The sequence below is a fragment of the Coptis chinensis genome, unplaced genomic scaffold, assembly GCF_015680905.1.
Source record: "Coptis chinensis isolate HL-2020 unplaced genomic scaffold, ASM1568090v1 utg2885_pilon_pilon, whole genome shotgun sequence".
Taxonomy (NCBI): domain Eukaryota; kingdom Viridiplantae; phylum Streptophyta; class Magnoliopsida; order Ranunculales; family Ranunculaceae; genus Coptis; species Coptis chinensis.
This window is the reverse complement of record NW_028238140.1, coordinates 35263-171404: the sequence shown is the minus strand read 5'-3', so window position 1 is coordinate 171404 and position 136142 is coordinate 35263. Positions and strand designations below refer to the sequence as shown.

Below are 136142 nucleotides of genomic sequence, written 5' to 3'. Positions count from 1 at the left end.
CGGTGTATATATGCTTGATGCTTCGGCACAATATGCATTGTAAGTTATATATGCTTCGGCACAATAAAAAAAACAATAAATAATAATATTTAAAAGTGCAAATGCTATTCAATAACTTTTATTTGTCATCCACATGCACTTTTGCATTATTGCATAATCATAACCTGGTGTCCATGGAAATCGTTATGTTTAAATAAGAGTGATAATAACTAACACAATTTTTCGGGTTACATCATCTCTCACATAACTTCAATTCTCTGGACAAGGGTACGTGCATAAGCACGTTCTAAGGCCCACGGGAGGCTTACTCGGTATGCATACTCCATGACCACCTGTATGTCGAGCTGCGCATGCTCCTGGACAATTAGTCACGCACGGAACCCACGTCTCATTGCATGTTCTTCTGGCTTCGACCATTGACATATGTTCAACTGCACAACACAATAAACCATTACCTTGTTTCATTGTAAAATCTTAACAAAAAATTAGTAAAAAAATAACGACCTAAATATCTAATACGATGAACTCGAAACCTGAAGCAAAGAATACAAGAGAGATCAGAAAGTAAAATGCAGCGGAACAATTCTTCGCCATCTTTACTTTTTAGAGAAGAAAATATAATTCAAGTCTATGACTAATGGATGAAAAAAACACTCTATTCTCAACTCTCAATATATATATAATTTCTGATTATGGCTTAATTAATATAGTGTTTTTTTAATATGTATAATAAAAATAAAAATCATAAAAGTTGATTTCCTTAAGATTAAGATGTTGGATTTCCTTAAGATAAAAATCAAAATCTTAAAAGTTGGATTCTTACTTTTATGACAAGGATGTTGATTGACTTATTAGAGTTGTGTGAATTAGGAAACTTTTTAAGATTAAGAGTTCATGTTGTATTAGGAAATTTCTTATAATTAATTAAGAGTACGTGTCCACGTGGCATACATATGTTTCAAGAATGCGCCACCTAGGAATAGAAAATAGATTGTCCACATAAGATGTACTCTGCTTTAATATAGAGAGAGATGATATATAAATTTGTTAGATAATGGACTAATATAATGGTTGTCAAACGGCCCCTAAAGCTGTAGGGCGGACTATTAGAATGGTAGCATTAGAGCATTATCAACGTATTGTTAAAAAAATTTGTGACACATTCAGTTTTTTTCGTCGATCAAAATTGCTATTTTCGTGTCAAGTATCAACGCATTTTCGACGAATTTGGGGTTTCTATTTTGGACGGGAATAGTTGTCCCGTCCAACATCTTGGGCCCAAAAAAATATAACCTTTTTAATTTGTTAATTTTAATTTTTTATTAAAAAAAATTGAAAACGTTCTGGATGGCAAAACTTGTCCCGTCCAACATCTTTGGGCCCATATGCAAAATTGAGAAGTTTTAATTTTTTTATTAAAAAAGAAGGAAAAAATGTTGGACGGCAAAACTTGTCCCATGCGAGTCATTTTTATATTTCTAACTAATTTGGTTTCGGATTTAACAATTGTTAAAATAAAAGCGGTGTTTTGACAGCGCGTTGGGGACGAAAATTGCCAATTTTTTGTCAACTGTCACATTAGAAATGAATTATAACAATGCATTGATGATGCTCTTAGGAATCCAAGACTTCATAACCCAGTGCAAAATGAAAATGGCACCCAACATTCTACTCGAGCTCCACCAGAATTTGGAATTAGCAATTTCCATTCTTTATCTATATACATCCAAAAAAAACAAGGGGAAAAAAAATATTTGTAAAATTCGTTATCAATAAGCAATTTCAATTCTTTCTATAATACATCCAAAAAAAGGGGGGGAAATTATTTGTAGAACTTGTTATCAATAAAATTTTTCCACTTACTATTAAAATAAAAAATAAAAAAAATTCTAAATACGAATACGATATTGAGAGTTTGAGACCCTTCTTCCTAAATTGATGTTGATATGTTAGTTTCGTTTGTGGGCCGGGGGATGGAACAGGGTGCATGCTTTCATCTGTTTTATATCTCCAAATGTGCACACGTTCTTCTACAAATCTCGGTTAACTTGGCATACTTCTCAAACTTCTCTCCTCGTGTTTTCCCAGGGAGTCAATATGTCATATCACTGAGCATGGAACACTTCTATACAGCAGTTGTTAGCTGTTTGCTCTTGTTCTATTACAACCTTAAGCAAAGTGTTATAATACGAGCTTTCGACTGTTTTGCATGAAACAAAATATGTTGGAGTTCAAGATCCTCTGGGTGCTGGGAGTATATTGTTGTTTTTGAAGAAATGAAGATGCAAAAATCCTTCCTACACAATATGCGAAGGAAACAACATGATATTTCACCAAATTTCAAACAGTTACTGACCTCCAAACTGACGGAATGCGGAATCCATTATACCCCAAAATCTTTAGCAGAAACAATATCCGTTAGTTCCTTCATAGATTATGCAGTGGAGCCAAGATGTTCTACATGAAACACCCCCTGGGAGCAAAAAGTTGCTCGTTCTGCAGATACATTTTTTTTATCAAATAGGAGACCCTGGATCTCAATGTTTAAAAGCCAAGAGAGAGAGAACTAACATCTATTCAACACCATAGCTAGATTACATCAGATGAAAATGAGTTTTAATGTTTAAGTACTGCAATAGTCATCATACATTCTTACACATGAAAGACTCAAAAGCAAGGCAGGATAAGTGAAATTGAATTTTCGTCACCGCTTAACAGAAGCAGCCTGTGAAAGCGTTAAAAATACGCAAGCCTCATAGTATATTGGAGGCTTGTGTATTTTTAACTCTTTCACGGGCTGCTTCATAAACTATTGCTTGTTAAGTGGTGACGAAAATTCAATTTCACTTGTCCCGCTTTGTTTTTGAGTCTTTCATGCATGTGTATGAATGCACGATGACTATTGCAGTATCTTCGAAAAAAAACTCAATGATAACAACAAGATAACTTTTATGATTTGAACAGGAAGTCCTATCTCATGACCCTTCTAAGAACGACTTCACAAGGCTAAAAGCCCTGAGAGGCTGGAGTCTTGGAGCCTCGTGGCCAGCACCTCGAATCGTAGCAAAAACTAAACCATCATAGTCTATCTGATATCCCGCCACCTGTAAAGTAAGTAACTTTAGTTTCGGAATTAAATTGCTACCTTTTAACTCTAATGTAGGTACCAATAGTTATCTTTCATAATCGAGTATCAAAATTTAATAATTGAATAAGTTATATTTTCATCATTTACTTTCCTTAGTAATTACCTGTTTAGTGCCAGCATGCCAGGGCCTCCATGGGATCTTAACTGTAAGATTCAATGCATCAATGGCATATTGAGTGCTCGTCACAGGAACTACGGCATCCATGTCCCCACTGAAAATAGTATGATACTCAGTTACAGAGAAATACATAATCATATACTTGAAATGACAAAATGCAGGCTTAGACACTGTACCCTTTGCAATTAGACTTATTATTGAAGAAGACAAAAAATACTAAAAAGAATTGCTAAATTTAGAATATGATATGAAATTCATTGTTGTCAAAAAGCATTGGTCATTCCAACTGAAAGATATACCTGTACAACAATATTCTAAGACCCCTGGGAATGAGCCTTTTGTAAATTGGGAACATACTAGATGGGCAATCCTTCCACGGTTGAAGTGTTAAGCTGACAAATAGACAAACAAAAAGATGGTTATTTTTATGTGTCAAGTGGAAAAGAGAACTAGAGAATTAAGGTATTAGATGAATCAGAAGTTGAAGATTTAACAATAACCTGCAAAGCTCCCAAGCATTGGGCAATCTAGTTTTGTTGGCGTGCAAGTGTTTTTGTACTTGGGGAAGATTGAGATACGAGCGAACGAAGTCTCTCTCACAAGAAATACAAGGCTCTGAGTTGAGAGCATCCAAATATACATTTCCCATCTCATGTTGAATTTTATTTTCATACTCTATGCAGGTCGATAGGGTTGTTGGTTCCACACAATTCTGAAGCAGTCCTTGATGAGTTTGATCTGAAATGAGTGCATGACTCCATATGTAGTCATAAATTCCTTTCAAATCTGACCCAAGATCCATAATGCCATTGCCAATCTGCATTAATAAAAAAGTTTTGCAAATATTTACATAAAATTAATCCTCCTCACAACTTCAACACCACACCTTAAATTTCAGCATCCAACTCAAAACCAATTGGAAATTAATGGAGCTTGCCCTGGAACTAATATACTACTATGCAAGGCTTTAAACTCGTGATGAGGGATTAGACTATATATCACAGCACTACACATACACTTTGGCCTGATTGTCTAGAAAAGGTCATTACCATGATTCCCTTTACCCTGATTGCAGAAGAAGGATTATGCACGTTGGAGTGTATGGTGTCGACTAGCTCTGGTATGTAAAAACCTGTGGAAAACGATACTGTCGTAAACTACAATTTCCTAGTACAGACTTAAGATTTACTCAACGAGATAGTTGGAAAGTGTGTCGTCAAACTAAATATACAGGTGAATTCAAATACGAAAGGCTGAGGGTACCAAAGTTATACCAGCATAGCTTTCTCCTGCAAGATAGAAATGGGCAGTCTTGTACTGAGGGAACCTTTGAAACCACTTCAAGAGAAAAATGTATGCATCTTGTGCTGCGATATCGTAAACAATATAGTTGTAATAAAATCAATTAGCAAGATTTAAAATAGCAGAAGAGAGAGAGAGAGATGCGGACTTACCAGTTCTTGAGTCTCCAGTTGTCTGATAGTCGGAAGTTGTGTTGGAATAAGAAAACCCCACACCAGCTGGAGACTCTAAGTACAGTACATTGGCCACTGACAAAAAAATTCAATCAAATTAAAATGTAATAAAGTTCATCTTGAAGAAATAGGGTAGCCCCTATTATTTTCAGTTGATTTGAACAAGCATACGCATGGAATAAGTTTGTATTTCTCGTTAAAGTTGCTTTATAGTATTGGTATATTATATATATATATATATCTTGCAAAATTCATTTAATGCTTCTATATACTTTACTTATGTCAAGAAGAAAATCAGCAATATGTTTTGCACTTTTGCATTGATAAGACATAATTTCCTTTGCAGTTTGCACACATTGCAAGCAAACGATATGTGAACATATTATTAGATGTATGAAGCTATTATACTATTACACATACAAGCTTAGGGGGGTTTGTTTTTTGTTACTTATAAAGTTATAAGTGCTTGCTACTTATAAGTTTCTGTAAGTCAAGTTTTGCTATTTACACTTTTAGCACTTATAAATAGCAAAATAAATACTATAAAAAGGGTCTACACTTAAAAGTAGCTGAAAAACAAACGCCCAAAAAAAAGTAGTTAAGCGCTTACAAAAACCAAAAAACAAACACCCCCTTATTTCTTACTTAACGTATCATATTACAGCAGGGTACCTGGGCATGATTGTAAAAATTTCTACCAATTAGCAAACCAAAAGTGGCAATAAAGCAGCATGTTCTGGTTTAGTCTTTAAGATAGCAAACAGATAAGATTTGTTATCGTCAAAGTGAGATATGGCCTTACCAACTCAAAGACATGTACTTCTGGACAATGAAGATGAATTGCAAGGAAATTAGACACTTGATAGCCAAGGTAACAGAACATATGTCTGGCACGTCCCTTGGTGTTCTACTCATTTATTTCAATCTAGCGGCCAAGCTAGAGCACTAACACCTCGTCCAGGAGATGCAAAAGTGTGTGACTTAATAGATGATGGGATGTCGAATTATAAATTAGTTAGTCTATGACGGTGACTCAAGAAAATGCTACTAAGTACAGAGATTATGCATCACCTAAATTCCAAGTGGTCTGGACTCCATCAAGTTCAGGAAAGTACTCAACAGAGTCTGGTTTCCGGTCATAAAACAAGACATAGAAAGAGTAAAGTGGTATATACTAGTGTGGGGCAAGCTAACTATACGAAAGCACGCCTTCACCAGTTGGAAGCTGTTCGTGGAATGCTTCCCAACTCAGAACAGATAAATCAAGAAGAAGGTACTTAGTTTGCTGCTATGGACGGGGAGGATTCTGAATACCTCCTTTTCAACTGTGATTATTCAAAGCAAGTATTGTCAGTAGTTAGAGGAGCAACTGGATTGGGTGGGATGGTAAAGGAATCTACACGAAAATGGTAAGTATCACAAGGGGCTGCAGGAATAACACTATGAAAGCTGAAATTGTTCGAGCCATGGCATGTGCTACAGGCAATGCAATAGGGACTGAGCGCAACAGTAGGAGGTTGAAGAATACAAGTCATAGTGAAAAATCAGTCAGCAGTGCACTACATAAGAAGATGAAGATATACTTGCAAAGCAGAGATGAAAATATGCTTAATTCAAGCAAGGAGAGCAGCTGGAACGAAGAGAAACATGATGCTGCTTACTCTTGCATGGACACGTGCTATCGCAGAGATTAAGAGGTGTTTATACCGTGACCTATAGACATTATACTACCTCTGTTCCAAGCATGTTTTCTCAAGTAAAGTGTCTCTCCATCCCTATTGACTCCGAAAGGTCCATGCTCTACCATTGCACCGACTCCAAGCGAAGAACAACCAGGCCCTGTTACACAGACAGACAGACAGAAGAGCATTTGTAAATCTGTAATACGTGATTTTATTTGTATATGATGGAAAATAAGAAATGTGTTCATAAAATAAAAAAAAGAAAAAGAAAACCCACCTCCGTTTAACCAAAGAAGTAATGGCCTCGAAGTGGGATTTGGCTCTGTAGCCTCCACAAAATAGTAGAATAGACTTCTCCCATGAGACTCATCGACAGTGACATATCCCGAGTATTGCTTGAATGTGATATTCGGGGGCTGACCTGGAAGTCTTCTAATTAAATCACTTTTCATGGATCCATCGTCTTGAATAGAAGACGTTGACGCTGGATTTAAAGCACTAAATGGAGTTGTGACCCTCCATTCTGTACTTTGTCCTCCATGTAGCCTTTTGGACGTGAAAAGAGATTTTAAAAACGTCCCTTGATCTACGTCTAGTCCATGGATCAGGTGAACAAAAACCAAGAGAGTCAACAGTCTCTCCATAGTTGTTGGCAGTAGGCTGAAAAAATAGATATGAAATAGGTTTCTAACGAAGCAAATAGTTTATGAGATTGAAAGTTTTAATAACCTATTAAGAAATGAGTAGTATCTAGTATGCTATTATTAGATGGGAGATAAGAAGCATGCAGATGCAGATGCAGATGCGCGCAAAATATAATATTCCCCATGATTAATATATGGTACTGTATAAGATCATGTATGTTAGTCGGGATACTTCAGCAATTCAGACGAGATGAGACTAAGAAGTAGATTAAGACTAGCAATCAGGAAAACTAGTAGTAATTGCTGCTAACTGAGGCAGCATCACAGATTCACAGGCATTCTACAGAAGAGATAACATCTTAATAACCTTGATCATTACAACATGTGACAAAAAAGAAGGAAATGGTAACAAATCACAAGCAGCAGAACAGAAGTTAGGAAAAAGTGATGTGAAGTCTGTATAGCAATTGGAAAAAGAAAAACAATCTCAAATCTTATAAACAGTGAATGAAATGAAGTTTATTTATTAGAATTTAAAACCTGAACTGAAAGAACCAAGCAGAAATAGTAATTTTAGTCTGATGGGGGAGAAGGAAGGAAGAGTGAGTTATAGTTAAATAGATGAAGAGGCCACTGCTGTTTTTGAAGGAAAGGTAAAGACCCTATCAGCATCATCATCACGTTTTCGGTGGTTGGGTTTTCCTCTTAAACCAAGACAAGAAGAAAAGAGTGTTGGCATCACATTCACTTCTTTTCCATTTTTTGAAAATGGCGCGCTACTCATAGTGGAGAGTGGAGACTAGCCACTTTATTAAGGAGGGAAATGAAGCAACCGTAGATGGGCTGGGTTTGTCAAATGTTTTGGTCATGAATTCTAAAGGAGTCGTCCGGCTAGTGTATAGGCTGAGAAATGATGTAACCGATGGCAAGATGCTAATATGTACTTCCCACTTGTGACTCATTTTTTCACCTAAGAAAGGCAAAAACTTCATAAACCAAAAAGACGCAATATAAAAGTTCACTATGAATTGTCGGTATACATAATACATCCCCAAGAGAGCACACGCTAGTAATCACATGTTTCTGTTTCACAACCATGTAAGTGCTCTTAGTTTAGTTTGGGCAAAAGAAAAAAGCAAAGCAAAAATTGTCTTGCTGTCATGTTGGTCTATATGCATGGTAGCATTTTATTTCTCTTTAAAAAAAGGGCGTCTACCACGAGGATATCCCTATAGGGACGCCAGCCGAGACCGTTGGATCCGAGATCTAACGGTCCGAAAATAAAAAACAAACTCATATTCTCTCTCTTCAAACTCATATTCTCTCTCTTCCTTTTTGTTTTTGATTTTCGGACCGTTGGATCTCGGATCCAACGGTCTTGAAACACTCATCCCTATAGGGATATCCTCGTGGTAGCCCAAATCTTAAAAGGTTTTGGTAAATCCTTGAATCAAAATTGTAAGATTTGACAATATATGTAAGCTCTATCTTTTTTTTTTTTTGCTAACCGGGTGTGTGGGCCGGTTTACGCGCACCTCGATTAATCCTGGGGCGGGTACTGCCTCACCAGTGGCCTTGAGGGTAAGCTCTATAACTTTCTTATCCAACCATGATTGAAATGAGATCATCCTCGCCAAAAATCCCAAGCTCTATGTTGTTATCTCAGAACGAAGAAGGAAGCTAGAAACACTTATTCGCCAAGTATATTCTTCACAGTTCACAGAAATCTGTTAGCGGAACAAGTAATATAATCCCACTGAATATCATAAATATTAACTGCAAAAGAAAATACAAGGGGGGCGTCCAAGAGTATTACAATATCACAAGTTAGCCTTAAATTATCAGCTCTTTGCAATCCCAAAGAATCTAGACAGTGGCAAAGGACCATCACTCTCCTCGCTATCACTAGAGTGTTTGTTTCTGGATTTCTGCTTTCTTTCCTTCTTTGCTTTCTTCGACCTGGATTTCGATTGCCTTATTTCCACCTCATCATCACTGCTAGATGACTCAGACGAAGAAGTTGAAGAACTACTTTCAGAGGATTTCCTCCTTGAACGCTGTGAAGAAGAAAGCTCCATTAGAAAGAAGCAAGAAAAATATAAACCATTAAAGAAACATAGAGGACCATGACGAAAGCGAAGATGACTAAGTCAAATATACCCGAGGAAGTCAATAGACTTTAAACCATTAGAAATCAGTAAAATTAATATCAGTACCAAACTTTCATTAGCAGGGACAACCAATTCACCAACTCCATCCAGTCAATCAACCTATTCTTTATAAGAATCTAATCAGTTATTTCATATTTGCAACGAGGGTACCATGACAATTTGGTATTGGTTTCAATATTCCACTTTAGCCAGGACCATTCTTTGACTCTAGTTGACACAAAAAAAGGGCGTAAGTGTTCTAATGAACCATGTAATTGTCCACATAGATTTCTAAGGCTGCTGCAGTGTGAGACTCTGAAACGCTTGGGATAGAGTAAGCATTCACCTTTGAAGGCTTGTGTGCTGTCTAGCAATTGATTCAGGAAGTAAATTGGCTGTAACACCCAATTGAAAGGTAACAACAGCCCCTAAAGTGTAATTTAGATAAAAACTTATATAAGGTGCAACCTGAAACTAGAATTTTGAATCAGATAAACGAAACAGCTATTTGAACCCAGAGAAACCAAAACTGGCATTTTTTTATGTTAAGAATTGAAAGTTGAAATACATCAGACAGCGTTTTTAAATAACTAGAGATATGCTTGTGGTTCAAGGTTGCGTAGAACTAGGACTTCTTTTAAAGAAGATTGTGTTTAGCTGGCAGGGTTGTATGCCTTTTAAGAGCTCATAAATCTTAATTATCCATACTTGTGATTGTGATTGGATCCTTTTTTTAGATGGTCCCTTCCTCTTAATTCTACTTGGCATTCGGTTCAGTAAAGCATACTTTTTGGCATGCAATACTATAACACTCTATTCAACATGATTTAAATACGGTCTGGGAGCACCCTCAAAGCAAGTGCTGCTATTTTAATCACCTAGTTCTGAATCTGGAGAAAATATCTACATCAACCTCTCGTGTGGAAATAACTGAACTGAGACATTATATAAAGTACTAACTACTCAGTAGAGTTTGGAATTTTACTAACATCACTAGCTATATAAGTCATTTAAGGTTCATTTCAATTTTATACATAGAACGTTTCAAAGCAAACGTCACCAAAATTCCATACTAACATTGAATCCTCTAGAAATGACCCAAAATATAGTAGATATAGTTGAGCATTTACCTTTCTCTTTTTGTTGCTCTTTTTCTTGATATCTCTGCTTTTCCGATCTACATGGACACATTACTGATTAGAAAACAGGCTGTCATAAGTTCACGACATTTGTAAATATACAGAGACACAAATGTTTGTGTGTCTTCTGGGTGTGAATGTGCTATTGTACTGTGAATAAACATTAAACAATCTAGATGCCTGACCTGATGGACAGAAACCTCACAATGTAAATCAAAGGAATTGTGGGTCATACATGGGGCTGACGCACGCCTGACAAAACTTTCAAGGTGGACACACGCCTAACAACATTACTTTAATTCTACTGCTAGACTAGATACTCCTTCCCACAGTCCACTCAAAGCCCATTGCGATACCATGTTAACAACGGAAATACTCCAAAAGCCCCAATTTGTAGGAGGAAAATGTGGCACTTTATGTCCTAGAGATTGCAAGTCTATCATGAGGGAAGGAATATCAAATAGCATGATTAGGAGACAAGCACAAAATATAAGCAATCTACATCTACGTAATACTTTAGGAGTCATTTGGAAAGAAATAAAACAAATTATATGTCGTACACGTATTGCGGTGAGGATTTCATCTAACATAGTACGACCATAGCTCTTGGGTTGGCAGTGATTTTCCCCTCTATTGCATTTGAAGTGTATGAAGAAATCTATAAATGAGGTAACAAGTGACGTGCATGTGGGGAAGATAGAAAAGGCTGCACACATGACTGTGAAGATAACATTGGGTAATCACTAATCAGTAGTACATATACAAAACGATCCAAGTTTTTTTTTAATATATATAAAACTATTAAAAATATATATATCTGACTCATAATTCCTCCACATCAGGAATGTACTTAATATCATGCAATTATCTCCTCACCTTTTTTATTATTGGTTTTACTACTAGAGTGGTTTCTTCCATTGGCAAGCTTGCTTTCCCTTTCAGCATCCAATTGGGCCCTGTACTCTCTCATCATTTTGTCTTTATCCGCCTCCAATTCCCCTTTCTTTAGTTCATCTTCCTAAAAGAATTAAGATTGACAGATTGTCAGAAACAACTAAACCACTATATGATCATACAAAGAACCAAAAAAAAATGCGTAACTTAAAGGATCTAGCATGTATTAATATGGTATACATTTAAGAAATCTACAAGCCACTAAGAAATATAAAGCATGAATATTTTAACAAAAACGAAGTAATTACTGAATTATTTTTTTAAGCTACATGATTGTCATTGCATACAGATAACAGAATATCACGAGTATATTAAAAACAAAGAACCAAAACTGTTTAGGTACAGGAAATAGCTTCACTTTTTGTTTAAGAGATATATTAAAAACCTTTGAGAAGATAAATTCTAAAATTTGATGCTTGAACAAGTATGAAAGGAAAAAACATCTGTCGTGTTACCTTTTGTTTCCTCTTGAACTCTTCCCATGTTACAGTGTGAGAAGTTTTGAGGCTGGCCAAACGAGCAGCATGCCACTCTGGTGAATGAAAAGTACCATCGATCTGCGACTGGCCTCATCAGTAAAAATTCACAAAAAAAGAAACTATCTAATATATGACTACTGACATAATTATCAATTGTGATAATAAACTAGTAGTAGTATGGAAGGGTACAAACCATGCCGTCTTCGACATCGTCGGGGCCGGCAGAGCTGGAACCGGACCTGGCCTTCTGCATAGCTTTGTAGGCTTGGTTTTTCCCCATTTTTTTTTAATTATTATTAATTAACTATTGAGAAAGGCAGAGCAATCGATTATTATTCAAGCAACATATGCTGCTGCTGGAGTTGTTGTTGTTGTTGTTGTTGGGGGTTTCAAGACGAGAGAGGGAAGGAGACGAGGCCCATCAAGTTAACTATTGTGGGCCTATATGAATTGGGCCTGCTGATCCAGTATTTAATTGCCAAGTGTCAAGTGCCAAGTGCCACCGACAACAAGATAGAAAAAAGTTTTCTTCTTCACTCTCACTCTCAGCATGGAGAACAATGAGATGCCGAAGAAGAAAGAAGTCTGTCGCAGCGACTTCCCTTCCGACTTCGTATTTGGTGTTGCCACAGCTGCTTATCAGGTAAATAATCATGTGGTTGAATTTTTATATTATGCGTTTTAATTATTTATTTATTATCAGGTTGAAGGTGGTAGTAATGAGGGTGGGAGGGGTGATAGTATTTGGGATGTTTTCTCCCGCGTACCAGGTAACATTATTATTATTATCATTATCGTTAACTCTAAAACCTGATTTGCTATTGTTCAATATTTCACCCAGGAAATATAATAGATGGAAGCACTGGAGATGTGGCTGTTGATCAATACCATCGCTACAAGGTCCTGTAATCATATTACAAAATATCCCGATATATCGTGATATTTGAGATATTTATTCAGATTTCACAAAAAGATATATAAATATTACGATATGTTAAGAGATTAATATATATACGATTATAAATATCGGTGATATTTTGATAATATTTAGTGATCTTTATAATATTTAGAGATATTTTATGATATTTAGCGATATTTTGTATATATAATAATTTTTTTAATATTTATTATTATATTTTAAATAAATATAAATAATATATCATGATATATCAAGAAATATCCATAATATCTATAATATTTGTCAATATTTTAGATATATCCACGATATTTGTATGTGAAACAATGTCAAATATCCTCAAAGAGAGAGATATATCCACGATACATATCCAGAAATTGATTATCGATAAATACTCAATTTCTTTACTTGTTCATTCATGCCATGCCACTTATATATTTCTTTCTACTACTGCAGGAGGACGTTCAACTTATATCAAAGCTGGGATTTGATGCATACCGCTTTTCCATTTCATGGTCCCGTATATTCCCTGGTATTTTCAAACGTCAATCTCATCCAATCATTCTTCATTATCTCATTCCTACCTCATCCTATTCAACACTAGAATGTATTTTCATATCACTTCTCAACTGTCGAACTAATCGGTTCTAATCTCACTATGTTTCCGGTGTGTTTGCATAAGAATGCTCATATGATTTTCTCTGTTCCTGCAGATGGTTTGGGAACCAACATAAACGAGGAAGGAATCACCTATTACAACAATCTCATTAACGCTCTACTTGAGAAAGGTCTGTTGTTCACTTGTTATAACCAATTTCTTTCCACTAGCTGCACTAAATATACCATGCTTGAAATCTTGCTCTTGCAGGTATCCAGCCCTATGTAACATTGTACCACTGGGATCTGCCTTCACATCTTCACGAGTCCATGGGAGGATGGTTGAATAAGGACATTGTGTGAGTAACATTAAAACATTCATGGTCCCTGGAATTAACTGAAATTTTTAATTGTTTTTCTTTCTATCTACTTTTGGACACGACCGGGAATAGCTTAATATAGGCTAATTTGGACAAGCTGCTGCTTTATTAAATAATGTATGCTGCTTTACCTTTGTCAAATATACTATTGTAGATGTTACATTTACTTCAGTGATCCTTGTGAAAATTTGAACAGCTTTCTTTCTTGAACACCATTAAAATATCATTTTTCTAACACTTCCGATGGAGTATAATGAGTCACTTTCTTTTAAATCAAACAGAAAATACTTTTCAATCTACGCAGAGACTTGCTTTGCAAGTTTTGGAGATAGAGTAAAGCACTGGATCACAAACAATGAACCACTTCAAACGGCTGTGAATGGATATGCTATTGGAATATTTGCTCCTGGAAGAAGTGAGCATTCATCAACTGAACCATATCTGGTTGCACACCACCAGCTATTGGCCCATGCATCAGCTGTTTCCATCTACAGAAAGAAATTTAAGGTATGTATAATAATTATCGTATTTTAGTTCCCAACTTGCTTTAGAGAAAATGTAGGTTCCTTATAGATGGAGGCCTTGGCCCTTACTATCACAGTCACACTATCTAATTAATTATTTGGAATTGAGGGCCTTAATTAAGCAGAGGAGCTAGAATTTTCCTTTCTGATGCTTCAATAGTTCCCAGCCCGGAGACATCATGGGAATAGCTGTGCTCTGTTTAACTCCCCTGATTAATTTCCTTTACGAGAACTGGTATCTTTGGCATATTTCACGGTATTGAAAGTGTACTGTATGCACATAAAAGTTCAACATAATAGGTTTAACTTTGTAATTGCCTATGGAGACTGAGAAGTAAATTAAATGTATTGTCTGGAAAATGTATTTGAACAAGTAAAAGCTTCTGGACTGATGAAGCATTTTATTTTCAGCTCTATACCAGTTTATCTCATCATGCGTCGCCCGCGTTTCAGTAATATATATGAATTCATGGCTGTAGCCATGAGTAAAAGTGTTTATGCTACTTGGTGGAAAATCTTTTTTCTTGGAATCCCGTATTGTATTATCATCAATTATGGAGTAGTGCACGAGTTAAGAATAAATGTCTTCTCTGTATGTATTAATAGTTGAACATCGATGCTATTTTCTCTAACTAGGCCCAGCAAGGAGGTGAAATTGGTTTAGTGGTTGATTGCGAATGGGCAGAGGCTTTTTCAGATAAAATGGAGGATAAGGTTGCTGCAGAAAGGCGCCTTGATTTTCAGCTTGGATGGTACATCCTCATGCAGTTAACTTCGCTATTTGGTAGACCAAACTGTAAATATGTCCTGAAATTGCAATTTAAAAGAATCAATGGAAAATGTTATACAATAAAAACAGGGTACCAAACAATGTCTACTACAAAAAGAAAAGAAAAAAAAAATTGATGGCAAACAAGTGAGGAATGACCGAGTATCACTTAACTAAGCCTACGAAGAAGAAGAAATGTACCATAAAAAAGTACCAATTGATTGTGTTATGTATGGTTTTACTATTGTAGTACTCTATGTTTTATTTTAGCAGAATCTAGAATAAGGATACGGGTTAGAGTTTTTTAATTATGTTTGGTCGCTTGAAACATATTAGACTATTGTTTGAAATGTTTATGTATCCTTAATTTTGCAAAGGTACTTAAATCCAATATTCTACGGCGACTATCCTGAGGTCATGCGTGAGAGACTTGGGGATCGACTTCCGAAATTTTCGGATGAAGAGAAGACATTACTGAAGAACTCCGTAGATTTTGTAGGTCTTAATCATTATACTTCAAGATTGATTGCTCATGTACCAAACAATCCTGAGCACAATGATTTTTATCAAGCACAACAGATTAAAAGATTTGGTGATCACTTCACACCTATACCTTTTCAGTTATTTATGCTTGCTCCACTCTCATGCTATTTGATTTCCTTGTTTTACTGTCAGATGAATGGCCAGGGGGAGAGAAAATTGGTGAGAGGGTATGTGTCATCTCTTAAACAGCATACATGCATTTCCTTCTGTTTTGGTTAATTCAAAGATTTTCTGTTTGTCAGGCAGCATCCGAGTGGCTGTACATAGTTCCTTGGGGCATCCGGAAAGTTCTTAATTACGTATCGCAAAAGTACCACAATCCCCCTATATATATTACTGAGAATGGTATGCACGTAGAGAAGAACATAGGGTCAAAATCTTTGTTTTTGATTCACTTTATTAGTTTTCTGGATATTTTCTTGTAATGAGACCTTACAACAAAATCTCCTGATCTACTTGTCAGCCCATATTTCCATAGTTTTATCTTTAATGAAGGGCTAACATTTGGTGAAAGAAGCTTATCTGATTCAATAGTTACAGCTACTAATCTTGCTATTAGGTCTTTGATTGTAGGAAGAAAATTCATTTTCATTGGTTAAGTAGACTCTTTAATGTGGAGGCCCATGAGCTAGCTAGCTGGGCTCTTAGAAACAAAGCCATGGGAGCTCTTCCAAAGTGTATTGCAGACTTGAATTGTGATATTACTCAGGTTCGATTATTAATATGATGGTCGACCATCGGAAAAAAAAAACTATCTGATTTGCAAGTGCCGACTTTCTATACCACTCAATGGCTAAAAAGTATACAAGGATATGAAGAGTAAACCTTGGATAGCAACTAGTCATGGTTAATGGTTGCAACTAGATTAATACCTGATCTTCTAGTCCTTTAAAAGTTTAAAGCCTAAAACTCTTCTTGTGTTGGCAAGTTTGATGTTAAAGCTCTTTCAATGGAACTTACAGGCATGGATGATGAAGACGACCCAATGTCCCTTCTCCATGAGATGCTAGATGACAAAATGAGAGTTGGCTACTATAAGGGATACCTTGCTGCAGTAGCACAGTCAATCAGGTATATACCCAAAGTTTCCCCATGTATGCAATACTTGCATTTCAGGTCCGACTTATTAATTACAGTACACTGGTAGTATAATTCGTGTACTGTATATTTAAATTAAACAGTATACACTGAATAGATCATTGTTTCCTCATTTACAACTGCAAAATGTTTATGCTTTGACAATAGGGATGGCATAAGGTGTGTTTAGATGTTAAGCAACCCCACATGGCGATAGGTTGTTTATATGCATGTGGTCTCATTTTTTTTTTGTTGACTTAAAGAGTTAATTTGGTTAAAGCTTCAGAATAAAAGCAACAGGGCCTCAAGGCATTGACAGGGATGGACAGATGTTAAGGAAACGTGGTTTGTTGACAATTTTTTGGTACACGAAACGGTTTGGTTTGGTCTATGTGGACTACAAGAATGGGCTCTCTAGGCATCCAAAGTCCTCCGCTTTTTGGTTCTCTCGTTTCCTCAAAGGTGGCGAAAGAAAGGATGCTAAGGAAGACTGATATCTCCCCAACATTACGGCCGAAGGATATAGCTGAAAGATTTCCTCGAGTTCAGAAGGCCTTTGCTCCTAGATTAAGTTGAAACATTTATTCCGTTGGCAATGTAAAACTTAATCCAAACTTCTGCCAATGTGATAGAAGTATATGTCTGTCAATGTGAATGGTTGTATTTAGATTTTAGACTTTTAGAGTGAAATGAAGAAATTTAAAAAACTTTCTTGTTTGTTTGATTGAATTCTCTTTACTTTCTTGTTGATGAATCATGAATGGATATGATCCATGCCTATTTTCTTCTTCTCCTTTGTACTTTTTGTCGTACACCAATTTATTGGGAATTTGGGATGAGAATATGAGATTCAATGATTTAAAGTAGAACCTTAAAGCCATTAAAACGCCAGGAGGCGCCGCGACGGGCCCATTAGCATGGCTAATGCAGCCAACATTCCTGCATTATTGCTAGCATTTTAAATGCCCTATACTTTAGTTGTGGGAGCTTTTTTTTTTTTTTTTTTTTTTTTTGTAAGAAACTAATTTTTGGGACCTCTTTCTTGCAAGCCACCCTTAAACCATTTGACATTTCTATTTATAGGTAGCCGATAATAACCATTTTTAAGTAATAAAAGTGCTGATGAGTTGCATGTAGGGAGTAGGGACAAAACGAAGACATGGAAGCGTAAGCCTGTGTTAACGCATTAATGCATTACTATATATATGTTACTATATATGTGCGTGTGTGCAAGAATAATCTCGTTGTTCCCCATGTGGAATTGTGGATGGAAGTTTTGAGGATTCTTTAATCACGGATACGAAAGATTACCTTTGCCATTACGTACGACTTGTCTGGCTTTCCCACGAACTAGCATATGCATACCACGGGCAGAGCATAAATTGCAATGGGTCACAAACAAAAGTTAATCATACTATTTACCATTTCTTATACAGGATATGTATTGCTTATTCGCCTTGAAATGAATGCAATGGCCAATACCTATAACCTGTCATAGCAAGTCTAATGGAGTGGTATACGGGAAGGTTAAAAGCCATAAAACACTCCAAACACTAAAATGTCATTCCAATAAGACTATTAGAAAGGTTTTAAATTTGGTTGGTGTGTGATAAATCTAACTAAATTTGTGGTATTGCCTAGCAACTGTCGTAATTAAGTTTCTAAAGACGGATGGTACAGTTTTCTGTCGTCTGATGTTAAGTTGTGTACAGACGGCATAAATTGTGTTTTTCATTCGTTTTAATTAAATGAACGACAGACTTTCTACCGTCTGTGGCAACTTAATAGACAGACAACAGAGTTAAATTTGGCTGGGCATGCTAAAAGAGCTAAAAAAAAATCATATGTGACGTCTTTTAGCATACCTCCATATGGCACCCCTCCATTGAACTTGCTCTCCCATGGTTTCTTAATACTGGAGTACGTAGAGGTGGTAGAGCCCAAGGCCGAAAGTTTTAGGATTTGAAGATATTTCGAACCCTTTCATAATCGATACATATCGGAAAAATTGAAAAATCGGATTGATATATCGTTTTTGCCCATTTTGGTGATAATATTCAAAAAAATCAAAAAAATTAGGATATATCATAAATATCACCGATATATATCGAGATATATCGATCAACAGTCAACAAAATCGGTCAAAAGTCAAATTGTCAAACCAAGTCAAATGATATATATCGAATATGTCGGAGTATATCGCCAATATATATCTTTAATTATATTGGTAAAAACCAATATATATCGGTTTAAAATTAATTTAATTTTCGGAGCCAATATTTCAAATGTTTCGAAGTCGGTAGGCTGAAAAAACAATAAATATCGACAAAAATCGATTTTTCGACCGTAGAGCCCACCAAGTGTTCATTGCATTTTTATTGGATTACGAGTATGTGAACCGTGCTACGCATCGGTGTTTTTTCAAATCTTTAAACTTGTCACTCTAGCATCTCTCTGATAGTATGATTTTTTGAATTATAGTTATAATCTAAAAAATAATATAAAAATATTATGAGGGGTTGAATATAATTTGAGTGACGTAAATGAGATTTTCTAAATTATTTTAAATAATATAAAACTAATTCTAATTTCAATAAAGTGATAGAGTTTTTGATAAATTGTTTAAAAATGAGAGAGCTTATTAGAATAATTAAAGGAGGTGGTTCTAAAATCATAAAATAGAGAGATTACAAATACACAGTTTGGTTAAGAAATTTTCCACCTAAAGATCCGGCTATCATAGAGAAGTGGTTAACTTCCTAAAAGGGTTGTATTATTGCAATCTAAAAGGGTGATCTTAGACACACCCATAAAAATACTTCTGTACCCCATAACTAACTCAGTTTTTGTCATACCCCAATAACCGCTTCAATTCAATAATATATTCCAAATTAATTTGAGATATTTTCAATAGGGGATAAAGAAAGAGAAAAAACAAAAAGACCGAGAGACTTATTCCAAAAGGAAACAACAAATAAAAAAAATTGAAAATAATATTATGGACCTTGAAGAATTTTTGTGTTACTACAGTACACTACACAATAAGAGAACTTCTAATAAAGGTAAAAGAATGCCCAAAAAACAAATTGTTTTTTTCCTCTTCTAGAAGTTGCTTCAAATTTGATTTTTTTTTTTTTTTTTTTTATTTTTTTTTTTCTTTATCATTGTAAAGGGTTAAAGGAGTTTTAGTAGAAATATATCAAATTGAAAATTTCTGTGAAAATGAGAAAGGAGTTTAATATATGAAAAATAATTAAATGAAAATTGAGTGAGAAAAGAGGAAGACTAAATTCTACAATTTTATCTCTTTCTAATTTTTTAAGAAAGGAGAAAATAAATGACAGAAAAAAAGGAAAATAAGTGCGAAAGGTTTGTGTTTGCTGGAAGGATAAATACTTGTTTTGTTTTGTCTTTGATATACTTAATAAAAAAAGGATAATTTAGAAACTTAAATGTGTCTTAAACAATTTTATTTATTTATTTTAAAATTGGGGTACAAGAGTGTTTTTATGGGTATGTCCAAGATCACCCATCTAAAAGGAACATTCCATCATAAATGAGAAAAAGGCATCTATAGTAGTCCGACTCCATAGGATGTCCTGGCTCTCACACAATAATAATGTGATAATAGGACATCTCATATGGTTAGAACTTAGAAGAGATGAATTATATTGGCGTATTGGGTAAAATTCTCAATTATAAAATAGGTTAATGGTGATCTATAGAATGATTAATAAAATGATGAAAAAAATCAGTTATATGCTTATATCAGCTATTGGGAGCCCGCATTGTCTGAAAAGTGAATCAACAAAGCATGCCCCCTAAAAACATATTTTTACTATGCATGAATGCATGATCTATGGAAGACCATTTGAATCTAGAAAACTACCCAGTTTTCAAATAAATCGAAAACAAATAAAATAATGTATCCTCCTCTGTCGGTGCTGTTGGCATGTCCTGTATAGGGATTTGAATTTATATAACAAAATTAGTTGAAAACTACATTAGCATTAGGCAATTGTAAAAACTGTTGATATCATTGGAGATGTATATATGGACAATACTTAGATGTCATTCCGACACGAAAATTATCAGCCTCTAATGATAGTTTGTGGGGAAGAAAAACTGATGATCAGTCTTACAACTTTACAAGTTACAAACACACCATTTTGGCTGTTTAAACCATGGACCAAAATATCGCCGATATATATTGGTATTTTGGTACACCCGATATCGATATTTCCGATATATATCCACCGAATATAGAATCCTTTTTTTGGGGATATATATTGAATTTCCGATATGAAACTTTTATAAACGGATATTTCCGATATAATCGATATGTTGACTTTTTCCATTTTAAAATATAAACCGATATTTCCAATATAAATATATATCCGATATTATATTTCGATATAGACACCATTTTAAATAGCTAGCCGAAATATCCGATATATCCGATATATATCGGTTTTTGGGTACACCGATATATTGATCGATATCGATATTTTGGGCCTTGGTTTAAACGGTGATGTGTTATCGTCAATATCCAAAATATGTTACAGACACATAGCTAGCAGGAAAGGTTATTCATGCGCCTCTAGGTCGGAGTAAATCCGTAACATACTAACATGAAACTAGAGAGGAGAAAAAACACGTATCTATGGACTTAGGAATACCCGTGATTCCCGTTAGGTATGAAAGCAACAGACGGACCGTCGGTGATAGGTTGTACCAGCCTTGCCTAATAAGGGTGAGAGAGATATATTCGGCAGGCAAGTGTCAGAATTCAGACAGTGTTTCAAGTTGAGAAGCTAAGGGAATTATTCTCGAAAGTCAAGCCCAAAAAAAGTAAGACATCAAATCTTCTTTCTTCCCCACTTTGCTTAAAATGCGGCCATTTTTTTTTTCTCTCTCTTTCTTAAAAGCACCTTAGAAAGGAGACTACTATATCAAAAAACAAAAATTAAAAGTGGTACCAGGTCACATCCAAAGTTACCAACGACGTCAAGAAAAAACCTACTCTCATTTCCACTATGGGTGGGGACGTGGGGTGAGTAAGTGAGAATATATAAGCTTGTCATTACACTTTTATGAACTCCTTTTGGGTCCTGTTTCACTTTCTCTCTCCAGCTGGATTACAAAATCAGACCGTTGATTTATCATGATCCGTCATAAGGCTTTTACTACAATGTAATCTAGTAGTACACTAGTACTTCACTACTAGCACATCAATTAAATCAATCCAACTAGGCAACTATACTGCCATTGAAGCGGTAGGCTTTAGTATTCAAATTAGGCAATATTGAAAATTTGAAACGCGAAAGGAAGAGGTCGACAGTGGGGAATCTAAACTTTGGGCAAGTTGAAGAAATATGTATGAGTGTTTCTACAGCAATTCACACTTTTGAACCGAATTTGTGAACACACTGAAGTGGCAAGCAGAGAAACTTTGATTTTCAGTACTTTTTTGACCAATACACACGCACCCTCCCTGATGAGTGCCACATCAATGCGTTCACAAATTCGGTTCAAAAGATTCGGTTGTTATAGAATTTTGGAATATGCAATGTTTTTGCAACTTCAAAATTCAAATTACAACTTACAGCCATAGTTCGGGATTTTGGAATTTTTGGAATTCCGACAAATCGAAAAACCAAAATTTATTAAATTTTGATTTATATCATATTTAGAATTTCAATTGATTTCAGAATAATCAATATTTCAACTCTATTTGGAATTTCAAATTTTCACATTAGGTGGAATTTTGAAATTTCGTTCAGAATCACAAACACTGTTTACAGTTGAGGACAAATATAAAAAACACTAAAAACATCTTTAGGAGAGAAACCAAAAAAATACCAAATATTTGAATCAAACCAAATAAATGTCAACCAACTTCAAAAATGATATCAAATAGTTACATAAAATGACCCGTATAGCCAGCGTAGCTTTTGCAAAATCGTACCACAGAAGTTCAAGCTCACGTGGTTTTCTAGAAACCACGAGCGATATGTCGCATATCAACTTTTTTTTTTTTTTTTTTTTTTTTTTAAATCTCTTAGCGATTTTATGAAAAAAACGTGCACACTGATCCAAGCTCGGTACTTAAAAAAATTTAAAAAATGAGAGATATTTGATACAGCACCCAAACAAACACCAAATTTTAACCGATTCGGTGTTTGCTTTTATTTTATTTTTGTATTTTCATCAACATGTATCTCTCATGAAAATAAAAAATTACCAAATTATTAAAAATTTAATGTTTGACACTAATACAGTATCTCACCTAAAAATGCTCTAATCACCTACAGTATGTATGAAGTTATAAACCACTAAACTTCCCAAATCCCAAGCCAGCATATGGGATTATGGGAAACAGCCAGCCCATTTCTCCCCGATTTTCCATCCCTGTGTTCAAAGTTTGACGGTGAAATCTACCTTTTTTTTTCTCAGCTCCCCAGTATTTTAGAGGCAGCTTTAAATATTATTATTCTAAGTTTCTTTATTTATTATTTTAAGGTTCAACACTGATGGCCCTGCGCATTGTTGAAGCAATGTGTGTGGAATCCTATGAAATATGCACCATGTTCCTGGGGACCGATGTTTTTATTATTTTGCTAATGTATTTTATGGACAATATTTGGTAAATATGTAAAATTCTTTCAACAGTAAAAGTGCTCTTTGATTGATGCAATGCACTTGTACGTGGAGACAATAGTTAAAATTACACAGTTGGTTTGTCATCTATCTATGCGCAGGATTCTGCGAGATTGAACGTTGGCACTAGTTCAAGATAATGAAATTTTATTCTTGAAAACAAGTTTCTCTATTTTGTCCCAGGGATTAAAAATGCTGGAAGCTGAATTATTATTATTATTATTGGCTTTGAATCCTTTTGATTGATCACTGCATTAGTTTTATACTAATTATTATTGACTTGGGTAAGTCTCTTTCTGTTTCTGTAGTCTGTACCGGAGTACTGAGACAAAATATTGCTCCATTAATAATACTGATCATTATTTTTGTTTTTCTAGCTGTCAGAAATTTTACTCTCTCTCTCTCTCTCTTCTTTCAAGATTCCAGCTACAGTTCCCCTACCCCCTTTCTTTTGTCATCTCCAGCAGTGCACTCACTCTCCTCAAGTCTATACCATTCATTTCTCGCTTGTAGCTGATGACACTAGTTGCCTTTTCACTTTCTGCGAAGCATAGAAACAAAATTTTACTGGCATTTTCACTACTACTAGACTTAACAACCACCCTTCTCCCTTTCAGCTTCCAGTTTCCCCCAAAATCACCCATCAAGCTCTATTATGATTCACAATCAGTCAAAAATAGTCCCTACACCACTTCTCCTCTCACTCACCTGAGATATACAGAGTGAGTAGTGTGAGACTACTACTACAATGCCCACCTTTTTCATACTCATCTTCCTTCTCTTAACCACTGCACCCCATCAGTCAACCTGCAAACACCGTCGGATCCTGCATCAACCTTTCGTCCCACTGGACACACTCCCACCTACTAAACCGCCCATTTCTTCTCCCCAACCCCCTACTCAGCCCAAGTTCCCTTTTTCTTCCTCTTCAACCCCAAACAACCAACCTTTCTTCCCTTCTTTCCCTTCACCCCTCCTCCCCGCCCTTCTGCCTCTTCTGCTACATTTCCAGCTAACATCTCCTCCCTAATCGTCCCTCACACCTCCAACCGCAAATCCATTTCCCCTAAGCTCCTAGTCCTCGCTGTGGTCCTCGCTCTCTGCTCTGTTGCTTTCATCTTCACTGTAGTCCTACTTATCTACTACCGTAGACGCCGAGACAACAAGACCTCCAGATCCGATAGTCACCGCTTGTATCCATCCAACACAGCTCTCTCAGATGGCGGCGACAGCAGTAAGGTACGAAGTGGAAGAAGATCCGGTGGTGCCTCGACTACCAGCTCTGCAGAGTTCCTCTATCTCGGTACATTGGTCAATTCCCGTGGAATAGATGCCAACTCAGTTGATGCCGCTGCTAACAATGCATCCTCGTCGCCATATCAGAAATTGGGCTCCCCTGAACTACATCCACTCCCACCGCTCTCTAGACATAATAATAATAATAATTTCAGACAGAACCATCGGAACGAGGAGGGTTCGTCCGGGGAAGAAGAAGAAGAGTTTTACTCACCGAGAGGTTCTTCTAATGGATCCGGCTCGAGAAGAGTGTTTACTACTACTACTCCTACTACTACAACTACTGAGAAGAATATTGATGACAACAGAAGAAGCTCAACTTCAAGTGACAATAACAATTCTTCATACCCAAGCTCAAATTCAGCTTCGCCTAGACTAGTCTTCAATACTAGTCCTTCACCATCTGCTAGCTTGAGTAACAGAAGCTCTAAATGTTCAGATTCTGTTGTTGTTATTAATAAACTAGCCCCTCCATCGCCACCCAAGAGAAAGCCCCCTTCACCATCACCACCTAAACATTCCCCACCTAGACTTTCAAATGCTTCTTCTCATCAGAGTCAGCAGCATTCTTTCAAGAGAACTACTAGTGTTTCAAATCCTCCACCAGCTCCACCTCCCCCTCCACAATATAGATTCTGGGAAACCCCTCCTCCTCCTCCTCCAGCACAGGTCCAAGAGCCAACAGCCATGTCTAGACCCCCAGTTCTCATTACTCCTATTAAGCCTATTGCATTCCACAACCCCGCAGCGGTCTCGCCAGCTGAGTTTATACAGAATCCTGGAGTTATTAGTGAGAGAAATGAGGAGACCCCAAAGCCAAAGTTGAAGCCTTTGCATTGGGATAAAGTCAGAGCTAGCTCTGATAGAGCAATGGTGTGGGATCAATTGAAATCAAGCTCTTTCCAGTAAGGCTTTATATTGTTGTATTTTGTGGGGTTTGCGACTAAAGTTCCAATTTTTAAATTTTAGAATCTTATTAATTGCAGATTGAATGAGGAGATGATTGAGACCTTGTTTGTTGTGAATGCCAAAAACTTGACTCCAAAGGATACCTGGCGACCTGTTCTTCCATCACCAAACCAAGAGAACAGGGTACTCGATCCGAAGAAATCTCAGAATATTGCAATCTTGTTGAGGGCACTCAATGTGACCGTCGAAGAAGTCTGTGAAGCTCTTTTGGAAGGTACTTGCTATAAAGTCATTCCATTTCTTGTATCTGGAAAACAAGTCTTGTTTATTTACCTACTACTTTCATATGAATTTTTTTCACAGCTGGTCGATTTTGTTTTCTTGCACTAGATTTGCATGTTTCAAACTTTTTGTCTCGATCTCTGATTCTGCATTTTAAACTTTGTATCAAAATGCGCCACTTGTCATCCTTGATGTTTTGTTGCTTTAAGCTTTTTAACTTCAATTTGTATTGGGCTTTTCTGGATTGAACTTTCATTTTCACAGTGGGAGAGATGATAGTTGTCACTGTAATCTATCTGAATGAACATATCTATTTAATATTCTTGTATTGCAAACAGGTAATGCTGACACCTTAGGAACTGAGCTTCTCGAAAGTTTGTTGAAGATGGCCCCAAGCAAAGAGGAAGAACGTAAACTAATAGAGTACAAAGATGATTCACCATTTAAGCTTGGTCCAGCTGAGAGATTTCTCAAGGCAGTTCTTGATATTCCTTTTGCGTTTAAGAAAGTGGATGCAATGCTTTACATTGCCAATTTTGACTCAGAGGTCGATTATCTCAATAAGTCATTTCAAACATTGGAGGTATATACAACTCTATCATCTTGTTTATTAATGTTGCAGTTTTTGTTGTTTGTCTTTCTAATAGCATGCTGCAAAAAAAAGTATAACTAGTTGATGTCTTCAATGACAATGCTCCCAAGACTTTCTATTTGTTGCATGTTTCCTCATTTTTTTTCCTCCTTCAGTTGCACTAGAACTTTCATATATCAAAAAAAAAAAAAAAAAAAAAAAAAACTGCAGCAGTATATGGGGTGATAAAACTACTATGTACAGTTTGGCGTTTTCCTTGGAAAATTGCTTAAAACAGGAAATACAAAGAAACCATTTTCTTTTTTCGATCTTATTGGACAAGACATTTCATCGAACATAAAGGGATGTTGATGTGTTGTGTTATGTGATTCATTTAACTGTTGAATACCACAACAACATAACAAATCTGGGCCAATGTTTTTGATGGTGTATATTATACTTATGTATTACACACACGTTCTATCACATGATTAACAACTAGTTTATACTTCAAATGATCACATGAGTTAAACTTTATGACTTCATGTGTTGTATTTCACCCATACATCCTTTCCTCTTTTGGGTTTATTATTTATTTTTCGCTTTAAAAGAAACTCTGGACTCTCATCCCTATTAAAACAATGACTAATTAGCCACACCAGAATTTGCACAAACAGGTAATATTTGGTTCTTCTTTACCTCCATGGCTTAGGTTCTCTGGTGTTATTAACAAGTTTTCTGTACTTACCTTTCACTCTTACGCTCGCAAATGCTCAATACTTTTGCAGGCAGCCTGTGAGGAACTGCGAAACAGTAGGATGTTTATGAAGCTTCTAGAGGCTGTGCTTAAGACTGGGAATCGCATGAATGTTGGAACCAACCGCGGTGATGCACATGCTTTCAAACTTGACACACTCCTCAAGCTGGTTGATGTCAAGGGCACTGATGGGAAGACCACCCTACTCCATTTTGTTGTGCAAGAAATTATAAGAGCTGAAGGCTCGTCTTAGTATTGCAAATCAGAGTCCCACTAGAAACCAGCAAATCAACTTCCAGAATGAGGTGGAATTTAGAAAGCTTGGTTTAAAAGTTGTTTCCAGCCTTAGCGGGGAACTTTCTAACGTGAAAAAGGCTGCTGCAATGGATTCTGATGTGCTTAGCAGTGAAGTCTCCACGCTTGCAAGAGGAATTGGGAACATTGGGGAAGTAGTGAGATTGAATGAATCAACAAGTTCGAAGGAAAGTAGTGGGAGATTCTCTTCTGCAATGAATAATTTCTTGAAGAAGGCAGAAGAGGATATAATACGAATCCAAGCCCAAGAAAGCGTCTCTCTCTCCCTAGTGAAGGAGATAACCGAGTATTTTCATGGAAATTCAGCCAAGGAAGAAGCACACCCATTTAGGATTTTCACAGTAGTCAGGGACTTCCTTTCCACTCTAGATCAGGTCTGCAAGGAAGTTGGAAAAATTAATGATCGGACCATAGTCAGTTCAGCTCGACAGTTTCCAGTGCCTGTAAATCCAACACAGATTCCAGTTTTTCCTGTACGACGGCAATACAGTTCTTCTGATGATGAAAGCTCATCCACATCGTCCTAAGTTTCACTTGTCAACTTCACCATTTGGCAAGTGACTAAGACGCCATTTGGATTAATTTTAGCCCCACTGAAGTCTTCTTTTTGTACTTATATAAATCAGTGTAAAAGATTTTGGAATTATTTCATCCTACAAATATGATATACAGAAGAGGTTATCTCGTGCAAAATAGAATAAGTAGCTAATAGATGACCACAGAAAAATTTGGTTGACCATTGAAAGAGATGAAATTTTAAAACTGGAGAGGCATATAGATGATCGTTTCATGCCTTGAAAACTTGAAAGAAATTATTTGCTTTAACATTATTATTGATTATCTATACGAAGAACATCAGCCCTAGCCTCGATGTTTATCTTGAGGCATTTACGTCAATCATGGAAAAACATCAGTGTCAATGTGTCATGGTACTTGCCGTTGCCAACATGGAATCAGAATATCAATCAAAATATCAATATGTTATACTATATTACTATCTATATACTATATACGAGAGATAATTTTCTCTCTATCTTAGGTGACATTCTAATATGAAAAATAGTCTCTTTATAGAGTTGAATGTTTTTATGAATTTCCCCTTTCCATAAAAATAATTTGCTAAAAAATAGATTTTATACAATTACACAAAACAGGTATCTTCAAATCAGTGTTAGTACCGAACCACCTCTGGCATCCACTAGATTGTATTCGGTGTACAAGTAATTCAACAAAATTAAAAGCCGGATCTGTTGAGGACTTAGGTTGTTGATAGCCACCTAGCCTTGAACATGAAGAATTTAACAAAGTTCTTGTTATCTTCCCGGCTGACTAGCAATTATAACTTTTCTGACACAAGTCGTGCAAAATCATGTCAAATATTTTAATAGTTTGGAAATAGCAACACAGATTAATTTGATTCTGGTACTTGATAGTGAATTTGTTGGATGGAATGGTGTTTTAAGTGGACGTTATACTATCCTTTGATAAGTTTCTTCTGACGCAACAGATTTTTTATATTTAACTAGTACAACAGAATCATGTGCTCCATCAACTGAAGACCAATGCGATAAATACAGTTACATATATTTACAGAAGTCCAATCAGTGATAAATACAGTTACAACCTCAACCCCGCTACTTGTTAATCTATCATCTAAATAATAATTAACAACAAAACAAAAGCATAATTAAGTGGGAAAATGAGAGAAAAGAATCAGGTGATCAAATGGAGGTGAGTGGAGTTGAGCATCAACCTAATAAAAGTACAGGGATGTATTGTGTGTATACGCCCTTCTTCAGGAGCTTTAGAAGTCCGACTTCACCAACTTTACCCTTGGCTTAATGCTTATAATGTCAAAAGCGTTCTCTTGCTCTACATGTATGTAGTCCCTTGTTTTAAGAACCTGCACAAAAAAAAACGACAGTGAACGGACAAGATAGATAACATAATCAGATATTCAATTTCCTATTTAAAAATTAAGGGAAAACATGAACACCACCTCTGTTCCTTCTATTCAAAACATAAAGCATAATTTGCACCAACACACTTCTCAGAACATCTAGTCCTAGCTACTTATTGCTGCCACAATGACTGCTCGGCTATTATGCAATTACAATGCTCCTTTCAACACTGAAAGTAAATGGTGTTCCCATATGCATTTGAAGAATACATGCTCTTTCTTTAATTTTGAAACTACATAATGTTACGGTTTAAGAATTGTAAGCTGGTACTGAATTACCAAAGAGGGGAGGGGAGAAAGAAAACAACTACATTTTTCTCTAGTTCACGTTGAATGTTACAGACTTGTGGTTTAAACATTGTTAGTTCCTACGTGATTAAAAAGAAAAAGAAAGGAAAGAAGATACATTTGTCTAGTGCATGACTTGATGTTATATTTTGCTGTGGGCAACTGAGTTCCACCAATTGGGAAGATATGCCAACGTCAAAACACAGTTCTCCCTTTCCAAATTCCTCATCGTCCCCTAAACACACTCAGTTTGCATTGATTCCCCTTTTAGATTTTAGTTACTTGGTGACTGTTCAGATTGTCCACCTCATTGGCCTAAACCAAACCAATTGAAGATCGTAGTGACAAGTTCGATCTCTCAGAGCAAGCATTGTCAACTAAAAGTTGGTTGAGACTAGTAAATTTATGCACAATTGTATCTTAGAAACTAAGAAAGATCAAAATGCATACCAGAGTCTCAAAGAACATCCTTGATGCTTCCTTCCGAGTTTTACCAGACAAAAGGTTATCCATAGAAAGAACTTTCCTTCCATGTCCAGATTCAGTATCAAAAAGAGTCTGGAGATACTTTGCAACACCTCTGCAAGGGTAAAAAATAATTCATAAAGTGTGACAACATAAGTAGAGAAGAGTCTGATAAAAATTATAATATGGACAGATGTGGATGTTTGCATCCAAGGGAAGCATTAAAGCAACAAGGCATGCCCTTCCTGTCAATATAAATCATAATAGATCAGGAACAACCCAATTTAATGAATTCCAGCTTCCAACCTATGTTACATGGACACCATATTTTAAAAGTAATCGGTGTCGGATCCGTGTCCACATATCCTTGTCTGACACGACACACTCACATATTGCATGTGATATTACCTCAATCTTTGGTATTTCATCGTGTCAAACACAGACACATGTATTTTCTGTCCAGTAAGAAAATCTCGTTCACTAACAAAGCGTTTACTTTCCTTAAAATGTTAAACAGAAAATTATGGGTTTAAGCTGCACATAACTTCTCCAACTTGTATCACCAACTTCCACAATGTAAATTAAACTCAAGAGCAGAATACCTGGTGCGAGAAGACCACCCACTGTTATCAAGGATGCCAACTTCTTCAGCATTAGGAATACCGTTGTCTTCTTCTATTGTATCCTCATCATCAAAATTCAGAAACCCTGGCATATCAAATGACATAAGAAAACAATTTTTGAACAAGACAGTATCTGAGAGTAAAGAACTGTGTAGTAACAAACAAAAGTACTTAAAAGCGTCCAATGGACGAAATCTGATAATAAACTTCATATATTGGATGTATACTTTAACCTCCCCCTGACCATAACACTGAAATCAGCATATCAAATAGGTGACATATCACATTTAATGTGTCACACACTATATAAGTATATATGGCTAGAGAAGAATTGGCTTTTGGGATAATAATGGAGATATTAGTCAATTTATAATGCATTAGACTTTGTATAGGTTTCCAACGACCTCACATATATTGGCAATACATCCACCAATCTACTCCAGATTCGAACCATGCACCTACCTAAACAGGAACCCGACCCATCAACATCATTAAGAAGAACCACTTGTATTTACATGTGCAATTACACATGCAACGCAGAAATAATATCAAAATTTCCTTAAGCATGAGCAATAGTTTCACTAATACCTATGGGATGAGAATAGAAATGATTACATGATGATTCATAACAATATAAATGGTAAAACAGACAAAGTGGCACGTCAACAGAAGATAGCACTCATACTACACATTCTGCTAAAAACGGATCACATTACTCAAAATCTTTGAAATAGGAACTTCAATTGGAAGTAAATGAGCCTTTTGCACTTTGTAACTTGGCCATTAATGTCACAAAAACTAATATTTAATGAAAAATAATAGTTCGCAATTTCAGTATCCTCGTTTGAGGCAAAATCACAAGATCATACATGCTGAATATGGAAATAGAAGCAATGTACCTGTATCATTTCCATCTAGTGTATTTCCCAAGTCCTGCACAATGAACAAGAGATTTTATAAATTTAACAAGTGGCATTGTATCTTACTTTTAGCATCTGTCACACTAAGTTCCCAATTCCCACCCTTACGGTTTATTTTATTTATTCATTTATCTTTACGTGCAAAATGCAAGCTAGATTTAGGCAGACCTGAACCAGATTATTCACGAGGATGACTACTTCAAATGAAAAAAATGTCAAGGCATACACACAAAGTCAACATGTGCACTGAACAAACAGGATACCGCTTTGGCGAAAAACCCATCCCGTTTAAATAGCCTTTATACTATTCTTATGAAGTCAAGTTTCAGGTATGCTTATCTTCACAGTTAATGCTAGTTAGAACCGAGGGCTTTGAGGTAAATTAATCCCTCTAAAGGCGGATTTAACTAAGACAGTCACAAAGGGAACTTGGTGTTCTGAAAATGTCCAGAAGTGAAGTTAAAACTTACACATGGTGTTTCCAGAGAAGTATTGTACAATGATGTAGTTTCAGCAGCCATAGTTCCACCCAGATCAGCTGAAAGCCTGCTTGGGTTTCCTGCTAAATCAGCGTCCCGGCTTCCTTGGTTTTCGAATTCATCGAAAGGAACAGTTTCGGTGGTTATATTAAATTCTGATTGGCATGAAAAGTCCCTTTGAGGATCTTCAATACACATGAAGGTAGAGGAGGAATTGCCTGCAACATCCACAACATTTTCGTCCCTGGTGACATATTCCGACTCGCTTCTGATCCCCTCTTTGAAATGGCAATCGGTTACAAAAGTCGGGGTAGCAGACGCATCCTCTGGTACATCAGCTCTATTGTCCCCGGAACACTTTTCCAGCATAGTATTTTTAGGGGACAAACACACATCACATGCATCAACCACTTGTGGCATGTCTTGCAGCATCACTTTAACTGAACTGCTCTCAGATATTTCCTGAGCAGATCGATCATTTTCCATAGGAACACCCTCATCTAAATGAAGTCCTTCCATATTAACTTCTGCACCATTGAGGGCATCATCTCTGTAATTGCATCTTTGTATGATGAAGGCATCCTTCTCGACAGACTGAGTGTCTAGATTCCCATCATTTGGCAGAATCGTTTGTACTCCATTACTTTTCTCCACAAGCAATGATTTGATCTCAGAACACAATGTTTGATTACACCTATCTTCAGAAACAGTGTTGTCAGTATGGTCCATTGTGTTAGCAACCACACTGCCATCGTCTATTTCCATAGGGGAAGATATATCCGCTTGGCCTTTTTGTAAATCATTGGGAGAAATATCAGTTAAAGGTCTTGTAAGTTGTTGAGTACCAAAATCAATGCAGTCGCTAAGATGTTCTTCGCACAACTGGCTGTCAACCAGGACGATTGTTGCCGTGGACTCATTGGCTTCACCACCACTAGCGGCTACAGGCTCATCCAGTCCTTCTGTATTAGCTTCTCCAATAAGACTAGTGCCACTTGACCACATAACTTCGCCTGGAACTGCTGAGACTGGGCAGTCCACATTCATTCCAGAATCCCTGAACTCGGTGACATCAAATATTCGATTCTGCAAACCAATCAGATCTACAGACATACCTGAGAAAATAAAAGAAGACCAATTCACCTTCCATGCAAAAGTAACATACCAAGATTGATCTACAACGGTTAGCAAGTAATTTCGATTAATTGTGAATATCACATAATACTCTACTTGTATGACAAGCATATACATAAATGTGTATATGCAAGTACAGAGTCAAATGGCAATGACTTTAAGCATTTGAAGAGAAAGTGTTTTTCCAATTTGAGTTGGCAACATAGTATTGCAAAGATTGAGAACTGAGGAATAAAGATAAATATATAAGATGGTATACAGGAAATTCTCAGTCTGCCCAACCAAATGCTAGTTCACCATACATACACAGAATATTGGTTCTAAATTTCTAAAAAAAATTCTAAAGAGTTGTATAACAACCAATGACATCAGGTTGCAAATTCACGAAACCCTACACATATCTGGATCTAATAAAGGATGAAAAAGTAAAACAGTTAACTTTAAAGAGACCATTATAAGTTATCTGGAACCGTACACTTACCAGAAAATAATGGTTCATTGAAAATTTCGTCTTCCAATAAATGCTTCTGAATCACCCAAATTTCAGGACGAGTACAAGGAGCTTTCTTCCGCAAGCGCCGTATGTCTTCTGTACTTGTCAACTGTTGCCTTATTGTACTAAGAATACAAGAGAAAACAAGGAAACAAAATGCAAACGGTAATCAATATTGAAGTAAACAAAGAAATGGAATCATCACACTTTTACAAAATTGAGTATATGGTGGGAACTAGAAACACACAAAGCTACCAGGAGAACTCAGTAACATACTTAAATAAGAATATCGCTGTCTGCCTGTAGTACAGGCTACAACAAAAAATCATAATATATTCACCTTTATTTTATTTTAAATCCCCATACAAAAAGCACAAGTTTTGGGATTATTTGTTCTTCCAATGTGTAACCTCTGCATTATTTCAAAATGAAGGGGTGGCCCAACAACTAATTGACACTAGTTAAGCATGATAGATCATGAAGAGCGCTAATCATTACAAACAAATATCAATTACCAAGTATGTTAATATAAACAAAAACAGGTTCAGAATCACAAAAATAAAACTGAATATTAAATTATAGCAGCTAGGAGAGTTTAAAAACCAAAAGATTTGCATATGGAAGTACTTAGAAAAACGAAGACATACTCGCCATGCAGGACCATGGTATCATCCAGAAGAACCTTCCTTTTAACCACACTAGCTCGTGGTGTTATCCTCGGTCGTTTTCTAGCTGCTATTTCAGTTGGTGGTGGAGTAGGCCTTAATTTTAGAGCCGAAGATTTTCTTCCAACTGCAACAACCGTATAATTTGTTTAAACTAGAAACAAAAAATAATACATATTTGTCCAGACCTTTAGGATATACCAGTAGCAACCCAATGTAAAATACAGAAGGAAACAAAAGACCACTGTGCAATAATGTTGAAAGAATGTGCAAGCTTTCTGTAATCGAAAAATTACCTAAGATCGACGACAATAAGTCATCGTCATCAGGAATAGAATCAACTGTTCTTTTAGAACGGGGAATCCCGGAAAGTTTTGTTGAACTACCATACTGTTGAACTGGTGCACTTTCCATCAATTGCCGTTTTCGCCCAGAAAGATTTTTCAACCCATTTCCACCCTCTTCAGACACTTCCTTTTCTGGAGTTAACTGCACTAGTAAATCATTTTGAGCATCAGGAACTGATGCTGGTACTGAAAGTAACATTTCAGGCTCTGGCACTGGTAAATTAAAACTTGCTACTCTGTCTGACTGACTATCTTTAGAAACGACTGTATCGGACTGCTCTCCTAACTTCTCAACGTTCGAGGCAACACCATTTGATGGAACGGATTCCAATATTTTGTTTGGCTCAATATTTGTCTCCCTTATACTGGTTGGTCCCTCTTCACCTGGAAACAAAAGCATTAAAAAAGACACTAGCATTGCACCAACCACCAAGTATGAAGCATTCATTTAGAGCTTGTTAGCAAACCTTGCACCAAAGCTGAAACTCCAGAAGCATGGACATCCTCCTCCAGCTCTAAGATAGACAATGAACATGCCTTGGTTCCTGTGAATGATATCTCCAGGCCATTTGATACTACATCCTCAGATTGCTTCAAAACGGAACTGCAAGCTCGGAGCACATGTTGGTGCTCAAATGACTCTTTATTAGAACCAACAATATGTTGAATCTCTGTAACTTTCGTTCCTAAATCCGCCCCACTTTCAACTCCATTAGGTTCGTGTGTACTTACCAAACCCAACAGAGAGTCAGCACCAGGAGGAAATAAATCACTAGGGTTACATCGTTCAGGCAAATCACTTGCCAATGCTTCTGGACCAGGAGTCTCCCCAGGTGAAACACAGCGACTCTGTGACATACCTTCAGATGGTGTTGGGATGTCATTGGATTGAGAAGGTTTATCACAACTCCCAACCAGAGTAAGTGTGGGAGAGGTATCCATTGTTACGTCTATGGGTGCTAAATCCTCCGCATGTGTATCATTGGAAGAACTAGGTTTCTCACTACATATCACTCCATTCTGCCACACTTCTGTCCTTTCTATAATGTCAGGTATAGCTACAGTTGCATCTAAAAGCCCTAATACAGGAGATGTAGGTTTTGGTTGCTCAGCTAGAACTGAAGTTGGTGAAGACACTGTATGGACAACATCAAATTGAGTAGGGTTCATAGCCAGCACAGCAGAAGAATCCCCTTTTTCCTTTCCTTGCCTGTCCAGGTGGATTTCCTCATTGGCCTTGTCAAGCAAATCAGTTTCACAACTCTTACTATTGAGCAATGCACAATCCACTGCTTTATTTATATCTTTATTGTAAAGATTTCCAGGGTTCTCTCGACCCACTGATTTTTGGTCTTCTTGCAGGACTTCGCCACAACTATTTTTCACAAAACCACAGGAGGGGTCTTCATTAACGTGGCCAGTACATGGGGCACACTGAATTGACTCTGTTGTTGGACTTCTCGATGCAACTCCAACTGGCTCAATAGTAAAATTATGCTCATTTATATTTGAAGTTTGAATTTCGCTACCACTAAGAGGAGAAGGATCATCAGCTATATTTTCATCTTGAGTTGACACAGTCTTTGCACCTTTAGAGCCAGTACATATTACTTCCCCTATCCTATCCTCATCAACTGTTGTTTGGTCATCGTCAATATCCATCTCCGTGAAAGGTGTCATGGGACCAGATGCCTGAGGATTAACACTGGAAATTGGACAGTGAGAAAGAAGAAAAAAACAAAGTGATTGAACCAGAAGAGAAACAATCTTAATTTTTCGTTTAATTGGGATATATAAGAAGTTGATAGTTACTACATAGAATAAAATCATCATGAGTGGTTATACCCATTAGCATCATGAATCCTCCCGCATCTTAGTGCATTTGCAGGACAACATTTGAAAACAAGACAGTTCTATTTTGTAAAGAACTATGCATCAGACGTAGCTACACACGTTAGAGGGCTATATGATGAATTTTAGCAATGTCTTGTTAACGTTTTACATGTTATGTAACAAGACATCTATATGTTACATAAACAGAGGTGATCAACACAATGACCTACAAACCAAAAACACTTTCATGCTCTCAATTCAAGGTTTGAATCTCAGATTAAAGAATCTAAAATTGCTGCTAGTCACTAAGATAATAGACTATAGCATGACAATAAAAAACCACCAGAGGATATTAGTTAAACTACATATTTTAGTAGTTATTATTTGTGTGTAAAAGTAGCTTTCTCAAATGATTATATGGTACTCTGTATTGAACAAAGAAAAAAAAGCTCACTTTTGTGAATCCAGAAGAACCGAGGTCTGCCCAGGTGAAGTAACCTTATCCAAAAATAGCTCCTGTTTGGTGACCATGTCAGAAAAAGAAATAGTTACTAATCAATCTAAGAGAAAAGTAAGTTGGAAGAGAACTTGGAAAAAAAAAATCCTAACAATGCTTAAACATACACTTGGGTGGTGGTCTCAGATATTCATAGTGTAAATAACTGATAGGGATACAGTTGTCACGTTCTTTCCCTCACCATTTTTTTAATCAATAAGGAGCACACTTACATTGCTAAGGACAATGATATAAATGATCACAAGGGTATGATATAATCACAGACGAATTTTCTTGATAAACCAATAAAACAAAGTAGGAAATTATTAAAAACAAAAAAGAGCAGTCTTATGCTCAACTAATTTACCTCATCGAGGTCTAAGCCAATTTGAGAAGTATCTCCATCTCCAAACCTCTCTGGATAAATGCATACAAGCCCATGCAAAAAAAAAACATAATTAATGCCTAAATGGTAAAGCATATTATTGAGCCCTACATGCAAAATTTAATACCAACCATCTAGTCCAAACTGTGATGTGGAGTAAACTACACCATCCATTGTATCTTGGAGAGTAATCTGCTCTCTTGTACTCACATGATGATCAACATAGTTACTGCATTTGTAAGAATAAACAATAAGGTGTAAAAAATAAAATATGGTATCCAAAGTAGATAATAAAGTTTAAAGTATATCAGAACAGACCCCTGAAAATGTTCGCTATCTGGGAGCTCAAAATCATCCAGATCGAAAGTTTCTGGTAAGGTAATGGAATGATAAGGTGCAGTAGATTCTTCAGGTGGCAGATCAACTGCAGTAGAGCGAAAGGCTTGCTTGACCTTAAGCAAAGCCTCACTGCAATCATGGAAAAGATAATTCACCTTACGAGAATATATCCTAACCACACCAAGCAGAAGGTGGCTAGATAATCTAAGTGCAATAGGAACTTCTGGGAACAGAATTGAGTCTGTGACAAACACATAGGGCATAAGTCAGAAGAAAAACACAGAGCTTAATTGATATTGAAAAGACAGGAAGTAAAGTAATTGGATGTGAAATATAAAATTCAAGCAAGAGTGAAATTTCAGATCCTTGTCTGTTGTCCATATGGGTGTTGAGAAGTTGAAGGGCAAATACACTTGTACCAGTATCATTGGGCAATAGGGAAATAATTTGCAGTAGAATTTGATCTTTTAAACAGCAGGTGACAAACATATTGCGCATTAGGAACAAAACTAAGCTACTCTAGAGAATAATAAATAAATAGTTGCCAGAAATGTTGCCTACTCACCCACGGAAACACCGATATCGGTATCGGCAACCTGATTCTTGCGGAGCTTTCTCTCCAAATGAGCAGCAATCCATATAGTACCCAGTGGCCCTTTCTTGGCCAATATGAACTGTGAATAAAACATCTTGCGTTCTTCTTCTTCTTCTTCTTGCTTCTATCTTTATACACCCATTCAAAACAAACTATATTTCTACAACTCAGACATGAACTTGAATCATATCCACTACTTGATACAAGTCAAAGATGATAACTTTAACTGAAATAAACAAGTAATTCTCAACTAAAACCTTGGAATTTAGCGTGAAATCGAAGATGGTGTGGTTTAGAAACCCTAGAAATTGGGGGGGAAAGGAGATAGTGAGTGGGTCGGGGTGGGGGGCTTTATTTTCCAGTAAAACGATATCGAAAAACTTTACGAGAGCTGAGTAATTCAGAGTCAAGAATTTTATTTATTTAATGTAATAAAAATGTTTTTTTTTTTTTTTTTTTTATAGTTTTTTGTATGCCAACTTCTGTGTTTTTCACTGTTTATTATTTTCAATTGCTTTCTTTTTTTCAGTTGCGTGTTTGATGATGTAATTTGAATTTTCGACTGTTCGCGCGAGATATGCTTTTTGAATTTTTCGCGAGATGTTCTTTGGTACCAACTTAACTTAACTTAACTAAACTAAACTCCTTTAAATAATAAAATGATATAATTATTCGACAGTGACACCCCCATATGACTTCCTTAACTATTGCCCTGCCTTTGCTTGTGTCCAATTTCTAGGCCAAATCTGATTAAAGGTCCAACACCATTTCTTCAACTTCAGTCAAGACTCAAGAATTAGCTCATTAACTCACATGTTGGATGAAATGCAAACACAAACAAATAAATAGATTAGTTAGTATTAAAGAAAGAGAGAAGAAAATGGCTTTTCATATAATCATGTCTTTTTCTTCATTCATGATATGTATTATGTGTACATCATATATGCGTTTTCCCACTCTTACAGATTCTCCTTTGTTATTTGATCTACACTCACTGCACAACAGCGGGACAAAGACATTAAAATTTGTCTTTGAACTTGTATTCTTAACAGTGCCCAGAATCCAGATTTTGTTAGGCTGAGAACATTCTACGCTTTTGGGTTGACCAAGGCTTTAAAGCACTCCTTGCTGCTACCACCTTGCTCACTAGCAACCTCCACTTTGTCTCGTCCTTTTTGCTTTGCTGTTGCATTTTATCTTTGAAATGCCTGGAGAAATAATGGAATTATCATGAAAACTGTCTGTGCAATCCCTTCAGTCTTTGAATCTCTAAATTTTCAATTACGATATAGAGCATGAGAAGTTTAACAGAAGGTGAAAATGCTTGGTTTCTTCCACCTATCATTGACTGTTTGCTTACCTACACAATGGAACTTTGCAAGTAGCGGGCTCATTGCACATCCTGGAATGCAGCTCAAGAAGTTGCCACATGCGCTTGCAGTGAGAGCATCCTCCTGGGACTCGAACCTTGCAAATGGAGAAGTGACGAACCAGTGTTTCAAGACCTTTGCAAGCAGGGAAGCTGCATGTGATTTGACTACCTTTTAGCACCTTGTCTCTGGGTCCAATTGTTCTACACCCATCTTTGCATATGTGGAGTAGAGCTTCCATTGCCTCATGCAGTTGGAGGTACATCTTTTTCTCCTCATTCTTTCTCATATTCTCGTGGTAGCCCTGCATACACGTTGACCAACAATAATCTCTGGTTACTACATTTGCACTAGATACGAATTAACATTTTGCTCCAGCACCAAAACAAGCGTATTCAGACAAAATCATAGATTTCCAGAATAAACGTCTACTTAAGTTTCAGCCTGCATAATAAACTATTAATGCATACTGCATACACGACACAAGAAAACCGAGATACAAAGCTGGGGGGTATTGGATATTGTGGAGAACATATTTTGCATCTGTGATCTGGTACCTATACCATAGCTCCATTCCAAGTGGTCTCCAAATTAGCAGGATGATGTTTACCAACTTTTCTGGACAAGCACATCTTCTATACCATAAACTTCCCAGCAGGGCCTTATTACTGAAGTCACTTTATTGAAACAACCAATTCAGAGAAGCTTTGACGAGTATAATCTCAGGTCACTTTAAATAAATTTCTTTTACAAGAAGTTAACTTACTAGCCATGACAGCTAATAACAGATGATCAGATGAAAGAAGAGTGTCTAACTTACCGAATCTGCTTCAACAATTGATTCAAGCAGTTCCTGTTCAAGCTCAGGATTAACTCTTTTCATTACTTTCCATCCTTCACTTGAAGAGACTTTCTTGAAGTTTTTCACAACCATACGTACACATATGAGGGAGAGGCGTGGTGCATCACATTGCCTAGCAAGTTCGAGAACATCTATCACATTTTCTGTAGTCAACCAGGTCTGCTCCAGTATATTTGTGCAGACTCTCTTAAGGGACGGCACAGAGAAGGAGTGAGATAAAACCAGCAAGTGTAGGGCATTATTCTTCATTTCATCCTCTTCATAGCTGCACTAGACAATCAAAGATACTTAATAAAGAACTGTCATGGATATAAGGTAAGACGGAATTGGGAAACTTGGTTGACTTGTTGAGAATAAAGTGTTAAGAGCTGAACTTCCTTTTTTTTTCTCAGTAACCAAAAATTTGTATTGATGAAAGGTGGTTGTGTGGGGGGGGGGGAGGAGGAGGAGAGTACATGAGGAGTTACTTACAGTCTACTCACACAGTAGCACTATAAGAACTTAACAAAACCTATAATAAACATGTTCTGGAACCTCCCATTTGGTTATCCATGGGGGTTTTACAATAAAAACAACTTGATCATTGTCTTGCAAACTGACCGAGTACTTTGCAAACCTACAAGATTTGGGAAGTTAAGAGCTGAACTTCCCAAATCTTACGTTATTATTTTAAAAGTAAGGCATATTTGAAGAACCTAAACTCTCCTACAGAAACTTGTGAAAGCCAGGTTTACCGCCATACCTCGCAGAGTATAGGAAGCGAATAAATACAGAGACAGCTCTGGAGGGCACACCAAGGATTTCGATATATCGAATACCATCTTTAAGCTTTGCTTGTTTCAGAAAGTTTCTCAACACAGGTGATATAATACTCTGCATAAAAGAAGTCACAAGTTAAAATATTTCTTTCACAACTCTGTAGATTTTATAAAATTTCAATATTTTTACTTTTTTTCTTTATCTTTTTTCCTACTTGTTTTCTTGTTACTTTGACAAGTTTAACAATTAACATACATCCCTTAGTCATCAAATCTATGTTTCTAGTAGTTTCTCAATTTTCTAAATTCTAATAATGAAAGACTACACCATGTGAGGCAAAGGCAGGTTGAGATTGAACATACAAATCTCACAAAATATATGAATAATAGCGTCACTTCATGAAGCACGGTCAAATTTGACAACAACGTTGGTGAGTGTAAATCTTTCATGCAAAGAAAAGCATGTCGAGTTTGACCAATTAAAATGGATCAAACGAGTGATTGACAACAGAGCTTCCTAATTAACTCTAATGATTCAAACTAAAGATAAGTTAGTTGAATCAACTCCAGGAAAGGTCACTCAATGTATAATAGACTTTTGGTTAATCAGATTAGAAGAAAAAGTATATAACAAACTTTTTTAAGCAAGGACATAATTAAATATGTGATAGTTCACTAAAAAAAATACATGTTCTAAATAGATAATAGTAAAGAAGTATGCAGAGTTTTTCCCATGTTTGAGTTAGAAATAACTTACAAGGATGATAGAGTGAGCGGGGATAATAGTTTTATCCTCTGTGACAACATGAACATCAGTTTCATATCCTTCCTTGAAAAGTCTGTCCCACGCATCTTTGAAATCTCTTGAAACATAACTGGAAACCAAGAACCTCTTGTGATAATTAGACCTGGAACTGATTTTAGGTGGAAGAGGAGGTGGTTTGGGCCTGTTGTCGTTGCACCCCAGAGAAGTTGAAACTCCCAGTACAGGTCTAACATCTGCATGATTGGGTTCACCCATCCGTAGGTTAAAGCATTCCTTGATGGACTCGTCAGTTGCGAAACCCCAATTGCATTCAAGCTCTGGCTGTGCCATCAATTATTGATGAATTGCAGGCATAAGTTTCATATACAATCTTGAAAAAAGATTAAAAAAAAAATAGTATATGGTTGCTTGGAACAGGAAAAAAGAGCCAGGCAATAAGACAGGACAAATTTGTTTGATTCCCCTGTAAAGTGACTTCGGTGGAGTCTTATTGTCAAAGAAGAAGCCTCAGCCACACAAATTAACGGAATATGAGAAGTAATAAACAGAACAAAAGAAGCATAGGACAATCAAGATAGCGGGAATGTGAGTAGTAGAATATCTTGAAGCTTATACCTTCTTTCGTATTTGAAGTTTGTAAGTTTGAAGATTGATTGATCTATCCGAGGTATGAGAATATGAATAATATTCCAAGCTTTCAGGTAAAGTTTAAGAGAGATTATTATTGTGCTTTTTAACATGAAAAGGCAAGTCCTCATACTTATTAATTTTGCTACATCTTAAAGCTGACGAGAGGAGCAAACAGTGAGTATTCGAAAAGAATGGAGATAAGTCGATAAGATGTGAATCAAACAACATGACAACAACCTCAAAATTTGGCGGGTACTGACCAACAGCCAAACTTCCAGCCAGGCCGGTGTCTGAGTCAGTAAGAAATATAATTATTAATAAAGTTTGCTAGTGTCGTCAGTCCCTGTTAGAGTTGAGAAGATTTGTGTGGATGACCAAGCAGGCATAGACAACTCAGGAGGGAATTGAAACATATGCCACCTCTCTTTATTTCTGTTACGTGCATAACTGATCATATTACAGGGCAAATTTCGTAATCAGATATAGCTTTCGTCCACATTTTCTACTTTCGGTTGATGTGAGTCGTGAAATGCATGTGTGTTGAAAGTTGAAACTCAAGTTGTTTTCGAGAAAACAATGGTTTGGTCTGTCTTTTTCTTCCACTCACGTATTCGATGACTTCATCATATCTTGGCTCTTCTTCAACAGACAACACCAATCCCCATCTGGCTGCCTGGATGTCATCGGGATCCACAACATTTTTCTTTTTGGACTTTACTTATGCTGCCCATTATTATTAACAGACAGTCAGACACCATTCACTGTGCCACTGCCTACCTCCATTAATCCAGACAAATAAGAAACTCCAGTGCACAAGATTGTTTTTGGGGATAATAACCCCAAACACATTAGGATGCATGTGATTTGAATTAAAATGCCTTTTTAACCTATTTTGTTGCATACATATATATTCCATTTGGACCCGAAGATTAAGGACTTGCTATGCTCTACCAATCTACTTACAAACAGCTGTAATAAGACTTTGAACATGTACGCATAGGACAATTGCGTGTGGTGGTGAAAAAATAACTCAGATCAATCAATATTTTATGTAACAGTAGTGAGTTCTCTATATATATTCATATATAAACAGGCATTCATAGGTACACCAAAAAGGTGTGAGGATCGGAGAGAAGATTAATTGCATTATATTTCAAATAAATATAAATAATGTATCATGATATATTAAGAAATATCTATAATATCTATGATATTTATCGATATTTTGAATATATTTACGATATTTGTATGTGAAACAATATCAAATATCCCCAAAGAGATAGATATATCCACGATACATATCCATAAATCAGAGATCGATAAATACCCATATCCTGATGCCCATTGCGGTTTATCAACTTTTCAAATGCTTCCCTTTATCTCTTCTCCTCTCTTATCTTTTCAAATCGCCCTTTCAAATCGGAGAGAAGATTAATTGCAGAAGAAGTTAAATGGATAAAGAAATGAAAGAGAGTGCTAAGGGTCATGTTTTACTGATGCCTTTTCCTGCACAAGGCCACACAAACCCGATTCTTCAATTTGCCAAAAGATTAGCATCTAAAGGACTCAAAACCACACTAGCCACCACTGTCTTTATATCCAAGACCATGCATCTCAAGGACTGTAAGGTTGGAATTGAGACCATCTCTGATGGATTCGATGAAATTGGTCCATCTGCAGCTGAAACTGCAGAACATTACCTTAGCAATCTCAAACAAGAGGGCTCGCGTACCTTAGCGGATATCATTGACAAACATAACTATGGAAACAGTAGCGATACTGAGCGTATCACTTGCCTCATTTGCGATTCAATCCTTCCCTGGGGTTTGGAAGTAGGTAAACAGTTTGGGTTGATGACGGCTGCTTTTTACACACAAACATGTGCTGTAAGCTCCATCTACTACCATGTCAAACAAGGGAATTTGAGTGTTCCAGTTGAAGAGCCTACAGTGTCTCTTCCTGGGCTGCCACTACTTGCTCTTCAAGACATGCCTTCTTCGGTGCGCAACTTTGACCAGAGCTTAATGGATCTCCTGACGGGTCAGTTCACCCACATTGAGAAAGCAGACTGGCTTCTTTTCAACACATTTGACGACTTGGAAAGCGAGGTCAGTATTCTAAAACAGACCAATGGATCAATAAAACCAACCTACTTCTACTCATTCAAGCAAATTGTCATTTTCGGTAGAACTTAAAGTAATTTGTCAAGATCAAGATCTTACTATACCCGCTCAAATTAATGATGCAGCCAAACCAGCCAATTAATGATGCCGATAAGGTGGGACATGAACATAGTCTATGAACTTAATTGTCAATTAAAGCTATTGATGTTCTATGTTTAGAAAACAGGAAAGAAAGAAAGATACAGTGCTAGCGAAAAAGCAAAAAGCTAGTTCAATTTGGTTGATTAATTCCAAACATGCAAGAAGTATAATTTTACTCTCATTTATTTTATTTTTTTTTGCTATATGGAACCTCGGCCATTTATATAACCATGGTGGTTTTTCATTTAGTGCAAGAGTTTCATCTTCTTCTAAGTCGCATCACCATGTTTTGGCAGCCAGATTTGCTTCCCTCCAAATGTGTGACAAGTGGATGGAGTGAGTGTAATTTAGATGCACATCTCTTCCACCTGCTGTCCACGTACTCTCTTTTTTAGTAATATCTGAAGATCAAAAGTGGAGTTGTTTCCAACCAGGAAAGTTGAGAAGCAATTGTTAAAATATCTTTACACAAAATCAGAATAAATTATAGAAGACTTCCGTCTCAAGTATCTCAGCAGCTTCCTCGTGTATTGCAATTTTCATAGGTGTTGAAAAGGATGGCTGAATTAGGACGAGTCAGAACGATTGGACCTACTACACCATCTATGTACCTGGACAAACGTGTGGAGGGTGACACAGAAAATAGTCTCAATTTGTTTGAGCCGAGTGATGGTACTTATATCGATTGGCTAAATGCAAAGGAAGCTGGATCGGTTTTATATGTTTCCTTCGGTAGCATTTCTGAGTTAGCAGAAGAGCAAATGCAGGAACTGATCTGGGGCATAAGGCAAAGCAACAAAGATTTCATATGGGTGGTGAGGGAAAAAGAACAAAGCAAACTCTCACCTAACTTCCTCGAGGAAGTGATAGACAAGGGATTGGTGGTGCAATGGTGCTCTCAGTTGGAGGTGTTATCTCATAAGGCCATAGGATGCTTCTTAACTCATTGTGGATGGAATTCGACCTTGGAGGCCTTGAGCTTGGGAGTGCCAATGGTGGCCATGCCACAGTTGTGGGACCAAGCCACAAATGCTAAGTTTGTTGAAGATGTTTGGGAAGTGGGAATCAGAGTCAAGGTGGATGATAAGGGAATTGTAACAAGGGACCAACTCGAGTCATGCATCAGGGATGTCATGGATGGTGAGAGAGGGAAAGTCATGAGAATGAAAACAAGTCAGTGGAGGGAACTGGCTAAAGATGCAGTTGATGCAGGTGGGAGTTCAGATTCGAACATCCAGGAATTTGTAGCAAGTTTGACATGCCGGTGAATTGTGACTTGAGGTTTATATTGTACTAATTCAGAAACGTTGAAGGACCTACTTTTTAAAGAGTTCGACGGAGCTACTCTAAGAATTTGGTACAAAACCGTGTCTTAAGAAGGGTTGCTCGTGAATGTTGTTTTGAAAGTGCCCACATGGCCTTCTAAAATCTGTGATCTATGTCCGAGATATTTATAGAGGTTACCTGTATTTTCTGCTATTCACGAGTTATGCTTGGGAAACTGTCTTTCATGTTTCATCCATTCTACTTTTGAATTGACTGCCAAAAACGGTATGCACGGTATCATTTCCTCATTCCACGTAAAGCCATTACAAGGATATATTGCATTATTGTTGGATGGTAGTTAAGAAAATATTTACATGAAAAGCTTTGCTATTTTATTGGCAATAAGTGCATATATTTAAAACAATAAAGAATTAGTAGCATCCCAAGCACTTGAGTACAATCCAATGTTAAATTTGTCGCATCCCACGACCTAAATACCATTCAAGATTTCAAGGTATAAACTGTATCTTAATTTTCCTTTCTTTTTATCTTTTATAACTTCAAAGCCTAATAATAATATCCTTAAATCATACTATCGAAAACATTTCTAAAGGAAGAAGATGAAACAGCTTTGCTACCTTTAATCAAACAATAAGGATTCTAGCACTACAAAAAATTAAAAAACAGTTGTGCACTTCTGCTATATGTGTAATACCACTACATATCTCTTTCTGGTAGTTAGACACAACTTAGGCTGGCTGATTTATCTTCCGCATTTGACTTCATATTTATGCCCAGGCATATCTTACTCGTTGTCTCCCTCCCACCATAAAAGAATGTTGACAGATGTCCATTATATTTTCAATCTCTCTTAAGGACAGATACATTGGCTGTATGGTGTTTATTTTTTCAAGGATACACCAACATATAGTTCCTGTTCATCAATGACAGTAGAGCTTGATCACTGAATCGGCACCAGCAGTGAATAACCAGGGTTGTCTTGGATGGAAAGAACAATCCATTACTCCTGCAATCATAAACATGGATAACATTTAGCTTGAATTCCACCAGGACAGTAGTGCTCAGTGGAATTGCTCTTATTCCAAACCACTACTTCACAAGTCTTTATGGCAAAACACTTGAAGGAAACAAGAAAAATATTCTAAAAAATAAAAAAATAAAAAACAACTTGCACTGACCTCTTCCATTTGTGCTTGTGTGACCTCGGAGAATCTCTAGTGGAACAATGAGAGGGTTTTCATTGAGATCTGAATAGACCATGCCATGGAAAACGTACGCGGTGGAGTCATCGGAGCATGAAGCAAATAAAGGGTATGAACGATGGAAAGCCACATTTGTAATGTCCTTTGGGTGACAACTGAAAACATTTAGTACCGATATCAGCAGCTATACTATGAAACGGACGAATTTAATAAGATAGATACAGAGGACACCAAAATAAAAGTATTGTTGGTCCTTGGTGTAAAAGATTTCATAGCAAAATGTAAATGTAAGCAAAATGTGTGTTGGTAGAATACCCAGTACTAAATACTAATTGATGGTGCGGGATGTAAAAGAATGGTTTGCCTATTTTGGATAGATTTTCGTTTATACCCTTGTAACTAGAATACCACCATTAGGTAGTAGGTAGCAACTTCTGCAAGGTCGTCACAACTTCAAACAATAAATTAAGCATCCATAACCCAATTTATGCTCTGCAATGTTGTGCATTCTACCAGCAGGTCCATTGAACCTATTTATGTTGTTTACGTATTTAATCACAGGTGTAGTCATCATCACTGAAGCTCGTTTAAGGGTTGAATATTATCTATGTGAACTACTCCAGTGGATAATATCCATATAACAGGATTAAGGGCTTTCGGCCATTAAATTCCAGAACAAAAAGTTTTCAAAGAAAATAGTAGGAATGTAGTTTGTCAAACTTAGAGGTGTAACATACTTTAGTTTTCGGTAAGGTTGAGATGAAAGGTCCATGTCAAACCAACAAAGTTTTCCCTCGCGACTACCCACAATGAGATTATCACCTGCATGGAAAGTTAACACCAGAAAAGCAAGTTTGGTGTGTAACTCGAGAAGATTTGTCTACAACGAATAGTGATAAACAAACAAATTGAGCAATAATAACAAAACCTGCAGGATGAATTGCAATGGAGGAAACCTCACGAACGCCTGGCTCCAGTGTCCTGATGAGCTTACGCTTCACCAGATCGAAGACACGGATGGTTTTCTTTGTTGCAATGAAGAAGATGGGGCGAGATGGATGGAAAACAGATGATACCGGAAGCCCATGCAATTTGAACGGAATGTTCTGCGAGTGTTTCTTTGAAAGCTGGTGTATGAGGATTGCTTTTGAGTCACGTAAGTAGAGGAGTCAAGGATTACCGTAAACAGAATTTGTTTAATTAAAAAGAGCTATAACTTTAAGATAGTAATATATGAGAACATATAATATAAATGCAGCTTAGCTTTTCCATGTTAGCTAGATGCCTAGATGTGCTCTGGCTGCCAAGGCTTCTTGTAGTCCAAGTGATCTACACCTTGGCCTGGTTTCTCATATTAGAAATTGTTGGTACAGATTAAAATCACTTTAGAATAAATCGCATATGACAAAAGTTAACAAACTTTTAGAAAATAGGGTACATACTACTAAACAAAGTCACGATCTAAATAAAACGGATGAAAAAAAAGAGGGCACTACTGTAGCATCATATCACAAAGGATATCAGTTGGTACCACTGCACTGATGTAGTCTCCTCTATTATGCCATTCATCTTAGAAATTTTTGGTGGGATCAAAATAACTTAAAGAACAAATCGCGGATGACAGAAGTTAACAAACTTTTAGAAAATAGGGTACATAATAGTAAACAAAGTGATGACCAAAAAAAAAAAAAAAAAAAAACCAGAGGGCACTACTGTATAATGAATCAAATCGCAAAGGATATCAGTCGGCACTACTGTACTGAAGTAGTCTCCTCTATAATGCCATTCAACTGAGGACACTGCCTGCAAGAGCCCATGAAAGTGGTCCAATTGGAGTCAACAAAACCCTAAACCTGAAGCTAGTATTAATGCAAACAACAGATGATTTTTATATAGAGATTATAGAAGAATTAGTGTCACCTTAAGATGCTTCAACCTTATACCGTCGTACTTGTCATGCTGAAGCCAGTTCACCGCGGATGTGACATGGCCTATAAAAATAGAAAAAGGATAAGCAACCATAAGATCTAATAATAAGATGAAAGCGGATATTCAATTTTACCAACCGGATTCATCAAGTTGTTGAGGAGCCTCAATATGTAAAAGTTCTTTAATCTTTTCCTGTTCTTCTTCGTTACCAAGTCCAGAGTTCAGAAGAAGCACATCGTGTCCCCTAAAAAGTTAAAATAAGCTAAGAGTGATGTTCCTCAAGTAGCTGCAAATACAGTTGGTAAGCTAAAAGTAGAAACAGCAGACAGACTCACATAGAGACTGCCAAGATTCTTAGCTCCGATACTGGGTTCCAGGCAACATAGTGGACAGCTTCACCAACTTCCCAAATTCTAACACATCGACCAGTTTCAACCTCCCATATGCGTACAGTTCCATCACTCGAACCTTTAATCAGATTGGAGACAAATGTGTAATTTATGACATGGAAAACCAAATGAAGAGAAAAACTAAAGTATAGCTTTCCTTACCAGAGGCTAGCCATTGGCCTGACACTTGAATGGAAATTGACATGACAGCGCCCTTATGACCTTTATATTCAAGATAGCATGTGGAAGGATAAGGCTTCAGATCTTTCTTACTCGGTAACTTGGGCTTCAAAGATTCAGGATCAATGTTGATCTGGGCACAAACACTCCAAATTAGCTATCATTGAATATATATTTCTTTATGCGGAAGAAAAGAAATTGACTATCACCTGCTTTATATAGATACATATGGAATAAGTCTATAGTTTTAGAAAATAAACCACATGAGGCATTCACTTACACGTTTCTTCCGGGTTCTAGGACATAAGTACAAGTCCAAACAACGATCAAAGGCTTCCTTGAGAGAATTAAGATAAGCTGGAACAGTTCGCAGAGACTCAAACCTAGCACAAACAACAAATGATTTAGAAGGCCACTATGAAAGAAATCATACAAGCAGAGAGATGAGTTGCTTGCCTTTTTGGGATATACTTGGGACGGTCCTCCTCATACAACAACTGATATTTATCAAGCTCTTCTTGAGTAGGGATATATTCAAGGGAAGGATTGTAAGATTCCTCGTGACCTGAAAGAGAAAAGTTGTTAGTTTAAAGTCGAAAATTTTGTTTAACAAAAGGAAGAAGGAATAAGAAGAAGATAATACCTGGTAATTTTGGCTTGGGTGCAGGAATATAACTTGATCCAGCTCTTCCTGTTGAAGTTGAATCATCTCCCCACAACAAATAAGGGCCCGATTCTTCCTTTGGCTTGTCGAATTTGATGTGGCCCTTTCTAATTGCTCGGATCAAGGCAACAACCTTGCAATATATGAAAAAGTAAAGTTATGTTTGATTTGATGGGCATACAGTGAAGGAAGATACCTTTTTGGCTTCTTGCTTGGAAGGAATGAATCGCCTCTTGGGTTCCGGTGCGGCACTGATTGGATGGCCAGAATCAGGCCAGTGAAACCAATCGACAGATGGCTGCGTAGAATGAGAGGATATTAGTTTGAGTAAAAAATAAAAAGAAAAAAGAAAAGAAAAAAAGAGACCTGATATGGATCAACATCTTGATGTGGAGTCTTTCCTTTGGATAATCTGAGAATCATTTGAGCCTGTTCCTTTAATATTTGGACCTCCTCGTCATTGTATTCATCATAAAATTTGCGCCTGAATAATTGTAATAATTAATAATTAATAATTAATAATAAAAATAAGTAGAAAGGAATGCCATACCAGTTACGGGAGTGGTCTGTTTTGTCGAGAAAGGAATCGAGCTTATCCATTCTGGCATGCTTTTTGATCTTCCGGGCAGAAATGTCGTAGCCAATGTGGTCTTCATCCTTGTACCATTCCAGAGGAACATCTCCAATTGTATTGCGAGGACCAACCTCGTCTTCAGAAGAATCACTCTCTTCTTCTTCTTGAGGTTCTAGGTCGGAGGAAGATGAATTCAATTCTTCTTCTTCTTCTTCTTGTTGGTCAGCCGTCATCGTTTCTTCTTCGTGTCTTCTGATTGGATTGGTTTAGGGTTTTTGTTAAACCCTGGAACTTCTCTCTCCTACTACTAGGGTTGCCAGCCTTGTGCTTATCAATTTCGATATTTCGGCGGAATACACTGACATAAAACTCACGTGATGCTAGGCACTTATTATTTCAACCGTGCCCTCGTCATTTTCTAATTTGAATACCTCAAACTGGATCTCATCTAAGTATTTAGACAATTAAGAAATTGGTCCCAAGCCCATTTTTGAGTTAAAATCACTCTCAAAACCACCAATTGTTTATATATAAAACAATAATTAGAGTATCAACATTATTTGGGGTATGAATACTCATAGGTATTTTTACTAATTATACATTATATAAACAATGAGTGTTCATAGCTCATAGTAAGGTATGAACAATCAGGTCATTTTGATTGGAGTAGGCCGTTTATTATTTCGTACAGAGGTATACTTAACATTTTATTTACCTGAGCCATTTTTAATTTCTTAAAGAGTAATTAAAAAAAAATTGTCCTCTAAAATTATTTTTCTCCCTATATGTAAAACAATAGGGTCGAAGGTGATCAAATTATTTGGGGTATGATTGGCTAAATACAAGGGAAATGGGTCAGTAGTATATGTCTCCTTTGGAAGCATAGCTATATTAAGAGGAGCAGATGGATGGAAGAACTAGCATGCATGCATGGGGAAGAGGCTGCAAAACTTACTTCTTGTGGGTGGTGAGAGAGGAAGAGATGAACAAACTTCAAGTAAATTCATTTGAAGAGACTTTGAGCAGGGATTGGTGGTTAGTTGGTGTCAACAATTGGAAGTATTGTGTCACCCAGCCTTGGGATGTTTTGTAATGCATTGTGGGTGGAATTCCTTATTGGAGGAATTTTATTACCAATGGTAGCGTTACCACAATTTAAGTGTTGAGGATGTATTTAAAATGGAATAGAGCAAAGGTTAAAGAAAATCAACCAGGACGGGAGAGAAGTGCATAAGAGAAGTCATGGAAGGAGAAATAGGGAAGGATACAAGGAGGAAAGCACATTGAAAATGTTATGTTTTCACTCAAGTACTTAACTTCGGCTTATTTCAATGTATTAGTTCAGCATTATTCCTGCTCTTTCATTCGAATATATGCAAAGCTAAAAGTTTAATTTGATGGTATACAAAGAGGGTGAAACAAGTCAACAGCTGAAAAACACAAAGTTAGGGAGACCCGTATCGATTGGCTAAATACAAGGGAAATGGGTCAGTAGTATATGTCTCCTTTGGAAGCATATCTATATTAAGAGGAGCAGATGGATGGAAGAACTAGCATGCATGCAGGGGGAAGAGACTGCAAAACTTACTTCTTGTGGGTGGTGAGAGAGGAAGAGATGAACAAACTTCCAAGTAAATTCTTTGAAGAGACTTGTGAGCAGGGATTGGTGGTTAGTTGGTGTCAACAATTGGAAGTATTGTGTCACCCAGCCTTGGGATGTTTTGTAATGCATTGTGGGTGGAATTCCACATTGGAGGAATTGAGCTTGGGTGTACCAATGGTAGCGTTACCACAATGGACAGATCAACCTACCAACGCCAATTAAGTGTTGAGGATGTATTTAAAATGGAACTCAGAGCAAAGGTTTCTGAGAACGGGATATCAACCAGGACGGGAGAGAAGTGCATAAGAGAAGTCATGGAAGGAGAAATAGGGAAGGATACAAGGAGGAAAGCACATTGAAAATGTTATGTTTTCACTCAAGTACTTAACTTCGGCTTATTTCAATGTATTAGTTCAGCATTATTCCTGCTCTTTCATTCGAATATATGCAAAGCTAAAAGTTTAATTTGATGGTATACAAAGAGGGTGAAACAAGTCAACAGCTGAAAAACACAAAGTTCGCTCATTCTTTGTACATAAGAAAGAGTTGCACCAACAACGTCCATTACATGATCCTTCACAACCTGTGTTTTTGGCAACAACCTACTTAGCATATCCGTTCATATCTTCTATGCATGTTTTACCATTTTCAGTCTAATGCTGCCTCTACGTCATTTCCTGCAGGAAGATAGGAGATATAATCATAAACTTGATATATAAATAAATAAATAAATAAGAAAAACAACACCGAGGTTGGAAAGACCTATCGAAGATCGCTTTCTAACTGTTGTCTTTTGTGGGGGTGGGGGGTGTTCTTTAAAGAACAAGAGGGATTGAACAGTTACACCTATCTCATGCATCAAAATCGATAACTGTTAAATCCGTACCCTCCATACCTTCTTTCCTCAGATTTGCATCTTATCTCCTATCTGGTCGAAGAGAAATGCTAAGGAGCTCTTTAAAGAACTAGCGACCGCAAAAGACAATTCATATGGATTCCGAAAAACAGAAGGACAAGTTCTCTATCTTTGAGATTCCATGGGTAATATTTTTGTTTAGAGGGGTAGCTCCTTCCTATTTCTCAAGTCTCTTTCTCCTTCTCAAAACATCAACCTGTACCTAAGACTAATGAAGAGAACTATGCCATAGTGACACGACAACAGGAGTACAAGACCCTCTATTGTTGTGATTGATGCAAAATGAGGTCAAATAATGCCCTAAATCCTAAAGTGGGGTATAGGGATTTAGCCCGGAATACTACATGTTTCCGGTTTATTCTGACTGCAATCGGGTTTGTTTGTTCAAAAGGAGTCAACCTGAAGTTGCAAGAAATTACTGGTTTGGTCTCAGTGTGGGTAGCTATGGAGTCAATCCATCTGGTCGACTTTGGTTGAAGCAGGTTTCCAGGTAAGTTTCTGACTATTGGCCTCAACCTGTATGGCCCTAAGCAAACAAACATACAAGAAACTGAACTTGAGATAATTTCGATGACACTATCTGTAGTGTTTAACAACGCACTTCACTCAAAGGTTTACAATTGGTGACTCACATTCAGTTTCAAATCCCGCGTGACTAGATCTATTTCTACGTATATAAAACAGGATTAAGAGACCCATCAATTTAATCAGTACCACGATCTTATGGAACATAGACCTTAGAACACCTATTCCTCTTTCAAGAAGATTTCATATCTTCAGAATCGAATAAGTCGATAAGGTGATTCCAGGTTAATATCTAAAACATGGATGTCACAACAAATGTAATAAGAGAAGCATTACCATGGTAGCTTAAAGGTGTCTTTCCACCATCCATGCTTGGAGCAGTTTGCAACTATTTTATCCACACGCACAATAACTTCTAAAAAGGTTGGCCTTACTACAGGTTCAGGATCCCAACACTCTTCAATCAGCCTGAACAAAAGATAGAAATTACAGGTCTGTTTAGAGTAAAGATTTTGAGAAGTTTAAGCATAACAGACTTTTATGCATAAAAAGAAGAGGTGTGATACAGAAATCCCTTGAACTGTTTTTCAATTGCCACATTTAAACGCTTTGAAGCAGAGAAGAAAGTTGAAAAACAATAAGTTTAGACTTACTCCCTGAGATCGGTAGGATAACCTTTTGATTTGATCAACTTGAATGGTGGTCTCATTCCCTCTATACAAATCATTTTAGCAACTTCTTCAGGGGTCTTGGGATGGAAAGGTGGTGCTCCTTCAAGCATCTGAACCCAGTCAAACAAAAATGTAAACTGTGCATATTCTCGGTAAAAAACACTAGTTTTTAACTTTTGAATCATCGAATATCGACTTTAATGTGATTTTATGCATCTTGTAGATGATGGAAGACAGAGCTTATAGATGACCATACACAAGCAAGTCTAGCGGCAGCAGGGACGTTCTCTGTAATTACTCTTATGTTAACGTCTTAAGAAGTAATCGTTGGAAGAATGGAGCCCCAACCAAAGAGTGTTTCCATTAGATGAAGAATTTTATACAATAATTAACCTTGTCTTCGACTCTTAGTGCGTATGTTATAACAAATTTTCAAACAAAGAGATAACATAAGCGTAAAAAATGGAAACAAATAGACTTACCTCATAAAGAATGAGACCAAATGAGAAAGCATCAATACTTCTGTCAAATATCTCATCTTTGTAAACCTCCGGAGCCACGTATAAATCTAGCATGAATTACAACGAAACACTTGTAAACTTCAACTACAGAGACAACATCATTAACTCAAAAAATGCAGTAACACATTTAATAGAAATTTAGAAGTCCCAAAATGATTTAACAACATCAAAATTTAGTAGTTAGGTTTGCGATGTAAGCACACTGATCAAGTTGTTTTTGCATTTTAGTTCAGTAAAGTTACAAACTGTTACGTAAAGCAAGAAACATATACCTAAAGATGAGAAAGAGAGAGGCTACCTATTTTCATAAAGATCTTCATAATTAAACACTTCCACAGCATATTTTCTTTGCCTTCGAAAGTCTTCATACATTTAACCATTTAAACACCTTAAACACACACACACACGATTAGGGCTGTCAATGGGATTCAATAACCCGATAACCGATCCGAACCAAACCGATAAAAAACGGTTTGGGTTTTGATAATTTAGTTTGCCCTCTACCGACCCAAAACCGAACCGAACCGATAAGATAGTATTTTAGTAATATTTATGATTAATTTTGTATATGTTTATCAATTGTGTGGTTAAAATTAATTAATTTAATTTAAAATTTAATTGATTTTATAGTTTTCGGTTCGGGTCAGTTCGGGTTCGGTTTGCAATATATCTTATCGGTTCGGTTTCGGATTAAACATAATATTATTGGTTCGGTTTTGGGTTTCCAATTTTCTTATCGGTTCAGATTCTGATTTTCCAAAACCCGACCCAAACCGATCCATTGACAGCCCTACACACGATTAACTATTTTTATCATTTCAAATAGAATTAGTGTTTCTGGTTTGAAGAAACTACAAACTATCAAGCAACTTACAATTTTGATTAGGAACTATTGTTGCTGTTTTGCAGACACATTCGCTATTCCATTTTCTCATTATACATAGAGGTATGGCTTCGGTTATTGGTATTTAAATATATTCTATCCACTTTAGGTAGAACTTTTACTGTCCTATACAAATAACAAAGAACAGTTTCCATTTCGAAACTTTGGAGTGGCAACACCTATCCAGAGTGCCGCACTCACTTTCTTGAAATAAGTTATATAAATTGAACACTAATCAACAAAAGATAATGCAACTTACTTGAAGGGTCAATGCCTGCCGCTTGTGATAGTTTGACTTTAGTAGGTGAAATTTTTGACAACTTTACCAAACCAAATCCAGCTACCTTCAACTGCCCCGCACAATCGAGCAAAATATTTCTGGCACCTTGCCAAAACTTCAAATAGTAAAGAATAGAAATCATCCCATTGAGTACAAAGTAAATCTAATTTACAACTGCTCTACCTATTTAATAAACTTTTGAATTTGGTTTCTTACTTTGGCTTTAAATCGCAATGAATAATTGGATCTGGTTTGCACTCATGAAGATAATTCATTCCCCTGCAAACAAGGAAACAGCCATAGAAAAAAAATTATATAACTCAAAAGTTGTTCGGCAAATTTTTGTGTAGTTAAAAGAAGCTTTATAGTATATAAACATCCATGTTACAGGATATAAATTAGAAAAAATAAGAAACACAGAATGTTGAATGTTCACAAAATTCATAGTTTTAAGCAAAATGAAACATGCCTAGCGATATCAAGAGCAAATCTTAGAGCTTTGGAGGGTGACAAACGCCCTTTCTTTTGAAGGTAGCTTGCCAGGTCACCCTGAAAATTAGTTAGAAAATGTCATTCAGCAAACTAATAAGCAAAAGATACTGCATTAACTCCAATTATACACTAAAACCCTCTGATTTCACCAAAAAGATTTGACACACAATAATTTGAAAAGTTGAAATGTAAGGTTGTACAAAGAACAGAGGAACTGGACAAAACCAGCATTCCCCTTCAGCTTCCTACGACACACTACTGGGACAACACACAATTGTAACAGCTTAAGTGATAATTCCTATCATAAAGGAAATTGGAGTTGACAAAATCATGGATAGTCCTATTACATAAGATTTACCAGTTCATTTCTGCTTCAAGAAACATTGTTCTTATGAATTTTGTCACTCTAAATTTTGTCAAATAGTTCTTTCTTTTCTTTTTCCTTCTGCCAATTTAACAAAGTGCATATGTATGTACATACGGGTATGCTTACTTTTGGATGATACTCCAAAACAATCATCATTGGAATATTTTGGGTAACAGCTCCGACAAATTGGACTACATTAGGGTGCCGAACCTTTTCTAACAACGTCAACTCATGTTTGAAAGCTATTCTGTTCAAGAAAAAGAAATGGGGGGCATTATTAATATATAGCATGTATTGGAACTTCAAGATAAAATATAAAAATTTTGAATGAATCAGAAAATATAGAAAAGGCATTACATGCTATCTGGATCAGAATGGCTGTCTTTGTCAAGAATTTTAACAGCAACCTTAGTCCCATTCCATTTAGCTACTTGATATGATCCCTGTAAAGAAGAAAGGCATAATCAGATATCCAGAATCAAACCCATTCATAACATAGAATATGCTTTAAGAAACGCAAATTAAGGTACCAAAGATAATTAATTATGTAGCTAACAACAAAAATTTAGGGTGCCATACAGCCATGTAGGTCCAACTTGGCAGCTAAAACTACAGAATTGCAAGTGTGGTCTGGATAATTTAAAATGGGTATTGTATCGTGTCGGATCAACTTCTAGTGTCAAATGACATATCCAAGTCTTATTAAGGTTGTATTTCGCCCATATACTCAAGACATAGCTCAGTGTGTTAAATATTCGAACTTTCGAAGTTCAAGATACCAGAGTATCTAAATCTCAATAGGCGAGTCATCATGATCAAATGCTAGCTGAATCCTAGATTATTTCCGATCTGGTGGGACCTGAAGACAACCATAGCACCAGATCTTGACAATGAACCTTGACAGGACAACTTTGAGACAAGGCAAAGTAAAAAGCACGCTAGTGGTTTTTCGCAGAGGTAGAGTACAGAATCAAAACTATGTATGTTAGATATATCATTTTTTGAGATGACAAAGTTCAACAGTTGACAAATGCAACACACTATACATTCAATGTTCATAAAAAGGTACTTAAATATCAATTTTTGATATCTCGATTCACAAGACATGTATCTAGGAAACAAAGGAAATGGAGAAATTGATGACATTCCTTCATGAGAATATGTTGATGCAATGATGATTAATTCTTAATGCATCAATATGGGAGGAAGAAAGAACATGCCTTTGAAATAACATCACCCTTCCGAACCTGAAGCTCCAAAGGGTTTAGTTCATACTCTGGAACTTCTCGAGGATTTGAGACAGTCATTGGCGTCTTTCTTACTTTCTGCCAATTATTTGTAATACAAACATTGATCAGTGTAAAAGAGAAACATTAGAAAAGATGGGCCAACCTTTAAGATGGAGATAATACCGGAACTTTTGCTCCTCGAGACTTGAGGATGTTGTAAATGTCCAAATTCCCATAGTACTTGGCATCAGCAGCGGCCTGCCATAATAGTGTACACAAGGCCATCATATGTTAAGCATATATATTGAAGAAGAATAGAAAGAAGACACATACCGTGCTCCCCCAACGATCGCGAGCATCAATGTTAGCCTTGCGACTGAGCAGAAGCTTGACAACATCAACATGGCCTTCACAAGCAGCAATATGCAAAGCAGTCCGGCCATCTAAATCTATGCTGTTAACATCAACCCCTTGCCTCAAGAGATCGTCAAGTCCAGCAACATCACTTTGGCAGGCCATGAAGAGAAGCTGCATGGTGGAGTCGAGGTTGTCGGGGACGGAGAGCTCATCAGAGACGGCGTTGCGACGGGCAGGATCGAGAGAAGACTGGCGGCCAAAGCTGAAACGCAAGCCATTGCGCCGGGGGTCCAAGGAACCTTGGCGAGTGAAGTTGCTGAATTTGGCACTGCTCTTTCTCATCGATCCAGTTGAAAACTGCCTCGATATCCCGCGCTTTAATTGAGCGGCAATATCCATATTTTGGAAATGTTATTTAAAAAGGCCCAGATGGCCAAGCCTATTTCTTCATCATCATCATATGACAACAAAACTGAAGCAGCCCAGCAGAGGGATCGAGGAGCTGGTGAAGCCCCCGATCACCACCTAATATTACTCCTTAGAATATAGGGACGAGGGAACGAAAGAAAGTGTTGCAGATCCAAGATCAAATATAAAATCGTCAATTATTCGTGTATGACAATAAATGATAATAATAAATATGTTATAGTTAAAGAAAAGGAATGGCTGTGGATGAGCGAGCAGTCTCCATAGTCCACGCACGAAAAAACTGGATATGAGCATGGGGCTTTCGTCTCTTCCACACTATTGCCTAAATTCTCTTTCAATCACTCAAAATATTATTATTAGCTGTGAACAGCAATCCCAACTTGCATTCTTTTCTGCCCCCACCTTTTTAACCATCAACATGGCCCTCTTCCTTTCACTAACTACCTGTACCTACCATCTATCTATATCGGGGGTGGTTATCACAATCACTCCAAATACAATGAATTAGAAGTTGACTTTGGACACAATAGAGATCATTCTCACAAATCAATTGAAAATGTACAATCTCATCGAAAATCCTTTAGAATATTATGAAACTATCCAATGGCCTAGATTTTTTAAATTTTGATACAATTTTTGACAAAATTAAACATATTCGATTAAACTGATTTTTTGTGGGAGTGTTTTCGGATGTGTATCTCCACTAAAAATTAGCCCTCAATTCATCTAGTAAGTCAACTTTTAGGAGTGGAGTAAGTTTAGACGAGGGGTTGTTTGTTTTTTTTGAATTCAGCATTCTAGCCTCTTAAACTTAAGTTTTTAAATTCAGACGTTCAAATTTTAGTTTAAAAGATTCAAACTGATTCAAGACCAAAATTTCTCGAATGTGTATCTCCAAACAAAATTCCCTTCCTTCATCTAGTAAACCCATCTTTTTCCTACCGACTTTTTTATGGTTCAAAAATTATGTTTAGACTCACTATATAGGTGAAAAATAAACCGTTAAAATATTATTTTAAATAAATTTATTTATCCATCCAAGTTAGTGTTTAAAATAGATAAAGCATGAGTAAAATTGTCGAATGATTTATATCTTTAGAGCCAGGTTATTTTTAAAAGAAAACAAACATGTTTTTAGAATTTAAGAATCAAGATTTAGCATTCGGAGGATGAGTCATTCATTCAGCCATTCAACTGAAAACAAACGACCCTCAGTATAAGGTGGAGTTCATATAACCATCCCCATCTATATCTATCTATCTTTAGTAAGTAATTCACAGCCAACTGCACCGACATACATATACCAAATTTACCACCATGACTCATCAAAATGCAGCAACCACTTTGTATTTCCTCATTATTAAAAAATTAAATTAAAACAAAACCATTTCTAACAGAGAAAACTCTCGCTTCTCCTTTACATAACATTAATAACACAAACAACAAAGTACGGATAACACAGACAATTGTACATCGTAAACTACATTATTATAACACAGAAACCTCACTACAATATAATGTTGCTGCCATGCAGTTTCCTAGTCGAGATCAACAGTAGTTCGTAGTGCCTAATTATCACTCGTGTGCAACTACTACAACCTGTTTGCCTACGTTGTGACCATGGAAGAGTCCTACCAGTGCAACTGGACCATTCTTGAGGCCTTCCACCTTATCTTCCACATAAACAATCTTCCCTTCTTTGATGTATTGCCTTGTCAACTCCAGGAACTTGGGATAAAGGTGAATGTAGTCAGATACCAGGAACCCTTCCATACGTATGCGTTTTGTGATGAGACAAAACAAATTCTTCAGCCCTTCAGGATTCTCCAGACTGTACTGCGAAATCATTCCACATGCAGTAATCCAGCCATGGTTATTCATGTTCAGTAGAACTGCGTCAAGCATTTTACCCCCTACGTTCTCAAAATATATATCAATGCCCGAGGGGAAGTACCTGAAAGTGAGCTGACAACATTAAATTACACTCTAAAGTTAAACTTTGGATCTTTCCATCTAATACGCTTTAAAACTGTTATATATAGTTTTTCCCTCTAAGACCAATGAAATAATCTAAGACTGGCTATTTTTCGAGGATAACAAAAAAAAAAGAGTACCTAATAACATGCAAAATCAGAGATTATCTCAGACGAATAAATACTAACCTCTTCAATGCTGCAGTCAAGTCATGCTCTTCCTTATAGTTAAAGGCCTCGTCAAATCCAAACTTGTTCTTCAATAGATCAACCTAAAAATGCCACACACTTACAATGAGGCATAAAAAAGGAATTAGAAACAAACATACCAGCAAATACCAGCAGATTAGTTAAAAAGGAACATTTTTTCAGGAGCTTTGTTCTGTGGAACTGGTTTCCCTTGATTGGCAATCTATACTTCTGTCATGCGGCATACTTCTTCAAATCATAAGATCACTAAGAACTTGCGCAACAAGAAAGTGGTTCCCCTTAGGACTGTGTTATCGCGTACAACTTCAATTTTTAGCAGTTTTCATCGTTATATTCCCCTAACTCATGTACAGAAGCATCCATCAGGATTACAAGAACCTGGTCCCTTAACAACGTAATCAAGGCTATCATTCCTTAATTACCAATGGAACCTCAGATTGCTACTAAGGAATTTAACAAAAGGTTGCTACCAGATTACAAAACGAAGACTAAATTTGAGGTACAGAGTAGTGTCAAATTCCTGGTATGTCCTTGTTAACAAGTAGAAGCTTTAATTCTATTTCTCATCATCTCATGTACATCGCATTTCTTACTGATAATTTTTCATCCCTAAAATTATATAGGTCATAATTCACATGGAGGAAGTGTTTTAATCTCGTTGATTGCTTCACTACCAGAAATTTTAAGAAAGAGACATATCAGAAAAACAAATGACGTTAAAGGTAAATCATAAATCACCTTTTGTTTGGATCCAGCACTTCCAACTACATAGCAACCCATTAATTTTGCAAATTGTCCTACAAGCTGACCGACCGCACCAGCAGCTGCTGACACGAACACATTTTCTCCTTTTTTGGGAGAGCAGATCTCATGAAACCCAACATAAGCAGTCAAACCAGCCATTCCTATGAATCAAACCCACATTGCAGTTAGAAGAAGCAAAATGATTCAATGAAAAGGATAAATAGATAACAAAATAAATTAACCCGGTGGAGACTGTGCTTTTGTGGTTCATTGGCATTGATATTCTATTTATCCGGATGGACTAGGCAGATAACTGGTTTTACTGATTAACATCCCAACAGGATTTACCAATGAACGTTGCAAACCAAAATAGACTCCAGAATGGAGCGTAAATCCAATGGCTGTGTGACTTTTTCATAATATGAAAAAGGATTCCCTTGATGCTCTGAATCCAACTCAGACTTACTCCCTTTGAGCAAAATATATTTACTTTTCTACAATGATCAATAGCATATGCTCCCTGTTTTCATTGCTGGGTTTATATCTAGTAGGGCTGAACAACAACCCATCCCCCACCCTCCCGGAAAATGGTTGGACTCGATGTCAATCACGCTTGTTTTAAGGGCAAGTGCGAACAGATGTACAAGTACAAGTGTACAACCATATATCAATGTAAGAGCATCTCTAGGTGGTAGTATCACCTCCAAATTTGCTTCCACAATTTGGAATTTCGAGAAAAGCCAACTCTAGGTGGAAGCAAATCCGGAGTTATCACCTGTCTAGCCCGCATCCATGGATGCAAATTGTGATTTCGGATGTGGATACGGGCGCTCCACTCCTAATGTCCCCCAAACTTTTTTTTTGACTTTGACCATGCCATTACTAATGTCACGCGCCATTGCCAATGTCGCGTGGGTTTTTTTTTTCTTTTTTAATGTCGCGCGCCAGCCATTGCCGTGGGTTTTTATTTTATTTTATTTTTTCAATTTGGCACGACAGTGGGAATGTCGGTGGTTTTTTTTTAACCTTTTTTAACTTGGGGCGACAATTGTAATGTCACACAACAGTATCAATGTCGCATGGTAGACCCTACTCCACCTAGAGTTGGTCAAAATTTAAGAATACTTTCTTCAACTTTCGGCCTCAAACATGAGGGTGATACTACCACCAGCTAGAGATGCTCTAAGTAGGTAAATCTTACAAAAAGAACAAAGAACAACAAGTCAACAATAATAATCATGAAAAAAAAAACTTACCGAAAATTCCTGCATAATAGGAGAGAGGTACATCGGTATATTTGATCTTAAATAGATTAGGAGAAGGATCGTTAATGAGGGTGTAGTCCTCCCACCCTGTCACCCCCCACACGAAGTCGCCCTGCTTGAAATCTGGATGTCCAGAATCCAAGACTTTTGCCACACCAAAACCAGATATAGGCTGCACATTTGCACAAAAAGCAAAAACAGAAGTATTATGAGCTTGAACTGTGCCAGTTATTGAAAGTAATAAAAGAGTAATGAGTTTGTCCACCCGTCAAAAAGAGGAAAAACGAAGGCAATATAATAATATGTTCGGCATGCAAATATATGTTTGACATACGGACATACCTGACCAGGGGTGAAGGGAGTGACGTAGTAGTTTGGGTCATCGATTTTGTTCATGCGAGTACGCATGTAGGGGTCGCAGGACAAGTAGAGATTCTTCAACAGAAGCGCTTTCGATCCCTCTGGAACCTTCAGAGCAGGAATGGTGCTGGTTTGCAGAGCGAAGTCGCTCTCTTTCGGAAAACCGGACGTCACATAATGCCTCAACACTATCTGCTTGTTTTCAATCGCCATCTAATAATCTCTTCTCCTGTATTTCTTCTCTACTTTCTCTCCACGAACCAAAACAATGCTCTAATCCTACTACAGTTATTTTTTGCTCCAAGAGAAACAGAACCAACCAAGTGTCCAAGGGTAAACAGTTATCAAATTTCCACCTTAATATATGCTTCCTGATTTATCCCCAACCTTAAAAAAATAAAAGAAAAAAACTTAATCAGTTACAAAATCTAGTTTTTGGTATTAACTGTTGGAAAACAAAATGAATAAAAAACTTGAAGTGCTGAACTAGTGACACTTCTTTCAAACTAAAAAAGATAAAAAAAATCTTTAGCTAATGATGGGAAGAACTCTTATATATTTTACAATGAGATTTTTTTAATTTTTTTTCTATTTTTACAATGAGAAACCGGTACTAAGTAGTTTCAGTTTTCATGTCTTTCTTCTCTCTTCGACACTCTCTAACCGCATTTACCAAAAGTAGCTTAATTAGGCACTCATCAAATTGGATTGGGCAACCCCTAAAAAAAAAATATATATATAAGTTTGTCATCAAAGCCTAGGCCTAACAACCAATTCACCCGCCTCGCCCCAAGTTCAAAACTCGACATTCGTTTTGAGTGTACACTCAAATGAAAAGTAAAAATGTCGTTTGAGTATACACTCAAACGATACCACCATGTCGTTCTAGTATACATGCATGCGGTCTAAGCTTGTTGTTTGAGAATTGGCTCTATGGAATCTCCATATAACGGTCTGAGCGTGTCGTTTGAGTATACACTCGAACGGTTTGGTCATATCGTTTGAGACAGAGCTCTCTGTTTTTTTCATGGAACGGTCTAACCATGTCAAATTTGGTATCACATGCAAGCCCGGTATGGTAGAGGTGCTTCTAAGGAAGGAATTTTATAGGGAAGTCTTTTTAGACTAAAATAATTGAGAAGTTTTAAACCAAGAAAATTTCTGATTAACCAATTATTAGCCCGATTAACTAATAAAATTTGATTACATAAACACCAATTACACTTTCCATATACATAAACACCAAACACTTTTCGTCTTTTCTTATAATACAAATCATTAATCGATCATAATTGTACAATAATTTATTATGATCTGCAAAATTGAATTAGTAATAATCAATTATCAACACTAGTTTGGGGTTTGAAGTTTACAAATTTCATACCGACATATTTCACTCAATTATTCAAAATAATAATTTGTTTTATATTTAAACTTGTTATTTTTTATTTTCTGTTTCAAATTGTAAATCATAAACTAGTTTAGGAGTTTGGAGTTTGGAGTTAAGGGTTTACAAATTTCGTAACAACATATTTCACTTAATTATTCGAAATAATAATTTGTTTTATATATAAACTTATTCTTTTTCATTTTCTTTTTCAAATTGTAAATCATAAACTAGTTTGGGGTTTAGGGTTTACAAATTTCGTACCGACATAAAAAAATTTTAATTTCAAACATATTTCACTCAATTATTCAAATCTAAAATAATAATTTGTTTTATATCTAAATTTGTTATTTTCTATTTTTTTTTTTCAATTGTGAATGATAAACTAGTTTGAGGTTTAGGGTTTACAAACATATTTCCGATTCAATTATTTGATTATATAATCAAAATTTCAAATATCTTTTACATAGAATACTCAAGTTTCTCATTTACTCCTTACTCATTTTTTCATACTCCATCAAATACTCAAGTTTCTCATTTATTCTTTACTATTTTCATACTCAATCAAAACTCAATCAAAATCTTAAATGGAATACGAAGATGAAAAAGAAACATTTGAGGTAATACTTGAGGTGCAACAACAAATTAGAGTAAATGTTAAAGGTGAAGAACAACCAATAGAAAGTGAATAAATGGCAAAAAATGTTGAAGGTGAAGAAGTTAAAAAAATAGAAGATGCGACTTGTCGAGCAAATGAGATGCTGAAAAATCGTCGACGACAAAGACAACCAACATTACTATTTTATTATTTTATTTAGATATAAACCTATAATTAAATAAACACCCCCAACATTACTATTTTATTTAGACTTCCCCCCAATACAAATCTGGAATAAGAAAAACACTCCCATTCTAAGATAACCAAGAAAAGAGAGTTAGAACATTTCACCACGAGATAACAGAGACATTTCACATTGTGCACGTTGGGGGGAAGGAATCTCATTTCCCTGAATTTGAGGGCAAGTCTAATTTCATTTCAAAATAGGATGATAGATCTATAAAACCCTATAAAAAATAGTTTAAATAATAAGGATTTTTGGTATATTAAAACTTCATTAAAAGATTGAGTTTACTTTATGTTTTAGTAGCAGTTTGGCTTAAGTTATCTGTATTACATTATATAAAATGTAATGATCTTTGTGCGGCATTGTTGCAATTTGGGTCACAGTAGGAGATCTTCATGTTTTAAAAAGTTAGGGCAAAATTCATGTTCTGTATATAAGGGATGGTTATATGAACTCCAAAATACTCCAAAGTTATAAAACTCATAAAAATGAATTTAAAAAATAAAAATAGAGGACTAATTTTTTGTGGATATGTACATCTCATTGATGGATTGAATTTAAAAATCAGCTCAATTGAATATGTCTAACCTTGTCAAAAATTGTATCGAAATTAAAAAAATCTGGACCATTGGATAATTTTATAACTTTCTAAATAATTTTTGATAAGATTGTATATCTTCAAATGAGCTGATTTTTTGTGAAGATGATATCTATTGTGTGGAAAACATCTCCACAAAAAATCAGCTTCTAGTTTATTGAGTTAAGTGGTGGAGTTCATTTGGAGTTCGTTTTAGTGGAGTTCATATAACCATCCCCCTGTATATATATGATACTAACCAAGACAAGAAATACATATCATGATAAAAGCATTGCTAATATTTCGTCATCAAACGAAAAGCAAAAAACATTTCAGAAGATTATTAATTTATTAATTAATATACAAATAACCAAGTACACAACAACACAGGTGCATCCATTTCTCATAAACTCCGCCTAACAGAGAAACTTCATGGGCACGCCCTTGCACTTTCATAGGGTCGATATAAAAAACTAGTAACTAATTAATGATCATTCCCGTGCAACTACTACAACCTGTTTGCCTACGTTGCGACCAGTGAAGAGTCCTACAAGCGCATCTGGACCGCTCTCGAGCCCTTCTGACACATCTTCCACATAAACAATCTTCCCTTCTTTAATGTATTTCCTTGTCAATTCCAGGAACTCTGGATAAAGGTGATAGAAGTCGAATACCATTAACCCTTTCATAACTATGCGCTTCGTGACGAGGTGAAACAAATTCTCAACCCCTTCACGATTCTCCAGATTGTACTGCGAAATCATTCCACATGCAGCAATACGTCCATAGTGATTCATCGTCAGCAGAACTGCATCAAGCATTTTACCCCCAACGTTCTCAAAATATATATCAATGCCCGAGGGGAAGTACCTGCAAAGTCATCCGACAGAATTGAATAACTCTAACAAAGCTTAAAATTCAGATCTTTATATGATTCTATCCAATATAGTTTACTATAAATTTGATATAAACATTGTTATTCCTTTTAGGATCTATATACCTATCACCTAAGACAAATAAATACTAACCTCTTCAGAGCTGCAGTCAAGTCATGCTCTTTTTTATAGTTGAAAGCCTCGTCAAATCCAAACTTATTCTTCAATAGATCAACCTTAGAATCCGATGCACACACAAGTAAAACAGAAACAAACATATCAGTAACCGCCACAACATTAGTTGGATTGGCAAGCTAGATTGCAGTATTGCAGAACACTTCTTCAAAATCACGAGATCAAAGAAAACTTGTGCAACAAGAAAGCCCGTTCCCTCTGTGTTATCTCTTGGACAAGTTCCTAAGACTACCAGTTTATATATTGTTATACTCTTTTTAAACGTATTCAGACATAATCTACAAATCTACAATTGTATCATAGTTTGTTGAGGTGAACAGGACCATCAGTCAGACGACTAAAAAAACTCAAATCTGTTAACAATATTATAACTGTCCCAAATGCAAATGTGAACAAGAAAATCCTCAATGGAGGCTATATATAAGGATTTCCTTCACAACACATGGAGCATCTGTTTGCTATAAATGATGGTTTTACATATTCTACTGGAGGATTTCGTTTTCTAACCAGGATTTTCCAAAAGGTGGATACCATTTCAAAGATGAAAACCGAATGTGAGGTACAGTATCCAACAACGCAAATTCCTCACATCTTCTTGTTAAACACAATCTATTTCTCACGTACATAGCATTTCTTACTACTTTTTTTAATCTATTTACTGCGTAGCTCAGAATTCTAATATGAAGAGTTTATTCCCGTTAATCGCTTCACTATCAGGAATTGGAATTCTAAGCAAGAGAAAGATAACAAAAATCTGTGATGTTAAGGTAATTCACCTTTTCATCGGATCCAGCACTTCCAACTACATAGCAACCCATTAACTTAGCAAATTGTCCTACAATCTGACCAACGGCACCCGAAGCAGCTGACACAAACACATTTTCTCCTTTCTTAGGAGAGCAGAGATCATAAAACCCAGCATATGCAGTCAAACCAGGCATTCCTATGAAGCAACCCAACATTGCAGTAAGACGAAGCAAAAATGATTTGATGTTAAGCATAAGATACAAAAAGAAAATGACCAGTTGGAGGATCTTCACGGTTATGGAAAAGTTGTTTTTGCGGAGGACTTTCATTGATATTCCCTTACGCTTTTGTGAAGTGGAAACATATTTTTTATCTTTTTATGATACCAGGGGCATCTGCTCCTATTTTTTGTTATGTAACAGGACAAAACTCACCCACCAAATTGTTTGAACTCAGTCTTATTTTTTCTGCTTTGAGGGCAAGTACAGAGAGATGTACAACCATTTATTGATGCAAGTATGTAAATCTTATAAAGGAAATAATAACATTAATAATAACAACAATTAAAACCTTACCTAGAATTCCTGTATAATTGGACAGAGGTACATCAGTATATTTGATCTTCACTAGGGGATACTGGGGAGGTTCGTTGATGAGGGTGTATTCCTCCCACCCAGTCATCCCCCACACCAAGTCTCCCTGCTTGTAATCTGGATGGCCAGAATCCAAGACTTTTGCCACACCGTACCCACATAAAGGCTGCACATTTCAAAAAAAAAAGTAGACCTTATGGCTCAGAAGATGAAAGAGGCTTTGAAATGAAAACAAATTTGTGTTAGTTGGATGTTTCTAAATTCTAATCATGCTAAAGGAAAAGTAAATATGGAAGTATGAATGCGTTTAAAAGGATACACCCCAACTCCTACCTAAGCTAATTTGTTGTTCTGTTTCGAAGGTAATATCAGACTATGCCTGAAGCTACAAGCTATACTTATTATTATGAAACTACTACATACATATACATAGCTACCCTATCGAGCCCATGTAACCGTATGAGTTTCCGTGAAGAATTTGTTAGCAACATTCTAAAGTTGAAAGCAACCTGAACTGTTTGATCATACAGATGATGGGGTCGAAAACCTGCTTCCACTTCATCATTTGAGGCATCCTCCTTGTTATATGACTATGCAATTGTATTTGGATTTATTAAGAGATTTTCTATCATTATATTTATGACTATGCAACTTGATATAAACCATTTGTGATTCCGAATATATTTGAAGGTATCTAGGATATAGTATCAGGCAGCCTTATATCTGTGCAACACAAATTGTCAAAATACTAGTTCTTCTATGGACCCCCCTTTTCCCCTAAAGTTCTGGAAATGAATCAATCAACACCCCGCTGTAACTGGATTACAAGCATTAGAAGAATAGTATATATAATGACAATGAAAATTATAAAATATTCGCAATCTAGTACAAGCATACATAATAATAAGGGTTCGAGATCTCTGTAACCGTGTTATCTCACCGTTCATTTCAAATCGAGATGTGTGTGTGCCTCGATATGTGTGTGTACTCCGAGATGTGTGTGTGTGCGTCGAGATACGAGACGTGTGTGTGTGGTACAGAGATCAATCTCTGTACCCGGTTATAGAGGAACCGGACTCTAATAATAATTAAGATACATTATTACTACCTGACCAGGGATGAAGTTAGTGACGTAGTAGGTAGGGTCGTCAATTTTCTGCATACGACCGCGCATGTAGGGATCGCAGGATAAGTAAAGATTCTTCAAAAGAAGCGCTTTATTATTAGATCCCTGTGGAACCTTCAAACCAGGAATTGTGCTGGTTTGCAGAACAAAGTCGCTCTCTTTGGGAAAACCGGTCACATAATCCCTCAACACTATCTGCTTGTTGTTAACACCCATTTCTTCTTCTTCGATATCTCTGCAATCAAGCTACAACAAATAGCTATATATAGCTCCAAAGAATTTGTACGAATGAACAAGTGTGGCGCTGGGCATGCGCCAACTGTCAAGTGTAAATGGAATGTAGTGCATGTGTTCACTAACGTGTAAAACGAAGTCGGTATTAACTGTCTTCTTGACACCAGTAGACCGACCAGCATATTTCTTGGACCTAAAACTCATAATTTTATTTATTTACATAAAGATACGTGTCTCTGTGTGTTGCGTCGACATTGTCCAAATAATGCGGCGTAATAGTAGGTTTAAAAAATAGGTTGGTGACTCACTACATACGGACCTATTTTTTTATAGAGAATTGCTAGCATCCTGCCCCTTTGAAGGGATAGGACCGTCCTACCACACTACAAACAAGAAAATACTACTTTTTCACCTATTCTAAAGGTTTTCTTAATTGTTTTGAGAACAAGTCAATTAATGAGTTGACTCACTTTCTTCTCTCTCTTTTTTTAACAAATGCAGCACCCATTAGTTCCATCTGCCGGAATCCGTTTAACAAAGTAATTTTTTTTTCAAACAAAAGAAGAATCGATACTTAATGTTTTTTGTTACAGACAAATAGCAATATATAACATACAAAGCATTCAAAATAATGAAGTTTGAGATGTAAATCTTGGGCACCCCCATAAAAAGTTAACCATTAATAAATGGAATCACCATGTTTACAACAAGTGTTCACTAATAATTTCAAAATCAAGTATGTATTGTATGTCTTTTTGATAGTTGGTAGAGAAAAAAGAAAAAAAAAATCAAATGAAAAAGGTTAATAAAAAGAATTATCAACAATTAATTGTAACCAAAATATGATAAAGATTATTTATTTGGACAGTGGCGGTGTTGGATTTGGCTGCTGCTAAAGATTACTTTGTGGTGTGTTGTTTGAAAAGATGTCGAGTCAATTGAGTTAAATCAGTTTTAAATGTTTACAGGTAAATGGTCACTATAGTTTGTTTCTAGTGTGGTAGGACGGTCCTACCCCTTTAAAGGGACAGAACGCTAGCAATCCTTTTTTTTATACGAGCTATAATTTTAGGTAATGCTAAGTTTGCTTCCAGCCCAATAGAGACATAAAACAAGTCCTGTTAGTAAAACAAAAAAATAATTAGAAAATTGGTACTGTTCTAAATTATTTATATTACTATTATGTCTTGACCTTTCACCTTAAATTCTCAACCCACCCACCCGTCTGCCTGCTGCCACTTATTTTTCTTCTTCTCTATTTTTGTTGCTCAATCAATCGAACTACCGAGCATAACAAAATGAACCTCAGTTATAAACTTATTTACCCAAGATAAAATAAGATCACAACTAGTAAATTGGTGGTAAAACCAACTCCACCACCCCATTTCAATAATTATCATTTTCATAATAATAAAAACAATTAATATCCATTTCAAACGACCAATTGAAGAATAAGAAGGTTAAAATTAGTATTAGATGTTAATGTAAGTCAAATTCAATATTTTTGGAGACTTAATTAATCAAATTTAAGAATAAAAAGGTTTAATTCGTTTTGTATAAAAAGTATAATTTTTTTTTTTTTGTTGATATGCAGTTTTATGCAATAATTATAAGTGAACATGGAGGTATATTACAATGGGTGGTTGGCTTTGGTGTTTTGAGAGTGAGAGAGGCAAAATGGGTGGTCGTGGACTGTGGACCATTGAATTGTGGGCAAAAAGGAAAGGGAAGGAGAAAGAGCGAGCATAATAGAAAGAAAAAAAAACTCATAACGGTTGCAATTTTTGAAATATTTTTTGTTTAGTTGGCTAGACACGTGCCATGCCTCTATTGGGTTGGAAGCAAACTAAGTCAAAATTGCAACCAAAAATTTAATGTTGTTTCGGATTCTAATAAAAAATATATCCATTTTTAATTTGGATATGGGATATCCGGCGGAGATATAATAAAAGATTATATCATTTTCAATTAAATACAAATTTTTAATATTATCCGATCGGTTTCGAATACAGATTTGTGACTCACTATTTGAATAAAGTCGATTTGCATTATAATACACACAGATACGTATCTATATGTAAATCAATTATTATCATTAATAAGTGGGTCAAATGAATAGATCGGTATATCATTATTGCTTTTTGAGGTGTAAGTCGGTAGGTTTTGTTTTTTAATCAGTTTTGAGTTGTACGTCAGTCGGTAATCAGTTTTGAGTTGTAAGTCGGTAAGTCCTAATTCGGTTAAACGAGGGAAACGGACAAGGAAGTCCTAATTCGGTGCGGACTCGGGCTGTAATGCTGTTAATGTGTCAATTTTGGTATTGTCAATCAAAACTCAAATGTTTTAACCTAGTCTAACACATTTTCTCATCTGCCAATTTGTACCATTCAGTCTTGACTCTTGATGGTCTTTAGGTGATTTAAATGTTAAGGAAACAAGACGTGCAGTTTCCACCTGATGAGCAACAATACCACTCACGGTTAACAGTATACATGGGTATACATTCGAAAGCACCATTTTATCCATAATCCTATTGAGAATTTAAGCTGGAGAAATATTATAGAAATTAACAAGAAACATTTTATATATTGAACGAAAAATATACTCACAAGAAATTGAGGAAATAGACCTAGCCAAAAAAAGATTACAACCGTAATTTAAAATTACAATCAAGTCCTCGAATTAGAATAGCTTTCATATCACCAAAGATCTTGAAAATGTGCCTTAGGAGGAATGTCTTAGGGAGCCAACACGAGAATATTCAAGAACTCACTTGATTAATTAAATCTCTAACATTTCTTGCTTGGGATAGAGATCAGTGAGTGGAGATTCCCCTGTGGAGAGCATGCTAATTAATCAAGAAAGATGGCAATCCAGACAAAAATAGGTATGTGCTACAACAAAAACGGAGGATTCTCACTTGTTGAAAAGAATAATAGAAGCACTTCTTTAAGATAAAAAAAACACTTAATACTGAAGTCCACACAACAAGAGCAGTCTAGATCTTTGCATTTTCCTAGTGAATATTCAAAACGTGAGAACTGATAATTAGTCGTGTGCAACTACAACAACCTGTTTGCCTAAGTTGCGCCCGGTGAAAAGTCCTATGAGAGCAGCAGGACCACTCTCAAGGCCTTCCGCTATATCTTCTACATAAAAAATTTTCCCTTCTTTGATGTATTGCCGCATCAATTCTAGAAACTTGGGATAAAGGTGATAATGATTGAAAACGACAAACCCTTCCATACGTATGATTTTCGTGACGATGCAATACAAGTTGTGCACCCCTTCGGGTTTTTCCAGATTGTACTGCGAAATCATTCCACTCACAGAAATACGCCCATTGACATTCATGTTCAGCAGAACCGCATCAAGCATTTTACCCCCTACATTCTCGAAATATATGTCAATGCCTGTGGGGAAGTACCTGAGAGTCATCCATCAACACTGAGTTACATTAGAAAGTCAAAATTTGTAAGTTTCTCTCCAATGTGTTCTAAAATAATTGTATACAGTAATGCATTCTAGACAAATGAAATCATCTAAGACTAGTTACATTTAGAGGTAATCCTAAAGACAGAAAACATTGTGAGGAAAGAACCTAAAAAAGATGAGTAACAATATAACCTGCAATATTATATTCTAATATAACTGACCTCTTCAGAGTTGCAGCCAAGTCAGGCTCTTCTTTATAATTAAAAGCGTCATCAAACCCAAACATATTTTTCAACAGTTCAACCTAGAAACTCCATACAAGGAAATCAATATCAGCAAAGACCACTATATTTTGTTTTAGATCAACACTGTCAATTTGGAGCTTTGATATCTCGACCAGAGTCTATGACCGACAATCTACATCGTTGCAATGCATTACATAGAGATCCTAGTATAAGTATAGCAGGAAATCTGTTCCTGGGCATTACATAAATTATCATGGACGAGTTTCTTGCACTAAATGGTCCACAACTGTTATAATGCACACTTCTAGGTACTCTATTCAGAAAGTAAAATACCGATTTTCTAAGGCAATCAGGAGCATCCTCCAGGAAGAATAAAAAATGTGATCTAGTACATAATTTTGCCTATGTGAATGGGGTAAGAAAATATCTTAGCGGTGGTTATAACTCTGTCATAACATGTGGAGACTCTGAATGACATCTGTGATGGCTTCATATATTCAACTGGAGCAGTTAGTTTTAGATGATGTGTTTCATACTTTTATTAGTGTTGATACTTGATAGCTTTATATTTGGAATTACGAGAAAGCAAAAGATGTATTTCTGTTGTTACAGGTTAAATCACCTTTTCATTGGATCCAGCACTTCCAACAACATGGCAACCCATTAGCTTAGCAAATTGTCCAACAAGCTGGCCAACGGCACCAGAAGCTGCTGAGACGAACACATGTTCTCCTTTCTTAGGAGAGCAGACCTCATAAAAACCAACATAAGCAGCCAAACCAGTCATTCCCTCTGAAGCACACATGTATAAATGTTAGATGAAGCAAATGAATTCAGAATAAAGATAACACCGAAATAAAATTAAAACTCATGTATCGTCTGAACCACTATGGCTTAAAGTGCTTTGCTGGAGCACTTTACTGGGATAATAAACAGGTGTGACATTTTTATTATTAAATAGTAAAGAGGACTGCCCCTTCATGCTTCTCATCCAAATACTAGGCTCTAGCTAGCACATTTCGTAAATATCAACCAAAAGGAATTTCAAATTTTCCTTGTTCAATAAAGGTAAACTAAAAGAGCATCTAATTATAACAAATTCCTAGCTAGCTAGTGTTTGGCTTTGGGTTGTAGTTCGTATGCACAATTCTGTATGTAGTGTAGAGAGATTATAGTAGATAATATTTGGAGGAGTAATAGGAAGAATGAAATAATTGAAGCACTACTTAGTACTCACCAAGAATTCCAGTATAATAGGAAAGAGGTAGATCAGTGTAAGTGATCTTGACTAGGGACTGAGGGTCGTGAATGAGTGTATATTCCTCCCAGCCAGTCATCCCCCATGCCAAGTCGCCCTCCTTGAAATCAGGGTGTCCAGAATCCAATATTTTCACCACACCCAACCCAGTTAGAGGCTGTGCACATAACATTACATTACATTATTGTTGTTACCAGCAAAAATAAAAATAAAAATTTAGGAATATGATGAGTAAATGGAATGTGAATGTTCCTCATCGTAGAAGAACATTTATATGCCTCTGTATTCATTAACTGACCTCACCAGGGACGAAGCCCGGATAATGAGAATCGGCAATCTTCTTCATGCGAGTACGCATGTATGGGTCGCAAGATAAGTAGAGATTCTTTACAAGAAGCACATTGGATCCCTCTGGAACCTTCAGGGGAGTGGTGCTGGTGTGGACCCTCATATCGCTCTCCTTGGGCAAACCGGTGCTGTAATCCAGCATAACTATCTGTTTATTTTCTTTGCTCTCCATAGCCATTGCTAATCGCTCTCCTTGGGCAAACCGGTGATGTAAGTACAACGGTTTGGTGCGCTATATAGCCGGTTAGCGTTTCCAAAACCAATGGTTTTTTTTTTACAGCCGCCAGTATCAATGGCGAATAGGAAGGAATTTTGTTTTTTTGGTACTCTCCACTCTCCAGCCGCCATTCCGCCATTCCCAAGTCTCCAGCCGCCATTCCCAAAGTTGTGTGGGAAAAAAGATTTAAAAAAACAAATTCTACCCACCACACAATGTGGCGTGTGGCTTAGATTTATTCTACCCCCACTTATACTGGCGTGTAGAGTTGACGCTATCTCGTTAAAACAGGTGGCGCTATAGATAGGTAAATTAAACTTATATCGATAGCGTTGGCGGGTTAGCATTTTGACGCAACATTGGATTAGAATTTCCGTGATATTTGGTGGTTTGCCGCACTATTAGACTTAGCCTAAGTCAATTGGAAAGGAGTAGTGCTACAAGGACCTATTTTTTAGACCTACTATTGCGACCCACTATTTCGATAAAGGTGGTTTGCATTGCAATACACACGGACACGTATCTCTATGTAAATCAATAATTATAACTTTTGACACATCAATAGGTCCAAATAATAGATCAAATCTATTATGGCATAATAGGCGAAAATGCTCATAAGATATTTCAGGAAACCACGTTACAATCCATATTTAGTGGTACGCCCTGGCTCACCCTCAATTTTCGGCCAAAAAAAATATATATAGTTTTCCTATTTCCAAGTTAAAGACAAGGAAATAGTGATGGTATTTAATAGCATGAGACCTAGTGTTTGGACTATTGGTGTCAATGAGTGGGCGAGTCCCCACGGGCTTATCGTGTTGGGTAAATAACTTAATATTCTCACCGATGGATATGTTAACTTGGTTTATGGTTTTTCTTAAAACAAATAATTATGTCAAGGTATTAAATCTCAACTACTAACTATTTTTTTACAAACTAGAATTCTATAATTGCAACAAAACATGTAAATTGTTTTTCATTGACATTACCACTCCAATTAGCATCAAACTAGGTAACGAAGTTGTATCGATGAGATACAAGGATAGAAAATCGTAAAGAAGTTGGAACACCTATGTTCACGATAACAACTTCATATGCAAGATGTAAGCATCCCAATTTTTATGCATAAAAAATACCGGATTAAAGTAGATAAACAAGAAGAAGAAACCAGTTTGGATAAAATATATATAAACCGTGGATGCAATTCATGTTACTGAGGGGATGAAATTGTAGAGGTTTATGAGGTGGAGAAAGATGCTATTACTAAGAAAGATGAAGGTTGGGAAGAAGCACTCATTTAGGCCTAAGAAAAAAGATGATGATAAGGTAGCTAATAAGGAAGAACAGGTTACACCTTTCTTGGATGGTACTCATGCAAAAGAGAAGAGGATACAAGCTAGTGAGACAAGTCCAAGAAGGAATTCAGAACATAGTACTAAGCGGTTTATGAGCACTTCTCAAATTAAGAATCAAATGGTAATGGCTCATGTTCAAACTCGGTAAAAATTTGGAAGATCGAATTAAAATGTTTTATAACTTTTCACTGGTAATGGCTCATGTTAAAGCCTCTTTAAATCTAAATTGTATTAGTCACATGATAAATGTCTATGACTTGTTAACCAAAGTTCGATATGCGCACTATAGATAGTTGATCCGAGACACTATCTATTTGGACCTAATGATTGACTTGTAATTCTAGAGATGATGATTGAAGTTCCAAATTACTATTTATGACCTCACAATCCGGTAAAAATAATTTCAAGATTTATATAATTTCGAAGAACTTGGAATAATCTCTATATATAGTCCCGACCCCTTTCAACCAAAACAAAGCCCCTCTTTAAACAATTGCATCACTCTATGTGACGTTAGTAAAACCTAATCATATCTAGAACACCTAAGAGAATTAGGAAATAAAAAATGTAGATGCACAAGAATTGTTGAAATTATTCATAAAAAAATCTAGACATTAGTACATAATAACATTAATGGGTCTAGAGATTTGCACTACCATTAGTTTTGATTTTTTTTCATTTAGGTGTGACAAATAATAATTTCAAATAAGAGTTGTGAATAATTAGTTTAAAAATTGAGTTTTTTTTTTTTTTTTTTTGTTGGGTTGGGGTTGGCTCACCCTCACTCAATTTTCTGGCTCCGCCACTGCATAACATGTTCTTCATTTATTACAAATTCGTTCCTAAAGTGAATTACATTAGCTATAAGATGTTAGTAAGATATTCTTGCAATTCTCTAGATCATTTCAATATATAAAAAATCAATAAAAAACGAATTGCATGCCCTATTTTAAAACCAATTCACAATAACTACAAATCAATACAAACACAAAATCAATACAAACACAAAACCAATAATAACACGTGGAAAATGAGAATAAGAGTGAGGAGTCTTTGAGTTTTATGAGTTATATTTATTGTTTAGTAGAGAATGGTGTGAGTGGGTCTTGTTTATCAAAATAGAATTCAATAGATAATTCAATATATAAAAGTGTGTTGGTTAATTCTTGTTTGTTTTCTTATCAATTGATTTCTCTCACTTATCATCTGTTCAATCTATCTACACGTATTAAGTCTGCTAATTTGAGATCTCAACTCTTCCGAATCAATCAACCAATCAAAATATTTGTTTTCTTGTCAATTGATTTCTCTCTCACATCATCTGTTCAATCTATCTACACGTATTAATTCTGCTAGTTTGAGATCTCAACTCCTCCGAATCAATCAACCAATCAAAATATTATCACTACTACTATACATCGTAAGAAAACTTATATTTATTCGCTAGACCTACAGTAGTAATTTAAGTTTGATCAAACTCTACCTGATATTCAGATCCATAGTCATCTGAATAGGATCGTGTGCCAGGAGTCTCAAATTTTGTGCAAGATTCAGACAAAATCCTACTGTACATAAATCTTATGTTGTGATTTTCCACACGAACCATTTTCATTCCTATACTAGAGCAAAACGAATTTTTATTTCAAATTGACTTGTATTATATGTTTGTTTTTTCATATGCATGACTCGAACATAAGAAACCGGTTTTGGAGCTTAACATACAAAACATACCGAGCCAGGGGTGAAGCCTGAGATATAGTGGTCTCCGTCGGCGATCTTCCTCATTCGAGTACGCATGTAAGGATCGCAAGATAAGTAGAGGTTCTTCACAAGAACTGCTTCGGACCCCTCTGGAACCTTGCGAGGAATGGAGCTGTCATGGACTGGCATGTCGCTTTCTTTGGGGAATCCTGTTATGTAATCCCCCAACACTATCTGCTTGTTGCTCATCACTTCTTCTTCCTTACTCGCCATTTCTTCTTCTAAGACTCCTCTCAGATTATAGTTCCCTCTGCCACTCTTTCTAAATTTTCTAACAAGTCTTCTTTATCCAGGAAAGTATGCATGAATGCCTCGCCAAACCACAACAGAGGAAATAATAGAGCAAAAATGGAGGTAGGTATGCAGCTACGAGTCAACAACCACTCCCTCCCTGTCACTAACTTATCTGCTCCCTCACTCACGTGCAAGACTTTGGATTAGCCGCGAACATACCATTTTTTTCTTAAACAGTGATATACATGGTCCTAGATTTCAAGTATAAAACTGGGAGAATTGGAGTAGTCACAGATCACAAATGCTACATTTTACCACGAGTTCACTTTTTGATTGTTTTCTTTTCTCAGATGATTGTAAACATGTTTTTCAAATCTGTATATTTATTGAAATGTTGAAAAAAATTAAACGTTATAAAGCAGCAGATAAAAAGAGAACCTCGGCTTGATCAAATCCCTAATGTAGATAACTGATAAATGTTAAGACTCGCATTTAAGACAGGATGACGAAGTAAGAAACAATGGTTAGTGCCATATACGTAATGAAACATAACTAGATTTCAGGACAACTCCTTGATATTAAGCGCAATGTAATATGTACAACAGTACAAGTTGTGTTCCAGAGATGGTAGAGATAATTAACATGAAACTTATCAAGAAATTTTACAATCACATACACTCTATATTGATAGTAACAGCTCAGTCTATTCTGCATTGCCGTACCTTATAATGGGTTTTTTTTATTTATCTCGCAACAATCAGTTCATCTGCATAATCGGCATCATCTGTGCCAATTGGGACAAAAATCTCATCATTTGCCGTGAAATTGTATCTCTCCCCAATGGCTCTTAACAGCTGGAACACTTCAAACATTGTTGGTCTCTCCTTGTGAGCTGCTGGCAAGACACAGTTGCATGCAACTCTAAGAAACTGGAAAAGCTCATTATCAAAGCCGTTGCCAGCCAAACTTTCATCAATGGCATCTTGGAGAAGAGATTTGCTTGAGAGATGAGTGATCCAGTCCACCAGACTTCCGTTGAAGCTCTCAGTGCCTTTAGCTACATGGGTAGGTCTCTGACCAGTAACCAACTCAAGAAGTACAACTCCAAAGCTGTAAACATCACCTTTTGGAGTAGCTACCAATGTGCGGGCATATTCAGGAGCAACGTAACCCAAATCCCCAAACTCCCCATTTACAAATGTACTCAAATGCGTGTCAACCGGGTTCATAAGTCTTGCAAGTCCGAAATCTGATATTTTGGGCTCAAACTCCTCATCTAACAATATGCATTTGGAACTTATGTTTCGATGAATAATGCGTGGGTTGCAGTTATGATGGAGCCAGGCCAGTCCTCTGGCTGCTCCTATCCCAATTCTGAGCCTCAGAGGCCATTCCATTCCTTTGGCCCCGCTTTGCACCAGCCTTAATTGATCATAAATAGTTCCATTTAGCATGTGCTCATACACCAGAAGCCTTTCTTTCTTGGCAATGCAGAAACCTAGGAGGGGAACCAAGTTACGGTGTTTAACACTCCCCAGGGTGGACATTTCAGACATAAATTGGTCCTCAGAGTGTTGAGAGTCTTGCAACCTCTTCACCATAAGATAAGAACCATCTCGAAGCATTGCCTTGTACATTGTTCCTGTCCTATCCGACCCAGAGCCAATTATGTTATCTTTGTGAAAATTGTTTGTAGCCTTCATGAGATCACTCCATCTCATCTTGGAAATTGTCTTCTCAAACATCGAGACCTGGAAACAAAACAATCATCCTTAGCATAGTACTTATTACTAAAAGTAACAAAAAGGAAAGCAAAATACACGTTGCTCAACTAAGAGAAGAAAGACCGAAAGAATGGAGACAGTGTTGCATCAACTGACCTTGATGCCTTTGGTTCCCTTGATGCTCTTGGCCCATTTGTTTCCTTCTAGGTCTTCTTCCTTCTTCTTCTTAACCACCTTACTAGAATAGAAGAATACAACACCGCTAACAAGTAAAGATGCAACAATCAACCCTGCAACTGCTGACCCAATGATAACTGTAGTAGGAGGTTTCTTGTTGCGTCCCGTGCAGGCCTCCAAAGGTTTTCCACAAAGTCCCCTATTATTTGCGTAGTTTTCTCGTGGGAATGTTATATTAAAAGAAGGAATCTGGCCAGACAAGAGATTGTTGGAAACAGTGAATGTCTTGAGCCGGTCGAGGTTACGGAGTTGTGGAGGGATTTGACCTGTCAAGCGGTTGTTGTCGAGCTTAATAACATTGAGAAAAGAGCAGTTGGAGAGGCTCAACGGTATTTCACCAGTAAAACTGTTTGAGGAGAGATCCAAGGATGTTAAAAAATGGACTTGTTGGCCAATGTTGGAAGGAATGGGACCAGAGAGCTGGTTGCTAGAAAGATCTAAACCAGTCAAGCTCGTACAGTTTTCGAGACCCTTGGGGAAGTCGCCTTTGAGGCCCATGTCTGCGAGACGGATGTTAAGAACTCTGTTCTCATCGTCATGCCAACAATCAATCCCGGTAAACTTACAGATGAAGCCCTCACTTTGGTTATTAAAGTTCCAGGAAGAATTCAAGTAACTCAAGGGGTCTTGCAGGGAGTCTTTTAAGGTTTTCAGGCAATAAATATCACTAGCGCCACCATGGCAAACTCGACAGCTCAAGAGGAAGCACAAAAGAAGAGCAACAATTGCATGGAATAAATTCATTACTAATTGGAATTGAAAGTGGATAACTTGAGATTATTAAATCAGTTGGTAACCATCAATCACTGATTTACAGAAACACAAAAATAAGGAGATGAAGATATGAAACAACAAGTGTAAAAAGTAGAGATTTTGTACCTGGTTGACTGAAGAATTAGAGCGAGGAAATTATAATGAATTCAACGTCTCGCCTTATATAGTTACAGATTGAATGGGGATTAATGGGAACACGAAAACTCCTCCTCCGTGTTTTAGTTTGGAGTTTTTGTCACCAAAGACGAGACGACGACTTTTATGTGTAAATAAACATAATAGAGACCCCACCACCAACGACCTGGGCAGTCTTTGTTTTGAACATTCAAAGCCCAGCGTCAGCAACAAAACTGTAACACTGTATGCAAAATAAACAAACAGAAGAGAAGAAATGAAATGCATACATACGAATGACGTTCGATTTGCTTTTTGTCTACGATCGGGTCAAACACGATATTGATTCCCCGAGTTTTAGAGCAACGACTTACCACTTGGGACTCACTGTCACTGACTCACTGTGTAAAAAGTCCCTCTAGAGTCTTGTGCAGTTGTGAACCCATATACTACTAATATCTGTTTTTTAACTTTTCTTATATATATGCAACTAGCCAACTACTGATGTGCCCAACGATATTTATGGCCATTGAAAGTTGAAACTATCATCACTGAAAACTTCTGTATAGCAATCATTTTCATCAATTGTTCTCAATATTTTCTTAAAGTTTCTTGAAACATTCATCCAAACTGAATTTAGTTACTTGGATGTACGTTAAATGGATTATCTTGCTGATCAACCTTTTATCCATTAGATTTTGAACAAGAGGTGTTTAGAGGTCATTTTGATGGCAGCAGTAAACCTGAAAATATGTCAACTAAAAAAACACAATATTACTGGAGTGCACCTGCTTGCTGATCCGTGTCTAGAGGTTTTGATGGTAACGATAATTTGCTCAGGGTTTTAGGGAGGTAAAGCAGTGAAAATAGCAATACAGGAATGGGTTCACTTATCCACGAATTACTTATTTACTATTAGAAAAGCCCAAATACAACAGAACAAACAATTTTGTTTCTTTATTTCACTACAAGGTGATGTACCTATCTCAGTCATTCATCTGCAATACGAACCACCTGTTTACCGACATTGCGTCCTGAAAAGAGTCCAATCAGAGCAGACGGAGCCTCCTCCAGACCTTCCGCAGTATCTTCAATGTACACTATCTTCCCTTCTCTGATATACTGTACAACCAACTCGAGGAACTCTGGATACATATGCTTGTACTCAGGTTCAATAAACCCTTGCATTCTGATACGCTTTGTGACAATGCAGAATAAGTTGCGTACACCTTCATGCTCGGTGAGGTTATATTGAGATATCAAACCACAGACTGCAATCCTACCATGGACATTCATGTTTAGAAGGACTGCATCAAGCATGCGACCCCCCACGTTCTCAAAGTAGATGTCTATGCCTTCAGGGAAACATCTGGTAAGAGTAACGACCAACATACGTATAAGCAGGCTTCAAGGGGAAAAATTCAAAACTCAAGATAAATGATGTATCCATGACATACAGATTCAGTTAATTCAAAATTGCTTAGTGAGTTAAAACATTTGTTTCCCCAAACAATGTTGTATTCGAAAATTGCACATATAAACCAAAAGTTGCCTCAGTTTTCCTCTTAATAAAGGACTGAAACTCATCATGTTATAGGCGTTAAGGTAGATAATATAGCAGATGTCGTGTTATCAAAGGAAATATTCTGTACAAACCTTTTCAAAGCAGCTGTTAAATCCTGCTCCTCTTTGTAATTAAAAGCATCATCAAAGCCGAATTTGTTCTTCAAGAGTTCAACCTGAGTTCCACAGGAGCACAAAACGAAAATTTAACAACAGATAGGCTTGAAATGCTATAGTTCATTGAGAGAGAGAGTGTGTGTGCCTATATATCAGATTACTTTTTCGGTGGTACCAGCGCTTCCAACAACATAGCAACCCATCAACTTAGCAAACTGACCAACAAGTTGGCCAACAGCCCCGGATGCAGCGGAAACATAAACGGTTTCCCCTTTCTTGGGAGAGCATATCTCATGAAATCCAGCATAAGCTGTAAGCCCCGGCATCCCTATATAATAAACAACACAATCAAGAGAAATACTTTATTTCATTTCTATAATCACGAAATGGAGAGTGATTTCGAATATTAGTACCTAGAATGCCAGTGTAGTAGGAAAGAGGAACGTCAGTATATTTGATTTTGGTAAGAACAGCAGGATTTGGATTGGGAAGCAGAGTGAACTGCTCCCATCCAGTGATCCCCCAAACCAAGTCACCCTCCTTATAATCTTTATGTCCCGACTCCACCACTTTAGACACACCATAACCATTTATCGGCTATAAAATAAAATAAATATTGGGTAGTACAATAATCCTTACTCGATCACATAAAATAACAGAGGGAAGAAGATTGAGATTGAGACATACGGATCCAGGGACGAAGGAATTGGAGTAAGATTGGGTGTCGGGACGAGGCTTGGACATTCGACCTCTCATGTAAGGATCGCAGGACAGGTAGAGATTCTTCAACAGTACCACTCCTCCCCCTTCCACCACCTTTGGTTCGATGGTGGAGCGTCGCAGCTCCATGTCCGCCTCTCTGGGGTACCCCACCACATAGTCCTTGAGCACTATCTGCTTGTTCTCCATTGATTGATTGCGTTTCTTCTCTCTCTCACTCTCACTCCTTTTACTCTACTTTTTTTTTTTTTGGTAAAAGGCCGGCTAACAAAACATCTATTTAGAAAAGTAGAGCTAAAATCCTTTTTAAACTCCTACGACTGCATGTCTCATTCAAATTATATTTCTCTTTTCAAAAATAAATAAACAAATATAAAAACAAATAAACAATTAATAACTTATCCAATTAAATAATAACAAAAAACTTTATTATATTCCTACAAAAAAAACAAAAAAAAATTGGGCACCTCAAAAAGTTCACCTTCTTCATTTTCAATTTTCTCTTTTTTTCTTCTCACAAAATTCTACATTTTATTATTTTAGTTTAGTTTATATTAATTTAAAGTGTATATAAATGTCAAAAAATATAATAATTTGTTTCGCATTTGGGGCCAACAATTCAATTTTTTTTTTGGTGTTAAAGTTTATTATTTTTTTTATTTGTTTGTAGAAATATAGATAAGTTTATTTATTTATTTATTTTATTAACTATTTAATTAGATAAATTATTTATAATTAATTTGTTTCTATATTTTACGTTTAGAAAGAGATAATAGGATTTGAAGCCGGTATAAAATAGACTACCAAAGGAGTTATTGAACGAGTCCGAGTAGAAATGTAAATATAAGTGCCGTTAAATACTACAAGTGATAAATTACAGAGTCAGCATTTTCCCATCCACACAATACTTAATGATTTTATCGATTTGGCCGATTGATAGATGCTATGGCACCTGCCACTAAACATTTGGTTCGACTTTTCTAACCTCACTTTAACTTTTTGCCAATTCCATTTTCCTTGCAAGAGAAAGCTTAAACACTGACGTAAGCTCTATATTATTGACCCAAACTTTTGATGGGGTACATGAGTGCGATTTTCCTTGTTCTAATTACTACATAAATCTAATTTTATAATTTTATGCAGCAATTCCATCAATCAGTATAACATACTAATTATCGTTGATAATGCATGGCACCATAATTCCATCAATCAGTATAACATACTAACTCCATATCGATAATGATAATGATATTTTAAACAATGGCACCATAACTGAGCATCCAACCACGTTTGGTCTGATCAGTTAGAGGCTTAGAGAATCGTTATAACGTCCCACAATTTGCAATGCTCTCACCATTGATTTATTGATGATCACAAGGTAAAATAAAGAGAAACACATTACTCCAGGAAAGCACTGCAAAATGATGAACGCCTGGCAAGGAAATAATATCTCAAAATTATTGAGTATAGGACTAAGGATGATAAGCAAAACACAAATTCGCACATGTTGGATTATACATTCACAAAATCACAGCAGATGACAAAAAACGCACATGTCAACGGAGAAATGTAAAAATCACTCAGTAATGTACTCTAAACCCATTGCTCAACTGCAACAATCTAAATCACACCACTTGATAACTCTCCGTAACCAGCTGTGTTCTTTGAGAAAATTTGGGAGAGGAACCGCCTTGCAGGGGCAAGATATTAACAACCTGCAAGAGAAATCACATCAATGCATTTCAAATAGCATATACACCTAAATGTATGATGTAGACCCGGGTGGAGTGTTAGCTAGTGTGTATCATCATAAACGACTTATCAACATACTGCACTGCATTAGGGGACCAGAAGTCAGAACCGACTCCCCACTATAAAGATCACAAATGTTTCATACTAACAAAGAAATGGAGACAAGCAATTGATTAAAGCAAAAGCCCAAGACAACGTTGGAAACACGAATTCAAGCATAAGCCCCCCATCAATGTGAGTTGGGACACGATGTAAGCCAAGCATAAGCTTCGCGTGTATCGTGTATCTATGGTTGTGCTGCACACTTATGGCTCCTTATTCATGCTTTGTACAAGGTTCTAATAGTTGGTTTCTCTTGGTCAAATTACAAAGTTTGCAAACATACCTGATATAGACATAGAGTTCAAGTCAAGCCCATGGGTTGCATTAGGCGGCCCCCTTTTAGTTGATTTATTTTTTTTAGTTATTTGCCATGTGACATATTTTCATTGGTTTGCTTTGTTGTCAGTTAGTATAAATGAGGGCTTATAGTTAGGGTTTCAGGGGTTGTTTTAGTTGTGTTTATGTGTGTTATGAATTATTGAGTGATTATCAATAAAGGTGAGACTTTTAGGGTTTTATAAAGTGTAGATTTTGATTAAGTGTTGTTTCCGCCGCTTCAATCTACATTACATACAATGTGATTTGGTAGGTGTAGCGAAATTGTGTAGTTACAAGGCAAATGAAAAATTCTAGAATACAAGGGATATTGTGGCTACGACATGTACGACGTTAAAATAGTATAGTATTCAGAAACATACGAGACAAAAACGAGGTAAAGAAAACATATCATAGATTCAAACTTCATGATTCTCACAAAATGAATGTCTAATTCAAAATCATACAAAATCATACTGAAAATCCACAAGACTTCATCAGCGTAATGAATATTATATAAATATGGATCCAAACTTCACAAACCTTCAGGTCACTGAATGTGTTTGCAGCAGTAAATCTGACAGAAATTGGGAAAAATGCTGAAGAATCTACTGGAGGTACGACAAACTCCATTGACCCACTGTCAGCAGTTTACAAGAGGAGATTGTTAGAGATCTCGATTGGTAGGAATACATATATTTAAAAAATATAAAATAAAATATATAAAAATATAAAATAGAATAAAATAACATACTAAATCCATCATCTACTCACCTGCGGTTGGTGTTATCAATAAGAAGTATCGACCACTCCAAGATGGAATTCCTCGAGTCATACCTGCCATTCAAGGAAATATAAACTTAGCTATCAAAACCACTGCAGAAATGGAAGATATCGCATTGGCAGATAATAACACATTGAGTTGTTCACAATCTACAAGTTACTCCGCAAGCTAAAGAACCTACTCATAAGCTATCTGGAAATTGCGTGGAAGGGGATCTGATACTCTAGACTTCAATGTGGCTCACAGTTTATAATTGTTAATCATACAAAGAGATGCCCTCTTCTGAACTAATCATTAACCCCGACTTACATGAAACGCTAAAAGTGTAAAACTAACTTCAACTTGCAATGTAACATCTACAAAACATACACTGATGCAATCAATAGTAAATGTACGATTAAAAGCGTGGAGAAGACGCAGGAGTAGGGATGGACTTGGGTATAAGTTCGAACTTGTTTTTCAGTTAACATTGCAAGTTGAAGTTAGTTATCACTCTAAGTTGCAAGAATACTTAATGATTAGTTTACACTTTATCACTTATTACATGGGTTCTAGGTCCTAACTACAAATAGTTAAAACTACTAGTTGCAAGCATAACTAATTAATTAATTATCACTTTATCACCCACCTCCATTCCCCATCAACCTGTCTGACATTCGGTGCATCCCGGAGTGCAGGAAGAGGTATTGAGATTATGACATTTCGCAGGTCAAACATCGCTGAGGCTTCATACTCTAGGCTGACGGAAGTTTCATTTCTCGAATCAGAAGGCCAGCAGTTGACTGCAAATATATCAATGTGTTAGTAAACTACAACATATATTGGAATTGTCTACCAAAAACCAACTTTCTCAAAGAATACCCACTGGTCAATGGCACCATAGCCTCATCGACACTCTGCATTCTCCACTTCAAAAGTCCAACACCTCCGGCATCACCACTTTGACCGGTTGGAAAAGGTCTATTTGGGTCCTTAAGGCCTAGAATATTTTCATTATTAAACAAATCCTTGTTGATGTTTGGGTGTGTTTTGAAAAGAATGCCTGGATTCTCCCCGCTTTCAACCTGAAAATGAAAACATTGATTGAACCAACAGTATATGCGCAAGATTTTCCATAAAATCAGGCACCAAGTTGTATCAATGACACAGTAAGACAAATTAAAATATAGAATAGTAGTACTCCAAGCAATAAGAACAAGAAACGATTTAATGAAGGATGTTAACTAACATTAATTATTAACTGGGTCACAGCCAAAAATGAGAAAGAAATCAATTTACAACTAGAAAACATACCATGCATTTAGTTTTTCACAACAGGAAATAAGTACTTAAGTGCTATCACACGCACACTCAAAAACACACTGCACATAATTTAAGGAACATTTTTGTTTGCATTTGTATTCCTTTTCTTTCTTGTAAATATAGGATCTCATCGTTTCTCTTTTTACTGATTTATAACAATATACGACATTTGGCCGATAAAAAATAATTTACGAAACAATTTTGAGACAAATACTCTGGATAAAGAAAAATAGTTGGCATGGGCAGTCAATAGCTTCACATGTGAAACTCAATCAGCAACCAAACACCGATTCCTGTTTCCACCAATGTGGAAATCTGAGAGTTTTATTATGCATTCAAAGTCTAATTTATGTCATTTCTAGTTTAAGTAAAGAGAGGAGGAAAAATAAAAAAAATAAGAGCAAGAATAAATGTGAATTGGCTTTTTTAGACAATTACTATGGAAATAGAGAACACACCTGAACTTGGATAAGCCCGTCCTCCTGATTGAGAATCTGGAGCAAAAGGGTACCTTGAACATCAAAGTTATTTAAACCACCGTCTCTTCTGAGTGTCACATTGAGCTTTTCCTCAACAGTCAACGTGACAGGGTCAGTTGGTACAGAAACTGATTTTGACTGGCTAGCAGTAGGTTGCACATCCTCAAGGATCACTTCACCCTCAGCTTTCAAAGATTCCAAAAATTGGTCTTTCCTTTTTGTCTTACCAAGTTGCATGCCACCTTTCGAAGGTGCAGCAGCAGATGCAGGTGGACGGCCTACAAGAAAACATATAACTTAAGATTATCAATAAATTACTAGTAAGATTATTGTTTTATTGGTAATAACAAGTGTTGATATGCCATTGGCGTGGGGATGGGGGATTTTTTTTTTTTTTTTGGGAAATGTGTGGGCAAGCCTGTTTTTAAAGAGATCAGTAACTCAATAGTGTGTAGCGGGGTTCGAACCCCAGACCTCTGATATCATCACCCAAAGGTTTTACCAACTAAGCTAGAAGGCACTTACATGGGGGATTTAGATGCAGAGCTAAGTACTTTTACCTTCTGAGAGGAACAGGATGTGAGTACTGAATCCTTTAAGATCATACTTCTGCATTCTTAGGTTATATGCTGGTGTTCCCGGGATACACGGGATACATAAATAGTTTCATTGTATTTGATGGTTCAAAAATAAAAGTTACTCTTTTTTTTTAATCGATTAGCTAATGTTATAGAAACCTGAAACAATGATCTGGTTAACATTAGCAAGCAATGTAAAACTAGGCATAGAAACCATGTTATCCCATTCATTTGACTAGTGACCTGTGAACATTGTGGAGTTACAATGAATCTACTACTACAACTAATATATCTAAACAAAATATGCACTTATGCATGGCCAAGTCATTACCGAGATGACACAAGCATGATATATTCTCAAAAGAAAACCACCATTAAATCAGATAATACAGTTATAAAACAATCAATAAAAAGAGAAACTTCAGTAAGTGATGACTGCAAGAAGGCCACATAACAGAATTCAAATGGTTCATTTACATTCAGCAAAAACCGCAACTTGAAAAACAAAGAGCGTAGAATGAAGCTTAAAAAAACATTGCCGACCGAGTGGGTTTTGCAAAATAAATAACCACAAACCTTTAGATTTGGTTGAAAAGGTATCCACATCAGTACTCAATCCAAACCCGGGACCACTTCCAAAACCACCTCCACTACTGGATATACTCATATCGCTGAAGCTACTCTCAATTCTACTTGAACCCATAGACTGCAGAGACGAAAATCCTCCCTTATCGCCTCTACTCTTATCAATCTGCAAACCATTCAAGAAACCAACATAAGAGGACTGGCTGACTAACAATAAAAAAGACTATGAGAAGAGTGGATATACAGAAAAAAATTGCGTTTTAAAATGCTACCTGAATAGATATACAGTTTTGGTACGATTTTATCGAAATAATATGCAAATATGATGTCTATAATTTGAGAAGAGAAGTGGTTTTGGAGAAATTTATATATCCGAAAAGTAAAAGTACCTTGCTTTTGTCAATCTCATTAGCTTTACGCTTCATAACATCCTTGGTTTCATTGATCTTGCTCTGCATTACCAGTTTATGCAATTTTTCTTCATGACTCTCCATCTCACAATACTGCTTAACCTGTGCAACAGTTACACTTTCTTTGTGGCCAAGGGAGATGACTTCGTCAGCTGCAAAAATCAGCTCAAAAGCTGATTTAACAATGCCCTCCTCATCTAAAGAAGGAGCATACTCAGGAATCTGTAGGGATTTAAGGAATTAACAGAATGGAATAATAACTCTGTTTAAGTTATAAAAAAAAATAGGCAAAGGCAGATTATAATAATATTAATAAAGAGTTTATAAAGTGTTGGAATTTAATATAATAAATAGAGGAGGGACAAGGATACGAGTTTGGAAAGCAGGCGGAGAGTGTCGAGATCATCAAGAATGTTGCTTTGTTTGTTGGTGACAATAAGCAAGTAGAGGGATTCAATAGGCTGGTAGACGTAGCGAACGTTTTCAGTCTCGACATAAGTATGTTGTTTGCCAATGCCAACGAGCTTGGGGAATGCAGCAAGTAAGCCTTCAATCCTTATACGAGACATGTCGACATACTGCCTTGAAACCAGTGCTGTAAAATTGTTTTTTACAGTGTTAATTAATATTGAAAATTTGAAACGAAATGGAAGAGAGAGAGAGAGAGAGAGACCTTTGCCCGATTTGGTGATGATAGAAGCCGCGAGAACCACCTATTGAGATACACATTATTATTGAAAGGAATGAAGATTTGGATGCAATTGATAATAAAAATAATAATAATGAATAGAAAACAGTTACCATATTGATAAATTAGAATTTGGCCGATCTGAATCAGAAGAACAAACAAACAACAATAAATCAGAAAAAGCATAGCATAGAAATACCATTCTAATTAAAAGATAAATCCCTCGACTAACCTGATAGCAAAGAAGAAGGATTGGAGTAACAAGACAAGATCTGAGATCTATCTGTCTTTCAAAACAGAACAAGAGGCCGTATATAAATATAAGAAACTGGAGGAGCGATTGGGCAAAAAGAGGCCCCGCCCAGCAGGCTACTGGGCCTCTCAGCAAATCAAAGCCCAGCCCTCTCTAGAGTTTTCCAAAGTTGACCCTCAATCAATACTCGCAATCTTCAAAGTTTCTTCAACCTAGTCTAGACTCTAGAATCTAGAGAGCCTAGAGCGAAATGCTGATTGAGTAAAGGATGTTCAAGATCATCCTTTACGTTAGTTGCTTACCTTCATTTGTTAAAAATATAAAAAGAAAATGGACGTGGAAGTAGCTGTTCCAATTAGTGTACGACCAATAAGCTTCATTTGTCTCGGATAGGAATTTGCTCTAAGAGCATTCCCAATGCAAGTTACTATGTTGGGTTTGTAATTTTATTTACCTTCAAATGGTTCAAAATTTTTGCCCAATGCAAAAGTGAATACTAAAGTGACTATTTTTCCAGGTCAAAACGAAGGTGAAATTTTCAATTGAGATAATGGTTGAGTTGTGAACTTCGGACGGGATGTTGGATTCTATGTCTCGTGTGTTTTATTTTTTTAAATGGGTTTTTTTATGGAATGTTTCATTCCCTCTCATGATTTTTTGATATTTTTTCGTTTTTTTTATTTCAGATAGGATGTTTTCATTTCATTCAGGAGGCCGGCTTTTTTTTATTTTTATGTCTAAACAGAATCTAACATCCCGTCCAAGATTAATATTCACTTTTGCATTTTTTTTTGATTTTCACCAAAACGGTGGAAAAAATAAAAAATACCGCTTACATGGAGGTGAAAAGAGAGGGAAAAGAATGACTTGCCCATTGGGAAGAGAGGGAAAAGAATGACTTGCCCATTGGGAATGCTCTAAAATAGAAACACTAACCAAATGGACGAATAATTTTGGATGAAGCCGTTACAATAGGTAAAAAAAAAAACGTGTGTTGGACGGTAGGGGTCAACAAGTAGAAGAAATTTGACGTTGGGGGTCTCCTTATGTTTGGTGGGTAACTTGGACTTGGACTTGGACTTTTGGACAAAAGAGTGGAGTTGGAGTTGCGTCTGCTTCTTTTCCACTGCTGACTGAGTGACTGAGTTTCAGTAGTTACCCCACCTCACGCTGATAGCAAATGGCTACGATTCATTTCATCATCTCATCTTTGGGAAAAAAGAAAGAAAAAGTGGAGCTTTTATTTGTTTTTTTCCTTTTGGATTCATTGATTATTGATTGAGCACTACTCTCATTCCAAACAACAGTAGCAAAGCTTGTTTCTTTTCTTTCAATTCTATACTTTATTATCTGTGTCAAGTGCACTGTTCAATAAAGAAACAAAGGGAATGGGAAGATAGATAGATAGATGGATCTCATGAATCAGTTTGAGTAGAAGAAGAAGAAGAAGAAGAAGAATCTACTAGTCTTTTTATTCAAGGAATATTGATTCATCAGTTTATGAAACTGATTTGATGATGGAGAAACAGAAAAGTTTCCGCACTGGTAGTGGCATGGACAAACAGAAGAGCTTCCGTGGGGTTGGAGGGATTATCATGGAGAAACAGCAGAGCTTTCGGGGAATCATCATGGAGAAGCAGAAGAGTTTTCGCATTGCCATTGACAAGCAGCAGAGCTTCCGTGAGAAAAGGAAGAACAAACCCTCCCCTGGTAAGAAGGGTGACACCCCTCTTCACCAGGCTTGCCGGGCCGCCAATCTAATCAAAGTTAAAGAGATCCTCCTTCACGCCGGTTCTACTACTACTCCTCAACAATTGCTCTCAAACCAAAACCAGGATGGCGAGACCGCCCTTTATGTTGCTGCCGAGTCCGGCCATGCTCTCATTGTTACCGACCTCCTAAAGCATTTAGACCCTCAAATTGCTTCCATCCCTGCCAACAATGGTTATGATTCCTTTCATGTTGCTGCCAAGAATGGCCATCTTGGTAGATTTCTTCCCCTCCCCTCTATTTCTCCTTTTTTTTTTTATACTATTGACATTTTCTTATCAGCTTTTCTTATGTTACTCCCGTTCTAATTATACTTGTGTCTGCTCTTATGCATTTAAAGAGCATTTGATATGAATCGTAGAATGACATAGCATAATATCATCAATGAAAACCCTAGGTTCAACGCAGAGCGTGATGGAAGCAATTTCAAAATGTGCCAGTCTTTTTTGCTCGAATTGCAGCTAATGAATTTAGACTCAGTGCCAATACCTGGGGTGGTAAACAGATAGAATCATTTATTTATCAGTCTCTTTGGACTTTTTCATGTCATAAGAGATATACGATACATAATGAAAATAATTATCTATTACTAGGTTGTGGATACCAACAAAGACATTTCTGAGAGTCACCTACTTTGGCAGGGGGTATGCAGACTCTGCTTCCGCTGTACTTACTTTGCCAATCTTGTGGACATTTTGGGAGATCACAAGCATTTAAGTTTACATAACTCCCGCAATCATTCACTGCCATGAGATAGGCAGATGGAAGTCAATGAACATTGAGGAGGAATTGCCCACTACAGCTGCATAAATCATGCTTAGATTAACTCTAGGTGATTTATCAAGTTCTCAGTTCTTGAGAATACCCCTAGCTACATAAAAGTAATTTCTAGAGTGGGCTACAAAATTTAGAGTCATAAAGTATTCTAATAAATCCCAAGTCCACCTGGATTTTCAGATTTTTCAGCGTGGTTGATTGTTCTTGGCTTCTTGCAGTATTCTTATGTTGATAGAGGAGCTTGTTTTTCATTATATAGCAGGTTATGTTGTTCCTTTGTTCATAAACGTATTTTTACGTTTCTCGTGGTTTTGCAGAAGTGTTGAAGGAGCTTCTGCATCCTTTCCCTGAATTGGCCATGACCACGGATTCGTCTAATTCCACGGCATTGCATACAGCTGCCACTCAAGGGTACGCTGATATTGTCAATCTTCTTTTAGAAACTGACAGAGATCTTGCTAAGATAGCCCGAAGTAATGGTAAGACTGTCCTCCATTCTGTAGCGAGGATGGGGTACCTGGACATTGTGAAATCCCTCGCAGACAAGGATCCAACTGCTGGCTTTAGGATAGACAAGAAAGGCCAAACGGCACTGCACATGGCAGTTAAAGGGAAAAATGTAGAAATCGTGCTCGAATTGCTTAAACCCGATTCTTCAGTTGTTTGTTTGGAAGACAACAAGGGAAACACGGCATTGCATATTGCAACAAGGAAGGGTCGCAATCAGGTGGTCTCCAATTTTTTTCATCTCATATTTAGTGGTTGTTTCAGTTTTTGAAAAAGGCTGCAGGTGTTTCTGTTTTGTTACTGCTAGATTTTGTGGTGTCTGTGATAACCAATAAGCTAGAATTTTGTTGCACACTTAGGGTAATGTAAGCTCTTTCTATCTGTCTACATTCTGGGCTTTCTTCATCTTCTCACTTATGCAGCACATCATGAGAGAGGTTTAAAAGTTACTGGTTTGTAATTAGAAGTTTCAACTCAATCCAAACTGTGAACCGTTTTTGTTTACTTCCTCGCAACCTGTAATTGATTTTAGAGAATAAAGAAAGATGATATATCAATGAAGAAGTAAACTACAAATTTGTTAGTTGCACTAGAAATGACAAACTGTATGTACTAGCTGGGAGTATGAATTACTTTACTCAGGTGTTGCTATAAGATCTACATGGCATGAAACTAATCTTGTGGCTGAAGGCCATTTAGCTAGGGAGTGGTACAAAGACGGATAACCCGCTTGATCATACCAATAGGGAGGACCAGAATTGAGATTAAAAAGTATATTAGGTTTGATAAGCTTGAATTACTTACACTCATTTACCACAAATTTGATTAGCTGAACTTAAATTTTTCTTAACCGTACTAAATGGCATTCTGTGATTGCAGATAGTCTGCTGCTTATTGTCTAGTAAGAATATTAAAGTCAATGCCATAAACAAGGCTGGTGAGACCGCACTAGATGTTGCTGAGAAGTCTGAAAATTCTGAGATTGCCTCTATTTTGAGAGAAGCCGGTGCTTTGATTGCTAAGGAATGTGCCAATCCTCCGAGTACTGCAAAGCAACTGAAGCAGACAGTTAGTGACATAAAACATGATGTACAATCCCAACTACAACAGACCCGTCAGACCGGGGTGCGTGTACAGAAGATTGCTAAGAGGCTCAAGAAGTTGCACATAAGTGGTCTCAATAATGCCATTAATTCTGCCACAGTTGTCGCTGTTCTCATTGCAACAGTTGCTTTTGCTGCCATTTTCACTGTGCCAGGACAGTACGTTGAGAATAGAGTTCCTGGTCTCTCACTTGGGCAAGCTTACATTGCTAATAATGCAGCATTTATCATCTTTGTGATTTGTGATTCTGTGGCCCTCTTCATCTCGTTGGCCGTAGTTGTGGTCCAGACATCTCTGATTGTGATTGAGCAGAAGGCAAAGAAGCAACTAATGTTTGTGATCAACAAGCTCATGTGGCTGGCATGCCTATTTATATCAGTGGCTTTCATTTCTCTCTCATATATTGTGGTGGGGCGCCAAGCCCGTTGGCTGGCAGTGTATGCAACGGTGATCGGAAGTTTGATAATGCTGACTACCCTTGGTTCTATGTGTTATTGTGTGATCATGCACAGAATGGAGGAGTCTAGTATGAGGAACATAAGAAGAGCCTCAGAGAGTAGGTCCCTCTCGTTTTCGATGTCTGTGGTTTCAGATTCTGAGCTTTTGAACAACGAATATAAGCGGATGTTTGCAGTTTAGGTGCTGCAGTATCGAGCTACAGTTGAATGTCCCTTTGACACTACCTCAAAATTTCTCCCTAGACCACATTCTTAAGTCAGTATTCCCCTTCTAGTGATTGAGCATGAGCTTAAGGACTCACGCTGAAGCGTCTTTTATCTAAATATCAGAACCTAAGCAATTGAAGAAAGTAAATGCACATCAATCCAAGGAGAATAATTGAGAAATCTTTGCTGATCTCGAATGTAAAGCAGGTTCAGAAGGATATGATTGATGCATCTATATTAGGAGCGCCAAAGTATAAGCATCTCCAGTTACAGATTTTGACCTTGACACAATGAAACTGTTACAGAATGAGTTATCTTGGTTGTAATCTTTGTGGGGTAGCGTACACCCAATCCACTGTATTCTCACATTGAAATAAGATAATGTAATTTTGACTGTATTGTGGTATTTGTCCCTTGAGTTCTGATTGTTGTGATTCCCATTTGCCACATCTTGTCATCTTCCACCGATCTCTTTTCTGGACACTAAGCTGAGCATTGAAAGAGGAGATACCTTGAGCAGAGAGTCAAGTGAAACAGCTAACAGGCTACTGATAGAAATAGCTTGGTGTTAAGAAGTAGTGAGCATGATAATATGGTCAGTAAGTTGATGGACGTAACTATCATACTAGTCTTGAAAATCCCTATCAGTTTAATAATATTATGAATTTAAAAATATAGGGGAGAGGGTAGTGCTAGCTAGTAAATCATAACATGTAAGTACCAAAAAAATTTAAGACCTAACTTGGCATCATGATGCAGCTACACCCTCAGTTGCTAACACTGCCGATTCATCAATTAGGAAATAAGTTAAACCTAGATGTAAAAAAATCTATACGTGTGATACGTCAAACAGATAAATCGATTCCGAAGGTGTTTAGCATTTGCATGTGTCATTCAGTTAATTTAATATCATTGTTTTGTCCACATTAATTCCTTTGTTGATTTTATGCTCTACGGAGTAACAGAGACTTAAGAAGTTTTTTTCCTGTTTTTGTGGTTTACATTGAGAAGTTATTGAGAAGTTTATGAGACTAGGTCCAGGCAAGAGTTCGTGAAATCACGGGTTAGGCCGAATTTGTGGTCAACTCATTCCAAAATGGTTGTAGTAAAACACTCTAAATCTACTAAGTCTTTTAAGACCGCATCAACTGGACATGTAATTCCTGCAAGAGCCTGAAAGATTTTTCAATCTATCTATCATGTTCGTCTGTAGATTCCCATTCCACAACTACAAGGAGGTTAGGATTCTTCTCCGAATCTCCAAATGTTTCTTTCAACTTCTATTGGTTATATCAAATACAAAATTCTTTGTAGTCCAGCTGACATTTCTCATGTTTGTATCCTAATTTTCTGCAATATTTTTCAGCATACCAGGAAACACCTCCCTAACACAAGTATCACAGCGATCCACTGATCTTTCTTAAAGACACAAAGATATACAAGTAAGAAGATAACTTTTGATGTCAACTCTAACCATCATCCCGGCCATTGAATTTCTGCTCAAAGCTAGTAAGGAACTGCTCCATACTTCCAGTGTACTTTACCATCTCGGACATACGCTGAGAAAACTCCAACCCAATCCTCATCCATCTGTTTGCATTAGCCTTCTGCCCAAGTCGTACAGGTAGTGCTGCACGATTCCATGCAGTCATGGAGAGCCATTTTGCCTCTTCAGATGGATATTCCCCCTCCTTCAGCCCTATTATGATCTGATATGCCTGCTTATAGACACCAAATGCCTCATCCTCTGCATCTCCTTTCTTAAACCCAGCAAGCCCAATTAGTTTCCGCACAATAAGGGCAACAGTTTTGTAGTCGGGAGATGGGGAAGAAAGGAGGGTGGAGAGGCAGGTATTGAGAGCATAGTCGGCAACAAGAAGGTTTGCTCGTGGGCCTTGTGACGAATTGAGGCCAATCTGAAGGAGATACTGGGGGGTGCACATCTTTGAGGATGCAAAGTTCTTTATCAAGATGAGTTGTTGCTGTTCAGTATCAGCAAGCCTGCCTCGAAGATCATAAGCGTTCAAAGTGTATACGAAGAAGAAACTGGGTTCAATTACAGTGGGATCGTCACCTCGTTGAGTCCCCAATGAGATCGACATCAGTATCTGCATACATACATAAATGGGAATAAATAAATTTGATGTATATTCAAGTAGTTGGATAACATTAAACTATTCTTACGATAACGCTACTGTCAGACCAAGCCATATCACCAAAAGGACGTCAAGGAGGATTGATCAACAAATTTAAGTTGCATCTTTGATCCCTTCGCCATCAGACAGAACAAGAAAGACATCTTATTACACTATTGACTATCCTGAATGCTTGACGCATCAATTTAGTGGATAGACTAGTAGTGTAAAATGACAAGTTAAGGATAAAAAATAAAGTATAGAAACTCTGTCTTGGTATTTGAAGATCTAACAAATTTTACATTCATCTCAGAGCAAAGGTTATGAAGGCAGCATTGTCAGCACTTCAGTTTTTGGTAGATAACGAGTTTAAGCACTTAAGCATGCCAGGTAATGCGAAGAGGTAACTAAGGCATTGGAATTCAAATGCAGACAAGTGAAGACAGTATCAAGCTAATTGGGTGTGACAAGATAAAATTTTCTATTTTCCATACCTTCCCAGCCCTGTCAAGCAGCTTGAGTGCTCGTTTCACATCAGAATCCATTAATGCAGCAGAACTATCTTGCTTTTCCAGTACGATCATAGCAGATACACTTAAGATCAGTGACTTGCAAACCATAGTATTATTTTCTTCCTCTTCACCACTGATTGCTGCGCCATAGAATTCAGATGCCAACTCAAGAAATTCAGTACATATTTCATACTTCCCTTCTCTACCAGCTCTTGTCCCAGTGTTCCATGAGTTTACTGCAAACCAATTTCTTTCACGTCTCCCGACCTCCCCCTTCCCAAAGAACCGCTCAGGGCTGACCTCAACCATACGTGCTCGGGCCTGCTTTGTGAACTTGAGGACTTCACGTTCATTGCCTGGCCCCTGTGAGAGGACTGTGACCAGAGTGCGGATTACTACTACTTCTGGTGTAGGCATTGGTTTTCCTGGAAAATATAAACTTAGCAGATTGGATAGAGAAGCAATGGCAACCGTAAGGGCCTTTGAGGCTATGGATTCATGGGCCGACAAAGTGAGGAAGTCTGACGTGAAGTCATGGCAAGACATCATAGACTGCAACTGACTAATGGCACCTTTTTCGTCATTTTTCTGAAGGTAGATCTTGAACTACAAATGTCCAAAAGAAAAATGAGATAACTAACAATTGAAAGTGATAACTAGTAATGCAACAGACTCCTCGGTGGCCAAATGCTTACATAATTGGTAGTAACTTTTTTCAGTAATGCAATTCAAAATTAGCAGCTTAAGTTATTGAATGGGTGAATTTTAGGGGGCAACAATATTTCAAGAGATATACCTTGAGAAATGCACAGGCGATGTTGGGATGAAGCTGCAGAAAAGGAAAGCATCACAAGAAATGAGGATCTGTCCTGCCAATGTATGCAAACTATAATGCTATATAGCTTTTCAAAATAAGTCTTACCTGTTCAGCTTGGTTGATATATTCTTGAGCTTGATCAAGGTGGGAGAGACCTAGGTGGCATAGACACAAGACTCTGAAACATTTAGCTCTGAGAATTCGGTTCTCCACATTGTGAGGGACATAAAGCATTGATTTTTCGAACATTTCTGCTCCTGTCTCATAATCCTTCAATCTGAAATGATCGGCTCCACTGCAAATTACATATCAAAACAGGATTCTGTAGTTTAGATGGTAACTAAGAGTGTTCGTAAAAGAAGCTTTTACTACACCTATGTTCATAGGATCGCCGTTGAAGCGCTACCTAGTAGGGCATAAGTGTATAATGGTTTAAATAGTGAGAAGTATGCAGGAAACCGTCTTATCTCTGTAAGGCAAAGTTGCAACGGAAGAAGTCCTTGACGTGCATAATTGACAAACATGGTGTGTCTATACCTAATGTGTGTGGTGGCGACTGGTGACGGATATACGGAAAGAAACATACAAAACAGTATGGAATATTGAGATTGAATGTTCTGCAATGTTTCTAGCTAAAGGCATGTTGTAACAAACTAACCAATTCCACAGGACGGCGTGCATTGCTGTCCTCTCCTTTGCCGCTTCGTCTGCAGCAAAAAGGGACATCACCCTGTCGTCAGATACCAATTCAGCCACGACCTTTGCTCTCACCCGAGAACCTTCGCCTCCACTGCCAACCACCCTATGGGCCACCCTGACAGCTGCACTGGCACTAACGTGGCACCTCCCCAAGAGTCCCAGAAACAAACTTTTAGCAGTCTCGGCCCCTGCGACTCCGGAAGCTAGAAAGTAGGCCTCGACGGCGGAGACCCAAATAGTCTCAGGAATCCCTTTGTTAATGACCATACCCCTGAGCTCCTTTTCAGCATCGGCATACCTTCCCAAACCCAACCATCCCTTCATAGCCAAGACAGGTAAACAAGGGTGCTGTTCCCCGCCGCCTTCTCTCAAGACCTTAATACACTTGAGAAGGCTCTCAAACTCTTCGGCCTGCAAATGCGCCGCAGCCATGAACCTCAAGGTCTTAGACTTGACATTCTTAATAGCCAGAGTCTCATCTTGCCTCTTGGCAACCCTCAAACCCTTGTCACACAAATCCAAAGCTTCGTTCATGAGTTTCAAAGCTTCAGTAATCGAAGCGGCGGCATTGGAATTGGGATTTTCCGTGGAGAGAAAAAACTTCCCAAACAACAAATACTGATTGGCAAGTAGCCTATAACTATCTGGAGACCTAAACAGCAAGCTTTTGGAACGATTGAGTAAATTAATAGCGAGATTTCTACCTGAATCAGATAATTGCCACGAAGTCCGTGACCTGGCAATGTTGATATCCAACAGAAGCCTGTGTTCCTCCGCATCGGAGGCATCGATTTTGGTAGTGAGATCAGTGGCTCGGTCGAAACAAGTGGAGGCTCGGTCGAATTTGTTTAGATCGTGCCAGATGGAGCCGGTTTTGTAGAAGAAAGAGGCGGCTTTGAAAGCGGGAGAAGGAATACCAGGAACATCTCCGGCTAAAAGGAGGAGATCGGCTGAGATCTGACGGAGATGAGCTTGTTCTTCGTCGATGTTTGTAGTAGTAGTAGTAGTAGTAGGTCCGGAATTGGATAGATCTACACAGGCGTTCCAGAGACGGTAACTGAGTTTCCAGATTTGAAGTTTAGAGGATTTGGATAAAGTAGCAGTAGTCAATCGAGAGAGAGCGGAGCGGAGATTGTGAAGAAGAATATGGCCACGTTCGGCTTCTTTGATTGACGATTCGATCTCTTCTAGTATTAATAACTCCGATTCCATTCCGACCGACACCTCTGATATTTTCATTTCTTTCGTTTTGGCGGGAAATCATAAAATGAGGGAGAGATGACCCATATATCTTATAGAGAATACACTCTCACGCTTCCACGTACACGTTTTTTAGTGGCCCCCAATTGTTTCGTTTCCAACCAAAATTCAATTATGCAAAAATAACCGCCTGAATCTATAATACAAAACAGCTTTGGTCCTGATTTTCTCCAGATCCGTGCTAATGCTTGAAGAGTCTTATTTAGTATTTACCTAATGCTTAAAGAGTCATATTCATCTGGATCTCTACTAATGCTTGAAGAGTCATATTTACCTAATACTTTAAAATAGACAAAAACCTCTAAAACCTGACTAAATCTTCAAAACCATTTTTCTTTGCGCCCAAAAAAACATAAAGTAAAATCATCAAGCCAAAAGCTGTTAATAGACCGGATTTTTTCCAATTTTATTTCTAAAATCTGTGTTTGTTATTTTTGGCAAAATATATACAAGATAACTTACCATTGTTTTCTCCTTAAAGTAAACACAAGCTTGGCCAAAAGCTGCTAATTGTTTTTCCAATTTTTTCCCCAAAATCTGCAGTTGTTATTTTTGGCAAAATATATACATATATACTGGATAACTTACCATTGTTTTCTCTTTAAAGTAAACACAAGGTTGGCAAAGTACCTCCAGACTCAACACTCAAATACTAATGGATAAATGGATGAATCTATAGATAATAGATATATACAAATGGTTTCAATCTTGTGAACATTGGCGAGTAGTTTTGTTGAATCCCTGCTCCTATGGGTTTGTTTCACAGTTTTATGAACGGAGAATTTCCAATATTGAGGTTGGATCTATCACTCCATGAGCAACGCATATCAGCTGATCCTATGTTAATTTTGGAGGGATCAAGTAAGGGCACAAGGCACCATTGTTAGTGTTATTTCCTTCAAATCACTTCTCACACATCACGTTTGGAACCTATACCCACCCACCCCAAAAAAATAAAACTACACATTGAAAATATAATGATATAATGTGGTGACTTTACTGCCAGTCCATGTACTTCGATTTAAGAATGGACTAGCATATAGTGTTAAGACGAAGAAAAAGGTCAAATTTATCATTGGCCATTTATCAAAACTACACAACAATCATTTACAAGTGCTAAAATGATTTAATGCTCAAAGGACCAGAGAGCATAAAAAACAACACTACTAATCTAACATTCTTGATAGCTTTAAGAAGAACAACACCTTCGTCTTCTAGAAACATAATATGCTTCGTGATCTCTCTGTAAAACCACAGTCTTACCATTCATCATCCACGTTACGTTATGTTTTTATGTTATATATTTCAATCTATGCTTGAAGAGTCCTATTTACCTGGATCTCTGCTAATACTTGAAGAGTCATATTTACCTAATGTTCGAAGAGTATTATTTACCTAATACTCTAAAATAGACAAAAACCTCCAAAACTTGACTAAACCTTCAAAACCCTTTTATTCTCGCCAAAAAAAACTTATACGAAAATCATCAAGCCAAAACCACGGTACGAATCTATAATACAAAACAACGCAATTTTAAGCAAGCTATAAGGGTTTAAGTAGTGGTCATGATTTCACCGGGATATGTGCTAATGCTTGAAGAGTCTATTTGAAGAGTCATATTTAACTAATACTCTAAAATAGACAAAAACCTCCAAAACCTATTTATTTAATACTAAAGTGTCTGCTTGAAGAGTCCTATTTACCTAATACTCTAAAATAGACAAAAACCTCCCAAACATACTAAACATCCAAAATCCCGACTAAAAACCTCCAAAACTCCTTTTCTTCACGCAAACAGGTGTAGTTATTTCACATATTAAATTATATAATTGTTTCATTGTTTAAATACCCCTATAACTTCTCCTACCATTTGAGGAACTTGTATAAATTGAATGTGGATTACACAAATAATGAATAGTTAAAGTTGTCTACGTACACTCCGCTTCTGGATGAACAAATTGTTCTCAATACATATACTCGGCTAAGATGATTTTCTAAGGCATTTTCAGTTAAGGGTATCACAATGACACTAACAAATTCAATTTAAATGTAAAAGAAAAAAAAAATTGTAATTCTACTGTAAAAGTTAAATTTACGTGTATTCATTTAATTATGACTCGAGTGGCGTAGCCACGGGTTAAATTATAATATAATACAAAACAATTAAGTTTTTAAGCAGAGTTATAAGGGATTAAGTGGTGGTCCTGATTTTTTCGGGATTTGTGCTAAAAAATTACTTTGAGAGTCCTATTTAGTATATACTACTAAAAACAGGTTAAACCAAAGCAAACTCTTCCTACCCAAAACAAATAGCTAAACCCAACAAAAAAGGCTTAAAAATTCGACTACTTACAAAGAAATTTGATTAAATACTTTGAGAGTCATATTTAGTATATACTACTAAAATTAGGTTAAACCAAAACAGTCATTTCGAATTGAAACTCTTCCTACCCAAAAAAAAAGTTAAACCCAACAAAAAAAGTTTTTACGAGTAAACATTTTATTTAAAAATAAAAACCAACAAAAATGTTTTTACGAGTAAACATTTTATTTTCTTCTCTAAAAATTTGATTACTTGCAATGAAATTTGATTCGATCGGTTTCTTGTAAAAAAAAAAAAACTTCTTTTTCAGGTGCGCTATGTTTTTTTTTTCTTTAGTTTGTTTGGAATTTTTTTTATCTTTTTTGATAGGCTAGTGTGTTTATATACTAGGATAGGACTATAATCATATTTTCATTATGCTCGCATAAGAGCATCCTCATCCATTCTAATTTTAGAAGTTTGCCCCAATGGTCGTGTCAAATGCTAAAAAACAATTTTACGCTATTTAACATTTTTGTGGCTAAATTTGACCAAAAAAATTATCAATGACTCTATTTTAGTTTTAGAAACCATGTGGCAAATATGATGGTGCACGTTCACCTTTTATGGTTGTTGAAATATATCATAGTTTTATGGTATATGTTCTATTTACCACACTTTTTATATCGTAGTTCCTGAAAAACCTGATTATAGAGTCTATCTCCCCTGTTGATCCCATATGTGCTATATGGAAGTCGAATTCATATGGAACCTATAAAACCTTAATGGGAGAATTACAATAGTGACTTATGAACCTTCTTGCTTATTCGTAGACGAATGCGTACGCCGCGTATTTAGCACTCTGCGTTAGTTTCATCGGTGTCTGACAACCATCAAAAACTATAACTGGTTCAATACCAGCCTTGATCACCTCTTTAAGCCTAGGCGCTATTTGTTCTTCAATGGTTTGCTTTCTAGGGTTCTTGGTAGCTGGTGGTATCTTTGTTTTGCTGGTGGTATATTTGTTTTTTGTTTGAACAAGATGAATCTATGCGTTTCCATCTATACCAACCCTCATTCCCCTAAATTTGTTAAGATTTGTTCAAACATTTCTTTTCTATCTTAGTGTGACCTCTTCTTGTCCAGAAACGAATAGAAGGGCAAAAGTTTATATTATGAAATTTTAAAAGTCGTTATACCCACAATATGTCCACTAGGGGCAGAAGTTTCTATTATGGAACTTTAAAGTCGTTATACCCACAATATGAATGCATACAATTCAAAAACAATAACATTACGATTTTACCCCTAAAAATCCAAAAATCTAAAATACTTTAGTGATTGCGCCCCTCAACTACAGTCCTGCAAAAGTGAAATATTATTTTTATGTATCTCTCAATCACTTCTCCACTTTTTATGCCATTTTAGCCCATGTGCTTTCGGGTTATTACCTAATCTAAAATACTTTAGTGATCGCGCCACTTTTTATGCCATTTTTGCCCCTGTGCCTTATGGTTAATACATAATATAATTTAACTCTATTTATATACTCTTTTACTATTTTGTCAATTTTTGTGGTACATGTTTTTGTTTTTACTATTTTACCCCAAGTGTTTAATTTAGTAAAATACTTTAGTGATCGCCCCCTTTAGCTACAGTCCCACAACAATGAAATATTGTTTTTATGTATCTCTCAATAATTTCTTCACTTTTTATGTCATTTTTGCCCCTATGCCTTATAGTTATTACCTAATATAATTTAACTTTATTTATATACTCTTTTACTACTTCGTCAGTTTTTGTGGTACATGCTTTTGTTTTTACTATTTTACCCTAAGTGTTTAGTAAAATACTTTAGTAATCGAGCGCCCCTCAGCTATAGTCCCGCAACAGTGAAATATTATTTTTTATGTATCTCTCAATCATTTATCCATTTTTTATGCCATTTTTGCCCCTGTGCCTTATGGTTATTACCTAATAATTTTACCCTATTTATATGCTCTTTCACTACTTCGTCAGTTTTTGTGGTACATGCTTTTGTTTTTCCTATTTTACCCCAAAGTATTTAGTAAAATACTTTAGTGATCGCTCCCTCAGCTACAGTTCCACAATAGTGAAATATTGTTTTTTATGTATCTCTCAATCACTTATTCACTTTTTATGTTATTTTTTCTCATGTGTCTTATGGTTACTACCTAATAATTTAACCTATTTATATACTCTTTTACTACTTCATCAATTTTTGTGGTACATGTTTTTGTTTTTACTATTTTACCCCGAGTGTTTAGTAAAATACTTTAGTAATCGCGCCCATCAGCTACACTCCCGCAACAGTGAAATATTGTTTTTTATGTATCTCTCAATCACTTCTACACTTTTTAATAATGAAAAAAAAATGGTGAAAAATGGTTGCTCCACTAATAACTAAGTTGTAAGTTTGATAATGTTCATTACTAACAGAAGGACAAAACTCAATTATGAAGTTATAGATAGACAAAAAGAACAACCCTCAATGTATTTATATACTATGATAGGACTGTAATTCTATTTTCATTATGCTCACATAAGAGCATTCTCATCCATTCTAATTTTAGAAGTTTGCCCCGGCCCAATGGTGGTGTCAAATGCTAAAAAAAAATTACGTTATTTATGTGGCTAAATTTGGGTTTTTTTTTTTTTATCGATGACTCAATTTTAGTTTAGGAACCATGCGGCAAATATGATTGATGATGCACATTTACCTTTAATGGTGTAAATATATATATATATATATATATATATATATATATATATATATATATATATATATATATATATATATATATTGTTAAAAAATATGACTGCTGGGGTTTTTTTTTTCCAATAAACCACCATTGTATTCATGAACTGATCCAAATATTACAAATAGTTATCAAGCCAAAAGAAAATACATTAGTCAAAACATAACTAAGGAACAATAAACTCGTGTAGACAAACCCCAACAACATCTCCCTCTATAGTTTATCTTTTCTATTTTCATCTTCTTCCTCTCACTCTTTTTGTTCTCCGTCCTTCTCCCTCCTTCATCTTCCTCGTCCTCTCATCTCTTACCTTTCTACATTCGGGTTAAGATTAAGAATGGAGAAAAAGGGGGGAAAAAAACACACACACACACTGGAAGTCTAGGTCCCTCTCTCGGTTTCTCTCTTGAAATTGGCGAGGGTTGCTATTTAGAAGTGGGAGAAGATAGAAGTGACCATGTTGTTGTCGACGACGAAGTGAAGTGCGAGAATTCAAATTCACTTGTAGGAGTTGGTTTTGCTTCTCAATTTAAGGTGAGTAGTCTATACATTTTCATGGATTAACAATTGACTTAGTTTATTTGGATCTATGAGACGAATATATATTAAGTTGTTTGAAGTCACACTTGTTATACTGTTGTCTAAGGTTTTTTTTTAGATATGAGTTTGTGGGTAAACTTAGATTTTCAATGGTAACCCGTGTGAAAGTCAATGCATTGCTTGAACTATTTATATGCACGATTTTTATTTGTTTTGAAGTATCTTGAATAATACATATATCACAACTATAAATTTTATGTTATTGACGTTAAGATACTTTGGTTTTCATGGGTGTTTATATGGTAGAGCATTGGCAATACTTTATTTGCTTGACATGTTTTATGTTAGAACTTTTGGATTTTGGGAAAAGTTGTTTATAGCTATGGATTAAAAAGCTTCAGATTACAGATTTAACTAAATGATATTGTTTGGATTGTTAAGTATGGTATAGCTAGTGGCGCCAAGGTTCTCTATTGATATATGATGTCTTCGTGGAAATATATTTATGGAAGTGGAGATTGATTGAATTGAAGTATATGTCAGAGTTTGGATTGCTATGATAGTAATTCTACTTTAAAGTTGATCTAAAAAAAAAAAAGGAAATATATAAGAAAAAAAGACACGTTGGTACCACGGGTCTGCTTAATATCGCCTTGTTTAGTTATTTGTTTTTGCTCAAAAATATATATCGTCCGAAATAAATATATTTAATTTGGAAAGTAACATATATTGCGTCATCATCTAGCAAGTGAAAAGGAGCGTGGTAACAAAATATTTATAGACATAGACAAGGCACGCACGCGGGCTTGGATCTTCTTCTTCTTCTTCTTCTTCTTACTATTATTATTTTTGTTTCTTACATATCTCGACTCAATCCCATTCTGATCTACCTTTATTATATTATTATTGATTGAAACCCTAGATCAATTGAATCACAAACAAAAATAAAAAATAAAAAAAACCGTTTCGATAGACAGATCTCCCTTCCTACAGTATCAGTATCAATAATAAATACGCGAATAGATGGCGTGCATAAAGGGCGTAAATAGATCGGCGTCTGTGGCGTTCTCGCCGGACTCCCCTTATCTTGCGGCGGGGACGATGGCTGGGGCGGTGGATCTGTCCTTCAGCTCTTCCGCCAATCTAGAAATCTTCAAGCTTGATTTCCAGTCCGACGATCAGGAGCTTACCGTCGCTGGTGATGCCCCAAGCACCGAGAGATTCAACCGTCTCTCCTGGGGCAAGGCTGGATCTGGGACCACTGAAGAATTCTCCCTCGGTCTCATTGCTGGTGGTCTCGTCGATGGCAGCATCAACATCTGGAATCCCCTCTCTCTCATTCGGTACTCTATCTCTCAATGCCTTTATTATTATGATTTTTATATTACCATTTTTCCTGTTTTAATTTAGGGTTTCTTCAATAACAACTACAAAATTCATTCATTTCTTAATAACAATTAATCAATTAATAAACGTTTATCCTTGCAGTTCACAGGACGTTGAACGTTCTCTTGTTGGACGTTTTCCAAAGCACACAGGCCCTGTAAGTTTTCCATACACCATCCTCTCTTGATTTCCTCACGATTTTACTTACCTCCTTTCCTCCGGGCTAAAGGTACGTGGTCTCGAATTCAATACCAATTCGCCAAACCTTCTTGCATCTGGTGCTGTTGAAGGGGAAATCTGCATTTGGGACCTGGCAAACCCAGCAGAACCTACTCATTTCCCACCACTCAAGGTAACAAAACACCATTATTTCTCAATTGATGCATGCACTGTAAGATTGACAATAATTTCATCTTTGTCTGATTTTTACCGTCTGAAGCTCAACTTATTTGACTCTTTTGTACGTAATGGAGTATCTAGTTAGTTATATATTAATGGCAGTGAGCTTTACCAGAGTGGCTTAGAGGGTCTCGTATAATTTTTCCGTATTTCCTTACGTCTTAAACCTAGGTAGATCTTCTAATCCCGACAAACGAACTTTCAGAGCTACACTGCTTATTGGATCTAAATGTACAAAACGCCAAATTCTATCTATTATAGAATTCAAGGAGAACCAATTTAAAGCAAATTTGTAAAGAAAATGAGAATGAAATAAACAAGTAGTGAAGGAACCCCGAGAATGACTCTTCAGCAGTCCTTTTTATTCCTTTTCACCCAAAACTTTGCTGTATATACCTTTTAAGTCCCCTCTGTCACTGACTTGCAAAGAGGAGAGTTCTGTTACTGTTCACCACACCCAGAACTTGTTTGTTCGTATACCTATTAAGTCGCACCCCATTCGTTGAGACTACAAGAATGACAAATTTTCCGTATCATTCAGAAATATGGACTTTCAAATTGAATGTCATTCAAGTAAAATATGGGAAAATTTTCAGCTAGGCTCGGCATTTTTGTTTGTCTTTTTTATGTTTTTGTTTTTGGGGTGCTTTTGGGAAATCTGTTTAGGCAACTAGAGTGCTTCAGGGAAACTGTAATCACCCTATCACTGTATGCTATTGTTACACACAGTGCGTTTTAACTATTATTAGTTGTTCAAAGGTTTACCACTTCAGCAGGTCAGCGAACTTAGCTTATGAACGTGCTACTTCTAGTAAATTTTAATGGAATCAGTATCTTCAAGTTGAACATGCTGTTGTTCCAACTGAGTTCTGACCTCCTTTTCGAAATGATTACTGTCGAGATGAAACGCTTGCGATTTGACAGTGAAATATTGTGCAGAGTGTTGGATCTGGTGCGCAAGGAGAGGTTTCATTTTTGTCATGGAATCATAAGGTCCACCATATATTAGCATCCACTTCTAATAATGGCACAACAGGTGAGGAAGGGAAGACATTATCTTTTCTGTATATTGATAATTGTGTGTCAGTTTAGTTTCAATGCATATTATTTATTTTTGAATATGGCTATACCGTTGGTATTTCAGTTGTTTGGGACTTAAAGCGGCAAAAGCCAGTGATCAGGCAAGATACAAACTTGTGACTGGAAAATATCTTTGGCAAATTTTCATCTTATGTTCCATTGCATGATTGGTTGTGATCTTTGTGTCATTAACAGCTTTGCGGATTCAAATCGAAGACGGTGCTCAGTTTTGCAGTGGAATCCAGATGTTGCCACACAACTCATTGTTGCATCCGATGACGATAGCTCACCTTCTCTTAGAGTACGCTTCTCTTGACATATCTTATATATGACCTGGTTTTCAAGATTCTGTGTACTTAGCTTGGTATGTTTCTCTGATCTTACCCACAGCTTTGGGATGTGAGGAATACAATATCACCAGTTAAGGAGTTTGTGGGCCACACGAAAGGTATGAGACATCACTGTTTCATTTTTATTATTTATTTTTTCCAATTAATTTAATTCCAGTGGCCTACTGGTCAGGACTTGGGAGGTTAGGCCCAAGGTCTAGGGTTCAATTCCCGCCTTTACTGCGGAAAAGAGAATTTAAGGGATTAGGAATAAAGTTATACTATAAAAAAATAAGTCTTGAAAATATTGTTGTCATATTGATATGCGAGTTAACCTTGGATGGCTATATATGTATACAAAATTTATCTTGTTTTCTTTCTCTCTTTCTTCATTTATATTTTTAAGTCAGTTAAGTTTTTATTATGTGTGTTTTCCTTGCCTGGTAAACTTGGGTGCTTTGTTTTAATCGAAACCTGGAATAGCTATTTCTGTGGCAGTGTCGAGTTCTCTTCATATAATTGGATGTGTTTGTTTTCAAATAAAAACATCTTGATCATATTTATCCAATTATTTTCTACACCAGGTGTAATCGCAATGTCATGGTGTCCGATCGACAGCTCTTTCTTGCTAACCTGTGCCAAAGACAATAGGACTATTTGCTGGGATACAATCTCGGGAGAGGTAGGAATGTTTTGACTGGCGTTCATATTTAGTGCTACATTTTTTTTCGCTCTTTGTTATTCAACCATGAGCCATTTGTGCTCCTAGACCCTTGTTAACATTATTGTCCGCACTTTGCTATAGTTTTCTGATGTCAGCAATATTGGTTTTATATTAAATTTGGTGCAGATAGTATGTGAATTACCTCCTGGAACCAACTGGAATTTTGATATTCACTGGTATCCAAAGATCCCAGGGTTGATATCAGCGTCCTCTTTTGATGGGAAAATTGGCATTTATAATGTTGAGGTATGGACATTCTACAATGCATGTACAACCAGTTTTTGGAGACATTGTTTGACAAGACTTCTGCCGAGTTTTATACTTTCATTTGCACATTGCCGAAGAAAAATATCTGGATTGTGAGAATTAGACAATTTGTATGCTTTGTCATGTATACTGGTTAAAATCTATTTCTGGAAATACACGGGCTTGAATTTACTTGCTGCATGCTTTCTTAATTTGCTGGTTTGTTCTGCGTTGTGTGATGTTTTGTTTAGAAGGCAGTGATGGGTTAAGGCTCTTCTTCGTAAATCTTGTATTTATTCATTTTTGGTGATATGGGCAGCATACATGTGTCTTTTTCAGTTTTTTGAGCTTAGATATACTGGCTCATACCCCTTTGTATGCTTGTGTGGTATCTATGTGTATAATAGTAGTAGTAGTACTGTAGTTGTATGATATTATAATGACTATTTGCGTCGACATCTCATTCTGTATTTGGCTTTAGGCCTCAGTGGGCTTCGACCCAATTATCATGTTCTCTTCTGAGGAAGCGCATAACACGTAGCACATATGTGAATTACAAAGAGTGAACGGAAAGTACTGTCAAATGACTGCTTGCATATATCATTATTCCATTGTCAGTCCACAATTGCTTGAAAATTTTCACCATTTCATGTTAAACTTTGTTGGAATATATACAATTACTTGAGTTTATCAGCATTCTCTTTTGTGGTACCTTTTGTTTTAGTTTTTTTCATTGTTGACTTGCAGTTGCAACTATGGATCGCAAGCATTACATGGGTAACCTATGAAATAGTAATAGTAGTACTGTAGTTGTATGATATAATAATGGCTACTTGCGTCGACATCTCATTCTGTATTTGGCTTTAGCCCTCAGTGGGTTTCGACCCATTTATCATGTTCTCTTTTGAGAAAGCACATAACACGTAGCATTTATGTGAATTACAAAGAGTGAACGGAAAGTACCGTCAAATGACTGCTTGTATATATTATTATTCCATTGTCAGACCACGATTGCTTGAAAATTTTCACCATTTCGTGTTAAACTTTGTTGGAATATATATACAATTACTTAAAGTTTATAAGCATTCTCTTTTGGGATACCTTTTGTTTTAGGTTTTTTCACTGTTGACTTACAAGTTGCAACTATCGATTGCAAGCATTGCATGGGTGACCTATAAATAAAAGAAAAATAGCATGCGCTTGGCATGTGGGGCTGTTTGGCTTGTTTTGGTTCTGGCGTGGTCAGAATAGAGATTGATTAGACTAATATTAAAGTTTATTGGTCTTATAAGATATTGTGTCCTTTTGTGTAACGCTCAAAGATAATATATTTCATGTTTGACAAGTCAGTAACCTGATTTTCTGTTCTCGCTGCAGGCCTGCAGCAGATCCACTGCTGGAGAGGCTGACTTTGGGGGAGGTAATTACTCTTTATCGTTTTATAAATTGAACTTTGCTGTGCCAACTCAGCTTATATTGCACCTAAGTGTTTTTGGTTTGTGTGGGTCACTGTTGTCTGGACTGCAAGTTTTTTTGTATCAGTGGTGATGATATATGGTGATTGTTTTTAGCATGTGGTGGTGCACTATTAGCAATTCAGCATGCATCCAAATTTTAGTCGTACATGGGTTTTAAACAATTACAGTAAGAAATTAAAAGACAACTAGAATTTGAAACTGAACGCATTACTCTTTAACGGAATGAACTAGGCACAAGTATACGTAATCCTCATATTTTATGCAGAAATGCTAACTGTATTACTAATTACTCCAATTACTGAATTGAATAAATGCTAGGGGAAAGAATTGTGTAATATACGAGAGATTGAAATTTCATAATATATTAAAGCTCGCACTCATTGTATTTTTCAAGTTTTATTAGACATCCACGTAATCTCCTATTAAAATGGAAATTCGTTTCCCTATTGAAAAAGGAAATTCTAGCACTTCCAAACTATTAGTTATTATAACGGGAATTCCTCCTCTATTAAAACGAGAATCACAGTTCTAAATTAATTCAACTATTAAAACGGGATCCTACTAAAACGAGTTTCCTCCTATTAAAACAGTTTTCTAAAGCTTTCAACTAAAACTAGTTTCTATCAGGAAAAAAAAAAGGTTTCAATATATACAACTAAAAGGGGTTTAATATAGCTAGTGTGTATGCACAGGCATACAAGCTAGTAAAAGTGTAAAACTAAACTACATAACTAGCCCATATTAATTTTCACACTGTAACTACTTAGCATGAGAGTTGAAATCCAGAACAGGGTTGACCAAAGGGCTTAAGAGCCGAAGCTTGGTGAATGAAGAATTTGGTCTTCTAGCAAGTTTTTGTCAAGCTATGAATGAGTAGTACCAACACCAGTCTCCTATATAATGTTTTTGAAGGACGACCCTTGTGTTTCTGCTGCTATCAGTTATAGACATTTTTTTACACTGGTTTATAAACTACCCTCTGCAGCAAATTTGAGAGCACCGAGGTGGTTGAAACGTTCAGTGGGCACGTCTTTTGGTTTTGGAGGCAAGCTTGTTTCGTTTCACCCTAGTCAATCAGTTGGGGGTGTCCCAAATGGAAACTCTGAGGTATCCTACTGGTCATTTTGCTGCTTCAATCTATTTCTCTATATATATATGTAATGACCAAATTCCCCCACTTCTTTTCCAGGTTTTTGTGCACGATTTAGTTACTGAACTCAATTTGGTGAGTCGCTCCTCTGAATTTGAAGCTGCAATACAAAATGGAGAAAAATCGGCGCTGAAGATTTTGTGTGATAGGAAATCTGAAGAGTCCAAGTATGTCACTCTCATATAAATGAATGCTGCTAAAAGTTTTATGTCAAAAGAACTTATGGATTTAAATTTTTCTGCATTTACATGAGCAGATCAGAGGACGATAGAGAAACTTGGGGATTTCTAAAGATTTTGTGTGAAGATGAAGGAACAGCAAAGAAGAAGCTGCTCGCTCACCTTGGTTTTAGTGTACTTGATAATAACGTGCAAGATGAGTTGTCTCAGGAAATGAATGCTACGGGTCTTGATGAAAGGATAGATAAAACAGAAATTACTGGAAATGAAGAAGCTAGTACATTCCCTATTGATAATGGCGAAGATTTCTTCAACAATCTGCAAAGCCCCAAAGCTGATCCATCTCTTTCTCATCATGGTGATAATTTTGTTCTGGAAGGTGGTGCTGTGTCTAGTGAGGAACAAATGCAACAAGAATTGGAAGGACAGGGAGAGAGCAACACCTCATCAATTGATGAGAGCATCCAGCATGCTTTAGTTGTTGGAGACTACAAAGGAGCAGTCTCTCAGTGTATATCTGCTAATAGAATGGCCGATGCTCTAGTTATTGCTAATGTGGGCGGTACTTCCTTGTGGGAGAGCACACGTGATCAGTTCCTTAAAAAGAGTCATTTGTCGTACTTAAAGGTATCCCTATCTAATTGGAAACAGAAAGGCAGTTTACGTGTTTATAGACCAATCTTTACCTCCCTTGAATAGACTTCTATCTTTTCTAATTTTGTTTGAATACTAACAGACTGTTTAAATATGCATTTTCAGGTTGTATCTGCAATGGTGAACAATGATCTTACAAGCCTTGTAAATACAAGGCCTCTGCATTCATGGAAAGAAACACTTGCCCTTCTGTGCACTGTAAGTTACTTAAGTCTACACTCAACAGGACATTTTTTTAATCAGGGTGGTGCTTTGAGTCTTTGACATATTGGGCTACTTCATAAACTGAAGAAGTTTGTGTAAACAAACCACTTATTTTAATACTGCATGTTGGTGAAACCTTGTTGGGCACTAACTCATTTTTACATGGATTAGCCCATATTTTGATTTTCGCAATCATTTCCTTTGTTTAACTCTACATATTCTTACTCCCCAATTAATAAGAGAAAATCGGTGGTTGATTCCCATTCAACTGAGTTGGTGGTGTCATTTTCAGATTCAAATGAGGTGACATTCTCACTCTATTAACAGAGATGCATCTGTCTGTTAGTTCAGACTGGTTATCATGTTGAACCATTGCCACATTATACAATTATACGGAGGTCACACACTTACACGGTTTATTACTTCATTATATTGAACCTTTCATAATTTATTGCATGTTTTTATACTGAAACAGTATGCAGAGAGAAAAGATTGGACTTTGCTCTGTGGTAGTCTTGCTTCAAGACTCGTGGCAGTAGGTAACACACTAGCTGCTACTCTCTGCTATATATGTGCTGGAAATATTGACAAAACAGTGGAAATTTGGTCACGTAATCTGAAGCCTGAGCATGATGGAAGAACCTATGTTGATCTTCTTCAGGTGGGTTTTATTTGTAATGAAGTCCTGGAAGGCTTACCGTTCTAGTTCAAATTGAAACCACTCATCTATTTCTGCAGGATCTAATGGAGAAGACGATTGTCTTTGCTAAGGCAACTGAACAGAAACGATTTAGTGCTTCTTTGTCCAAGCTCGTTGAGAACTACACTGAACTGCTTGCAAGTCAAGGGCTTCTGACAACAGCAATGGAATACTTGAAACTGCTGGAGTCCAATGAATCTTCTCATGAATTGGCTATTTTACGAGATCGCATAGCACTCTCTTCTCAAGGTGGTAACTACTCTGTGTTTACTATTTAATGGTAGTTGCGCTAGTATTTTGGTGCCTGGAATTGAATCCTCAAATCTGTGGAGATAATTATTGAAATCAAGTAGCTTTGTTTAGATCCGAGGTTGATTGTGTTAAAAGAATATATAGGTTTGATTCTGTTAGTACAAAGTATATAAATTGGATTATTAATTACTTAAGAATGGGAAACTGGAACTAGCTAAAAACGTAGAACCTAATTTGTTTTAGAGGAACATCATTTTATAGTTTCTGGAAGAACGATGAAAAGACAAAACTGGAACCAGCTAAAAACGTAGGAGAACCTAATTTGTTTCTGGAAGAGCGATGAAAAGACATTTTTATCTTATATATCCAATGAAGTAAAAGAAACATTGAGGGTAGAATTATAAAACAATCAAAATTGACCACAACTTTAGGGTGATGAATGGTCTGTAGGGATTTTGATAACAAAATCGTCGAAAATTGATCCGCCCCCCTCAAATGGCTTGGAGTCCCGTTTATGTATATAGGATACTCTTTTTGGACATTCACAACTGTTTGTCTGTTTAAGATATAAGATATTTGACTTAGAATAGACTTTATCTTGGAAATGATACAAGTCGGCATTAATTTACAACTCAATGTTGTGGATAATTGATGTTCATGCACTCTTTTTTACTCAACGTAATTGTTAGAGTGATTTGAACAAAGCGATATGAGAGTGTTTGTAGTGTCTTCATAACAAATATCTTATACCATCTACGGCCAGATGGGCTCTTATTTACTTTTAGAATATCGCTACATTAAGATTTAATTTGTAAATTGTAATCGAGACATTCATGTATCGTAAAATGGGTGTGGAGACATTCATCTTGTAATTCCAAATCCATTTGATTTATTGAAGAATTTGTGAATCTAAGTTGGAGGGGAAATAGAGAGTGAATAATTAGATTAAGTAAAACTACTTGTGAATGCCTTGTTGGTGCACGTGAATAGTTACTTGTTATGGTGTTCTTGTTGGTAATAAGGCTATAAAGTGTACTGATGGAGAGTTGGAGATAGAGAAGGTGAGCCAAAATCTTCTTTCTTGGTGGAGGAGGACTAACATTGTTCACTGACGAGAAAATAGAGTTTTAATTTGAGCCATAGAAATTAGAATATCAGATCTAATCCAATGGTTGTGGTTAAAACTTAATAGAAGTATATATATGGTTCGGTTTGGGTTGTTATCGGTTAACCGGGGCATGAAATCGAGAACCGTATCAAATCCCTCGGTTTTTATTTTTAGGAACTGAAAACCGAACCGGGTCTCTCATGAACCGGAAAAAACAGCCAGTTCGGTTCGGTTTATCGGTTTTCGGTTATTAATGAACAGCCCTACTGAAGGCTGCTATTGAAGATGGGTATCAAACTTAAAACCAATTGGTGATAAGTGGAGAGGCCCCAAGACTTATATATTTTTATACACGACTTAACATATCCCATATGGCCATATGGGACTAAACATCTCAACACGCCTTCTCACGTGTGGCATTACTTGAGCCTAACACGTTATACGTGGGCAAACATACTTGGGTTACGTGGAGTGAATAACATGCCCTTTGGCCAAACACAATAGCCCGCTCTGATACCATTTTGAAAATTGGGATCCGACTTAAAACCAAGTGGTGATAAGTGGAGAGGCCCCAAAACTTATATATTTTTATACGTGGCTTAACATATCCCATGTGGGACTAAACATCTCAACATCTGCATTCATGGTCTTGAATCTTTTTGTATAACAAATACTTCTTAGGCACACTCTTTGAAGGAAGTTTATTAGGTGTCTTCTCTCTGCCTCTTCATTAGTTTTATTTATTGGGACATGGAAGAAGACAATAATTTTGAAATTTTCTTATTAATGCTAGTTAGTACGGCAGACAATTTAATTAAGTGTTAAAAGCATTTTGTTTTTGTTACTTGCAATCATGAGTTGATAATGTGGACACACCTCTTTGCAGACAAAGAAGCACCTAAGATTGAAAACAACCAGTTGGAAATGAAATCTGTATATGGTACGGATCAATCTGGCTTCGAGGCAATGGATAGATCTCAACATTATTATCAGGTGAGTTTGTGTGCGTGTTTGTGTTTTCATCATTTTGGTTTGCGGTGAATATCATTGTTTATATTCTTTGATCCCCTTTATTATTTATTCAGACACAACAGCGTCAGAACGTTCCTGGTAGTTCATATGATGATAACTATCAGCAGCAGCAAGCTCAATACACAGGTGGATATAATAATCCTGGTTCCTACCAGCCATCACCAACTTCTCAGCAGATGTTTCATCCGAACCCGAACCAAGAACCATCTCAGCATGCTCAGCAGGTTGGGTTGTTTGTTTGTTTGTTTGTTTTAATTTTTATTCTTTCATACTGTGTGTATGTAAGAACTTATTATATATCACTAGATTTACCTGAAAAGAAAAAGAAAAGTTATTTTTTACAATACACTCCCATCTAGCAACAAAATGGTGATAAAGAGTGTTTCTTGAGATCCACATTAATGCTATTCAAATAGCGAGGAAGTCCTTTTATGGCTAGAAAGACCATAGGCGCACCTTCAAAGATTGTCATAGACTCTTAGTAAGTTCTGGTAATCAGTTTGAAGTTGGGGCATAATAGTTATCAGCCAATCGGTGACAATATATTTTAGTTTTAAAACTTGGTTTCATTATATTAATGAGTGTTTCTTTTTGGTTTTTCTATCAGACGAACTTTCAAAACTTCTCTTCCCAGCCTGTAGTGGGAAAATTCAGTTTTTCAACACCTCCTCAGCTTAAGAATCTGGAACAATATCAGCAGCCAATATCTCTGGGATCTCATCTGTACCCTGTATGTATCTTCTCTATTGGCTTTAAAATTGTAGTTAGTACATAGTACACAATACACAATTCCCTATAAGTGAAACAAGGACAGCTTGGTGTTTAAGAAACTTTCATTTTTCTAATTGTAGGGAAATCCCAATGCCCCTTATCAAACTTTACAGACTGCTTCTGGTCCACTTAGTACGATGGCAACTCAAATGCCAATTTCTGGACAAAGCCTGCCTCAAGTTACAGCACCCAATGCTACGGTCGGATACAAGACTTCAGGTAATTCAGGATTTGTGCAGAGACCTGGAATGGGTCTAATGCAACCGCCTAGTCCTACTCAGCCAACTCAAGTGGGACCAGCTGTTACCCCAGCAGCTGCGCCACCTACAGTGCAGACTGTTGATACATCAAATGTACCAGGTAGATTTAAATATCATGTTTTCAAGTTCAGTTTTCTATAAGACAAATACATAATCTCTTTGCTAAGATATTTTAGAAATATATCCTGAAAATGGTAAAACCTATTTTTGGGAACGCAGTACTACCCTAATTTTAACATTCAAGGCATTGCTCCACTTTCTTGCTATCTGTCTTGTTGCTGAATGGGTAAATCAATCTCAGTTGATTTTTTTAGTCTTGTTAAACCATGGATGATTTCTTGTTTTTTTTGTTCATTTTTTTTTGTAGAATGTGCTTACTCAGTTACTATTCCTAAGAAGTTTATGACCATCTGGTTGACTCTGTTCTCCCTCTTATATACCACTAGTTAGATGCACTGGTTTGTTGAATGCATGCCATGCGTATTTGCATTAAAAACACTTTTATGAATGGATTTTTTGCGGAGCATTATGTGTAGAAGTGCTAGTTCTTATCGAGACATGTATTTACTTGGTTCAGATAATTTACATATTAGATTTGTTACATGCTGCAGCCCAGCAGAGACCTGTTGTCAGTACCCTGACCAGACTGTTCAACGAGACATCTGAAGCAGTTGGAGGTTCACATGCAAATCCAGCTAAAAAGCGAGAAATAGAAGAGAATTCAAGAAAAATTGGTGCTTTATTTGCTAAACTTAACAGTGGAGATATATCAAAAAACGCGGCTGATAAGCTTGTCCAACTTTGCCAGGCTTTGGACAGTGGGGACTTCAGTACTGCCTTACAAATCCAGGTATAGACCTTAACAATGGCACAATGCAGAACCTCCAGCTCCCCTGTGGCACTGTTGGCATGCGCCTTATTTGGTGTATTTGTAACTTTGTTTCATTGTGTCTTGAACAGGTGCTTCTCACAACAAGTGAGTGGGATGAATGCAATTTCTGGCTTTCGGCACTCAAGCGAATGATCAAAACAAGGCAAAGTGCGAGAATAAATTAGTAGGTATGAACTCCGAGTGATTATAGAAACTAATTCTAATTCTAGTAGGACACAAACTTAAAAATAACTTAGACTCCTAATTTGAAACTCTTCTAGAAACTTACTAAAATAGCTATACTTTTATTTCCTGCGCAACTATAGCGTAAGTTAGGGGTGAAACTTGGACTTTTGTTGGTCCTGGGCTAACATTTTAGATCCGTGGTCTGGGCTTGGTCTTGTAAAATCAAAGCCCGACTCGGTTTAGGGTTGGGCTCGGATTAGAATATCAAATAACTGAAAAACCCAAGCCCGTGTGCATATATGTACGTATATCTTCATTCCTTCTATTCTTCCATACGGTTTCCTTCTAGGGATTTATTCTTAACAAAAATAAGATTGAGAATATCCATTTTATAGAGAATAATGGAATCAATGAGGTTAGTTATCCTTTCAAATAATCAAATCCCTTTGATTTCATTAGAAGATTGCAATTTCTATGTTATTTACCTCCTAAAAACCCGAGAAGAAGACCAACCCGAGTTGGGCTTGGGCTGAAAATTTAAGGACCGACTAGGGCTTGGTCACGGGCTTGAGTAAAAACATTTGAAACTCGGGTTAGGCCTCAACCCGCCCGAGTTCCAGCCCTATAGTATCTTGGCTTTCTTCCGTGTGTATGGCAAAAATGCTCTTTATATATCTGAAATATTGGAAATGCAAGGTTTCGATATTGATATTCGTTTAGATATTAGTTGATTTCTTTTTTTCGTACTTTTTAAGACTTAGCCTTGATCATGAGATTTTGACCAATATTGTCTTGGTGTATCTGCGCTATAAATTGGAAATTCAAGGGTTAAATATCAGATGAAATGGATATTCGGCTTTGACTTTATTTGTTGTGTATGTGTTTACCCCTTGTTAGACCATGACCCTTATCCTTACAAGGGGAAGTGGTCCTAGGAAGCTGCAGAGTTAGGTTTTCAATCCAGCGGCAGTGCTTAGGGTGCTTGTTAGGCATTGTGTTTGCTCGTGTATGAGCAAGGCTTTTGCTTGCTTCTTGTTAGAATTGATATAAGTTGTTGTACCTCTGCCATCATCTCGGGCTTTTGGGATACCTGTCACTCACACCCTAAGCACTGAAGTTTTTTTATATCTTATTAGGCTGTTTATGGAAAGTGGAATTGGGTTTCCATGTAAAGCAACAGGAAGTTAGGGAGAAGATGCACATAGGAGATACGAAGAAAAGTGGAAGCGTAGAGAAATCTCTTTGTGTTTTAGGAGCTAAAGATGGAAATGGAAATCCTTAAGAGATAGGTGAATTCAGGTTTCATGTTTAGCTGCTAAAGACAAGGCATGATTTTATGTCTCACTCTTTTCCCACTTTTTTTGCAAGACATGCATATTTTCTTCCGAACTTTATCTTGAGTTCCATGGAAAGCAAAACACGACATTAACAACTTGTATATGTAGATATTGCTTTTATCCTAAAAGTGTTTTTGCTACACATTTTTTTTGCTTGTAAAAAAAGAAAATTAGAAGTCCGAAAATTGCTCTGTATCCCTTTTTGTGTTATTGTCTCTGACCTTGAGCTGTTTTTCTCGTCTTCCAGAAGATTCTCCCATCGTCCCTTTACAAACCATAAGGAGTTGTTGATAGAGACCACGACTGCAAGTAAGCGAGAGTGCGAGACCGAACAAGAGTGGGACATTTTTTTTTCCTTGGTTTGTTCATGATTATTTCTTTTCTGAATTTTGCCCATTACATGATTCAGATATCCCTTGTTTGTTAGTCTATTGGTTTTAAATCAGTCAGGTTATTTGAGATGTTGTGGTCCGTCTCTTCATGTAGTTGTATTCTTTTTTTAGATTTTGTTTTTTACTTTTTAGATATGGTATTTACTTGTGGTAATGAAAGTAATTCACAACACTAGAAATTATTTCAAGATATTTTGTTGTGCGTGTTTGGGTTGATATTAAAATGAGAAACATTATCTATTAAAAAAAAAAAAAAAAAAAAAAAAAAAAAAGAGAAACAAGGAAGGCAGTTTTTTTGTGGATAAAGTACAACGAAAGATCTTATTCTGCTCGGAAACAAGGAAGGCAGTTTTTTTTTTTTTTTTTTTGGGGGCTTAGGTTAGTTTAAACACAATCTGCTTACCTTTATGTAGCGGGAAAGAAGAAATTGGAAGAGGGGATTTAGTTGTTTGAACTTATGACTTCACGATTAAGGGTGTCCTGTGTTGCTGAGTGTACTAAAAAATGTCTGCAACCTAAATATAATGGTATTCTGAGTTTACTGCTAGTCTGCTATGGTGATACCTATATACCTGTTTGTACTATTAAAAATCATAGAGTTGGAGTCCTCTCTAACATGCATTCTTGAAGGATGTCCGTGGCGACTTTCTGAAAACACTGATGTCCAGTGTTTAGGAGGAAATTGAGCCTAATTACTCCTTCACAGCCTAAAATTACCTTGCAGCAAAACATAAAATAAAACGGCTCTACATCACCAGAACTTAGACCTTTTGTGGGTAAACCCGCTTAGTTGTCCAAATGGGAAACACTTGAAGCTATCTTAGATTTCCCTCATTTTACCACAGCTCTTGTAAGTTGTAACTTCACAAATTCATTAATCCAAACTTGCTAATTTAGAAATTCAAAAAATAAAGAAAATAGTCTTAATTAGATGCTCATTGTATTTATTAATGTAGGGGCAAAGACCAGAAAGGCCACTACAAGGGGAGTATCGTGAGGGAGATCCCCAACTATATTAAAGACAACTCCTAAAAACATACAAACTAGAAAACAAGAAAGAAAGATAATTATTTAAAAACTAGTAATAATAGTATCCCAGTGGAGGATTAAGTCCTGGAAGTGATGGTGCTTGTTGGAGAGGTGCATAACCAGTGCCAAACTACTATGCAGGCGCGCGTTGGAGGGGTGATCTTCTGCCGAAACACTCTGTTATTCTTGATTTTCCACAACACCCACAAAACTGCATAAGGAGTGAGTTTCCACAGTTTGGCTATGAACCCATTTCCCCTCATCTTCGGCCAACACCTAAGTCAATCCTCTAATAAATCAGCTCTTGCAAGTCTTGGGAAAGACAACCCAAAAGATTGCATCATAATGGACCAAACCTCAAGGGAATAAGAACAATGCAGAAATAGGTGAATTATAGACTCATCACCATACCACACATAGTGCAAACCGGCGAAATTTCTAAGCCCCTGGCGTATAAGAGCATCCACTACTGTGAGGGTATGTCCAAGCAAAGCAGACCAAAAGAAAAATCTTATTTTAAGTGGGATTGGCACTCTCCAAACCAACTTGATAGGGAAATTGTGCACCCTATATTCAGCACCTCTACTTTGCTCGACCAAAAACCTGTAAAAGGTTTTCATAGAGGACACGTGATTTTGTGATGCTTTTTCTATTCTAGTTGGCTCAAATTTGAAAAAGTTCTAGAGGCAGATACTGCCGTAGTTAGAGATCATTAAAAGTGGTCCTAGTCATAATTTCATTGTCCTCCTCAAAGGTGCATTATCTTAAGAATAATACATATTTTAGTTAGAGAATGTACTTCCCCACAGTTCTTTAAATGGCTGAAGCTCGGCCAAATTAGACTCAATTCCATTGGCATTGGGGATAATTAATGAAAAACAACCACAATGGATAGAGAATGAAAATTATATCTCGCTTAGCAATTTGCATGGATCTTCATCAGAAGAAAAAAACCTTGTAGATAATAATGTAACATTCTACAAAACGACCAACTGGAGTTCAAGTTTCTTGTGAGGATCTTCGAACTCATTAGGCGGTGGAATTTATTTTGCCCAGCGTCACAAACTGCTTGCTGGGTGAAATCACAACGGACAATTTCCAGAGTACCAACTGTCTTGCAAGTCTCGAATTCTCAATAGAAAACAGACGCTCCAAAATCATTTCATAACACGACTGGCAATCACTGCTCCACACTAACATTTAATTGCTAAGCAAAACAGCGGGTAACAAGTTATTTTTGCAGTGAACATATAGTTTGAGAGTGCTGATTTATATTGTTCAAGGCCGCCTCCACTAACAAGAGGGAATTCACTTTAGTACATTCCTCTAAGAGAAGTGAAGGACAGCAGAATACCACACGCTATTGACAATTAGAAATTATATACAATCCGAAATTCGACACTCCACCACGAAAAGCACAAGACTAATTACTTGTAAGCATTAACAATCGGCCTTTTATTTAGTCAACATATAGAAAACAGGACACAACTACTACTCAATTCTGACTAGAGGCAGAGCCAACTGATGACACAAGTAACATAGTTACACCATTATGCACACAATTCTTTGCCCGCTATGGTACATCCAAGTTCAAGAAAGCTAAAAACGCAGGGTTAACTTGAAGGAGTGAGTTGACCATAGAGAAAGTCAAGCACCGACTGACGCTGCCAAGGGAAGCACAGAGTGTAAGCCCTTATTATAGGTGCATTAAAGTACAAATACATGGTTAGCCTCTTACCTTATGCTCAAGACCAGTCTCATTAGAATCTACTGTCAAAGATTCCAAGCATTTTACAGCTTGCTGAAAACCCTCAACAGCCAAACCTTCATTGCCAAGACCCCTGTCGACATCAGCTACTTTGGCTAGAGATATGGCCACATCTAAAGTCTGCAACTCATAATAACTTGGTATTCAGTTTCAAGGAAAAATGTCCATACCATGACAAAATAAATTCAATATGGTCAATAGGTATAGGGTCCAAAATCAATTAAAAAATGGTCAGTAGTAGTCTTTGTTCTAATTTTTTTGGAAAAAGCTGTGAAGGATCTCTCTTTTACAAATGCGGGATTCCTAGAAACCAAAATTAACATCATTGAAGTTTGAGACACCAAAATCTCCGTTTTCTCAAGAGAGCAGAATGGTGAGGTTGTTAAATTTTGTATTAAGAGTCATAGAGTCCATACAATTTTCTTAGTGGGAACATGCAGGATAGATTGAATTCTGATGAAAGGGGTGCCCATCCCATAATTTGGGGTGCTAACACTGCCGCCCAATTGCCCATGTAAAAAGCTCATGTTCTTGGAATTTTGCAGGCCACCAGAGAACGAGGTTTAAGATCCCAGGCTAAACGGTCCATTTGTATTATTAATGATTATTTGGGTTTCAAGTTGGAATTATTTATCAATTAAAGGGAAGAAGCCCTAATAGCCTAATTATGACTAGAGACCAACTCTCTCCTCTCCACTACAGTAGTCCTACTATATCGCATTATGATTTTGCTTTTATTAATTATTTTATGTATCATTCCGGCACTAGACCCTGTTTGTGCCAACTAAAGTAAAATGGACATTTTGTGTGGAAAAGTTTCCAGCTTCAACAATTAAATCAAAAAGTGGTCCATAAGGAATGGTGACACAAAAAGTCAGAGTCAGAAGTGAGAGCAAGAGAGGAAATTAATAATATTAAAATGGATTTCCTACCTGGGAAGGAAAGTTTTTAATGGCATTACGGCGAACATCCAAAGACCTGGAATAGTAAGATCTTGCTGTTTGCAAATCTCCAGCGTGGTATTTGAGGTCGCCGATTTTATTAAGTGATACTGAAAGTGAATGCATCACCTATAACAAAGTATTCACAAGGATTAGCATCAACAAGTACCACTGCGAATTTAACATCTTACATTAGGAAGCACCGGAGCTCAAGTATGGGTCGAGTTACTATGAGACACACTAAATGACACACGTTCACATGACCACCTGAGAAGAATCAAAAGAAACTATTTTTGACAGATGATTTCCCCGCCATAAAGACAATCATCACCACAAGTCAGCCTATTCATCAAATTTTAAAATTGTGACAGTGTTGAAAAATAAAAAATTCTGTACCATGAGAATGTGAGATGATCCAAACATCTAAAGAATTTTGAAAGGGTTAATAACGCTCACATGAGCTGATTTTTTGTGAAGATGTCCATTGTGCTAGTATCATCTTTACCAAAAATGAGCCATTCACTTTTCTACAACATGTGGTAACCTCTGAGTGTGTATCATTTACTCTGTCGCTTTCCATGTGTCACAATAATCTGACCCTAATATATACAAGGGAGGATAGGCATATTCCCATATTTATACTCCCACCATACCGAAAAAAAAGATCCCGAATCAGACGGATGCGTTCAATCCACATGCATGCAGCATGCATGCCAGATTTCATATCATACAAGTTTCTCGACAGTTTCTTGGCCATGTCTGACCGTGTACCAAAAGTATCCAGGTCACACACACACACTTGACTGATGTGTTCAACACGTGCCCAATAGTATATAAGTGTGACACGGGTCTAATACGGATATGACAGCATCTTGAGACTGCTTGTTTTTCCCAAATCAAATGATAAATTCTCAACTACATAGACACTGATATAAAACATAAATGAACTAACCTCCAGATCATCTGTTGGCAATTTCGAAAGGAATTCAACACTCTGCTCAAAGTAAGTAATTGCAGAACTGGAATCTTCCATTGCCCGACTGCAAAAAAATACTATATTTAAGTTTGGTGTGTAACACCATGATCAAATCAAATCAAATACTTCAGCGTGTTACTTAAGACAAATCTGTAAGAATTTCTCTAGATTTAGATAAATGTCTATAAAGTAAATAAAATACGTATGAAAGTAAGGAGTGACAGTCAAATCAAAGCTGTAATTTTCTGATATCCTTTTTACATCAAAGAAAAAGATGACTTGAGATTGTTGGCTAAAGTTTGCGATCTAGGTATGCGTTTTTTTTGTGCACCGCCAAGATGGTATCAGAGCACGCTATTGCATTTGGCCCAAACAGCCGTTTACTCCACGCCGCTAAGTATGTTGTCCACGTGTTAGGATCAAGTAACACCACACTTAAGCCTTGAGTATTTTGAGCACAGTCCCACATGGTGTGCTTAAAGCCTTGAGTATGTATAGTATAAATATTCATGGGCCTCTCATCACCAACTGGTTTTGAGTTGGATGCTCCTAATGTTTAAGAGTCAATATGAACAAGGTAATAGTGTATGAAGGCGAGTATGGGTAATCGTGTGAACAAATTCCTCCCCATAATTATTACACACGCGTAACAACACCAAGGACGGTAGTGAAATGTTTCAAAGACATGCACAATCTAAAGGAAACCAAAGCAAATAGAAGATTAGAGACTGACCAGCAATCACCAAGCATTCCAAGTACCGCCCCTAACTGTGAGCTTAACTCCGAGGAATTGCCTAGTCTTTGTATCTGCTCCCGAATGTCCTCAGCACATAGTATAAGCCTTGATTTGGCACTCAATATATTGCAGGAACGAAAGGCCTATAAGAGATATAGACAATGGCAAAGTGGAAAAGAAGAACTCATCATAAAGATAATGAAAAAAAAAACAAATGTAAAAACATTTTTAAATATAACAATGGTACTTTTATTGGCAATCTTCATATAAACATATATGTTTGAGATGGAAAGTTGAGAAATTCAGACTCACCCTCATAGCTTGTTGAACTAAGAAAGCACCTCTATCGAAAGAGATGTCCCCATATAGAACTGTGTCAGTTTCGTTTGCCACGTCCTTTGAATTCTTATCAAGTAGAGGCCTCTTGATTCTAGCGTGGCCTTCAATGAAGCGATCCACAGTGGCTTGCAGATCTTCATCGGGCTCAACCCTCTCTATGTCAGCTCCACATAATGGACAGTCCTTAAAGCGTGATATACAGGCTCTGGTTGAGAAAAGGAAGAAGATTAAAAAGGTAGCTAGCAAAAGAATGAGATTGCAAAAGTGAAGAGGTGCGTTCTTACTTGCAAAATTTATGGGAACAAGGTACACATTTGGTAGTTTGAAAGAGAAGAGCTTTACAAATGACACAGCTGAGAGGTCCCAGCTTAAACGTGTGGGAATCATATCCAAGAGGACATTTTGGAGATAAATATTCATTGCGAGTAGCTTTAGCAAAGGGGCAAACAGAACTCATCCTGATAAAAGAAAAAACTGCATCAAGATATCCATTTCCGTCTAAAGAAAAGGAATTTAGACGACTAAGCGTAATAAGAAACGAAAAATTCAATCGATAGTATCTCTTTGCGGTAGAATAATAATAAGGAGGGACTGTTGTACAATATGACTAAATCCTGGGAATAACATCAAGTAATTCCCGACTCTGAAAGATTGAATAATAATAAAAGAAAGCAAAATTAAATTAAATTTAGGCCCTTACTCGAACGAAGGTGGCTGGAAAGGAAATATGACGACGTTCTATCAATTTCTTTTATGTTTCATCTATCTTTATTATCTCTCGCCTCTCTTTGGAAACCATAAATAAATACACTTTTTCAACACGTGTTCGTTTGTTGCCTTTAATTCCCTGTTTTTTCGTCTAAACATCATTTCTCCAGTTTTGATACTTTAATACTTGAATGTCAAGTGTTTTGGCCTTTTGGGGAACAAAATATAAAAGGTGACTACTATTTTAATAACAACACTATCTGTAATTCTGTATAACAACAACAACAACGGATTAATAATCAACAAAACTGATCCAAGTTCTTTGTGCTTTCAGTTTTGCCTCACGGGGTTTACAAACCGAAAATTGGAATATGAACTTTACTGTTTATATGTGGACAAACTGGACATATGTTAGATTCTGATATATATAAATAATTACTCCAAATGTGACTAGCAGTTCGACACATCAAGGGTCGGTTGATCCTGGTCCAGCTATCTGGCCAGGCTTTCCGTCTCCGGTTACAGATTGGTTGCGCCCCACCTTTCCCATCTGAATTCCCATACTAGAACCTTCTTTGGTGCCACTGAGGGAGGAACCAGTAGAAGCCTCTCTCAACCCCTTCTTCCTGGCTTTTTGAGCCCACCCAACTAGCCCAACTTGCACATGCTCCTCAAAAATGTCCTTCTTGAATGAACTTCCCATCTTTATAAAATCAATGAATAAAACATACAAATAAGAGAGAAGGGCCACAAAACCAGTCAGAATCTTGCTAAAAGTTCAAATTAAGATACTTGAAGGTGAAAAGAAAACCGACCTGTGTGACAATGGCATACAGTGGTAGAGTGCTGTAACTACAAAGTACCTGAATGAACACACTGAGGAAACAAAAGGAGAAACACATTATTAGTTATGATTGTTTCCTTGTTTATGCATCCAATGCGCATTATTATGCATTTATATGACACTAACAAAAATCTGGAAATCAGAATGGTACCCGATAACAAGTCTTGGGATAATATAGCGGACTTTTCCCATGATGCAGGAGTCGAAACCATATTGGACCTACATCTCAATAAAGCATCAATTTTGAGCCCACATCAACTACTTATAAGTTATAACGGAGCATAAACAGATCTCCCGCACAACCTTGGAAATTAACTCACCAATATCCAGAAAAAAAAGGCTATCTCAAAAGCATTCTGAAAGAGGATAAAATGAATCAGAAAAAGGACAATGCGGGGGCGATGGAACCAGAAGTGATCATCTGAAGGCTGGACTACCAACTCCCCTTCAATGGCTACATGTTTCTCTGCGACCTCGTGCGCAAGCTGACTAATTACATGTTCGAGCTTAGTGCCCACGGCAAGTAGAAGCTGCAAAAGTCGCGTAGATCAGTACCACAAATATTGGCAATGAATCCACCGATAACAGTTTACAGATTGGGTTTGATTCAGAACGCAATTCAAACCACGTAGGCAATCAACCTGGTAATTCCAACGTTCATTATCAAGACCTACATACATATTTTCTTTACACTTATTTAGAATGACGCATGGACCATCACCAGCTTGGCGGGAAAAGATACTTCATGGGAACATTCCTAATAACAAGAAAAATCTTTATACTATAGTTCTTTGTTGACAATAAAGACGGGATTTTATAGAAAAGTGATGCAAGAGCAGGCTGAGACTTTCCTAACTTGTGTGTCAGGCAAGTGGTTAGTCACAAAATAGATAATGGTCAAAGCATAGAACAAAATGTGGTAGTGGGACAAAATGTTGGATGCCTCTTAAACTGATATTTTGGACAATAACAGTACATATCATTTGTAAGGGGAGGTTTGGTAGCTCCAGTGTTGTGGTAAGTTCCCTAATATATTGTGATATATCCCTCTATATCACAATAAAAAACATATCGAGTTTCATGAAAGCGTTTGGAATATAAGATAAAACCTAGTGCACAAATTTGTGTAGAAAGATATTATAGAGGGATAGAGAAAAGAGAATATCTATAATTAGAGAGTGGTTGTCATAGGGTCATTATGCCCTTGCAAGGGTATGTGACTTTCCACATTGCACGTCTTTCCGAAGGCATGTGTCATATGTGGATATGGTCACATGTCTCAATTCACACATGAAGTTCGTCCAAGAAAATTGATGTCATTTCGATTTAAAAAACAGAAACCATAAACACAGAAGGGAACTACAGCATAACTTTTGTAATTAAAATCCAGAACAATTTCATGAAGTCTCAAGTTAATACTCATGAAATTCACGACACTTTCTGAGTAAAAATATTGTGTGATGGTGTGAGCAGTTTCTGTTTGGAAAGAAAAAACAAATATAACCGCAAATGAATTCTACGGGTAAACTTACAATGAAGGGAATGAATGCTATCCAAAAGTATGTATGCCAGCCTGCATGGAAAAATAAACTTAAGTAACAGTTAACTGAATTAAGCAAGGAAGAGAAAACATACACACATGTGAACAGACAATCCTCCTCAAAGTCATGATCCTGACCTTGGTCAAAAACAGGATAAGCAGGCTTCCCGCTTAACTCCAAAAGCAGAATGCACTAAAGGATTAAAAGCCTACGAAATTTATTGTCAAATAGATCTGAGGAACAGGAACACAGAACACTGTAAATTGACTTACAGGTCCTCCTGGAAATACTTTTGGGTATGTTGGAATTGAAAAGTTGACACAATCGACCTATTTCTACTCTGATGATGGCAAACAATTTGAAAATAGAAAAAGAAATAGAAAAAACAGTCGCGATATTATGCATCTAAAATGCAATTAGTACTCGTAATTAGTTTCAGATTAAACTCACCATCAACATTCAGCAACAAAAAGATGACCACAAATATCCAAAGATACCAACTGCAATAAAAGGATGCGAAGATTGATAAGAAGCTTTGCGATTAATTTTAAACCAATTGCACTTTCACTTTGCACTTTATTCAAGGGTAAGGACGCAAGGTATCATGTCCAGTTTTGCAGTTTCTTCTATTCAATTCAATCTCTACACTTTAGGGCTTGCTCCACAAATATTTAAAAAGCATAAAACATTAAAGACATTATATGTATGTAAAAGTAAGGGAGGGGAGGGCATGGGGGAGGTGACTCAAAAGACATTATAGACAAAATTGACTCCCCTGAAAGCAATTTACTGTACTTACCTTATACCAACGACTTTCTTAAAATCCGCTTCCAGGGTACGTATCATGTACTTGTGAAAATCAAACTTTGGGTTTCCCCTGCAGTGAGTCTAATACCCAATAAATTTTAAAAAAAAATCTAAGACAGCTGCTAACAGAAGGGAAATAAAAAGGATACTCAAATGGTACAACAGAATTGACAATAATAAAATTCTTACCATAATGAAACCAAGACGCAGAGTGATATAATCTGATTTTGTAACAGACCCATAAAGCTGCTTGGCAAAAGAATGCTGGGGAAAAAAATAAAAAATAAAAATAAGAGCAAGAGAGAGACAGGAAATCACCAACCAAGATCTTCAATGGAATGTTATAGCTGCACAACTTTGAAGTACACAAGACTACCCATCAGCACAATCAACAAAAGGTATGAGCCAACAGGAACATGTTATCTTTTTCTTTCTTTTTTTATAATTAGAATTTTAATTCCTACTTCCTTATTCCCTTGTCCGCGGAAAAGATTAGATACTTGGAATTAGGATTGTTGCCATAAAGAACACAATAACGTTTTTTATACTAAATACTATTTTACTTTTGAAGAGCAAAGACTTTAATGAGAACTCATGAATCAGTACTCACAGTTGAATATATGAACTATTGACAAATTCTTGAACAAATACAACATCACACTAAAATCTGAGCATACGACAAGAAAACATTATACCAGTACGGTCGACAGTAATATATTAACAGTGTGTTTAGTCTATAAGAAATAGATTAGATTTGTGCATAATTAGAGATGATCATTATAGGAAAGCAGAAGCAACGTGCTTCTGGTGTTCAAACTTCAAATTCTTGGTGCAATGTCGAGAAAATCTCATGGTATTGCTGGGAGTAGATAACAGAATAAGCTCTTCACTAACAAACTAGTCGGCACTTTGTAACATACATGTTTACAGACCAACAAAGTCACAGCTTATCTTGATAAATTTTCCAGTTCTGATAAAATCTTACTGTTAAGTAACGCACCCCAAAAGAAAAGGAAAGTTATAGACAAAAAGAGCCAAAAACTTGTGGAGGATGTGAGCATACCAACCACCCTAGAAGAGCCGAGTTTTTCCCAATACCCAGAAAGTGGTCCTGGATAAAAGCGTGCTTTTGAACAACGGTGACCTTGTTCAAAACTGCACAGTCGATACTCCCAGATTAGAGCTACAAGTACAAGACAGCAGTGTGCAGCCTTTTCAACTTACATATCAATGATTTATATTAAAAAAAATGTACCTTTCTGTGTATCGTATTTGTCCTTTGCAATCGAGTCCTCCCAATGTTTCCATTGACGTATCTTAAGCATGCCATGGATGTAAGTTACAAAAAGATTAAAGAAAGCAAAAAAGGGAAATGGCAATGGACATGGACATACTATCAAAGAAATGCATAAACTAGAAGGTGGAATATATGGCATGTACTAACCTTTGCTCCACCAAAAAGTATAGTGAGAGCGCAGAATGTTACGTGGACAATGGCAAGCACAAAGATAAAAATGTGGAGATGATGTAATGCTTCAACAGACAACAGCGGGACCTTTCCCTGAAAAAGAAAAGTAGAGAAGGAGGGAGATCCAATGGCTTACAATTTTGACATGTAAAAATAGTAGTAGTATAATTAATGAGGAGATCGAAGAGGTTAAATACCTTGGAGGCGCAATATTCAGTGCCGGATGACTCAGCGAGGAGGCGCCTTGCATTCCCAGAGAGGAAAGAAGATAATTGGGAGTGGGAGGGAGGTTTATCATGGTCGGTTTTCTCTTTCTTACAAGGAAGAAGGTGATTGGTCCAGTGTGGAGGAATGCATATTTTAGCAATCGGATTTTGAAATACGGTGAGAAGAAGAGAAATAAAACCGAGCAGCATCAACTCTGTAGAAGAAAAGGATTATTTATTTGAGGGATTTAAAAAACAATAAAAAAATGGGCAGGGCATACCTTCTTTGATTTTCTGTAAGGCTTCAAACAGAGGCTTCTGGTCCTTCTTCTTCAAATACTGCAAGCCAGTATTAATTTTAAGTTGTTATTACTTAGTTAGATTTTCTTTTGTTTACCGAACAAAAAAAACAGGACATACTTAGTTAGTTATGAATTATGATGATTATTAGTAGCTGTAAACCTGGTGGGGAGTTGAAGGAAATCATAAAGTAGTAATTACCAAGTTACCTTTCCAGCGAAATGAAGGAGCCTCTCGACGGCAAGAGAGATGAAGACGATGATGGAACAGACTAGAGCCACAATCCACGTCGGCGTGTACTCCAATGTTGTCTGCTCTTCACCACTAGCACCAGCCATTTGTTAGACGATGATGATTCCTTGTTGAGATCAGCGAATTTAAAACGTCAAACCGTGTGTGTGTATGTTTTCACATTTCAGTGTGTGTGAATGAAGAGTCAAGAGTGTGGTGTCCGCGTCTAATCCGGACGAGTTAGAAAATGTGAGTGTTTTCTCACTTTTGTGTCCTTTTTTCATCTGGAATACATATTTTCCTTTTCCGTTCGCATTTAATTATTATTATTAAATGGAATCATCAGCCTTTCTTGACAAATCAACCCCTCGAATCTTGACAGATATGTAAAAATGACTTATCGACCCGCATGACGCCGACCGATACCCACTCCACATGCCACAACAAATCAAGCATTGTATTTCCACTTTCCCTCCCTCAGATATTATAATAATACTAGTATACTGCGTGGCAGTGGGGAGTGAGCGGAGCTGTGGGAAGAAAGAGAGTTGATGAGAGATGGGTGAAAGAGAAAGAGAAAAAATGAGAGAGAAGTGAGGAGAGATAGAAACCAACCAAATTGGTTTTTGTGCGCATAGCCCCCTTCTACCAAAATCGTTCGCTCCGCTCACTCGACTATATATTTTTTTTCATTTAGTTGTTTATTTTTAGGATTATCTTGGATACACCCATAAAAACACTCTTATACTCCATAACTAACTAAAACTTTTGTTATGCTCCAATAATCGTCTCAATCCAATAATATCTCACAAATTAATTTGGAATATTTAAAAAAATAAAAATAAAAACGACTTTTTTTTTTTGTAATCTTCTTCTAGAGGCTTTGGCCTGGTTCATATATCATTTTAAATTTCAAGCAGACAGACTTGACTATAGCTTTATCATCTGCCCCGTCTCGCAATGTATAAATGCAACACGGTAGAAAAACTTTGAAACAAATGTCATATTATGACTTGGATTTATTTTTACTCTAAAATTCATATAACTTAAATGAGTTCATGATATTATTATTTAAAATTGATTAGTGAAAATAAACCCCTATATGGTGTAATTATAGTTATATTCGTTGAAGCATCAATAAGTTTTCATAAGATATAAATGACTTGTTTTGTCTTGGATACGCCTAATAAAAAAAAAAGTAATTTAGAAACATAAATGTGTCTAAAAAAATTTATTTATTTATTTTAAAGTTGGGGTACGGAAGTGTTTTTATGGGTGCGTCCAAGATCATCCTATTTTTAAATATGCTCATTTTGTTCATTATTAAATTAATTATAACTAGTAAACTAGATCTTTGCCAAAGACTATTTTGTTTCCTTTAAAAACCAAATCTCGTACCAATTGAGTAGCTCGAGTGGTCTGATTTTGTGTGCTTCTCTTCAAAACCGGGAAAAAAAAACATAATAGGTTAGAGAAAGATGAGAACTTGGCTTTGAGGAAATATAATGGGAAGGCAGGGCGAAGGCGGAAGGGGCATGTATTTTAAATATAATGGGAGAATCTGACGTTGAATACAAAATTAAGACAAAATAGCCCGTTGAAAGTG

At 36.7% G+C, this 136142-nt stretch overlaps 20 protein-coding genes across 28 annotated transcripts; 5 read left to right on the top strand and 15 right to left on the bottom strand.

The window, feature by feature from the left end:
* Positions 1–2836: 2836 nt before the first annotated feature.
* LOC147473289 (serine carboxypeptidase-like 40) lies at positions 2837–8740 on the bottom strand. Of its 2 annotated transcripts, XM_086587647.1 has the most exons (10): positions 8603–8740; positions 6701–7083; positions 6473–6580; positions 4721–4816; positions 4541–4633; positions 4316–4398; positions 3767–4083; positions 3566–3658; positions 3252–3360; positions 2837–3104 (listed from the first exon to the last, which is right to left on the bottom strand). In XM_086587647.1, exons 2-10 carry the CDS (start codon positions 7065–7067, stop codon positions 2976–2978), a joined length of 1395 nt encoding a protein of 464 aa, XP_086443773.1. In that variant the 5' UTR covers positions 7068–7083; positions 8603–8740; the 3' UTR covers positions 2837–2975. The 2 variants fall into 2 exon arrangements, with proteins under 2 accessions (XP_086443773.1, XP_086443772.1); XM_086587646.1 differs by lacking the exon at positions 8603–8740 and having other exon boundaries at positions 6701–7185.
* A 3-nt stretch (positions 8741–8743) lies between these two features.
* LOC147473288 (uncharacterized) lies at positions 8744–12232 on the bottom strand. Its single transcript, XM_086587652.1, has 5 exons — positions 11983–12232; positions 11766–11867; positions 11233–11374; positions 10348–10394; positions 8744–9124 (listed from the first exon to the last, which is right to left on the bottom strand). The coding sequence occupies exons 1-5, from the start codon at positions 12067–12069 to the stop codon at positions 8909–8911; spliced, it is 594 nt and encodes a 197-aa protein (XP_086443778.1). The 5' UTR covers positions 12070–12232; the 3' UTR covers positions 8744–8908.
* A 42-nt stretch (positions 12233–12274) lies between these two features.
* Positions 12275–17312, top strand: BGLU42 (beta glucosidase 42). The gene is made up of 13 exons (XM_086587645.1): positions 12275–12432; positions 12493–12559; positions 12631–12689; positions 13162–13237; positions 13419–13493; positions 13574–13661; positions 13964–14189; positions 14843–14958; positions 15353–15567; positions 15651–15685; positions 15761–15863; positions 16481–16589; positions 16915–17312. The coding sequence occupies exons 1-13, from the start codon at positions 12340–12342 to the stop codon at positions 17087–17089; spliced, it is 1437 nt and encodes a 478-aa protein (XP_086443771.1). The 5' UTR covers positions 12275–12339; the 3' UTR covers positions 17090–17312.
* A 6547-nt stretch (positions 17313–23859) lies between these two features.
* On the top strand, positions 23860–28086 carry LOC147473286 (formin-like protein 1). The gene is given in 6 exon segments (XM_086587643.1): positions 23860–24225; positions 24228–25456; positions 25538–25734; positions 26081–26325; positions 27102–27313; positions 27315–28086. Coding segments are annotated over 6 exon segments (2703 nt in total). The 5' UTR covers positions 23860–24003; the 3' UTR covers positions 27913–28086.
* Positions 28087–28874: 788 nt separating this feature from the next.
* On the bottom strand, positions 28875–38916 carry SYN4 (sister chromatid cohesion 1 protein 4). Its single transcript, XM_086587641.1, has 14 exons — positions 38378–38916; positions 37792–38053; positions 37605–37702; positions 37456–37505; positions 37047–37108; positions 35227–36464; positions 34709–35143; positions 34395–34539; positions 33736–33872; positions 32112–33235; positions 31621–31654; positions 30701–30806; positions 30084–30213; positions 28875–29288 (listed from the first exon to the last, which is right to left on the bottom strand). Exons 1-14 carry the CDS (start codon positions 38499–38501, stop codon positions 29190–29192), a joined length of 4044 nt encoding a protein of 1347 aa, XP_086443767.1. The 5' UTR covers positions 38502–38916; the 3' UTR covers positions 28875–29189.
* A 376-nt stretch (positions 38917–39292) lies between these two features.
* BT3 (BTB and TAZ domain protein 3) lies at positions 39293–44253 on the bottom strand. Of its 2 annotated transcripts, none has more exons than XM_086587649.1 (6): positions 44121–44253; positions 42155–42484; positions 41382–41512; positions 40598–40904; positions 39768–40081; positions 39293–39615 (listed from the first exon to the last, which is right to left on the bottom strand). In XM_086587649.1, the coding sequence occupies exons 1-6, from the start codon at positions 44136–44138 to the stop codon at positions 39480–39482; spliced, it is 1236 nt and encodes a 411-aa protein (XP_086443775.1). In that variant the 5' UTR covers positions 44139–44253; the 3' UTR covers positions 39293–39479. The 2 variants fall into 2 exon arrangements, with proteins under 2 accessions (XP_086443775.1, XP_086443777.1); XM_086587651.1 differs by lacking the exon at positions 44121–44253 and adding an exon at positions 42779–42992.
* Positions 44245–46536, top strand: LOC147473283 (mogroside I-E synthase-like). The gene is made up of 2 exons (XM_086587648.1): positions 44245–44901; positions 45603–46536. Exons 1-2 carry the CDS (start codon positions 44245–44247, stop codon positions 46323–46325), a joined length of 1380 nt encoding a protein of 459 aa, XP_086443774.1. The 3' UTR covers positions 46326–46536.
* Positions 46537–46830: 294 nt separating this feature from the next.
* Positions 46831–51820, bottom strand: LOC147473282 (Transducin/WD40 repeat-like superfamily protein). The gene is made up of 15 exons (XM_086587644.1): positions 51259–51820; positions 51075–51192; positions 50905–51006; positions 50688–50841; positions 50501–50609; positions 50325–50427; positions 50027–50177; positions 49811–49943; positions 49613–49719; positions 49467–49537; positions 49289–49349; positions 48475–48702; positions 48284–48368; positions 47523–47701; positions 46831–47350 (listed from the first exon to the last, which is right to left on the bottom strand). The coding sequence occupies exons 1-15, from the start codon at positions 51513–51515 to the stop codon at positions 47265–47267; spliced, it is 1944 nt and encodes a 647-aa protein (XP_086443770.1). The 5' UTR covers positions 51516–51820; the 3' UTR covers positions 46831–47264.
* A 1420-nt stretch (positions 51821–53240) lies between these two features.
* Positions 53241–59990, bottom strand: LOC147473281 (integrin-linked protein kinase 1-like). Of its 2 annotated transcripts, XM_086587662.1 has the most exons (12): positions 59103–59990; positions 58953–59027; positions 58761–58865; positions 57898–57983; positions 57667–57787; positions 57151–57230; positions 56898–56960; positions 56661–56779; positions 55480–55565; positions 54980–55107; positions 54663–54794; positions 53241–53562 (listed from the first exon to the last, which is right to left on the bottom strand). In XM_086587662.1, exons 1-12 carry the CDS (start codon positions 59523–59525, stop codon positions 53556–53558), a joined length of 1425 nt encoding a protein of 474 aa, XP_086443788.1. In that variant the 5' UTR covers positions 59526–59990; the 3' UTR covers positions 53241–53555. The 2 variants fall into 2 exon arrangements, with proteins under 2 accessions (XP_086443788.1, XP_086443789.1); XM_086587663.1 differs by lacking the exon at positions 53241–53562 and having other exon boundaries at positions 54659–54794.
* An 896-nt stretch (positions 59991–60886) lies between these two features.
* On the bottom strand, positions 60887–64437 carry LOC147473280 (2-alkenal reductase (NADP(+)-dependent)-like). Its single transcript, XM_086587635.1, has 5 exons — positions 64090–64437; positions 63739–63919; positions 62477–62643; positions 61718–61800; positions 60887–61509 (listed from the first exon to the last, which is right to left on the bottom strand). Exons 1-5 carry the CDS (start codon positions 64318–64320, stop codon positions 61131–61133), a joined length of 1041 nt encoding a protein of 346 aa, XP_086443761.1. The 5' UTR covers positions 64321–64437; the 3' UTR covers positions 60887–61130.
* Positions 64438–67246: 2809 nt separating this feature from the next.
* On the bottom strand, positions 67247–70795 carry LOC147473279 (2-alkenal reductase (NADP(+)-dependent)-like). Of its 2 annotated transcripts, none has more exons than XM_086587658.1 (5): positions 70435–70795; positions 69309–69492; positions 68763–68929; positions 67945–68027; positions 67247–67786 (listed from the first exon to the last, which is right to left on the bottom strand). In XM_086587658.1, exons 1-5 carry the CDS (start codon positions 70666–70668, stop codon positions 67408–67410), a joined length of 1047 nt encoding a protein of 348 aa, XP_086443784.1. In that variant the 5' UTR covers positions 70669–70795; the 3' UTR covers positions 67247–67407. The 2 variants fall into 2 exon arrangements, with proteins under 2 accessions (XP_086443784.1, XP_086443785.1); XM_086587659.1 differs by lacking the exon at positions 70435–70795 and adding an exon at positions 69836–70146.
* Positions 70796–73578: 2783 nt separating this feature from the next.
* Positions 73579–80006, bottom strand: LOC147473278 (2-alkenal reductase (NADP(+)-dependent)-like). 2 transcript variants are annotated; one of them, XM_086587638.1, is made up of 5 exons: positions 79276–80006; positions 75604–75781; positions 74989–75158; positions 74343–74425; positions 73579–74113 (listed from the first exon to the last, which is right to left on the bottom strand). In XM_086587638.1, the coding sequence occupies exons 1-5, from the start codon at positions 79516–79518 to the stop codon at positions 73735–73737; spliced, it is 1053 nt and encodes a 350-aa protein (XP_086443764.1). In that variant the 5' UTR covers positions 79519–80006; the 3' UTR covers positions 73579–73734. The 2 variants fall into 2 exon arrangements, with proteins under 2 accessions (XP_086443764.1, XP_086443765.1); XM_086587639.1 differs by lacking the exon at positions 79276–80006 and adding an exon at positions 75923–76570.
* A 90-nt stretch (positions 80007–80096) lies between these two features.
* Positions 80097–82786, bottom strand: BIR1 (BAK1-interacting receptor-like kinase 1). Its single transcript, XM_086587636.1, has 2 exons — positions 81420–82786; positions 80097–81290 (listed from the first exon to the last, which is right to left on the bottom strand). The coding sequence occupies exons 1-2, from the start codon at positions 82242–82244 to the stop codon at positions 80283–80285; spliced, it is 1833 nt and encodes a 610-aa protein (XP_086443762.1). The 5' UTR covers positions 82245–82786; the 3' UTR covers positions 80097–80282.
* A 492-nt stretch (positions 82787–83278) lies between these two features.
* Positions 83279–85365, bottom strand: LOC147473276 (2-alkenal reductase (NADP(+)-dependent)-like). The gene is made up of 5 exons (XM_086587640.1): positions 84756–85365; positions 84482–84665; positions 84230–84396; positions 84045–84127; positions 83279–83757 (listed from the first exon to the last, which is right to left on the bottom strand). The coding sequence occupies exons 1-5, from the start codon at positions 84975–84977 to the stop codon at positions 83379–83381; spliced, it is 1035 nt and encodes a 344-aa protein (XP_086443766.1). The 5' UTR covers positions 84978–85365; the 3' UTR covers positions 83279–83378.
* An 863-nt stretch (positions 85366–86228) lies between these two features.
* LOC147473275 (clathrin adaptor complexes medium subunit family protein) lies at positions 86229–92106 on the bottom strand. Its single transcript, XM_086587637.1, has 12 exons — positions 92016–92106; positions 91897–91924; positions 91769–91808; positions 91467–91690; positions 91075–91317; positions 90677–90851; positions 89502–89800; positions 88607–88805; positions 88370–88523; positions 87732–87794; positions 87501–87597; positions 86229–86503 (listed from the first exon to the last, which is right to left on the bottom strand). The coding sequence occupies exons 2-12, from the start codon at positions 91897–91899 to the stop codon at positions 86414–86416; spliced, it is 1587 nt and encodes a 528-aa protein (XP_086443763.1). The 5' UTR covers positions 91900–91924; positions 92016–92106; the 3' UTR covers positions 86229–86413.
* A 1008-nt stretch (positions 92107–93114) lies between these two features.
* LOC147473274 (ankyrin repeat-containing protein At5g02620-like) lies at positions 93115–97267 on the top strand. Its single transcript, XM_086587631.1, has 3 exons — positions 93115–94022; positions 94901–95310; positions 95970–97267. The coding sequence occupies exons 1-3, from the start codon at positions 93551–93553 to the stop codon at positions 96831–96833; spliced, it is 1746 nt and encodes a 581-aa protein (XP_086443757.1). The 5' UTR covers positions 93115–93550; the 3' UTR covers positions 96834–97267.
* An 837-nt stretch (positions 97268–98104) lies between these two features.
* On the bottom strand, positions 98105–102347 carry LOC147473273 (TPR repeat-containing protein ZIP4-like). The gene is made up of 5 exons (XM_086587630.1): positions 100982–102347; positions 100429–100618; positions 100303–100335; positions 99489–100112; positions 98105–98967 (listed from the first exon to the last, which is right to left on the bottom strand). The coding sequence occupies exons 1-5, from the start codon at positions 102259–102261 to the stop codon at positions 98329–98331; spliced, it is 2766 nt and encodes a 921-aa protein (XP_086443756.1). The 5' UTR covers positions 102262–102347; the 3' UTR covers positions 98105–98328.
* Positions 102348–108659: 6312 nt separating this feature from the next.
* Positions 108660–122832, top strand: LOC147473272 (protein transport protein SEC31 homolog B-like). 3 transcript variants are annotated; one of them, XR_015210501.1, is made up of 24 exons: positions 108660–109247; positions 109393–109447; positions 109520–109642; positions 110629–110725; positions 110834–110870; positions 110965–111070; positions 111160–111217; positions 111683–111780; positions 111949–112068; positions 113446–113488; positions 114532–114653; positions 114736–114863; positions 114953–115502; positions 115635–115727; positions 116209–116394; positions 116472–116682; positions 118680–118786; positions 118879–119049; positions 119433–119555; positions 119677–119956; positions 120468–120706; positions 120817–120915; positions 122050–122239; positions 122498–122832. XR_015210501.1 is itself a non-coding variant. In XM_086587653.1 (23 exons), the coding sequence occupies exons 1-22, from the start codon at positions 108928–108930 to the stop codon at positions 120910–120912; spliced, it is 3363 nt and encodes a 1120-aa protein (XP_086443779.1). In that variant the 5' UTR covers positions 108675–108927; the 3' UTR covers positions 120913–120915; positions 122498–122832. The 3 variants fall into 3 exon arrangements, 1 of the variants encoding a protein (XP_086443779.1); XR_015210502.1 differs by having other exon boundaries at positions 108675–109247; positions 122050–122202; XM_086587653.1 differs by lacking the exon at positions 122050–122239 and having other exon boundaries at positions 108675–109247.
* A 2073-nt stretch (positions 122833–124905) lies between these two features.
* LOC147473271 (zinc ion binding protein) lies at positions 124906–129328 on the bottom strand. Of its 2 annotated transcripts, XM_086587655.1 has the most exons (8): positions 129132–129328; positions 128716–128889; positions 128405–128636; positions 128090–128235; positions 127333–127420; positions 126372–126509; positions 125410–125559; positions 124906–125335 (listed from the first exon to the last, which is right to left on the bottom strand). In XM_086587655.1, the coding sequence occupies exons 2-8, from the start codon at positions 128886–128888 to the stop codon at positions 125285–125287; spliced, it is 978 nt and encodes a 325-aa protein (XP_086443781.1). In that variant the 5' UTR covers position 128889; positions 129132–129328; the 3' UTR covers positions 124906–125284. The 2 variants fall into 2 exon arrangements, with proteins under 2 accessions (XP_086443781.1, XP_086443782.1); XM_086587656.1 differs by lacking the exon at positions 129132–129328 and having other exon boundaries at positions 128716–129035.
* A 53-nt stretch (positions 129329–129381) lies between these two features.
* Positions 129382–134893, bottom strand: LOC147473270 (MLO-like protein 1). Its single transcript, XM_086587654.1, has 14 exons — positions 134515–134893; positions 134287–134344; positions 133997–134220; positions 133776–133892; positions 133587–133647; positions 133395–133486; positions 132521–132595; positions 132324–132412; positions 131975–132024; positions 131516–131556; positions 130304–130513; positions 130135–130202; positions 129955–130015; positions 129382–129842 (listed from the first exon to the last, which is right to left on the bottom strand). The coding sequence occupies exons 1-14, from the start codon at positions 134641–134643 to the stop codon at positions 129606–129608; spliced, it is 1512 nt and encodes a 503-aa protein (XP_086443780.1). The 5' UTR covers positions 134644–134893; the 3' UTR covers positions 129382–129605.
* Between the last annotated feature and the right edge of the window lie 1249 nt (positions 134894–136142).

Excerpts from the sequence above, each read along its gene's own strand:
- LOC147473273 (XM_086587630.1), bottom strand. The coding sequence starts at position 102,261 with ATGAAAATATCAGAGGTGTCGGTCGGAATGGAATCGGAGTTATTAATA. Across the intron at positions 100,336-100,428 it reads ATATCAACCAAGCTGAACAG|CTTCATCCCAACATCGCCTG; the intron begins GTAAGACTTATT and ends CCTTTTCTGCAG. Across the intron at positions 98,968-99,488 it reads TGCTTGACAGGGCTGGGAAG|ATACTGATGTCGATCTCATT; the intron begins GTATGGAAAATA and ends GTATGTATGCAG.
- LOC147473281 (XM_086587662.1), bottom strand. The coding sequence starts at position 59,525 with ATGGATATTGCCGCTCAATTAAAGCGCGGGATATCGAGGCAGTTTTCA. Across the intron at positions 58,866-58,952 it reads CTCGAGGAGCAAAAGTTCCG|AAAGTAAGAAAGACGCCAAT; the intron begins GTATTATCTCCA and ends AATAATTGGCAG. Across the intron at positions 56,780-56,897 it reads CATTGCGATTTAAAGCCAAA|AAATATTTTGCTCGATTGTG; the intron begins GTAAGAAACCAA and ends GCAAGGTGCCAG.
- LOC147473272 (XM_086587653.1), top strand. The coding sequence starts at position 108,928 with ATGGCGTGCATAAAGGGCGTAAATAGATCGGCGTCTGTGGCGTTCTCG. Across the intron at positions 111,071-111,159 it reads ATAGCTCACCTTCTCTTAGA|CTTTGGGATGTGAGGAATAC; the intron begins GTACGCTTCTCT and ends TCTTACCCACAG. Across the intron at positions 115,728-116,208 it reads CACTTGCCCTTCTGTGCACT|TATGCAGAGAGAAAAGATTG; the intron begins GTAAGTTACTTA and ends ATACTGAAACAG.
- SYN4 (XM_086587641.1), bottom strand. The coding sequence starts at position 38,501 with ATGTTTTATTCACAGTTCATATTGGCCAAGAAAGGGCCACTGGGTACT. Across the intron at positions 35,144-35,226 it reads AGTTTCAGCTTTGGTGCAAG|GTGAAGAGGGACCAACCAGT; the intron begins GTTTGCTAACAA and ends TTTTGTTTCCAG. Across the intron at positions 33,236-33,735 it reads CAATGAACCATTATTTTCTG|GTATGTCTGTAGATCTGATT; the intron begins GTAAGTGTACGG and ends TTATTTTCTCAG.
- LOC147473278 (XM_086587638.1), bottom strand. The coding sequence starts at position 79,518 with ATGGCGAGTAAGGAAGAAGAAGTGATGAGCAACAAGCAGATAGTGTTG. Across the intron at positions 75,782-79,275 it reads CAGGCTTCACCCCTGGCTCG|CCTCTAACTGGGTTGGGTGT; the intron begins GTATGTTTTGTA and ends TTATGTGCACAG. Across the intron at positions 75,159-75,603 it reads CTATTATACTGGAATTCTTG|AGGGAATGACTGGTTTGGCT; the intron begins GTGAGTACTAAG and ends TGTGTGCTTCAG.
- LOC147473282 (XM_086587644.1), bottom strand. The coding sequence starts at position 51,515 with ATGACGGCTGACCAACAAGAAGAAGAAGAAGAAGAATTGAATTCATCT. Across the intron at positions 51,193-51,258 it reads ACAGACCACTCCCGTAACTG|GCGCAAATTTTATGATGAAT; the intron begins GTATGGCATTCC and ends ACAATTATTCAG. Across the intron at positions 49,944-50,026 it reads AGGCCAATGGCTAGCCTCTG|GTTCGAGTGATGGAACTGTA; the intron begins GTAAGGAAAGCT and ends ATCTGATTAAAG.
- LOC147473283 (XM_086587648.1), top strand. The coding sequence starts at position 44,245 with ATGGATAAAGAAATGAAAGAGAGTGCTAAGGGTCATGTTTTACTGATG. Across the intron at positions 44,902-45,602 it reads TTGACGACTTGGAAAGCGAG|GTGTTGAAAAGGATGGCTGA; the intron begins GTCAGTATTCTA and ends CAATTTTCATAG.
- LOC147473280 (XM_086587635.1), bottom strand. The coding sequence starts at position 64,320 with ATGGCGATTGAAAACAAGCAGATAGTGTTGAGGCATTATGTGACGTCC. Across the intron at positions 62,644-63,738 it reads CTATTATGCAGGAATTTTCG|GAATGGCTGGTTTGACTGCT; the intron begins GTAAGTTTTTTT and ends TTTGATTCATAG. Across the intron at positions 61,801-62,476 it reads GTGCTGGATCCAAACAAAAG|GTTGATCTATTGAAGAACAA; the intron begins GTGATTTATGAT and ends TGGCATTTTTAG.
- LOC147473275 (XM_086587637.1), bottom strand. Across the intron at positions 88,524-88,606 it reads GGCTATGGTGCCATTGACCA|TCAACTGCTGGCCTTCTGAT; the intron begins GTGGGTATTCTT and ends ATATATTTGCAG. Across the intron at positions 86,504-87,500 it reads ACACATTCAGTGACCTGAAG|GTTGTTAATATCTTGCCCCT; the intron begins GTTTGTGAAGTT and ends TTTCTCTTGCAG.
- BGLU42 (XM_086587645.1), top strand. The coding sequence starts at position 12,340 with ATGGAGAACAATGAGATGCCGAAGAAGAAAGAAGTCTGTCGCAGCGAC. Across the intron at positions 13,662-13,963 it reads TGGTTGAATAAGGACATTGT|AAAATACTTTTCAATCTACG; the intron begins GTGAGTAACATT and ends TAAATCAAACAG. Across the intron at positions 14,959-15,352 it reads CTTGATTTTCAGCTTGGATG|GTACTTAAATCCAATATTCT; the intron begins GTACATCCTCAT and ends AATTTTGCAAAG.
- LOC147473274 (XM_086587631.1), top strand. The coding sequence starts at position 93,551 with ATGATGGAGAAACAGAAAAGTTTCCGCACTGGTAGTGGCATGGACAAA. Across the intron at positions 94,023-94,900 it reads TGCCAAGAATGGCCATCTTG|AAGTGTTGAAGGAGCTTCTG; the intron begins GTAGATTTCTTC and ends GTGGTTTTGCAG. Across the intron at positions 95,311-95,969 it reads CAAGGAAGGGTCGCAATCAG|ATAGTCTGCTGCTTATTGTC; the intron begins GTGGTCTCCAAT and ends CTGTGATTGCAG.
- LOC147473289 (XM_086587647.1), bottom strand. The coding sequence starts at position 7,067 with ATGGAGAGACTGTTGACTCTCTTGGTTTTTGTTCACCTGATCCATGGA. Across the intron at positions 3,659-3,766 it reads AATGCTTGGGAGCTTTGCAG|CTTAACACTTCAACCGTGGA; the intron begins GTTATTGTTAAA and ends TCTATTTGTCAG. Across the intron at positions 3,361-3,565 it reads CTTAGAATATTGTTGTACAG|TGGGGACATGGATGCCGTAG; the intron begins GTATATCTTTCA and ends TACTATTTTCAG.
- BT3 (XM_086587649.1), bottom strand. Across the intron at positions 41,513-42,154 it reads CCGCTCACTCTATCATCCTT|AGTATTATATCACCTGTGTT; the intron begins GTAAGTTATTTC and ends TCTTTTATGCAG. Across the intron at positions 40,905-41,381 it reads CGCTTCCTATACTCTGCGAG|CTATGAAGAGGATGAAATGA; the intron begins GTATGGCGGTAA and ends TGTCTAGTGCAG.
- LOC147473288 (XM_086587652.1), bottom strand. The coding sequence starts at position 12,069 with ATGGGGAAAAACCAAGCCTACAAAGCTATGCAGAAGGCCAGGTCCGGT. Across the intron at positions 11,868-11,982 it reads ACGATGTCGAAGACGGCATG|ATCGATGGTACTTTTCATTC; the intron begins GTTTGTACCCTT and ends GGCCAGTCGCAG. Across the intron at positions 11,375-11,765 it reads AGTTCAAGAGGAAACAAAAG|GAAGATGAACTAAAGAAAGG; the intron begins GTAACACGACAG and ends TAATTCTTTTAG.
- LOC147473271 (XM_086587655.1), bottom strand. The coding sequence starts at position 128,888 with ATGAGTTCTGTTTGCCCCTTTGCTAAAGCTACTCGCAATGAATATTTA. Across the intron at positions 128,236-128,404 it reads TAGTTCAACAAGCTATGAGG|GCCTTTCGTTCCTGCAATAT; the intron begins GTGAGTCTGAAT and ends TATCTCTTATAG. Across the intron at positions 126,510-127,332 it reads TGCCAACAGATGATCTGGAG|GTGATGCATTCACTTTCAGT; the intron begins GTTAGTTCATTT and ends ACTTTGTTATAG.
- BIR1 (XM_086587636.1), bottom strand. The coding sequence starts at position 82,244 with ATGAATTTATTCCATGCAATTGTTGCTCTTCTTTTGTGCTTCCTCTTG. Across the intron at positions 81,291-81,419 it reads AGGGAACCAAAGGCATCAAG|GTCTCGATGTTTGAGAAGAC; the intron begins GTCAGTTGATGC and ends TTTTGTTTCCAG.
- LOC147473279 (XM_086587658.1), bottom strand. The coding sequence starts at position 70,668 with ATGGGTGTTAACAACAAGCAGATAGTGTTGAGGGATTATGTGACCGGT. Across the intron at positions 69,493-70,434 it reads CTAACTTCATCCCTGGTCAG|CCTTTATGTGGGTACGGTGT; the intron begins GTAGTAATAATG and ends TGAAATGTGCAG. Across the intron at positions 68,930-69,308 it reads CAATTATACAGGAATTCTAG|GAATGCCTGGTTTGACTGCA; the intron begins GTAAGGTTTTAA and ends GTTGCTTCATAG.
- LOC147473276 (XM_086587640.1), bottom strand. The coding sequence starts at position 84,977 with ATGGAGAACAAGCAGATAGTGCTCAAGGACTATGTGGTGGGGTACCCC. Across the intron at positions 84,666-84,755 it reads ATTCCTTCGTCCCTGGATCC|CCGATAAATGGTTATGGTGT; the intron begins GTATGTCTCAAT and ends TTTATTTTATAG. Across the intron at positions 84,397-84,481 it reads CTACTACACTGGCATTCTAG|GGATGCCGGGGCTTACAGCT; the intron begins GTACTAATATTC and ends TTTATTATATAG.
- LOC147473270 (XM_086587654.1), bottom strand. The coding sequence starts at position 134,643 with ATGGCTGGTGCTAGTGGTGAAGAGCAGACAACATTGGAGTACACGCCG. Across the intron at positions 134,221-134,286 it reads CTTACAGAAAATCAAAGAAG|AGTTGATGCTGCTCGGTTTT; the intron begins GTATGCCCTGCC and ends TTTCTTCTACAG. Across the intron at positions 133,893-133,996 it reads CTGAATATTGCGCCTCCAAG|GGAAAGGTCCCGCTGTTGTC; the intron begins GTATTTAACCTC and ends TTTCTTTTTCAG.